Source organism: Alnus glutinosa, chromosome 3 (assembly GCF_958979055.1).
Source record: "Alnus glutinosa chromosome 3, dhAlnGlut1.1, whole genome shotgun sequence".
NCBI lineage: Eukaryota > Viridiplantae > Streptophyta > Magnoliopsida > Fagales > Betulaceae > Alnus > Alnus glutinosa.
Genome location: NC_084888.1, coordinates 16,037,686 through 16,181,864, shown reverse-complemented (window position 1 = coordinate 16,181,864; position 144,179 = coordinate 16,037,686). Strand labels below are relative to the sequence as shown.

Here is a 144,179-nt window from a genome sequence, read left to right as displayed (position 1 = left end):
TCTCAATGCCCAGGGGCCTCTATTTATAGGCTGGGGGCTCAAATGAGTGTCAGGCAAAAATATACCTGGGCGCCGTCCGGACGGTGGACATGGGCCATCCGGACGGACAACTGTGTGACAAGATTTTTCTGAAATATTCGCGGGGAAATCTTTCCTGTTTAAGAGCCTCGTCCGGACGGTCGCACGTCCACTGCAAGTAATTTCCTTAAAAGGCTTCGCGCGTCCGGACCATGTGGGATGAGCGTTCAGACGGCTGAACTTCAACACGCAATTTCCATATCTGATGAGCGTGCGTCCGGACCATGATAGGCAGTCGTCCGGACGGTTGAAGTCGAATCGGCAATTTCCTTCTTTGATGAACGCGCGTCCGGACCACATCTGTCAGACGTCCGGACGGTGATATTTGAATTGCGATTCTTGCCTTAAGGAGACGCTCGTCCGAACGGGATACCACATCGTCTAGACGGTTGATCGATCTTCCCTTTATTGGAACTTGGAAAGAATCTGAGACTGTTCGAGTACTGAGAGGCGTCAGGACGGGCTGCTGCGATGTCCAGACGGATGCAAGCTGGAACAGAAGCTTCTCGATACAATGTAGGGTCCGGATGGAAAAGATACATCGTCCGGACGGATGATGCTGGTCTGTCTGGCGTCCGGTCGGGATGAACACGTCGTCCGGACGGATGGAATAGTGGACAGATGGGCGTCCGGAAGAGATGGCTTGATCGTCCGGACGACTGACAGGGAACTGAAAATCTTTTGACTCTGAAGCACTTTTGAATAGCAAAATCCCTGTGAAGCATCTTTACACACAAGTCAAAACACAGAATTAGGCCAAAATACTAACAGGAAGCCAAGGCAGAGATTGAAGCTTCTGTAAAGAGCACCCAAAATCATCATATTTGGTTAGTTTTGAAAATTATTGGACTTCTAATTAACAGTGTGTGTGAACAGTGTGCAACAAAATATTAAATACGGAATTAAAGGAGACAAATATTTTGTTGACGAAGTGGAAACTCAAGATGAGAAAAACCACTCCGGGGCAGCCAAACCCAGGATATCCACTATTCAAAGACAAGACTAGATACAAGATAGTAACACTCACATACCCCTGATGCAGTGGTCGTACCTTACTCTCTAACGTGTAACCCAACTCGAACGCCTCCCAACCAGGTCTCCTACCTGAAGGGGTTTTCAATGGAATCCTTTAGCTTAGGGCCAACCCCTAAGATAGACTTCACAGCTGATCAAATCACACATTGGCAAAAGCTAGAGAGCTAGCAGATCTTCAATATCTCCCGAAACACCCTCTCTAAGCTATAGAGAATTCACCACCGAATTCTGTGTTGAAAGCATGCCTAGAACCCCTTATTTATAGGCTTTATAATGCTTTAAATCGGGTCAAAAATGGAGTCTGAGGCACGCGCGTTCGAACGGGAGCCTTGGCCGTTCGGACGGGCAACGTTTTCCTTGTCCCAAAAGTAATTCTGGAATTTTTCGTAGGGCCGTCCAGATGCAAGATGTTTCCATCCGGACAAGGGTCTTCCGGATGCTTCTAGTGGCCGTCCAGCTATTCAATTTACAGTATTTTTTGTTAGCTTTCCAACGACGCCAATTTCGTCCCAATCTGATATTTGAGTAAAACGTTATGATCAAAATACCGGAGGACGTCTGGACGGTGTTGCCCTAGCGTCCGAACGGTTGCACTTCAGCTGCACGCAATTTCCATAATAAGGTTTTGGAGCGTCCGGACCATGAAGACTATCGTCTGGACGGTTGAATTGATGCACACAATTTCCATATATAAAACTCGAGCGTCCGGACCATGAAGGCTGATGTCTGGACGGTTGAACAATGGATGCACGACTTGCCTTATGGAGGACATCGTCCAGACAGGATCACACATCGTCCGAACGGTTTCAACCGTCTTCCCATAACTGTGTCTTGAGTCAGAAACCCTAATGCCTGTCAAACACTTAATGGCGTCCGAACGGTATAGCCACGTCGTCCGGACGGATGCACTAGAACACTAAGATCTTCTCGAACTCTTAAGAGCGTCCGGACGATTTGTCATTACGTCCTGATGAATGCAACCTTGAATTGTTCGAAGCTTCTAGACACTGATGGGAGTCTGGACGGAAAGATCTCGTCGTCTGGACGGATGTTGTTGACTGATGAGTGTCCGGAAGGAAAACCACGTCATCCGGACGGCTGACAGGGAACCGAAATAAACTTCCTTGAAAACTTCATAGAATCTTCTTGAAGAACATAGCTAAAGAGCAGACTCTGGATAAAGCAGCATCCCTGTGAAAACAGCAACATTACATAGAAGTGATTTTGTCTAACAGAATGCAGCCAACACAAAAACTAACAAGTTTTGGTTAGATTCAAAACTAATACGAAACACAAGTGTTATGAACTGAAATCTAGAGACATTCCTGACTTTTTCATTCTCTGCCAACTCTACTGTTCAATATGGCCCCCAAGTCCAACCAATTGGTTGTTCATTCTTTGTCGATTCTTGGGAGTTTTCTCCAATTAACCAGTTAAGTGGGAAGAGACTAAGTCCTTAAAGTGACATTGCAATAATGCAATTCACTAAAGAATAATTTGAAAATATAACCTGTTATACAATATGATTGGAATGCATGCTAGAGTTTATCTTATTTTATCTTATTAGTGTTAGTAGTTGGGTAGCAGCAAAGTTTATCTTATTCTCTGGAGTTTATCTTAATTTTAGGTGTTGGTGGATGTGTCCATCACTATTAGGTTAGTAGTTGTTGTGATAGATAGTTCTATCTTTTATTTCAAATTGCGAGTGTTATCTTGGTTGGTAAAAGGGGATTGTTATCTCTTAGTGTTATCTTCTAGTTAGGACTCACGATGTAATCTTTATTTAAAGAGTTATCAATGTATTAATAAAGCATGCAAATTTTAACCTCAAACTTTATGTTTGATATGAGACCCAATAATCTTTAATTTCCTTCCGCTAGTTTTTCTAAATTAGCAACCATAGGCAAGAATAAAAAGCAGTATTCTGCTTCCTTTCCTGTTGAGAGGTGTGTTACTAGATTCGTTATGCATTCACGTAACATTTTGGTATCAAAGCCAAGTTTCCCAATGGCTGACTTGATGAAAGATCGGCTGGAGAATCTCCAAAAAACGCTTGACGACTTCATCAAGCTTTCTTCAGATAGGCTAAAAAAAGTGGAGGACAAAATTAGTCAACAAGGGGCTAGTGGATCCAAAGAAAATTTCTTAACCAAGAACCGTGACAGGTGTTCTGGGGGCTCCAACAACAATCAGGGAACGAAGGTGACTAAACTAGATTTTCCAAAGTACAATGGACTGGAGGACCCAACAAGCTGGATATGCCGAGTTGAACAATATTTCGATTTTAACCAAATCGAAGAAAGGGAGAAATTGCCATTGGCAGCGTATCACCTGGAGGGGGAATCCTAAATGTGGTACCAACTATTCAAAGACAGTGAATAAGTCATAATCTGGGACGCTTTGAAGACGGCGGTCCACGCTTGCTACGGCCCAACATCTTTTGATGACCATTTCGGTGAGCTCACAAAACTTCAACAAACAGGGATAGTTCAGGATTATCAATTGCAGTTTTAGCTATTACTCAACAAGGTTGAACAACTCTCTGTTCACCAACAATTGGGATGCTTCATAAGCGGACTCAAGGGAGACGTTAGAATTGAACTACAAGCAGAGAGACCAAAAACAGTAACTGAGGCCATCGAATTGGCCCGATTATATGAAGGCCAAAACTGGAGATTGAAGAAACCTCCAAATAATGAAGAAAGGCGGTTAGGTTCAAGGGATTTCGTCCCTCCCCTTCCATCACCCAATCTGACGCGCACCAAGACTCCTCCAACTAGGCGATTATCCACAACAAAAATGCAAGAACGCAGGTCCCATGGTTTATGTTTCAATTGCGATGAAAAATTCGTCCCCAGCCATCGATGCAAGAAATTGTTCATGATCGAAGGGATCTATTCAGCCAAAGAGAACAGAGGGGAGGAAGAATCAATGGGGACCAAAGAATTGGGAGAGGAAGAACCGGTGATATCATTGCATGCACTCACAGGGACGCCTAATCCTCAAACTATGCGGGTAAGGAGGTTTTGGAAAAATTGGGGGTGGTTGTTTTGATGGATTCTGGGAGCACCCACAATTTTCTCAACCCGCAAATAGCTCAACGTTTGGGTCTAAGACCCACCCATTTTGGAAGAATGACGGTCACAGTGGCTAATGGGGAAAAGATCAATTGTACGGGTGTTTGCGCAGGAGTATTGTTATGGCTACAAGGTGAGCCATTTTTGGTGGACTTTTTTATTTTACCCATGGATGTATGTGAAGCAGTATTGGGCACTTAATGGTTGCGCACGTTGGGACCAATATGGTGGGATTTTGCAAGGTTGGTGATGATATTCAAGTGGAAAAGCAAAGAGGTGGAGCTAAGGGGTATCAAGCTACCTACGCACAGGATGATTGAAGAAAGAGAGATGGAAAGAGAGGTGAAAAGAAGGAGATGTGGCTGGGTTTGCCACGTATAGCTTAGGATTGGGGAACACGTTGGAGGCAACTTAAATGCAATTGAGCTAGGAGCTAATTCATCTGGGCAGAATAACATGCAGCAACAAATTAAAGTGCTCTTGGATCATTCTCGAACATCTTCAGTGAGCCTCAAGGCCTTCCTCCAGTTAGAGGCCACGAGCATCAGATCAGATTACGTCTGGAATCTGGTCCCGTGAATGTAAGGCTCTACAGGTATCCTCATTATTAGAAAAATGAGATTGAAAAAATTGTGTTGGATTTATTAAAATCTGGAGTAGTGAAGTCTAGTACTAGCCCATATTAATCCCCAATATTGTTAGTAAAAAAAAAACATGATGGGTCTTGGAGATTATGTGTAGACTACAGGGCATTAAATCAGGTTACAATCAAAGAGAAATCCCCCATCCCAATCATTGATGAGTTGCTAGACGAGTTACATGGGGCCAAAGTTTTTTCCAAACTTAACCTCAGATCCGGATATCACCAGATCAGAATGATGGAAGCAGACATAGAGAAAACCGCATTTCGAACCCACCACGGACACTATGAATTTCTAGTGATGCCGTTCGGGTTAACAAATGCACCCTCTACTTTCCAAGCCCTTATGAACGACATTTTTTTGAAGCTAATACGTAAGTATGTATTGGTTTTCTTTAATGATATTCTCATATATAGCAAGACTTGGGCCGAACATATCATGCAGCTACAAGAGGTTTTCACTATAATACGAGATCAAAAACTATTTATCCGGCAAAAGAAGTGTGAATTTGGCCGAGATTCCATAAGTTATTTGGGCCATGTGATCTCATGCCAAGGAGTGGCAATGGACCCAGAGAAGATCACTGCCATGATACAATGGCCCTAACCAACCACAGTCAAGACTTTGAGGGGTTCTTTGGGCTTAACCGGCTATTACCGGAAGTTTATCAAAGGATATGGAGACATTGCAAGACCCTTAACCCAGTTACTCAAAAAAGACTCCTGTGTGTGGTCGGAATCTGCAGACTTGGCGTTCAACAAACTCAAGCGGGCAATGACTACAGGACCTATATTAGCACTATCGGACTTCAACAAATCATTTGTGGTGGAGTGTGGCGCCTCAGGCATAGGAATCGAAGCAATTCTCATGCAAGACTCAAGACCCATAGCGTATTTCAGCCAGGCAATCAAAGGAAAAAATTTAGCCAAATCCACATATGAAAAGGAGATGATGGCCCTCATTGCAACAGTGCGAAAATGGCGTCCATATTTATTAGGCCAAAAATTTGTGGTCCGCACTGACGAGAAAAGTCTCAGGTATCTATTTGAGCAAACCATCACTACAGAAGCGCAATAAAAGTGGCTTGTAAAATTAATGGGCTACGACTTCTCCATTGAATACAAAAAGGGGCATGAAAATTTAGCGGCAGACAGCCTATCAAGAAAAGAAGATCACGGCCAACTATCCACCATTTCTACTCCAATTCCACATTGAATAGAACCCATTCAGAATGAGATATTGCAGGAAAAAGAATTGCAATATTTGGTGCAAAATATTCAGCAAGGAGAAGCATCGGGATACTGGAGTTACAAATCAGGTTTGATTTTTTTTAAGGGCAGAATCTACCTAAGATTCCAATCTCCCTTAACCAAGGAGATAATTCATGAGTTTCACAGTGGATTCCATGAGGGATTTCATAAGATGTGGCATCGCTTGAAATCTGTATTTTATTGGCATGGAGCTTGTGCCCAGATAAAAGAATATTTACAAGGGTGAGACATTTGCCAACGAAATAAAAGTGAGCTCACACTACCAGCCGGATTATTGCAACCTTTGCCAATACCCACTATGATATGGAGAGACATCTCCATTGATTTTGTAGAAGGACTGCCGAATTCTCAAGGTAAATCTATCATTTATGTGTTGTGGTGGATCGCTTTTCAAAATATGCACATTTTATCACACTCAAGCATCCGTATTCAGCGATCATGGTGGCTTAAGAATTTATTAAGAATGTTTTTAAACTACATGGACTCCCAACTTCCATTGTTTGTGATAGAGATCCAACTTTTACAAGTAATTTCTGGCGTGAACTTTTTCTGATAAAAGGAATGAGGTTCAATTTCAATTATGAATCCGCAAACGGATGGTTAAACGGAAGTGGTTAATCGAACACTGGAAATGTATTTGAGATGTTTCACAGGTGATAAACTTAAAGATTGGATCAAATGGCTGTCATGGGTGGAGTATACTTATAATACCAACTATCACTCTAGTACTGGTAAGTCTCCTTTTGAGTTGTTATATGGACGTCTAGCCCCATCATTGTTATCCTATATTCCGAGCACTACAAGGGTAGAATCTGTGGGTCAACTACTGGAGGCTCGAGATACTTTGTTAAAACAAGCTCGCCTCAAATTGTCTCAAGCACAAAACAGAATGAAGCAACTCTACGATAAAGGCCATAAGGAACGTGTGTTTCAAATAGGAGATCTGGTTTATGTTCGATTGCATCCTTATAGGTAGCAAACAGTTGCAAGGCGTTTGAATATGAAATTAGCTGCAAAATTCTATGGTCCATACAAGGCACTGGAAAGGATAGGAGAAGTAATGTGCAAACTGGAATTGCCTCAAGGGTCTATAGTACATCCAGTTTATCATGTTTCATTACTTAAGAAACAATGGGGTTCCAATTCAGCAAGTAGTACAATTCTACCCGAAGTTCCTCAAGATATTCCATAATTAGTACCACAAGTTGTTCTAGATGTCAAGGGGAAAGACAAGAAGAGAGAAGTACTAGTCCATTGGCGTGGCCATAATCCCGCAGATGCCACATGGGAAAATGTCAACAATATGCAGCATCAGTTCCAGAATTCGACCTTGAGGACAAGGCCGATTTTTAAGGGGGAAGGAGTGATACGTAATGCATGCTAGAGTTTATCTTATTTTATCTTATTAGTGTTAGTAGTTGGGTAGCAGCAAAGTCTATCTTATTTTCTGGAGTCTATCTTAATTTCAGGTGTTGGTGGATGTGTCCATCACTATTAGGTTAGTAGTTGTTGTGATAGACAGTTCTATCTTTTATTTCAAATTGCGAGTGTTATCTTGGTTGGTAGAAGGTGATTGTTATCTCTTAGTGTTATCTTCCAGTTAGGACTCACGATGTAATCTTTATTTAAAGAGTTATCAGTGGATTAATAAAGCATGCAAATTTTAACCTCAAACTTTATGTTTGATATGAGACCTAGGAATCTCTAATTTCCTACCGCTAGTTTTTCCAAATTAGCAACCATAGGCAAGAATAAGAAGCAAGATTCTGCTTCTTTTCCTGTTGAGAGGCGTATTACTAGATCCGTTACTAATTCACGTAACACAATACAAAACAGTGCATCAAATTTTCTACATGCATAATTATTGATGCAACAGAAGCCATATGAACAAGTATTTAATTCCTCCGCATCTGTTTGAATGGTAAAGATCACTAAAGAGAGCGTACATGATAGTCAATTATAGACAATTATATAGATTCATTCCTTTGTAATATTTAGTCATAAATACAACAGAGCCTCCCATAATTCGACAGATTGGTTGAAGCATTTCATCATACACCTTGTGTGCCTATTATACAAAAACTTATGAAAGAATTGTTTTACACTTGAATTAGGACCGAAGAATGAACTAATAGGAAAAAAGAAAAAAAAATCCAACAATCACCAATAAAACCCAAGAACATCAAGCGGCACCCTCGGATCATGACCATCAGCATTTTGTGGTGGAACAAGACAGACAGAGAGAGAGGACCCTGACGTTTGCTCTAAGAATCATATGTGAGCTAATGGTGAATGTGAGGAAACTAATCAGAGAGCGGTGGTGTGGCGTTCGAGCCTGGGCACCATTCGTCTTGGGTGGCGGTAGTGTTCGTCTTCCCCAGCGATTCACCTATCAAGAATATGAAGAGAGTGATAGAATAAGGAGAGTGACCAAGTTTTTCTTTTAGCAAATGTTGAAGAAATCAGATAATCGGGTGTTTTATCAAAAAAAAAAAAAAAAAAAATTGATAATCGGGTGTTTTGAATCTATTTCATTTTCTTGTTCGATGCATACGTGTCAAATTCTCATTGGAACGCAAAAATGCTAGTTTTTACCATGACCGGATAGAGTTATACTCAATAGTTTTTAGTTCATATCAATACTTCACTTTCTTTTGCATTTTATTTTGATATTTGTTGTTATATGTGACATTTCCAGTTAATTAAATTGGGGGTGCTACAAGTAATATTCCGAATTAATTACCACAGTTAATTAATTTTGTGGGAGTAACAATAATTGTTCGGGCGTTATAAATGTGCATGTGATGCATATAACTCGATAGATAAATATTAATAGTAACAAAATAAGTTGTGGAGATGAAAGATTAGAATCACCAAAAAATATTCGGTAGATATTTAAATGAAAAAATATAGTATCAGAACCTAGCTTCTTACATTTTATTTTTTTATTTTTTTATTTTTGCATGATTCACATGTTTAATTGGTTGGTTAGAAAATTGGATAGAAGATGTTCCAATGATATGTTTAAAGTCGACAGCGATCTCGCTTAACCTTCGCTCGAGCGAGATTGTGATAAGTTTCACCCGACTCTCGCTTGACAGTTGCGCGATCTTCGCTTGACATGCAGAATTTTGTTTTTGCAATTGTTCATATTCTTAACATGTTTGCAATGTTTGGTGCTTAGAAACATGTTATGGTGATGTATTAGCAATTGTATGGAACATTGTTTTTATGCGCGTTTAATGAAGTTCTTGTGTGCTGGATTTTGTTTTTTTTCCAGCAACGTATATTCATTGTATTTCCATTTATAATTGAGAGTATTCATTGGCGCAATGAGCGGTTACGCGCATTGAATAGAGCCGTCCAAATGTGAAGGATCCAACTAATCCTTTTTCATTTTTAAATCAAAATTTGAAAAAGGCTTTCCCATTCTTGAGAAAGTGAAAGTTATATATATATATATAGCATTATCAACAAATGTGTAGTCTGACTCTGGAGCAAGTTAACAAGGGAAAGAAAACAGCTGGGACAATAAAATAATTAGAATTCTTCTTCAAAAAATAAAATAAAATAATTAGCATTCACAACATCATGGATTATATTGCTGGTAGAAACACAATTAGCAAATCTCTTAGATGATTTGCTCTGAACGACATTGCAAGAGGTTGTATTTTTTTTTTTTTTTTAATATCTAATTAAAAAAAAAAATTTGTCATTTTTTGTTTTCTTATATTTAAAAATTTACATATATTATAGAATCATGTGGATAGAAGAGTCGACATACGTTGTTTCCTGTTCGTAGCCGCGTCTGAGGTCCTCGCTTCCCACTTTCTCCCCAAAAATCCGGCAACATTAAACGGCAACCATTATGAAAGTATTTAGTCCACGAAACCGCGGTCTCACTAATACCGCGGTAAACTATTTAGATAATGGAATAAATTATGACACACTGGGTGAGGTTGTATTAAGTTTGATACAGGTTAAGTTTTGAGAAAATTTAGGCTCTCAGGCCGCACCCTCCCCCAGATGGCAGCCACTTCCTAGTATTTTTATTTTTATTTTTTATTTTTTAATATTATCCCGTCATGGGTAAATTGAGTAAAATTGAGTCAAATTGATTATGGGCCACACACTTGATTAGTCTTTCATTCAAGAAGATGAAATTTTTGAACGGAGTATCTAAATCATATCAATTGATAGTTTAGAGGACTATATCATATATGTGTGTGTATATATATATATATATATATACATATATATGTGTGTTTGTGTTTTCTCCTCCTTAAGTTTTCATAGTTAATGTACAAATCCATCTTTATCACCTTGAACCCAAATTACCCGATTCATCTTAGGCCAACCTTTTCACCGTATCAAATTAAACATAAGTTACGTAAATAATCCTTACACGTTTTTTTCTTAATTAGATATATATGGTGTGTTTTGGTAGTTAATTATAAATATATATAGTATAAATAAAATCTAGACTAGGAAAAGTATTCCACCGTAAACAGTATACCAAATTTTTTATTTTTTTTTAACTAATCACTTTCTTTTTTTAATTAATGATAAATTTGTAAATTTATAAATTTTACAAGAATACAGAAAAACGTTTCACTTGTTTACCGTTTGATTTAACTTTAAATTCTAACGGTAAAATTTATTTTAATAAAAATTAAAACATAAAGTATGACTTTGTAAATTTTAATAATTTAAAATTATAATTGCAAAATTCGTGAAAATTTGGAGGCAAAATTGACCAATTTTAAATTGAATTTATCTTTTTTGTTTTTAAAAAAAAAAAAAAAATTATAAAACAGTCGCATCTTAATCCTATTCCATAGCTAGGAGGGCCTCGATACATTCACAATTTTCACCCAACTATTGCATAACTTCAAGACACATTGAAGTGAAACTCATACAAAATAAGAGTAATGATTCACTACCACTTAAATATACAATTTTTCACCACCTTACTTATGTGGCAAGATGGTCTCCCACTACTTTTTGAGTTTTTTTATTTTTTAAAAATAAATTAAAATGGAGGACCACCTTGCCACATAGGCAAGGTGGTAAAAAGTTGTATATTTAGGTGGCATTGAATCATTATTCTACAAAATAAATCCCACTTATTAAGGTTGTACAATAGTTGGATAGCGTTGTGATTCTAGCATTTTCCTAGTTAGAATAAGTGTTTACACCGCCACTTGGAGTACAACGCGTGTCACAACTTGGAATAGGAATAAAAACTAATTCGGAGGAACACCATTGGTCTTAAAGAAGAAGCCTCGTAGAAAGAGATTCTCTGCTCTTATAAAAGGACTTGGCATACTTTTTGCTTTTTCCATCAACCACACACTTAAACCCCCAAAAAAACATATCCCCGGCCACTAATCAGAATTAGATTATAATGGATTCGATCAAGTCCTTCAAGGGCTATGGCAAGGTAGACGAGGTTGAAGAGCAAGCATTCCGGAAAAGGGCACGAAGGCGTCTCATCATCCTCATCGTCTCCTCCATCGTCCTGTTAACGGTGATCGTCGCTGCAGTTGCCGGAATCTTGATACACAAGCGCAACAGCTCATCACCCTCATCCCACTCGGTTCCCGCACCCGAGCTGACCCCTGCCGCCTCACTCAAAACGCTCTGCAGCGTAACTCAGTATCCTAATTCGTGCTACTCTAGCATCTCCTCCTTGGACACCACCAACACCACCGACCCGGTGGTCCTCTTCAAGCTCTCTCTACGCGTGGCCATCAAAGAGCTCTCCAACCTCACCAACGACTTACCGGCGAAGCTCATCGCCGGCACCAACGACACCAAACTCAAATCCGCTCTAACTCTCTGTCAAGGCCTTTTGGAAGACGCAGTGGATCGGCTCAATGACTCGATATCAGCCATGGAAGTCGGTCAAGGTGGGAAGCTATTGTCCTCGGCGAAAATCAACGACTTGGAAACCTGGCTGAGCGCCACCCTCACAGACCAAGAAACCTGCTTGGACGCTCTTCAAGAACTCAACTCCACGCTTGTCGACGATGTGAGGACCGCCATGGAGAACTCCACCGAATTTGCCAGCAATAGTTTGGCCATTGTGGCTAAGATTCTCGGATTACTGTCTAATTTTAACATTCCCATTCATCGGAGGAGGCTGCTCGGGTTCGGAGGGGAATTTCCGGACTGGGTTAGCCCGGGTGACCGGAGGTTGCTGGAGGACATCAACGTGACGGCCATGCGTGCGACGGTGGCTAAGGACGGGAGCGGCAACTATAAGACGATCAGCGAGGCGGTGGCGGCAGTGCCGAAGAAGAGCGAAACGAGATTTGTGATATATGTAAAGGAAGGAAACTATTCTGAAAATGTGATTTTGGACAAGCACAAGTGGAATGTGATGATGTACGGGGATGGCAAGACGAAGACAATCGTCACCGGCAACTTGAACTTTGTGGACGGCACTCCCACCTTCAACACCGCCACTTTCGGTATGTACGCCTTATCTTCATCACTTTTTTTTTTTCCACTAAATCATAATTATTAATTAATTAGTAATTTCTTTTTTAAGATAAAAACATAAACACCTATTACTTACTTAAAATAAAAAGAAAAAGAAAAAGTAATAGACTATCATAATAATTAATAATCATAACAGCGGGCCTTATAAATGAAATGGAAGGCAACCGGTTCATTTGAGGCTATCAACTATAAATCTGCGTAAATATTTAATTAAAGCTATTGAAGAATAGTGTTGTTTCTACTTTCTAGGAGCGTGTGAGGTAAATGTAATTAATTAGCTATCTGTCAAATATTGCAAGGTGATTGCTATAGAACCCATGTGCCATCCCATGTGAAGCTTTCAGCTTAATTATCTGGGGATAGGGTCCACGAAACCACATGGTTTATGTGTAACCATGTGAATTGGATGGATGCTACTCTTATCTATAAATTGATTAAATTCCGCTTTTGGCAATCACCCACTCTAAATTTAAAAACGCTCAATGTTGAATATCAAATTTTAAAATTTATAAAATCTCACCCTTCCGAATAGAATTTTGAAGTCAAATAAATTTTTTTATTTTTATTTTTATTTTTTATTTTTTAAGGGGCTAGACATCATAGAGACTATGTTGCTTTATACACACGATTACAGTAGATTGGATGTTGATATTGTGGGTAGCATAGAATTAGACCCACCATTTGCGTGTCTGGTTTTTATAATTTGCAGTTTATATTTTCATGTGGTCCCACTTGTTACATAATTGACGATGCATACGAGTGGAGGCCTGCAAATTCTATTAAAAACATCATTTGATTGGGATTTGGGTGTGTAAATCCAAAAGCTTACACGTCGTCAAAAATGAACTTCTAGCACTATCTATCCGACGCCGGACAAGAAATGGTAACCGAATCGAAATCGGATTGGCTTGACTTTTTTTTTCGGTTTACTATCTGATATTTTTATTTATTTGTTACTTTTTCCTTCTTTGCTGGTTAACATATCTCTATCACCAATTGGTGTCCGTGTCACTCCACCCTTTTTTTCTCCAAAATCTACTGAGTATCTGTAGAAATTGCTTTTTTCGAAAGCAATTGAAAAAAAAAATAAATAAAATAAATAAAGATGAATCAAATCATATTATTTATTTCCTTTATAGTTTTTACTCATATTCTATTCATGGTGCGAAAAGATCTTCTAAGATTGCGGCACGTTAATGGGAAAGGATGTTCTTTGGTCTCTTGGATTCTTTGTTGGCCCGCAACACTCGCATCAGAACGTGAATTCTCCCCACTTTTTGCGCTTGTCCCAGGGCCCAGAAAAGTAGTCGTGTAAATCCACCAAATGACAACGATTCCCTTCACTTTGCCTGCCTTACGTTATTCTCGTGTCAAATTCATCGTTGAATTATTCAATTCTGGATACTTTATTTGGTTGATAGCCATAAACATATGATTTACTGTTCCCAAGCAAACAATATGATATTGTGTAATCTAAAATTTGCAAATGTGATGAGCAGCTGTGGCGGGGAAGGGTTTCATTGCAAAAGACATGGGATTCTTTAACACTGCCGGTGCTGCAAAGCACCAGGCAGTTGCCTTCCGGTCAGGTTCCGACCTCTCCGTGCTGTACAGATGCTCGTTTGACGCCTTCCAGGACACCCTCTACGCTCACTCGAACCGTCAGTTCTACCGTGAATGTGACATTACGGGCACCATCGACTTCATTTTTGGCAACGCAGCGGTGGTCCTCCAAAGCTGCAGCATCCAGCCCAGGCAGCCCCTACCCAACCAGTTCAACACCATCACAGCTCAGGGCAAGAAGGATCCCAACCAGAACACGGGCATTTCCATCCAAAAATCATATTTCTCCCCTCTCGACAACGTTACAGCTCTGACGTACCTTGGTAGGCCTTGGAAAGAATACTCTACCACAGTAATTATGCAGTCTGATATCGGGTCGTTCTTGAATCCGTTGGGCTGGATAGAATGGGTCACCAATGTCAAGCCGCCTAAGACAATATTCTATGCCGAGTACCAAAATACAGGGGCCGGAGCAACTGTAGAAAAACGGGTTCAATGGGCAGGTTATAAGCCCACTCTAACAGCAGATGAGGCTGCCAAGTTTACTGTGGACTCCTTTATACAGGGCAGTGATTGGCTACCGGAAACTGACGTCAAGTTTGATGCATCCTTATAATCTGACAAAAAGGAAACACAGGTTGGTTGCATTAGAAGATAAGAGATATATGTCAAGGAAAGAACGGAATAGATTGTTCTTTTCGACATAAAAAATGTTTGTGTGCGCGAATCAAAACGTTATACATGGTGAGTGTAATTTTTTTTTTTTGTTTTGGTCCTGTTTTACCTTCTTTGTAACATTCTTTCAGTTGTAGTTGAAACTCCTACCAAATTTTATGATCAAGATTGAATGAAATCATAAAGACTAGTTTTATACTTTGTTTGACATGTTAATAATAATAGAAAAAAAAAGAGTTAAGGTAATAACGAAATAATAATCTGCTATTTCTATTTAAGCACAGTAAATGTAATTAAAAGTTCTTTTTTAAGACCTTGAATGAGACTTATCTACCCAAATAAATTTTGGACCATCAAGCTTAGGGTGCATTTTTTTGTCTTTCTTCATGTTCACACAAGATGGGGGAAGGGGAGATTCGAACTAGTGACCTCTACTTCATGAGACGTGGTCCCCAGCCGATTGAGCTACTCCTTTGGGACGCTTAGGGTGCATTTGATATTACGATTTCATAGATAAAAAGTACGATTTTAAACCAAATCACACGCAAAGTGGGTATTTTTTTAAAAAACACAATTTTAAATGCTAAACTGTAATTTTGTCAAACGTTTGACAGAATTTTTAAAAATCATATTTTTAAATTTACTTTTAAAAATCGTATAAGTCAAACGGATCCTTAGCCACCTACACGAATGGGTAAATCCCATATAAAATTCTTTACATTATATGACTAAATTACTAACTATTTTGAATAAATAATTACATAGGAATTGACGAATGTAATAAATTTACAGTTTGATATGACCAAAATAGTTGTTGGCGAAAATATTGTACTCCTCGGTAGCCAGGCCCAGCCCGAACACAAGGCCCATTGGGTCCGCCTGGCCGGGCCAGAGCAGTTCAAGAATTTCATCCATCCAGGCCCGCCAAGATCATCAGGGCCTAACCTGTTCAGCCGACCCGACTATCCAACCCGGATGTAGCCGACCCGGATACCAATCGATACCAACATCCGTGTTTATCTCGGGAGTACCCGGGATTTAAGGGACACGACGCACGACGCACGACACCAGACTAGATCGTGCTCCCGGAACTTCACCAATGTCATGCCGCTCGTATAAGATCGAATGCCCGAGATTAGCGGTTGTGGAACCCGAAATATCCGTGCGCCCGAGGCCACGTCTTCGTCAACTACCGATTCCCACATATATAGGAATAATCTCAACTGCTCATTAATCTCTATAAATACCAAGGTCCCTCAAACACTAAGGTACGCTGATTAATCTCAATAACCTTACTCTGCGCATTTACTCTCAAACAATACACTTACTTAAGCATCGGAGCGGGGTCGTCAGCATCCCCCCGACGCAGTGTTTGTTCTTGTTTGCAGATAGAAGGAGTACTCTGACGAATCATTGATCTACACATCACCTACCGGAAATCTGTCTCAACAATTTGGCGCCGTCTGTGGGAACAACTCATGACGTTTCTCTACAAAAATCCGCTATGGTGAACATTAGATCAGAAGCGAACAGAGTGTCTCGGGATGCTCGAAATGCCCGAGAGGAAGGAAACTCAAACGATCCTCAAATCACTCGGCTAAATGAGAGGATAGAGCAGATGGCCAAAAGTATCAAGGATTTGGCTACTATGAATTCCATTCTCCAAGCTCGGGTTCCGGAACTCCACCGGACAGTCACAGATCCAGAAAACCAAGAGGTCCGCCATAGCCACATCGGAGAGCGACGGGAGGAGGAAAGACACGGAGGTAGCCGAGTTGAGGGGTCCGGAGAAAGAAACAACAAAGAGGAAGAAATCCCCGCGCACGTTCCCCCTCCTCAAATCGAGGCCGAAAGGGTGGTGCAAGGCATGATCGCCCGATTAGAACAGAGATGCAACGTTCTAACTGCAGCCATCCAACGAAACGACAAGGGAAAAGCTTCCCTAGTTGAAAATCTGTTACAAAAAACTACTTCTCCATTTACCGAGGATGTGGCCAACATTTGTCTTCCCCGAGAAGTTCAAAATTCCAGAAATTTCGTTCTATACAGGCCTTGAAGATCCCGTGGAACAACTGGATAATTTCCGCGCTCACATGGACCTCCACCGAACACCCGAGATGGTAGCATGCCGAGCCTTTCCACTTACCCTCTCGGGTAACGCCCGCGACTGGTTTAAGAAACTTCCACCGAACTCCATCCGTCACTTCGACGACCTCGGAAGGATGTTCCTCACGCAGTTCATGGCCGGGAGGGTCAGGAGAAAGCCATCTGGATCCATGATGTCACTACATCAGGGACCCGAGGAGTCTCTCAAAGACTTTTTCATGAGGTTCAACCAGGCGCGGTTCGAAGCAGAGGCAGCAACCAATGACTTTATATACGGTGCCCTTTTTCAGGGAATCCGAAAGGATGGAGCTCTCATGGCTGATATAGCCCGAAAGCCTCCTCAAAATATGGATGGCTTCATGAGTAAAGCCGAGAAGTACATCAACCAGGATGAAACGCTCCAAGCCCTATTGGGATCCGAGCAGACTCACCCGTCCACTTCTGAGCGCCAGAAGAAGAAAAAAGATCCTCGAAAAGAAGAACGTAGGCGTGTTTCGGAAGGAGAGGAGGGAATACCAAAGCGAGACCGGGAGTCGCTCCGAGATCACAACCGGACACCCCTCAACGCTCCCATCATGGATGTTCTCCTGGAGATAAAGCGAGACCTGATGTACCGAAAGCCCCGTCCAGTACTTATAAACCCGAATTCACTGTATGCAGATCAGTATTGCGCTTTCCACAATACTACCGGGCACCGTACCTAAGCTTGCAATTCCTTGAGAATCTTGATAGAACGCTTCATAGAGAATGAGAAGCTTGTCCGATTCCTTGCAAATCAAAGGATTCTACCAAACCCAGGGCACGGAAATCGCCCTCGGGAAGGTAACAATCGGTTCCACCAAAATCAAAACTATCGTCGGAATGACCGAGAAAGAGATTGGGAAAGAGCCAGAGAACCAGAGCGCAAACCAGATCCTCGGGTTGACCGAGAAAGAAGCAGGAGCCGAGCCTGGCCAGCACCAGAGGAAAACCTTCCGAAAATACAGACGATTTCGGGGGGTTACGGAGGAAGAGGAGAGTCCAGCTCGGCTCGGAAGGCATATGCAAGGCAGATAAGGGATTTTGAGCTATACTCGGTGTAGAAACCTCCAAAGTCCTGAAAACGAGATGCCCAGGTGATCGGCTTCTCAGACGATGATTATGCAGGGGTATCTCTCCCGTATACTGACGCTTTGGTATTAAGCTTAGTTATTGCGAACCACAAGATTCACCGCATTTTAATCGACACGGGGAGCTCAGCTGACATCCTCTATAGGTCAGCCTTTGAGCTCATGAAAATCGATAGAAGGAAGGTAATCCCAGCTAGGCATTCGCTAGTCGGATTCACAGGAGAACATGTACTCCCGCTCGGGTCGATCGAGCTCCCGGTCATGGCTGGAGCATACCCAAGGCAAAGGACTATAATGGTTCGGTTCCTAATAATAGATCGACCTTCGACTTATAATGCCATCCTCAGAAGAACAGCACTCAATGAGCTCCAAGCTGTCACCTCGACCTCCCCTAAGCATGAAATTCCCCACCGAGGAAGGGGTCGGCTTTGAAAAGGGAAATCAACGGATGGCCCAAGAATGCTACAATACTAGCCTGAAAAAGCTCCTTAAAGCTATGGGACTTGGAGAGAAGACCAAACACGATGGGAAGTAGCAATCACAGTTGGGGGAGCCGGTCGAGGAATTGACGGATTTTGAGCTCGGTGACTCCAAGAAGAAGATCCAGGTAGGGTCGCAGCTTTGCCCAGAAATAAAGGAGGCCTTGGTGGAGTTCCTCAGACGAAACGAAGACGTTTTTGCATGGGGCCACGAGGATATGCCCGGGATACCTCCATCCGTGATAGTCCATAGGCTACTGGTCAATCCGAGTCATCGACCAGTCAAACAGCGGAGAAGAAGTTTTGCTCCTGAGCGGAATCATGCGGTAGCCGAGGAGGTGTAGAAGCTCCTACAGGCCGGGTTTATCCGAGAAGTAGATTATCCAGAGTGGCTGGCCAACGTGGTTTTAGTAAAAAAAAACCACAGGGAAGTGGAGAATGTGTGTCGATTTCACCGATCTCAACAGGGCATGTCCCAAAGATAGCTTCCCCTTGCCTCGGATCAACCTGCTGGTAGACTCTACATCCTGGCACGAACTCCTCACGTTCATGGATGCCTTCTCGGGGTACAACCAGATTCACATGGATGAAGTCGACCAAGAAAAGACATCTTTCATCATAGACTGAGGCCTTTATTGCTACAAGATGATGTAGTTCGGTCTAAAAAATGCTGGGGCCACGTACCAGAGGCTGGTCAACAAGATGTTTCGAGATCAGATCGAACGAAATGTAGAAGTTTATGTTGACGATATGTTAGTTAAGAGCATCCAAGCCGCCGGCCACATAGCAGATCTGAGGGAGACCTTCAAGACGCTGAGGAGTCATAAGATGAAGCTCAATCCGGCGAAGTGCACTTTCGGCGTCTCCTCTAGGAAGTTCTTGGGGTTTATGGTCTCGCAGAGAGGAATCGAGGCAAATCCCGAGAAGGTGAGTGCAGTCTTAGAGATGCAATCTCCACAGACCACCAAGCAACTGCAGCAGCTGACCGGGAGAATAACGACTTTAAACCGGTTCATCTCCCGATCCACAGATAAATGTCTCCCGTTTTTCAAGATTTTGAAAAAAGCATTCGAATGGAATGACGAGTGCGAGGAAGCCTTTAGGAAATTAAAAGAATATTTGACCAATCCGCCACTCCTGAGCCGCCAGGACGAAGGGGAAATACTTTATCTCTACCTAGCAGTATCTCCCTCGGCAGTCAGCTCAGCTTTGGTCCGAGAAGAGTCAGGTATCCAAAAACCAGTTTATTTTACCAGCAAAGCACTCCATGGAGCCGAAGAGAGATACCCTCGGATTGAAAAGTTGGCCTTCGCCTTAATCATCTCGGCACGGAGACTAAGGCCATATTTTCAAGCACATGTTATACGGGTATTGACCGAGTATCCGCTGAAGAAGATATTGCAAAAACCAGACCAATAGGGCAGGTTGGTAACCGGTAGAGCTAGGGCAATTCGACATAGAATTCCATCCTCGAACTTCTATCAAGGGTCAGATCCTGGCTGACTTACTCCTGGAATTCAGTAGTATACCCGAGAGCGAAGAACTGCCCAAGAAGGATACCTGGGTAGCGTATGTAGATGGTTCCTCAGCAAACCAGAAGAGTGGAGTCGGTGTCACTCTTGCAAGCCCGAATGGAGAAAGTTTTCAGTACGCAATCAAGCTGGATTTCGTGACCACCAACAATGAAGCAGAGTATGAGGCCGTGTTGGCCGGGCTTTCCATAGCCCGGGAGATGGGAGCAAAGAACGTAGAAATCAGAAGCGATTCTCAGGTGGTAGTAAGCCATGTGCAGAGACTTGTCGAGGCCCAAGGAGAAAAGATGATCGAATATCTCAACAAGGTACGTCAATATCAATCTAACTTTAGCAGGATGGCTATGACAAAAATTCCTCGGGAGGAAAATGTCGAAGCTGATGCCCTCTCCAAAATGGGCTCTGGTACCAGCCCCGATGTCAAAACATCTACCAACGAAGTAGTGGTGCAAACCGAGCCTGCAATCAACCCGAAGTTAAAAATGATGGAAGTTGAAGAAAGATCAACCAATCCCAAGTGGGCCACGGATGTTGTTTAGTACCTCCGTCACGAATCCTTACCTGAGGACAAGTTGCTGTCTTGTAAGGTAAAAATGCACTCGGCTCGGTACGTGCTAATTGGAGAAATACTCTATCGGAGAGGTTATACCGAGCAGCTTCTCAAGTGTCTCACCAACTCGGAATCGGAATGTGTGCTCAAAGAAATACACGAAGGGATCTGCTGGAACCATTCAGGTTCTTGAATGCTGGTACACAAGGCAACGAGAGCCGGGTATTACTGGCCAACAATGAACAAGGACTCGGTCAGGCTGGTTCAACATTGTGACCAGTGTCAAAGGTTTGCTCGGGTGATGAGGAACCCCCCTGAAAAACTCTGTCCGATCACCTAGCCCTAGCCATTCGCAAAATGGGGGGTTGACATAGTCGGACCCATGCCACCGGGAAAAGGAAAGCGGAGGTTCCTTCTTGTCGCAGTAGACTATTTCACCAAATGGGTTGAAGCTGAGGCATTCGCTACTATTACCGCCGATAACGTGATAAAATTTCTTTGGAGCTCGGTCATATGCCGATTCCGCATCCCACATGCCTTTGTTACTGACAACGGAAAGCAGTTTGACTGCAGACCGTTTCGTAAATGGTGCGCCAAACTTCGAATTCGAAATTATTACTCCACTCCGATTCACACACCGGCAAACGGGCAAGTAGAAGCCACGAACAAAACACTTCTCAAAACACTAAAGAAGAAGCTCGGCAAGAAGAAAGGAGCTTGGGCCGAGTATGTCCCCGAGGTACTTTGGGCCTACCGTACCACAACACGCACTCCCACGGGTGCTACTCCATTCTCTTTAGCATACGGTTTTAAGGCGGTCATCCCTGCGGAGGTCGGATCGCCAAGCTTCCGGGTAGCACACTACAATCCGAGACTCAATGATGAAGGGATCAAGTTCAATCTGGACTTACTACAAGAAAGAAGAGATGAAACACAGGTCACATGGGCAGCATACCAGAACCAAGCCGCCCGTTATTTCAATAAGACAGTAAACCCACAGAAGTTTCAACTCAGAGATTGGGTCTTGAGGAAGGTAAGCCCGATTACCAAAGAACCAACTAAAGGAAAACTCGGAGCACAATGGGAAGGCCCCTACAAAGTTATACAATGTCATGAAAAAGGGGCATATCACCTGATCGATACAACCGGTAGAAGACTACCGAGGGCGTGGAATGCCGAGCATCTGAAGAAGTACTTTATGTGAATCACTTGTAACCGTTTATCCTTTCAGTAAATTCATTTGATTTGGAGTTTGTATTATACAAATCAAGTATTGTCCAGTATATCATCTCGGTTTAAATCAATCCAGATCAAATCAAACCAGCTCAAATCAACGTGTTGTCTCCCTTGGTTTGAAACATAACCGACTCGAAACACACACCAGTCATGTTCCTCGGTAATGACTCAGACAAATTCCCAAATTTGTCTAAGTCATTGGGGGGTGACTCGGTTCAAATCAAACCAGATCAAATCAAAGTGTTGCGTTCCTCGGTTCGAAACATAACCGACCCGGAGCATGCACACCGGTCATTTTCCTCGGTAATGACTCTGAGAAATTCCAAAATTTTGTCTAAGTCATTGGGGGGTGACTCGGTTCAAATCAAACCATATCAAATCAAAGTGTTGCGTTCCTCGGTTTGAAACTTAACCGATTAGGAGCATGCACACCGGTCATTTTCCTCGGTAATGACTCAGAAAAATTCCAAAAATTTGTCTAAGTCATTGGGGGGTGACTCGGTTCAAATCAAATCAAACCAGATCAAATCAAACTAGATCAAATCAAAGTGTTGCGTTCCTCGGTTCGAAACATAACCGACGCGGAGCACGCACACCGGTCATTTTCCTCGGTAATGACTCAGAGAAATTCCAAAAATTTGTCTAAGTCATTGGGGGGTGACTCGGTAACACAAGCAAAACACATTCAAATTAAAATAGCTCTTTTAATTACAAAATAGTAATTCTAGTTACATGCCAACTCGGTTGCAAAATTTAAAATTTCAGTTCAAAATACAACCGGGTCAAAAAAAAAATTTATTATTACAAGTTTGGGCTGCCTGGTGAGTCAACTTCGTCACCAGCTTCAACTTCCTCGGCATCTTCATTCCCGGGAGTACAGTCAGAGATAGAAGGCCCGGATGTCAAATCGTCCCAATAAGGATTAGCATCTTCGATCCAATCCTCCACATCCGGAAAGAACTCCACTCCCAGAGTCTGAAGCTCGTCGGTGGCAGCCTCGGGCATCTTGATAAGATCAGGAGTCAAGGTCTCTAGATCGACCTCGAAAACTTCCGGGTGGAGAAGCATAGTCCTTAAACTCTCAAATCCCCAATTTGATCCCTGGCCCCAGCTGAGACCTCGGAGCCAGGGGACCAAGGCAAGTTGCTTCTTCAGGCGCTTGGACTTGGACTTGTAATGATGGCTCTTCTTCTGAAGCTTCTTGTACCGGGCATGAGCCTCCTTTTGCTTCTCGGTTAGAGCCTGCCTATCTGCTGCCAGCGAGTCCTTCTCCAGCTGCACCTCGGCCACCCGAGCAGTCAGAGCTGTCTTGGCCTCATTAGCCTCAGTCAGGTTGATCAACACCCGATCGAGGGTCTTCTCACTTTCAAGCGCCTGGGCATGAGCCTCTTCCCCTTGCTTCCGAGCCAAAGCTAGATCCTTACCCCGAGCCTCGATGTCCTATCTCGAATATGAATATCCTTTTTTAGGGTCTCGATCTCAGACTCCAAATCCTCGGTCTGGGACACCTCAAACTCTAGCTCTTGAATCCAGAATTGCATTTCTGCAATTTTGGCCTTCAGAGAGGTTTGGCTTTCGATAGTTCCCCGGTGGTTTCGCCACAAGGCAACCGATATTATTATGCCCTACAAAAAAAAAAGGAAATAAGAAAAAGAATGGGTACAAGAGATTATTTTCAACTCAAGAAACTTACTTGAAGTTGGGCGTGAAGTATAGATTCTGCAAGTTCTCCTGAGGACCCAGTCCCGGCCGCAGATGAAGACTCCTCTGGGAGTATCTCCAACAGAACCTCCAGGGGAGAGGCCAATAAACCCTCCCTTAGAGAATCTATTTATGCTCCTGGTCGGGAGGTACTGGCCTCCCCGGGAACTGGCGAGGGGTTTCGAGTCTCGGGCTGGTGTCCCTCAGGCCTCTCGGCTTCCGGGGAGTCTAGTACCTCAGTTTGATCTAAGCCTCCTCCGCCCGATTCCAACAAGTCTGCAGCTCCGGTTTCTGGATGACCCTACGGCTCCTCCACCACGCGGTCCCCGGTCCCCGAGCCGTTCTCGGGTTCCAGGGAGGTTTCAAAATCTACTGGTGGTTTGTCTCTGGATACCAAGCTAGCATCGGACACTAGGCAAACCTTAGTCTTCCCAGTAGTTGACTCGACCAAAGTGGCAGAATTCGGAAGGGAGGGTTTTGCCGAAACGTCCCGTGTAACAATCACTGTGGGCAATATAAAACGTGGATGACCAAAGAGAAGCTCGGCTTCGGTGGCCCGAGTAAGCGCGTATTCTAAAGGATCTGAGGCGAAGCGAGCCCTCTTTGGTGACCCTTGCACTTTCTCCTTCCCTTTACGCTTGGCCGCATCTGGTACCGGGGAAGCCTCCATGCCCGATTCCTCAGGATCGTCTCCAATTTCGATCACAACAGAGCCAAGTCTAGGAGTGAGTCCGACCGGACGATTCTCGGGCGAAGTAGTTGGAGCCTCTTTCTCGGCTGCTTCTACTGATACATTCGAAAGTTTAACTGGCTCAAGTGGTGCGGTTGAGACAAAATTTGTCGGCGTCTTCTGTCCGGGAGCTCCAATTGACCTGTTCTCAGGTTCGAGAACTTTTGGCAAGGACGGTTGAGGAACGGTCACCTCGAGGCATTACAATTGCTTTTGGAATGGTGGTTGACTTGCTAACCTTTCTCGGTTGAGGAGCTGCTGTTTTCGGCTTAACGCTCTTCCTCGGCCCGGGAGCCACCCCTAAGGCCTTGACCTGGGGGGTAGTGGCTACTTCGCTCCCGGTTTTCCTCACCAATGTCTTCCTTTTCCGGCCGTACCAAACCTTTCCGGACGGAATATGGTATTTGAGAACCTTCCGCATGTTCTCGTCAGTGACAATATTGTCATAGTCGATCTTAAAGGCATTCGCTGGAGTTTGAGAGAAGGTTAACATGGTAGCAACTCTCCTCCTCCCGGTTGCATTCGGGGTTGGGGCCTCCCTCAAATCGATTTGAAGGGGGCTCCACTCCCGGGACATCCTCTGGTCCTCTGCCAGGGGTGTACCCGACTCCCATTCACTCGAGATCCTAAAGAATTCAGATCTCCACCCCCGGTTGTTTGAGTAACTCTGGGAGAGGAAAATGAAAATCGGGTTCTCCCGGTCGGTGAACTTTACAACACCTTCCCTTTTATAGTTGACCCTGTATACATTGAAGAACTTCGGAATCGTCATCCGGGCCTCCAGCACCGTACGCCATAAGATGAAAGACGCGAAGAGGTATCTCCACGCATTCTGCGCAATCTGACTCGGGAAAACCCCGAGGTACAACACCAGCTCCCGAGCTATGTCCGGAAAGGGGAGCCGAAGCTCGGCCAAAAGCATCCGCTCGTAAATAACAATGTCACGCCTTTGCATCTCCAGGGTGACTGGATTCTAAAAGTGGAGAAGAACTGGCGGAAGAATGTCATAGTTGTTCCGAAGACGGAACTCGTCCCCGATACAAATCCTCGAAGCCCCTCGACGATCGAGGGGCACAAGAGGCCGGTTGACCCTCTCTCCCTGAACCGGATCGTCACCCAGTTCGGGCATCACATCATCGTCGGACAGAGCTTCTTCTTCTTCTTCAAGCTCCGGGACGTCGACTGCTTCGAGTTCTTCCGCGTCAGACATTTGGTAAGAGAGAAATGAGAAAATGATGTGCGGTAGAGTTTCGGAGGAAGTCGAGAGAGGTTTGGAAGTTCAAAGAAAATTCGAGATAAGAATGGCCGAAGTATGGGAAGAGTATTTATACTAGCAGGTGACCCGGGTTAGCCGGTCTCTAGTCACCGGTAGTCGAAGGGTCTCGTCCAAATTCCATCCTTCCAAACCGGCAGCCGAAGAGTCCCCGGTCGCACGCCTGACAGCTGCAACATGCCTCAAAAGACGAACCGACGTCCAATCGCATTTAATGCGCGGCCTGCGCACGTCTACGAATCCCGAGGCCCGCAGATTTCGATAAGAGAAGAAAATTTGAAATTTGAAATTCAAATTTCAAATAAAAGGAAAATAGCGGGATTATAAAAAATGACAATAGAGGCTCTCTGTTGAAGCAGCAGATAAAGTGAAACCTTCCAGGTATGCCACCGACTCGATTTTGGGATACAAAGCAAATGCCAATTGATTACTCCCGGCTGTATGCATCCGGTTCCGTGGTAAAACATAAAGCAAGTTAACAACGGTTGATTGTTCTTAAATTCTCTTAAGCACAAAATTTGCATAAGAGAATTGTGGGGTAGCTGTTGGGGAAAATATTGTACTCCTCGGTAGCCAGGCCCAGCCCGAACACAAGGCCCATTGGGTCCGCCCGACCGGGCCAGAGCGGTTCAAGAATTTCATCCATCCAGGCCCGCCAAGATCATCAGGGCCTAACTTGTTCAGCCGACCTGAATACCAATCGATACCAACATCCGCGTTTATCTCGGGAGTACTCGAGATTTAAGGGACACAACGCACGACTCCGGACTAGATCGTGCGCCTGGAGCTTCACCAATGTCATGCCGCCCGTATAAGATCGAACGCCCGATATTAGCGGTCATGGAACCTAGAATATCCGTGCGCCTGAGGCCATGTCTTCGTTAACTACCGATTCCCGCATATATAGGAATAATCTCAACTGCTCCTTAATCTCTATAAATACCAAGGTCCCCTCAAACACTAAGGTACGCTAATTAATCTCAATAACCTTACTCTGCGCATTTACTCTCAAACAATATACTTACTTAAGCATCAGAGCGGGGTTGTCGGCATCCCCCCAACACAATGTTTGTTCTTGTTTGCAGATATGAGTACTCTGACGAATCATTGATCTACACGTCACCTACCGAAAATCTGTCTCAACAATAATACTAGTACTCCAACAAGATTCTGACAATCTTGTGGCAAACCATATAGATGGAATAGAGTAAAATGGTAAATAATATACATAAAAAATTATGGACAAACTCACTAACAAGAAAAAAAAAAAAATGAAAGGAGAAGAGAGAGAAATAAAAAATAAAAATAAACGTTACATTGCAAAAATACCCCTTCTTTAGACATGCAATAAAAGTAAAATGAAGGGTGCAAAATGAAAGGCGTAAAGTAATGTCACATGGTATTAATGAGCGGAGATCGGGGTGGGGGAAAGACAAGAGCGGTTAATAAGAATTTAAGACACACAGAGAAGGGAGCAGGTGAAGTAGCGCGCAAGCAAAAGTAAACTTGTGGGCGCCGTCTGGGTTGGGAATTGAATTTAGTGAAAGAAAGAAATAAGGGCCCAGGGACAAAAGAGTCGGGTCAGGTGGCTGTAAAATCGCCAAATCCCAGTCTTTGAACCGCACGTCTGTCTTTGAATTGATTCGTAAAGCAGCCCTAAGTTGAATCACATCATCCACCGCTTCAACGACTATAAATAGCACCGCGATAAACGATGCGGAAATTCGTGAGCAACACAGCGAGTGGGGACCTCAGCCTCCTCCGACGTTCCTTTCAGTATCTGAAACTGCTGCGTCCTCTCGCTGCTTCCCAATCACGTTTCCTGTCTTCTACTCCTGTTTCCCATCTCCCTTCTTCCATGCCTTCCTCCAATCCCTCCACTCTTCCTGTCTCCCTCGATACCATTAACCCCAAGGTATTCTTTTTGCACCTTCCTATAACTCTGTGTGTGTGTGTGTGTGTGTGATTGCTTTTTCTCTACGTGGACATGGTTTAAAAGGTTTCTGATTTCTGTGTTTCCTGCCACTGCCTTGAAGTTTTTCTTTTCTTTTTTGTTTTTTTTGGGGGGTGGGGAGAGAAGGGGTGCCTTTGCCAAATTTTACCGTGACGGATGCATGTTATGTTCTCTTTCACTGTCGGATTAATCAATGTATTTGCTTGTTAGTTGAAGCTTTACTCTTTGTGAAGCTTATTTGTTTATTTTATTTGCTTTAATGTTCTTCATCCGTATCTGGACATCTCTTTTCGTTTATCAGTCTTCTTTTTTGGTGATTGCTGACATGCTGTACTATTTTGCACTGGTACCCTTGTAAGGATTATTTTATTTTTTGAGCAGGAAATCGGTATCGCTTTCTGTTTATTGATCTTTCTCTTTCGGTCTTGTAAGGCTTATTCTTAAATATAATATTTTCGACCATCGTGTGTTTTATCCTTCACAAGCGAATTGCGAATTTAGTTTGTTTAATTATCAACTAAATTTTAACTGATGATTTGAGACGAGTTCACTTTCTGCTGCTAATTTGGTGGCTTTTTACTGGGTAGAACGCTTCTGTTGAACTTAAGCACTATGACACTGGACAAATTTTTAATATATATTGAATGACTCTTGGACCGGTCCAGGAGCCGTTTGCAACTATAGTTGAGGATATTTAAGTGTTATTTTAGAATAAGATGAATGTAAAAGCACCATCTCTATGTTACTTTTATAAATTTTTTTGGAAAAGGATGTATGTGTCCAAAAGTGGTAGGGTTACCCTTATCAAGAGCATCCTTGCCAATTTGCCTACGAATTTCATGTCACTCTTTCCTCTCGTTGAGTGTTGCTAACCGTATTGAGAAGCTCCAGCGTGATTTCTTATGAGGTGGGCTAAATGAAGAGTTCAAATATTACTTGGTTAACTGGTACAAGGGAGGGTTGCATGCTCTGTTAGGTAAATGGCTGTTGCGCTATAGGCTTGAGAGAGAGGTTTGGTGGAGAGTGGCGGTGGACTCTAAATTTGACAGTTCATGGGGCGGGTGGTGTTCTATTGAGCCTTCTGGAATGTTTGGGTGGGTTATGGATGAATATTATAAAGGGTTGAGGGAATGTTCATGTCATACCAGATTTGAGGTGGGAGATGGCTTCAAGATTAGATTTTGGCATAATCAATGGTGCAGGGATGTGGCCAATGAGGCATTTTCAAATTGATTTGGTATTGTCTGTGCAAAGGATGTCTTTGTTGTGGCTCACTTAGAGTTTTGTGGTAGTTCCAATTGGTGGAATGTGAGCTTTGCTAGAGCGGCTCATGATTGAGAGGTGGATGTCTTTGCCTCATTTTTTCAGGTGTTGTATTCATCTAGAGTGAGATGAGAAAGTAAAGACAAGCTGTGATGGGTCCCCTCCAAAAGAGGGTTGTTTAAGGTTAAATCGTTCTAATGTTCCCTGGTTTGTAATGATGGATACCGCTTTCCTTAGAAGAGTGTGGTGGATTAAGGCCCCTTTTAAGGCGTCTTTTTTTTTTTTCGCGTGGTCGGCGGCTCTAAATAAGATCCTTACTACGAATAATCACAGGAAGCGGCACGTTATTGTGGTGGATAGATGCTGCATGTGTAAGAAGAATGGGGAGTCTGTGGACAATCTTCACCATCACTGTGATGTGGCTTATGCCATTTGGATTGCCTTTTTCGGTCGTTTTGGATTGTTTTGGGTTATGCCTAGACGTGTTATCAAATCTGTTTGCTTGTTGATGGACTTTCGACAGTTCACAAAGTGTTGCTGTGTGGAAGATGATGCCTACATGCCTTTTATGGTGTTTATGGAGAGAAATGAATGACAAAAGTTTTGAGGGTTGGAGGAAACTTCGGAGGAAATTAGGTCCTTATTTTACAAAACTTTGTATCTGTAGACAGTTGCCTATGTGTCTCATTTGGCAATTAGTTGTAGTGATTTCCTTGTTCTTTTTGCTTACTCTAGTTAGGTGTTTCCTTTTGTATATTTCCTGTGTACTTAGGGCTGCCTTATACTTTTAGTGATATGTGTCTATTACTTATATACTTCAACTAATCCATGGGTTTAGGAAATATCAAATACTGATTGATGAGTGTATAAGAGGGCCTCAGTCTTTTTATTCTCACTATAAATTCTTTAATTATTATTATTTTTAATAATTTGGACTTTCTATTAGAAAGTACTAAAAGGAGAATCATTCGTACACAAGGAGTGTATAAGATACTATAACTGTAAGTGGAATAATTTTCTGAGTTAAAGTCTCAAAATGATCATGGAGAGAACTGTGAAAAATGCAGTAAGAGTACCAAAGATAATGCATTTTCTTGTTTAGTGCATTCTAGTTGCGGAAACATGTTCTCTCCTGGATATGATCACTCACTGCTAAGCCTTTCTTTCCCAGGTCCTCAAATGTGAGTATGCCGTCCGTGGTGAAATTGTCACCATTGCCCAGGTAATATGACTACCCATATTGCACAACTATTTTAGCACAGTTTTTTCTACTTCTTTTTTGTAGCATTTACTTTTTTAAAGATTTTGTAGGAGCTTGATATTACTCAATCTGACTATCTGAGTCATGTAACTTCTATAATGTAATGTTTTCTCTTTTGTTTGTGCTCCTGTCACAGAGGTTACAACAAGAGTTGCTGGCTAAACCAGGCTCTCATCCCTTTGATGAGGTATGTTTCTTGTCTCTGACATTATTTATGACGGCCATTTCTTTGCTTAGGTATGACATGTTTCCCTGCCTGAGGTCAGCTTATTTTTCCTAGCCGTAACTCTAATTCTTATGTTTGTTACCGATAGGTAGTAACTAATGGCAGATAAAGTTCTTGCTGCTATAATAGAAACAATAGTGAAAAGCAAGTAATGAATAGAGGTTGACAATGGGTTGTGTTTCCTTCCTGTAGCATATAGTAATGCTTTTTGAAAATTAATGAAGCAATATTTTTTTTTTAATAAGTAAAAATTAATGAAGCAATATCAAAAGAGGTATACTTGGGATTTCCATAGGGGAGAAAAAGGCACTTCCTTCCAGATTCACTCTCTAGCCACAATCTCCAAATAAATTTACACTTCGAAAATTTGATGCGTCAAGGTCTAGTTCCTAAGGAAATTGTTGTGTACCAGGTACTGACTTTAATTCATCTTATACAGATACTTTACTGCAACATTGGTAATCCTCAGTCTCTTTCTCAGCAGCCAATAACTTTTTTCAGAGAGGTTGGTTCACTGTAACTATATGCTACAAAGCACGAGATCTAATGCTACTAAGTTGATAGTTAATTATATGAAAATCATACCTGTTTTAGGTTCTTGCCTTGTGCGACCATCCAACCATTTTGGACAAAAGCGAAACACAGGGTTTGTTCAGGTATTGGAAGTTCATAGCTATTTATTTGTTATTGAGCTAATTCTAGGATGCTATATACTTGCTATCCCTTTTTATAAAGGTCTGAGTTCTATAGTTACGTTTATCACCATGACCATGTCTTGATTCTTTCAGTATGTCATGTATCCTATGAACTTCTGCTGAGTGTGTCTAAAGCAAATGAAGAAGAAAGCTGATGATACCTTTTGTGACTTACTATTACGGATTTTAAATGCTCCAATCTTGTTGCCTTCTTAGAATTGGTGAAGTAAACAGAAAAAAGACAAAGAAATGAAAAAGAAGATTTGGTAACATTATAAGTTTTTCTCCTAGAAGCATGATGGTGTTTCAATGTCGGAGTTGACTGGAGCATATCCCTTTGTGTCAAGATGTGTTTCCTAGTTGTCCAAATTTCTTTTTGAATTTTAGAGTAGCCTCTCTAATACCAGTTATACATCCATTAGCAGGAAACTTCATACGGTGGATTGCTAGTCTTTCTTTGATAATTAATCTCTTCTGTTCACAGTTTTCCTTGTGACTTGTTACAGTGCAGATGCCATAGAGCGAGCGTGGCAGATTCTGGATCAAATACCGGGAAGAGCAACTGGTGCTTATAGTCACAGTCAGGTACTGATCATCCTGTCTACCTCAGAGAAATTTAAGAGAAGTTGATGTTATATTCTTGGTCCATAATGAGATTTCTTATGACCCTTTTTTCCTTTGCACCTTAGGGTATCAAGGGATTACGTGATACAATTGCTACTGGTATTGAAGCTCGTGATGGCTTTCCCGCTGATCCAAATGATATTTTCTTGACAGATGGTGCAAGCCCAGCGGTAAATTTCAAGTTCACATTCTTTTTCGCTTTTATAAATTTCAATATCTTCTATTTCCAATTGATACATTATAACAGATTGTGTTCTCTCTTACCAGGTCCATATGATGATGCAATTACTGATAAGATCAGAAAAGGATGGAATTCTTTGTCCCATTCCTCAGTACCCCTTGTACTCTGCTTCAATTGCTCTCCATGGAGGCACATTGGTAAGCTTCAAACTTAAGGAGCTTTATTCAGAAGCTCAAGAGTCAACCGGGTTGATCAGTTGTATTAAACTGCTAACTTTTAGCTGGCGGGGTGGCGAATGGCCTATATTCTTTTTGTAGCATAGATTTAACATTGACCTGACTTGGCAACTTGGGAGTTGGAAAATAGAGATTTATTCTTTCGGTGTTAACGAATGGTTTTTTGCAGGTTCCTTACTATCTCGATGAAGCAGCAGGATGGGGATTGGAAATTTCTGAGCTTAGGAAGCAATTGGAGGCTGCCAAGTCCAAGGGCATAACAGTTAGAGCCTTGGTTGTGATAAACCCAGGCAATCCGACGGGGCAGGTGAGTTATGAATAGAGTTTAGGAATAGTTTTTTACTTTAAATTTCGTGTAAAAGAGAATGCTTAGATCTGAAGATACGTGTCTACTTTTGGCCATGTTACATGAAATGATTTTTTTTTTTTTTTTTTGATGCCTGCAGGTTCTTGCCGAGGAGAACCAGCGGGACATTGTGGAGTTCTGCAAGAGAGAAGGTCTTGTTCTTCTGGCAGATGAGGTTGGTGAATTGTTCTTAGTAACTTAAGATGCAGATGCATCATGCGACTCTAGTGTTATATAGCGATTTGAGTGTCTGAGTTTGATTTTGTTTTGCTTGGTTTGGAATTGGCACTTTATTGACCCTCTTTCTTGCTTGTAGCCCTGCCAAAAAAATCTAGATATGATTTGCTGTGTCAAAGTAAAGACTAATGTTCAATGAACTTCATACAGGTATATCAGGAAAATGTTTATGTTCCTGAGAAGACATTCCACTCGTTCAAGAAGATTTCTCGGTCTATGGGGTATGGTGAGAAGGATATCTCCTTAGTATCTTTTCAGTCAGTCTCTAAAGGTAAGTTGGATTCATCAATTAATTGATCAAGATAATAAGTGAGAAGAGCTCCGGCAGATCATCAAATTCAGATTTAAGAAGCATGTGTTTCTTTGCTGCCTTCAGGCTACTATGGGGAGTGTGGAAAAAGAGGAGGTTACATGGAGGTCACCGGATTCAGCCCTGACGTAAGGGAACAAATGTACAAAGTGGCATCTGTAAATCTTTGTTCTAATATCTCTGGTCAAATTCTTGCAAGCCTTGTCATGAGCCCACCCAAGGTTAATATTTGTGCCTTATTAAATTAGTGTTGTTTTTGTCTGCTTTGTTTTTTTTTGTATTTTTTGTTCTCTTTATCTGTTCTTTCTGCTTATACGTTTAGGTTTAGACAGGCTTAAGTTTGGCAAGTTTAAAATAGCTTCTTCTTGGGATAGTAGGATCAAAAACAAATCAGAAAGTTATAACTCGAGGCCATTGGCTCTTGACATAATAACAGTTGTGAGAGCTCAAGCCCCTGAGCAAGAATTGCTTTGACTATGATATAGTATTTGTACATATTGTGGGTGTATGGTTTGGTCTTTGAAGTAAGTCAATTTTGGGATAGAAGACTCCATAATCATGTTGCTATAGGGCGTGGGCTTTTGGAAATGAGTAGCTATTGAAGTTTATGATATCAACTGCATTCCAAGTTTATTTGCTAGAAATGAAACAAAATGGATGTATGCAGGTCGGGGATGAGTCATATGAATCGTACTGTGGAGAGAAAGAAGGAATTCTATCATCACTGGCAAGGCGTGCAAAGGTTGGTTCATTTTTGACATGTTACCTCTCTCTCTCTCTCTCATCTTATATTCTTTATTATATGAACAGGCTCTGGAAGATGCATTTAAAAAATTAGAGGGTGTATCATGCAATGAAGCAGAAGGGGCAATGTATCTGTTTCCCCGTATTCACCTGCCTCAAAAGGCAATTAAAGCAGCAGAGGCTGCAAAGACTGCCCCAGATGCATTCTATTGTCACCGCCTGCTTAACGCCACGGGAATTGTTGTTGTTCCTGGTTCTGGCTTTGGACAGGTTAGTGTTATCAAACTCTGCAAATTATTGGTCTCACGTTTTCTGTTCCGTTAAAAGGTGTTTGGCATGTGAAGACAGTATGTGACCTGTTTTGCATTCGTCATCTTCGTGACTTTTTAACTGACAGTTATTTGTATTGTTGTTGTGATGCTTGGGTGAAGGTACCTGGCACCTGGCATTTCAGGTGCACAATACTCCCCCAAGAGGATAAGATTCCTGCTATTGTATCCCGGCTGACAGAGTTCCACCAAGGATTCATGGATGAGTTTCGTGACTGAGGGATCTTGTCATCGTGGTCTTTTAGATACTTCATAAAAAGGTGTAGGCATTTTGATCTACAAGGAAATTGTTCTAACACATTTACTCTTTTTTTTTTCTTTTTTTTTTTCTTTTTTTTTTTCTTTTTTTTTTTCTTTTTTTTTTTCTTTTTTTCTTGAGACAATTATTTAATCATTTTTCTCTTATGAGGATAATGTTTTACCAAGTAGCAAGATGTTGAGGATCATCTATTGTTAATCCTTTTTTTTTTTTTTTTTTTTTTTTCATTTTCTTTTGACATTTCCCCCGACGGCTGCAAGTTATAGGATGAGCTTGCAAGTCATCTGTTCTCTTCTTGCTTCCAAGCAGTATTTTTCCTCCCCCATTCCTTGTCCTTTTGAATTGCCTACCCCTATGCATCAACTTTGTGGTACATGGTTATGGGCAGTAGGCACCCTCCCCAGTAGCCCACGTGCATGTAGTTTCAGGGAAAATGCTAAAGATCCTCCACTCATCTTCCCTTATCACCTTCTTTTCCTTAAAAAAATTGATTTTTATTAAAAAGTTGTCTCTGATGTCACATTAGACACAACTTTTTAATAAAAATCAATTTTTTTTATTATAAAAGGGTATAAAGGGGGATGAGGGGAGGATGTATAGAAGAGCTCGTAGTTTCAATGGCCAGTGCGGTCAGCACGGTCACGGTGTCCAAGGCTCTCGTGCTCGCATAAGCAGCCTCCAGTGGACTTGTTCCAATCGCACGTTTCTATCGCAATCATCTCTTGGCTTCTATGCCAACAAGTTTATTGGACCAGGCCCCTACTACCTCTTTCCAATCCTCCTTTTTCTGTAAGCACGGCTTAAAGTTGCAGCAGTTGGGGTGTCCACTTTCTTCTGATTTTGTGTCCTGGATTGAGATCTAGTTCAATATACGGGCTGATATTGCGATACCTTTTATTTTAACTATTCATTTAAACATTAGCGATTGGTGAAATCTCTCTAAAATAAAAAAATAAAAAATAAATAATAAAAAGGGAAAGAAAAGAAGTAGGTTTCCATCTGCCATGCCGTGAGGGAGTGATTTGATCAGTTGTCTAGGGGAGGCCCCGATTCCTTTTGATGATGAATGAATTCTTATGAGGCATAAGGCGGGGTTAGACCCGATTGTCCCGTCCAATAGTAAATATTTTATTGTAGCCTCATTAGACTGTTCTCTTTTTTTTTTTGGTATATCCAAATAATAGGTAGAGCATAAACTGAAACATTTTTGAAAACATTCGTCTTAGAGTAGCTGTTAATGCGAATAACATAAATGGCTATAACAGAATTTATGTACATTCAATGTACTCTACAGAGAGACGAATACATAAAGTTAAATATTGTTGAACTTGTTCCTTTGAAATTTTCCCCAAATATTAATCATAAGTTTTTCTCTCCATCGGAACAATAGGGTCGCTTAGGTGGCTGTTTTGGTGACTGGACCACTTCCTTTAGCTACAAGGGTAGTTCGGTTGCCCCCCAAATCAGCTATTGGGGGCTGGCCAAACCACCCATTGGTCCAAATAAAAAGATATTGCACCAAATCTTAATCCGTGTGTTTTCTCTTCGGTCTAGTGTATTTTTATTCTATTTTAGTTTTGGTGTTTCTTGTATCTCAAGGTATTGGCACTGAAGGCCCCCATAGGCACCCAATTTCAATGGATATACCCCTAGCCATAGAATCTAAGAAATAGTAGGGGGCAGTTTGTGATGCTATTAGTTATCTTTCTTTTCCACTTTCTCCTCTGATTATAAAAGAGAAAGAGAAATGCTATTTAATATACTCATATACGATTGTCATACAATTAGGATGATGTGACAATCAAAATAAGCCGTTGGATCAGCACTTTTTTTTTTTTTTTTTTTTTCTTCTTACAAGTGCTGATCCAAAGGTTGATTTTTTACTACCACGCCATCCAGTTATATAACAACGGTATATGAATATACTAAATAGCATTACTAATTATAGAAATCAGGTTTACAAGCTGAACACATTATTTAATTTTAAAAATAATGTTATTTAATAGATTGTCATATAACCTAGATTGACATGAAAATGAAAATTAATCTTTCTTCTTCTTTTTTCTTTTTTTTCTTTTACACATTAATTCAAAAATTAATTTTAATTATCGCATCGTCAAATTAGACTCATTTCTCAAGGTGATGCTTGACAAAGAAAAACAAACAGTAAATGCCAAACGAGTACGTAAGGCCTTTACGGTCTAGTTTCACATGGGGAACGGCTATGAGAATTGTACCCTCGTCTTGTCTCTCACCCCATGTGTCGCCTGAAAAGCCTAGATTAGTCATTAGATGCACCTGCTGCTTGGGTTGCTCTTCCACTTCATATGAACGAGTGGTGGAGAGAGCTCTACACATCTGCTTCCCTTTATGGAAAAAGACGAGAAAGAAGAGCCAAAGTCATAGATTTAACCGGCTGCAAGTCGTGGATGAAAGAAACATTTGTCTAGCTTTATAGTCTTCTGCGTACGTACGTATGCTGCTTCTTTACCAAGATTTATCAGATCATGTCTCCTGTAACAGTAACTTGTAGTGTTTGTATCTTTTGGGCCCCGATTGTGTCCAAGTGTAGATGAATGAGAAGAAAATAAAAAGAAAGTATACTTGGTGAACTGTGGAGAATATACTTTGTGTATATACATGGTGAAATCCGCTCAACGTTCAAGCGGTGTGTTTGGTAAAGATTTTTGAGTTGATGATTTTTTTTTTTTGAGTAATTATAAGAAGTGATTAATGTGATATAAAGTAGAAAGAATTTTTATGAAAAAGTTTTATATTTTAGTGAATTTTTTTATTTGAATAATAATAAAAAAATTATTGATGTCATATAAAAAGTTAAAAAAATTAAAATGTTTTAAAATTGATTGTTTTTAGAAAAAGTAAAAATAATAATAAAAAAAAAAAGTAAATGGGGGTGTTCGGTTACCAAACACCCCCTTTGTCTCTAGTAAATTTTGGCTTTTTGAGAATTCCACTCTTTTTTTTTTTTTGTTTAGGGGGCTGTGGAGTTAGGTGCCGAAAAAAAAAAAAAACTAGTAATTATGCTGAGATTTAATACCAAGTTGTAAAAACTCCACCCAAGTTCTACAAGCTGAAGTTTGAAGTCGCCACCCCCGACCAGAAGTTTTTTTGGTACGTAGTTGCTGCAGCAATATATATGTGAGGATCGTCGAGGATTTACTATGCATGCTTGGACACCCAAATGCCCATCGATCAACCCCGCAATTGGCGAAGCAAAAGCCATGCTCATGGTTATCATTGTGAAGCAGATTTGGCTTAAGTACTGTAAAAAAAACTACAGAAGGTTACTTGTGGATAGGCAAAGACGCCATCCAGAACTATCCTCAATTGTTGGAACAGGAAATTTGCCACCTAATAGCAGGCATTCACAACAGTCCCTCGTTTCCAGCTTTGGAATGGCCTGGAAATCCACAGGATTGCAAACTCAGAAACAATTATTAACCTTCTAAATGGGCAACAAATCAAACCTCTCATGGTTCTACAGGCCTCTTCCACCAGAATTCCTTCATCTGCTCATAACAAATAAGAAGGAAAATTTGACTCTGGGTTAAACAGTCCAATGGTCTCTGAATTTTGGAAACTTTATTTTTTAATCTCTGAGTTTCAATTTGCATCACAGATGATATATCAATTTTGGGAAATGACCAAATTAGTACATCGGTTAACTTTTCCGTCCAAAAACTAATGGTCCGCCACGTGTCAACTTCAGAGGTTGACACATGTCACTATATAAAAAAAAAACTAAAAATTAAAAATCTTTAAAAATAAATTAAAAAATTTTAAAATTTTAAAATATATATATTAAAAATTTAAAAAAAAATTGAAAAAATAAAAAAACAAGGGGGTGACTAAGCCACCCACCTTGGCTGGTCTGGGATGGCCGAACCACCTTCGGCCACCCCTTGACAAAAAAAATAAAAATAAGTAAAGATCGGTTTTGGCCCTTGGGGGTGGCCGCACCACCCCCAAGGGCCACAGGGGTGGTTCGGCCACCACCAGGCCGGCCCGTCTGGGGGTGGTCGAACCACCCCTGTGGCCCTTGGGGGTGGTTCGGCCACCTCCGATGGCCAAACCCTCCAAATTTTATTTTTCTTGTTTTGCCCTTGGGGTGGCTGAACCACCCCCGTGGCCCTTGGAGGTGGTTCGGCCACCCCCAAGGGCCAAACCCTCCAAAATTTATTTTTTTCATTTTGCCCTTGGGGTGGCCGAACCACCCCCATAGGCCAAGGGGGTGATTCGGCTACCCCCAGACCGGCCGATTTGGGGGTGGCCGAACCACCCCCAAGGGCAAAACCGATCTTGCCTTTTTTCTTTTTATTTTTTTCTGTCTAGGGGGTGGCCGAACCACCCCCCACTCCACCCCAAACTGGCCAACCACCCCATCTTTTTAAAAATAAAATTTAAAATTTTTGAAATTTTTTAAAGATTTTAATTTTTTTTATATAGTGCCACGTGTCAATCTCTGAGACGTGGCGGGCCGTTAGTTTTTGGACGGAGAAGTTAACCGAGGTATTAATTTAGTCATTTTCCAAAATTGATATATCATCTGTGATGCAAATTGAAACTCAGGGATTAAAAAGTAAAGTTTCCAAAACTCAGGAACTAAAAAGGTGCTTAACCCTTTGACTTTCCGACTTTAGGTTGTATAAATATTGAACTACCTTCACACAATACCTTTATGGTCAAATATAAGAAATGCTACGTACTCTTTGTACACTCTCTAACATAACAGTAGAAAACACTTTTATTATATTTTGAATAGATTATTATTAGATTTTAAATCTAACGGTAACTTTTATTGCCACGTCAAAAAGTGTGTGATACGGATATCTTGTTATTTTAGTTGCTTATTGCTTGTTTATTTATTTGGGCTTTATTTATTTGGGTTGTAATAATGGGCTTCAATTATAGCCTTTATTTGTTTAATTTTTTAGCCTAATCATAACCCTTCTAGGGTTTAATTAGGGTTGCTATTTTTCTATTTAAACATTTTTAACTGGAGATTAAAGTAGTTTTTGGAATAAATATTTTGTTTAATCGAAGAGTGCCGCCCATTTTCTTCCTCTCTATTTTCTCTCCCGAGCTTCTTCCCCTCTTTCTTTGGTTTCATTCTCTTCTCTTTTCCAAATTCTCCCTCTTTCTCAAAGCTTTCTTCTCAAAATCATTTGTCCTACATCAATGTACTTGAGAATGTAGGCGTAAGAGTATGTAGTATTGAGACAAGAATTACAAGCACTCAAGAAACAAGAGTTACAAAAACTCGTGAGTTACAAGATGATTTGTATAAATTAAATTTATTGTTGTTCATGTAAAAGTAGAAGAGAAGAGTAATGTTCACTCTTCTCAATAGATACTCTTGTATACAATCAAATAATCAAGTAAAAAACTTTGATGTGTGGACGCAGATCATAAGCTAAACCATCTTATTTTTGTTCCTCTTTCTTATTCTCAACTCTTCTTTAAATTATGAGTTTCTATATGTAGAGAATCTTTAGTTAAATTATGAGTTTCTATATGTAGAGAATCTTTAGTCATTGATATTGATATTTTGTATGAGCTGCACCCGCACTACTCCCCCTGGACCAACCGTTTCCTCTCCCGGAAAGGAAGCCTCCTTTTCATGGAAGCCTCATTTCCTGTCAGAAAAAGGATCACTTTCTACGATAAATGGTTAGTTCTGCTGAGAACAATCATTCAAGAGCGTGGCTTTTGACATATTTGTTGAATAATCTGATTCAGTGTCTTCTTTAGCCAGAACTTGGATGCGACCACAAGAAGAAAACAAAGGAAAAATTCATTTTATTCAACAAGTAGCCTTCTTTTCATTAGTAGACAAGTGAGAATTTGTCTTTTTGTTTCATGCTCAATGATGGTTATTGCAAGGAAAGCAACCACATGAGTTGTGGAGAGGAAAATGTGAGTTATGCCGGTTTATCATCTTCCGTGCTTGTTCACTAGCCTTCTCAACTTGCTCTGAGTGCTGCTGCCGGGCCGCTGCTCTCAGGTCTTCAGCTTTTCTATGAACAACTGCCATTCTCTTCATCAACTTCTCCTCCAAGTTTGATCTCATCCTTTGAATTTTCACCTGAGCGATCATTTCAAAATATAGTTAGACAAAGACCACAATGAAAAAGTTGCAGTGATTCCAGAAGTAAATCCAGGCAATCAAGGAGAGAGGAAATAGATTCGATATGTTAAGTCAAAGCCAATCCTAAATGTCACGTGTCGGGTTCGGTCGTGTTGAAATATAAATATCAAATTATATAGGTCAACAATAACCCGACCCATTTAATTAAACAGGCTAGACTCCTCAAACCTAAATTCCTAACGTGCTAATTTTATGTTGAGTTGGCGTTGGATTCACAAATTATATCAAAAGCTGTCAGTCCCGGTCAAAGCACACAGTCCAAAACTAAAATATTATAGACTAGCTCACCATATACGTACGAAGCATAATCACTGGTTTTCTATTTGACTCATATAATTATCAGTTAGGTACATCAGACTCTGTGCTCTTCCATCCGTCATTTCTTGCACTTCCTACTTCGTAATTCTGAAGGAAGAATACAAGAAGCAAACCGTGCCACATTTTCTTAATTGTTTGGATAATTGTTCTATTAATTAAACTAGACCAAACAACAAGGCTCCCTGAATGGGAGACCCAGCTCAAGTAAATATTCCAATTCCCCACGATTTCCAAAATGCTAGGACTTCACATGGGCTTACAAGTATAAAAATATGCCATGGTGACTTTCAGCTTTCTTAGTCTTTCTTTAAGGGTGAACTATAGTCTGTAGATAAAAGTATATGAAACCTAGAAGATACTTCAAACAGATGTGGTCCAGGTCCAGTCAAGAAATGAGAATGGGAGTTGTGAACAATAGCAGCGGGTGGCTCGAGGTGGACCAAACCAGCTAGCAATACGCCTGACAAACCCTTCCCAGTACAGTCAAAATAATATAGTCACACTTTGACTGAAATGCAATCAACTAACTTGGGCTTAGGAGCAATAGACCAATTATGAGTCAGTAGGCCAATTTTTCCCCTGCCCAAGAAGCAGAATGGAAAACTACTGCAAAGAAAATTTTGGAGCCTAAGGCGTCCATTGAAGTCTATGTTTCATGTTTTTATGATGCTTGCATATTCAATGCAAAAATAACATTAATAATCAACTGAAAAACAAAAAAGAAGAGGAAAAGAACAAATATCCAAAAGCATAAGAAAATACCTCAAGCTTTCTTGATTGAGCCTCTGCTTTAGCATTTTGGAGGTTGACCCAAGCTTGAATTTTTGCTTCTTCTCTTTGATACCTGTAACCCAAATCACAATTGGAATCTATCCAGCATGCTGCATTACATAAGAAAAAGTTGCAACTTTTACAAGCCAATTACCTGAGGCAGAATTTTGTATTTTCTTCTTCTTCCCACGCAGCAGCTCTGGAGTCTGAAACACTTTTCCGGCACCCGGGATCCGTTTCAAAATGTCTGAGGCTCTTTGATACTTCCTCCTCCTCCTCTTCCCTTGAGCTCCAATTCGACGTGACTGAATCATATTGCGTCCCAAGCTGTAGCTTAGCTAAATGGCACTCTTGCAGCTGGGAAATGTCGATGCTGCTACTGTTGCTGCTGGAGTTCCCCAAGGCCAGCGGTCCTGACCTATTCGCTGGCGTGTTATGGCGCGCAGGTGATGAGCTCTTGAAGGGTGTATGGCATCTAGAAGTCGTAGAACTGCCAAGCGGGGTCATCTCTGTCCCAACATCTCTGTGGTGGACCTCATTAACCACGTCTGTACAGCCATCTTTCATGGTTCCACCTGCCGGGTGTTTGAACAAGAACCCTTCTTTTGTAGGCTCTGAGTATCTGAAATTGGGGAAAACGGGTTCTATCTTGTCCGTGAACTTATCTGCATTAACAAATTTCAAAATGGTTGTTGTAGTTGTTCATAATGCTATTAATATGGGAATAATCTGGAAACTCGGAGCAAAAGTTTAGAACTTTATTACGCTTTTTGAGGGCAAAAGAAGAAAGGATACTATGATGATGTTAGCAGCGCAAAAGGGGAGAAATTGAGAAGTAAATTAACCCAAAAGGGTCAAAGTTTCATTAAAGCTGAAATGGAAATCCTTTACCTTTTAGAAATACATCTGTTGAGGCAGAGACCCCATCGAGAGCCATGACTGAGTTATGATTGTCCAAAGATGCAGATCTTTGAAAGCTTGAAACTACTTTTGAGAACTTTTCCTCTGTGACCCTTGATTTTTCTGCAAAGACCTCCACCTGTTGCTTAAAGTTATCACACTGTTTGGTGATCTTTGAGGACTCTGATGGCTTTATGGGATGAGCAGGAGAGTCATGGCAAGAGCTGCTCATCAGCCATTTCTCTGCATCATCCCACTTGGAAGGAAAGCTTTTTCTTGAATGATTCCCAGCACTGAAACTGAAAACAGGTCTGCCAGGTGTTGAAGGAGCCTCCATTCTCCTCTGATTGACTGAGTTCATCCCCTCTCTTCTCCTCTGAGCTGAAACCTCAAGAAACCCTCCGCCTTCTTTGATGTTGTTGGCCATTGGAAATGACTTGACAAAATCAGAGGTTTCTTTGAGATTAAGCTTGCAAAGTGGGTCAGGGAAGGTCTCTACAAATGGGTTGTCATTGCTTTTCCCATAGAAGCTTGTGTTTTCCACCAGCGGAGATTCCTGAATCAAAAAACACCCAAAAAAGAAGAGAAAACAACATGAGTATTGAAACCCATTGGGACATGTAAACAAGAGAAACAAATATAAGAAGAATGCAAATGTGGGGTATGTTTACCCCATTGGACCCAAATATGGACTGAGCTTGAAAGTATTTGGGGCTTGTGAGATTCATGGCCATGGGTCTGAAGTTACTGGGATCACTGATTTGGGGCTTAATGTTGGGCGAGTGGTATGCTAATCTGCATCATTTTGATATAAAACAGTGTCATGAGAAAAGTGACTGAAGAGTGAGGAGGCAGTAGAACAGTACAGCTGAACAAGGAAAAAGCCTTGTCTACTTGGAACCATGGTCTAAAATACACTATTACAGAATAAGTCACATGCGATCAGCCAGCCAGCCAGCCAGCCAGCCAGTTCTCCCTTCAAAATGAAACTACAAAAGTGACTGTGTCCTGGATAGTCCTACTCTTAATGAAGTAGACGAGGTAGGGGACGAAAGAGTGCTACATCAAAAGAAGAGAAAATTTGATAAAAGAAGTAATTCTTTTTTTTTTTTTTTTTTTTTGTATTCTTTTTGGGAAGCTTCTGATTGGTTTTGATCTACTATTTTACTGTGTATAACACAGTTTAAGGCTCTCATTGTTTTATATTCCATGTAAAAGCACGACTTTTGTCTGTCTTCTTGCTTCCATGCGTAACGCCCCACGAAGTGTTCTCCTGCTTTTCTATATATGCGCTTTGGATGTATTACACGAAAGTACAAGGATAAACTAATAAACTAATAGACGAAGAACTTGAGCGGGATGTGTTCCTCTACCTTTGCCGGATTTATCTGTGTCGTGAGATATTGTTGGAAGTCTGTTTGTTTGGGCTTAAAACTCAATAAAAATAAACATTGATCAGGAGGGTTGGAACTTGCAAGTTCGATACATGTTCATATATACCATGGGATTCCGCTTGTCTATTTGACCTATATATGGGAGGGACTAGGGAGTCTAATGGCGTAGGCCCAGCCCAAGGAGCTAAGCTATGGATCACATAATGCAGAAATTACTTCGCTCCAAGATTGGAATCAGTGACAGCTGGGCTCCTAGTCAAACACGAGAGACATTACGATATTATTAAGTCTTGCCTTGGAATTTGGATGTACGTTATAATTTATGAGTAATAATAAAATATGAAGAGGAAAACTGGAAGTAAGGAGTGAGAGATTTTTGAAATGATTCGATATTAGATATGAGTAATGTTATAAAGAGGACGAGAGCATTACTCAATAGATATTTACGGTCCCTCTCTCCTCAAGTATAAGGGTGATTTTTTTTTTTTCTTTTAATGTTTGTAAAAAGTAATTGATGTGATATAAAATAATAAGAATTTATATGAAAAAGTGAAAAAAAAAAAAAAAAAAAACAAATTGTATTGTAGTGAATTTTTTTATTTAAAAAAAAAAAAAATTGTTGATGTAATATAAAAAATAAAAAAAGTTCAAAATTTTTTGAAGTTGAATGTTTTTTTTTTTTTTTTTTTTGAAGAGAAGCGGAAAGAAAAGGAAGGAAGAGAGAGGAGACGGGGTTGTGAAACAGCCTACATCTAATTATCGTAAAAACTGGGCCTCGCTCTTATTGACTTATGTTTGTTTACAACTTCGCAATACCAAAAACATATACTCTAGTAAGATGGAAGGTTTTTAAGAATAAGAGAAAGCTAGCACATAGGTTTCTTCGTTTAAGAAAATAAATAGAGGAGGACATGATCGTTGGATTCTGCTTGTCTATCTGACCTAGCTAGGAGGGAGGAGTCTAATGGCGTAGGGCACAGGAAGATGGGGTTAAATAGCCCAAGAAGCTAGCGAGGGATCACATGATGCACAACTTTAGCTCCAACATTTGACCAATGACAGCTGGGCTCTTAGTCAAATACAGGACACATGATGATATAATGCTTTTAAGACTTGCCTTACAATTTAGATGAAAGTCTTCCCTTTTTTTTCTTTTTCTTTTTAATGGTCTAGAAGAAAGGTTTGAAGAAGAGAAAGCTAGCACAGAGGGTCAAGCGTTGCCCATGCCATGCCCAAAACAATAATAATGATCTATCTAGAAATTAAAATTAAATAAATACAAAATGGCTTATCATTAATTTATCTGCTGATGTTGTTTACTTGTGATAGACTTGTTATCACAATCTTGTTAAGCTGCTTAGTGCTTAATTATCTTGAATATTTTGATTCGATCTATTGTTGCTCAAGTGAAGCGTCATCCAAACTTGGCCTAATAATGCCAAAGGACGTGATTATATGTTTAATTATACGCAGGCCATCCAATTTAATTTAGATAGTCCTGCCTCCCCCAGAATCTCATCTCTTCAAGCTAAAATCTTAAACCATTAAACAAATAGAGTACCCTTGTTGTCCTTTCAATCCTAATCAAAGCGTACGTGTTTGTGTTTGTGTATGTGTATGTGTATGTGTGTGTGTGTGTGTGTGTGAGAGAGAGAGAGAGAGAGAGAGACCTTTGATAATGAAAGGAACGCTAACTTATTCAGGTGATGAATTGAAAATATAATAAGGCTTCTAAATCTGGTTGACGAACGCTACCGTTGAAAATTCCTGTTTATTCTACTTGTTATTTGGCTATCACTAAGCAAGAAAACGAATCTAATATATATATATATATATATATATTTATTTATTTATTGTTACAACTTTGTTTAAAACATTTAGAATTGTGAGAAGAAAAAAAAAAATCTAATGCTTATCCATGGCAGCTTTCTCTCTTCGGCCATGGAAGCAGAAACAACGGAGGAGAGAAATGAGGATTTGGACTGGGATTAAACGAGGTGATAAGAAACAAACGGCCAAAATTGGCGACAGAAATCTTAACGGTCTAGACGGTGTCAAAGGCAAGTGGGCGCATGGCAAAAGTTGGTGGTAATTGGGGGCAATTAATGAGTGGAGAATTAGTACAACCAGGGAAAAATATAAAAACTTACTGTTTGGAGATGTTAATGAATATCTATATGATTAGACTTTGATTTGTGGTCGGATCAATGATGGATAAGAGGAGAAGTGATTCACAAACCGTCCCCTGTCGGTTATTTTTTATTAAAAAAAGTGTGTAAGGTTTTACGTGTTGAAATTATATGTTTATACTTAAAGACTGTGTTACGCAGCATAGTAGAGCTTTAGATCTTATTAGAATAGGTTAAGAGTTGACTGTTTTAGAAATGAGACTTTCTGGCCGATAAATGAACATTCGATGGTCTAAGTCGAAAGATTGGTGTCAATTGGTCGACCCGATAAACGAATGTTCAATGGTTAGGCAGAATGACTATTTTGTCCCCAAACTAAGTTTAAGAGTATTTAGTTTAACTTAAGCACTGATGTTAGATAAGGAGACTCTGAGAGGTTAGTCGGAGGAGCCTTATGACACTAGTGAATAGACTCACTCAAATACTTGTTATTTCAAATTACTTTATATGATAAACATGCATATTTACAACTCACTTAAATATATTTTATTGAAATGTGAACTTTATTTTTGTAAAAATATGATATGAATAATGAATGATGTAATATGAGAGTTTGTAAATGCATGCATGTAAAAGAAAATGTTAAATTGCATTGTGTTACATGGTGCTTCATGTACGGATGAAGGATATGAGCTACTATTGTACGGGTTAATCCATATGGTTAAGAGATTTATATTTATTGTTCAGCATTGAATCTAATGGTTTTATAGGTGGCCAACAGAACCATGTTTAATTGGTCGTCACAATAATGTCATTGTTAGTAGTGGGGATCACTCGAAGTTTAAATCCGGTCAGGCCACTAACGATGATGATATGCAGCAACATCAGGGCACCGATGTTGTACGACAGGTCCATTGGGACTGTGTCAACCCTACCAAGAAAGAGTTAAGAGCTTGGACAAGCCATATGTGGTATACCATGATATGTTCACTTGATTATCCTGTATCTTATATCTATACCGCATTTGCATGGTTTATTAACTGGTGGAACAATATTGCATGTTATTACTTCTGGATTTAACTATTTTTTTTATACAAACTGAGTTCATAAACATGATAACATGTAATCCTTGTGTATCCTACTCACTAACTCGTGGACTTATACTTGTATTTTTTCTACTTGTAAAACATGTGTTGTTTTATAATTAGCCTACCTATAGATGTCGGATTCGAGAATGACCTTGAGACAGATGCGGCCATTTGGCGTAATTATAACGACCTGGGTAATGCTTGAGGACTTATTGCAAGATTATGTCGGTTGATCATGGTAATTAGTATTTCATAGGTTATGTTGTAGACTTAGAGTTTTGAGGCTTGTTCATGTGTTAAGGTTTAGTTTAGATATTCTATAATGATGACGTGTAGTGTATAGTGTAAGGATTTCAGTTAATGTAATGATTTTTAGTAGATGCACTGGTTGTAATCATTAATATCGATGGAATGATAGAAAAATCATGTGTTTCCAGTGCTTAGTATTTCTTTTATGAGGATCAAAGGTTAATTGGTTTTATTCCTTGTGTAATTTGACTATGAGACGAATTGTGAAGTTATTTACCTATTAATTAATTTCTCAAAGCATTACATGGAACTGTTATCTTCCCAAGAGGCATTTGGAACAGTGGGGATGGCCTCTTTATTGGAAGTGGTAAAACTCTCACCCATGGGGTGAGAAAGGGGGGGGGGGGGGGGGGGGGGGAGAGAGAGAGAGAGAGAGAGAGAGAGAGAGAGAGAGAGAGAGAGAGAGCTTCTCTCTCTAAATGTTAAAAAAAAAAAGGTGAATATGGTCTCAAACACTCAATACATTCGAATAATTTTTTTTAATGGATATTTACAGTTCGTCCAATACATTGTGATTTTGCCTTTGAACTTCGTGGTGGGAATGAGCCCAGGTCTTACTTCTCCACTACGTACAAGGTAAAATAATTTTAACTGAAACTACTTAAGATATAACTATTGCCTTGCTTAAATGGTTTTTGTTTCATAATTAAGTCATTCTTTTACATCACTAAATAAACTAAATATCAAAGAAAAATAACTAAAAACTCTGATTCTCATTGCTTTTGCAAGGTGCCATAGAGTTCTCCTTTGTCCTCATCAACCAGATGAAGACAACTTATTATTCTTCATATTTTTGCTTTAATTTTTCATGTAGATATCACATTCATCTGCATCTGCATCTGCCACATTAACAGGCAATGATAACAATTTTTTTATGTCTATTAATTGTTAACTTGGACCATGACATATATATTGCATGCATAAGTAAGATTAGTGAGTTAATAGAAAAAAGAACACAAATTCAATCGCATTGCTTATGATTAGTTAATGTATGTTGATCTCAACATATTTATTTAGAATTTAAGGACATTGTAAAACATAAAATAGATTATACTATTTGTGCATACTTAAATTCAAAGGATTTCACCAAAATCACCCTACAAGTAAAACAAAAAGCTTTCATCATCATATTAGAGGACACATACACTTCTTCTTTCTTTTTTTTCCTAGTACAAAAATTTATTTGTTCTAAAATAGGAAAGAATATTTGATATTTTTCTTCCATGACACAATTTCTTTTTTCTATTTCAATGCTTCTATCTTTTACAAGGCATCGTTGAAGGGGAGTTTCACTTGAATATTATTAACTCTCCTTGAAGTAACATTTTATGTATTTATTTATTTTTAGCTTTGTATTTTTATTTTTATTTTTTATCAAAACTGCGAACTTAAAACATTTGCTATTATAGAAATTATTCCCATTCATGTAAAATTATTAAAATTTGTAAATAAAAAATAAATAAATAATAATAATCATCCAAAATTTTATAAATAACCTTGCACCTTTATTTGAGATTACACATGGTGTGAAATACTAGTTTTTAATTTTTTTTTTTATTATTATTTTTTAATCCAAAACACAAGCTAAGATTACACCATAATACATCGGTATTTGTAATAAAAACTTGTCACCTTTAAACAATGCAAGAAAGATCTTGTAATATCTGAGATATTAATTAAGTATTTAAAGTGTAAATTAGAATAATTAAATTATTAGAATTAGTAAAATACAGGGACAACACTTAGAAAATCTAAGAAATGGAGTTTCGGGGTGGCGTCCGGACGCTCACTTGACCATCCGGACGGCCTTGGCAAAAAGTCCGTGTGCGCAGCGCTGTCCGAACACTTCTACAAACACCAAAGTCCGAGAGGACCTATTCGCAACCCTATTTGGACACCCATGTAGACGGCACATAAATGCGAGAATTAGTCTTTTTGGCTCATTTTTTTCGAATCTCTCACCCCCACACGATTTTTCCTTGGGTTTTTACCTAAAACCCTTGATCTACGATTATCCAAGCCCCCAACCTCAAATCTAACCCCGGAAACGTGATCTACGAATACCGATCTACGTTTCTACCAATTGGTTTGAGGTAAAACACTAAACTCTTGTCATTTGAGATTTTGGCTTAAATCTTGAAATGTTGGAATTTAATCTTTGATATTCTCTAGGATTTGTATGTTTTGGAGCTTCCAAAATATTCCCCAAGCTTTGGGTAGCATTTGGGTGAATTTTGGTAAGTTTTTCAAGACCCTAGTTTTGGGTATTTGTCTAGATTGTAGTCTTAATTGTCTAACCCTAAGTAAATCTTATGGGTTAGTGTTGTTTATTGTGGGGTTAGTATTTTATGTTAATAGGTAGTTGATTGGAATCTTAGAAATTCTATGAGTTTTTCACGGGCCTAGCTCTTGAGCGATTTAAGAGCTAATAGTAAGTCTAGTATTAGAAAATGTTAAGTATTGTACAATATGTAATTTTACAGTAGCACATTGCGAGGAGTTGTCTAGGAAGCCTAGTGAAGCCCAATATCCGCACAATCAATGTGAGTATTTTACTCACTGAGAAACCGAAGTATTTTTATGATTAATGTATTATGTAGTAATTTGTCGAGCCAATGATGTTTTTGGATGATTATATATGTTTGAACGTACTTTCAATATCTTAAAGAATGATGAGACAATATTATGGATATAGATCATGTGATAAGGAAGATAAATAGGAATTGATCGTAAGATATGAAAATGAGAGTATAATTGAGATAGATTTGAAGTGTTGTATTGCCTGCTGTAGTTGTGATATAAAATATGCAGTTGTAATTGAATAAATGATAGGTTGAGTTAAGATAATGAGTTGTTAACCTATGTATAAGAACATGTGGTTTGGAATGTGTAAGCATAATGCATGATTGAATTTGAATTGTGAAAAGAACATGGGTTATGATGATTTGCATGTGACATAGCATGGACACGGAGCACATATAGTATTGGAGCACTTGCATAATGAAATCATATACACGGAACGAGCCCATGGGGTTGGAGCTTCATTGGGTGGAACAGGTGTAAGTCCAGTGAGTTGTAGGTCCTGACATCAGAAACTAGTCTTAAGGTTGTAACCTCTTGGATAAAGAACGATCCCTTGGGGTTGGAGCCTCATGGGTGGAGACTAGGAGGTTAGAGCCTCATAAACAAGTCTTGGGTTGTAGCCTTATAGATAAGGAACGATCCCTTGGAGTTGGAGCCTCATGGGTGGAGACTAGGAGGTTGGAGCCTAAAAAACAAGTCAGGGAGTTGTAGCTCCTAACACCAACGAGCTGTAGCTCTTGGGTACTGAATGAGCCCTTGGGGTTGGAGCCTCATTGGGTGGATCAAGTGTAAGACCAGTGGGTCGTAGCTCCTGACATTAGAAACAAGTCCTGGGGTTGTAGCTTGCAGGCAAAGAAATAGTGACAAAACAACGAGCATGCATAGCATCGTGATGTATGATTGATTGTGCTAGACGTATTGGTATGCCTATGTTTCCTAGAATGGGATGAGGAACATATGTATAGTGATATTTGACTGGTTTTTATGGCATAATACGAGATGACATGTATGCGGGAGTGTATATAGTACATGGATTCCCCAAAGGTTCAGAATGTCATGTATGCATGTGCGACCGAGTACTGACGTTGAGTAGATTTCATGATATGGCATGTGTTAGGTGTGCGTGCAATACGTGCGTTCCCCAAAAGTACGGAGCGTTATGTATTCACGTATGACCGAAGTATGACATTGAATGGATTGGTTGTGTTGTTTGAATCATATTGATGTAAGGTTTCGGAATGTATTTATGCACGTATTCCCCTAAGGTACGGAAGAAATGCATGTGTACATAGCCAAAATGTTATGTCAAACATCTCTATGTGATACCATGTTTGAGAGTGTGTATATCAGGATTCCCCAAAAGTATGGATGACTCGTATGCGCAATCGGTCGAAACGCAGTGTCACCCATTGCTTAGATACTCGTGTATGCTTGGAATTCCCCAAAACTAAGGAAAGCTTACATATGAGAATGTCTGAGTAACATTTTATTTATGTATATTGTTTGTAAACCAAATTACATGGTTTACTTTATCGGCTAAGAAACCTTTTATAAATCTACCATTTCACAATTAGCCATTATTGTAAACATATGGTAAAATGTAAAGGTTGGCTCGCTGTGAAAACCAATGAGTATTATACTGCTGAGACCTCAATAATTTATTACTGAGGTGGTGAACTCATACTTTTACCTGTACGAATGTGGTTAACCCACAACCGTGTAGATACTAATGCTTTGGCTGCAGGTTTAGCTAATGTAGAAGATGACCCTGTAGCACAATATTTGAGATATTGCAACTGAAGCTCGACGCGATAATTGTAATGTGATGGACTACGGGTTGTCCATATCTTTTGCACATTTTGTATATGCGTCACGTAATCTTTTGTAAAACCATTCTTTTGCGGTGTAATTAATGTTAAGTTTAAGCCTTAAACAAATAAATGTTAAATGGCTCTTTTGTGATTAACAGTTATGTTATAGAAGTGTTTTTTTCGCTATTCTGATTACGTATAATTGAATGTTCTGTTGCATAGATGTAACTCTGAATATCATGTACATATTATGGGATGTGTACCATATGTTGGCTGAGCAACAAGTAGTCGTGCTACTATGATGGCTCATTTATGTTTATGTTTTTTTTTTTTTTCTTAAAAAAAAAATGGGTTGTCACAGATCCTTAGATTACCCTAGAATATCCACTCTATCCAACAATAGAGATTTCAACCTTCATTTTGTCCATAGCACATTCAAGCTCAAACACCCTTGTGCACAAGGTGTCTCTCTCAATTCTCAAGGAACTCTCATTCTTGTCAGCAGCATTCAAAAGATCATGGAGCTTTTTCTTTGCATCCACATACTCCTTTTAGAGTTGATTGTAAGCCACTTGAAGACCTTGACCATAGTCAAACTCCCCTTGTGAACTATCATCACAACTTTCTCCATCATTCAAAGTACTTGAAATTGAAGCAGCATTGACATTTTTCACAGTAGCCGAGAAAGCCATATAAACCATTTTCTTACTCTTAGAGTTTCGAGAGTCAGTAGACTCAGACTCATCATTGACAGAAGCATTCATGGCATTGCCCTTGGAGTTCTTAAGATTCCCACAATCAACCCTCACATGACCATAACCCAAGCACTCATAGCATTGAATGCCACGATTATTCTTGTCTTTTTTTATCTTTAGTGTACTTGCCACGGGAGTTACCATGGGAGTCCCTCTTGGTGGGAACAATAGAAGAAGTCCTACTATACTTTTTAGAGGACTTGAGAAACTTGTGGAAGTTCCTAGTCAGTAGAGACATGACATCAGAATTAGAGGATTCATCATTAAAGGACTCAACAACAACCTTTTTTCCTTCTTTGAGGATCTCAAAGCCAAAATTCTTCTTTCTAGGCTGAATCCTTCTACTCTCTTAGGTTATCAAGGAACCTCAGTGGTGGAGCAAGATAATTGACATTGAAGGGTCGATAAACATAATTTAAAATAGAAATTAAATATTTTGTCACCACAATGTGTATCACAAAAGCACATTATAAAAATTCATAAAATATGTGCCAAAATTAATATATTAGCAACAAAAGCATATTGGCACACAACCGCACTAGTACAAAAAGATAGAAATATAAAGTGTTTAAGAATCTAATTTACGTCCTTTTAGAGAAACAAAATCATCAAGTATCGAATCTAAATTGAAGCTCTTAGCAGTTTTCCTTTCAATATATACAACTAAACTATTTGCAAGAAATTCATCCTTCATTTTATTGCGAAGCCTTGTTTTAACAACTTTCATAGTGGAAAAGGCTCGTTCGGTAGTCGCTGTAGACATTGGAAAAGTCAAAACAAGATGAATCAATCTATCAATAAGATGGCATGTCTTTGATTTTCCTATCTCTGCCAATTCTTGACATAATTCTGCAATAGAATACAAATTTTGCAATTTCAAATCATTATACACATCAAGTTCAAAATACTTCAATTGAAATTCTAAATTAACTTTCTCCTACTCAAAAAAATCAAGAGGATAATACACCTTTGCAAGACTACATATATCATCAATTTTAAAGGATTTATAACTGTCCTTTGGATCCAAAGCTGAGCTAAGTGTCAAAAGTTTGACCGCCCTTTCACCAAACCTACAATTGAGCTCTTGCAATTGAAAGTCTATAGTAGCATTGAATATGTCAAAATGATAATGATGCGCCACTGTAATGTGATTTCGTTGATTACGACATCGACCTTCAATATAACAGGCACTTAAGTCTATGATGTCAATTTCAAATTTCTTGGAGAAAGAGACAACATCGTCAAGCAATTTATCCCAATTATCATCTCTTAGCTTTTGGATAAGTTTTTTTGCAACAGGAACTAAATGAATAACATTCAAAATGTCATGAGATTTTTGCTGTAAAGCTTGACAAAGAACATCAGTAATACCCATAATTTCCTTCATTAAATGTAAAATAAATATGAATTCGAAGGATGTAACAATTTTATAAGTAGCATTAACATCTCCACGTTGAGAGTAAGTGGCTCATTCTCTTCTAAATTTGTCAAGCACTGAACATATAGCATCAAACATACTAATTAGGCTATAAATAGAATTATAATGAGAATCCCAACAAGTATCACCAGCTCATTTCAAAGTGCCATTTTGGTTAGCTCCTTTTCTAGTTTCAAGTTCACCCATAGCTCGCATATGTGCAATTTTTTCTGCTTGAGCAGCTTGTAGTTGATCATGATGTTTACATGAAGCACCAACCATATTGATAATAAAATTCAAATTTGTGAAGAACTCATGAACATAAATTACTTCTCTAGATGCAGCAACTAATGCTAATTGCAATCGATGAGCAAAACAATGAATATAGTATGCATAAGGACAATCATTAAGAAATAATGCATGCAATCCTTTCCATTCACTACGCATATTGCTAGCACCATCATATCCTTGTCCACGAATATTTTGAATATCAAGTCCATGATGAGAAAGAACATTAGATATTTTATTCTTTAAAATCAATGTCGATGTATCTTCAACATGAACAAGATCAAAGAAGCGTTCTTGTATAAAACCATCTTTGTCAATAAATCTCAAAACAATAACCATTTGTTCTCTTTTAGACTCATCTTGTGCTTCATCAACAATAATACAAAATTTAGAGTCTCCATTATCTTCACGAATTTTATCTCGCACTTTTTTTGCCATGATTTGCAAAATCTCCTTTTGAATTGTATGTGAAGTATACTTTGCAGATTTTGGAGACCTTTGCAACTTTTTCATTATATGATGCCAAAATTTTAATCATCTCAAGAAAATTACCTCAATTTTTTGAATCAAGAGTCTCATTATGACCTCTAAAAGCACATCCTTGAAATGCAAGCCACCAAACAACATCAATAGAAGTTTTCACACGTAGTCGATTATTTTGAATTTATTCGATACTTTGTGCATTCAATAATTTATCGATATGCCGTGATTGCTATTTTAAATCCTCACAAGATTTCACAGCATTATTATGTGGTGAACAAGGATCCTCTCCAATATGAGTAAAAAAAGGCACATTTCTTTCCATCACCTTTACCATTTTCTAAATCTCTTGGTAATAAATACATCTCATCCAGGACGTCCAACTGGTTTCATTGTAAAAAGATAACATGTCAGACAATATGCGGCATCTGTAGTAGGAGAATACTCAAGCCAAGATGAAAATTGTGTGAACCATGAAGCTTGAAAATGACGGGGATGATTTTCTGGTCCAGAAATTTTTTGAAATTGTAGAATGTCATTAATAATCAGACAAGATAGAGTCAAAGTTTACAATGCCAGAAAGGCACAAAGGAAACGAATCAAGCCAAACATGACTCAACTGACTAGACACAGCTAACTTAGCCAAATGGTGAGCAGCCCGATTTCCGTCTCTCCCAATATGTTGGTTATTGGGACAGCCCAGAAATCAATCCCCGTGAGAATAGCCTTGGTGTCCAAGATTAAATTACCATACGATCCAGCCCCTCATCATCTCGTTGAATAGCAAGAACCACCTCTAACGCATCACCTTCAAGAATCAATGATTGAAGACCTAGAAACTGCCCACGCTCCGCTCCTCGACGGGCACCTAAAGCCTTTGCTGTGGCAGGATCACTTATATACCGTTGCACTGAACACATAGCACCTAAAACCTTGCCCCGGTGGTCACGAGCAAGGATACCTATTCCCATTAGCTTCTCAGTCTTATCCACAGAGGCGTCCCAATTGATTTTCACAACACCCGGAGGAGGTGGAGACCACTTAATAGGAACACGAAGCAGAGATTGAGGCCCTGGAGAAATTGGAGGACAACTTATCTTTCTATAATCTTCCAAGTCCTCAGTTGCACATTTTAACAAACAGGTAGGGAGTGTAAAAAGACCCTAAAAAACAAACCTGTTTCTCCTATGCCAAATTCTCTGTGCCACAAAAACCCAGTGCTCCAATTCTTCCCTCTCCAATATGGAACTCAAATGCTCAAACAGAGACAAACAATCAACTACAGAAAAGTTACACTTACCTATCCGAGGTGAACATTCGGACCAAACAGCCCATGAAGCTGCACAATCCCATAGCGCATGACAAGCGGACTCCACCATATTACCACAGAGAGGACAAAAAGGTTCCTCCACAACACGTCGCCTACATAGCTTCTCTTTGGTTGGAAGTATTTCATTACAAGCGCATACTATATTTACTTAGCTAGTATATTATATACTTATTTAGTGTATATATATATATACACACACATTAAAATATCGAGTAACATATAGTTAAGTATATTTACTTAGTATATGTTAATTAACTAGATAATATGTTAGTTTATAAACTAACTAGTTAGAATGTTAACTAATACACACACATATAAATATTAAGTAACATATATAACATATATTACTTAATTACTGATATACATGCTTAAATTTATATAACTAATTTTTAGTAATATATTAATATATATACAAGAGATATGGATGAAGTAACGAGTTGGATTAACAAGCCGGACAAGCGATTCAGTCGAGCTTTAAACGAGCTAGCTCACGAGCCCCTATCAAGCGAGTTGGTTATGTATCACTTACTAATCGAGCAGGTTTCTACAGTATCGAGCTCGAGTTCGGATTGAGCTAAATCAAGCGGGTTGTCAAACAGACTGATTTATTTACATCCCGATGAAAAAACGATAAATCATCTCTCAAAAGTTTCAAATATTTCAGCTATCAAAAGAATTTGAAATTCAGATGGAAAATTTTTAAAAATAGGCTCATATTGCCACTATTGGGAGACTCTAGTTGACAATTATCCGATCATATATATATACATTAAATTAATATATTAAAATTATCATCACTGGAGCTCAAAAGACATGAAATGAAGCTATGTAAGAAGTCAAAGACACTGCATTCTGGGGAATTAATGTGATTCTTATCAAAGATATACCAAAACCTTCCTTATCGCTTAGCAAAAAAGTCGTTGTTGCTCAAAATTTGTAAGGCTGATAAATATATATCAACGTATATTGTTTCTTATGAGCCATGACATAGGAGATTGAGAAAACATATAGGTGAAGCCTTAAAACACAAGCATATAATATTACTTTTTGTGAAATCCTGAATAGATCCACCAACAATTGATTCGTGCAAAAAATAAAAGGGGCAATATCAGCCAACAGTATGACCTAGGATTCACCGGCAACAACAGGTAGAAGATAAGCAAAATGGGCCCCAGTTACCATACTTAAACCAAATAATACACCATGATAAGACGTAACCCATCAATAATTGATTTTTTATATATGCTTCAACTAATAGAATTTAAGATTACCAAAAATATTAAAACCAAAAAACTTGCAAGACTTCACTTCGACATGATCAATTATCAAACCCTTATTCCTCCACCAACAACGGACCGACTTCTTCTTCCTCTTCTTGTACCACAACCATCAATGGCTGTAACATGTTCTTCTTCCACTCACATCTCATTTCTGAAATCGGGTCTAATCACAAAGCCTGTCAGCAAATCTCCGATGCTTAAAGTCAGTCAAGTTCCAGTCAAGAGAACAACTAGAGTACTGCAGATCAAATGTTCCATCAAAAACAAGGTCAATTTCCTTTTCCATTTTTGTTTCTTGCTTATTCCTGCGCATACATCCCCTCTCTTTTTCCATCTTCTAATTGAGAAAACAATCATAATTTTACCCAGATGGATCAACTGCAGTCGTATATATGTATATATATTTCTTTTTTCTTTTTTTCAATTGGGAGGAAATAAAAAAGGTGAAAATATAACTCAACATTGTTTGCTGATGTCTGAAAGAAAGAATGAATGGGTTGTTGCAGGTTTTTGAGGATCGGTCTAATGGTATTATCTGCTACAGCGATGAAAGTGGGGAAATAATTTGCGAAGGATACGACGAAGGTCCCCGCCTTCAACAGCAGATTCCAATGACAGCTTGCCATCCAAGGTAGATAATCCCAACACACAAAGTAGCATAATATAAAACAAATTCAAATAGTTGAAACCTTTCTGATTGTTGATTTTGCTGGGGCCAGAGATGTGGAGATCTTCGATCTTCTTCTTCAACAGAGTAGGCTTCAGATTGTAAAAGGCAGTGGATTGAACCATGCTGACGAAGAAAGTGTTGCTGTTCACAAGGACTTCAATTGCAATGGCTTTAACTCTTTCTGCTGATCAGCTCACAACTTTTGTCAATTCTATAGATATCTCCACATCTATGTGTTGTACTATGTGTAAGGCAGGCAAATACATTAATCATAGAATGTGAATATATATATAAATGCACCTGTTTTTATTTGTTGAAGCGCATTCTTTTACCACCATTTGCAGAAACTGGCTTATCCCTTTGGTTTTCTTTTCTTTCTTCTCCTTCACTAAAATTTCTTTCTTTGAGAGAAATAACAGAGAAACAATGGCATGTCCCCAAACTCAAGAAATACATACTACCCAGTGACTAAAAGGGTAAAATATAGTACTCGCTCACATCATGTATGTACCAAAAGTTATGAAGAAACTTTGCTCAGTTAAAGTTCATAGACCACAAACCAGGGCTGTAGCCTGTAGCCTCCATGAATCATGAATCTAAGCATGTCATAGCCGCTTTAATACTAGCAGACGGATTCATGGAAATCTCTGAAATGATAATAACGTTAATAAAATCTGGGCTAATGTTTGATCTTGGAGTATGTGCTCATATCATGTCGTATAAAGACGAAAGAAAAAGTCGTTTTTTTCAGTGCCAAACGCTCTATTTGAAATATACCATAGGCTACCCTTACCAGCTGAGTGTGAATAAATACAGTAATGTTTTACAAAAAGATCCACTTTGAATATCCTCTGTTGATGTTGTTGCACAAACATAGGGAGAAAGCAAAACCACATACACACCAAGAGAGAGAGACAGAGACAGAGAGATTCAAAATTAACATCAAAATTTTAAGAATAAAACATGTATACACATTTCAAAGCTAACATGAATAAGTTTTTGTACAAAGATTTCGTGGAGAGGTGATCTAATATTATACCCCTGACAGAAATCTCCACGGCTTCAACAGCCTTCTTCTGCATCTTCTAACAAATAATTATGAATTTCTTCTGTTGAAAAAATACAAATGAAACTGCTATCCAAAAGAATTGACTATGGAATGGGAAAACATATCAAAGAGGAAAAAGGACCATGTGGGAGGAGTAATTCCAAATTACATGTCTAATGTACAAGCACAAAGACTCACAGTATCATCCAACCGATGTCCCACCTTGTGTGTTCTCTTCAAATAAGTCAGACAGGGATTTGCTTGGAACAATAGATTGTGGCGACCATTGATCTGGGACCATTAGAAAATACGTAGTCATTGCTTTCCTGAACCTTTTCTTGTATTGCTTGGGGGAAATTACAGTTGGAGAAGAGTTCTTTGGCCCACCAAGGATGCCTGAAGCCTTCACCCATGTTTCGAGATGCTTGTCCCATGTATATTGCCTCATGAAATCAATGATCCCAAGAACTAATTCATGCTTCTCTTCATCCACCCCAACCAGTAGTGAGTAATCCATTACATCAATTGACTGCATCAGCACAGGTGTAATGACAAATTAAAATGGATAAGAACATAATCTAATAATGGAAGGCTGTGCAACCTGTACAATCTCTTTCATTTTTATTTTTACACCAATGAGGAATATATACTGCTCAACTCTTGGAAATGAAGTTACACACAAAGATTAAGAACTTACTGCCAGAAACGAGGTATCATTCCAAACAGCTCTTTCCAACAATCGCTTTGCTTTGTTTCCAACAAAAATAGGAGAAGTTGGCATTGCTTCAATCAAGTTCTGATCCAGCAGAACTTTGTTGCTCCCACTCGAATCAGGATTATACCGCGATCGAGAAGATCCTTTAAGATCATAAAGCCGTGTTACATTCCTTCCAAACAGAAGATTCTCCATCACTAGAACATCCATCTTTGATTCTTTCCCTCCTTTAAGATGCTTAGATGTTACCTTCCAGCATAAAGCCAACAAAGAGTAAGCCCCGGAGGATTTACTGTATCTAATGTTAGCAACATATGGAATGCCTCTTGTATTTAGTAAATAATATAATTATATAGCTTCGAACATGGCAAATTCAAAGATCCTTTAGGGAAAGAAAGCTATTTTCATAAAATCATTAGCAACTAGTATGAAAGCCTAATGAAATTTATTGACCAATTATGAAACTCATATGATAAGGAAAAAAAGAAGTGAAAAAACACACTTTAAAGGCAGCTCCAAATATCAGCCACTTATTTCAAGCTTGTTGAAGTGTTGATAGCTGGATTAGCATACAAAATATCGAGACCATTAACCAATAAAGAGTGATGGTAAAAGTTGTCATATGAAGTATTAAAAAAAAACTGTAGAGCCAACTGATAGGCCTCCACTCAACCTATTTGCGCCCTTTCTAAAGCATTTATTCTCAACAATACAATTGATTCACAATATTATTTTTTATTTTTTTTCCAAAAAAGAGGCTAGTCAATGCATGCATATTTATTTTATTCCTCAACATATATATAAAAAGAGTAAGAAAAGTGAATGACATTTCAAAAATTAGCTCAATCCAGTTTGGTTGTCCAACAGAATTGGAATGAACCATAAGTAGTATCCATAGCATCTAGTGTCAAACCCATCTCTGTGAATGGGGAAATTGAAGAATGGCAGCCTTCATTTTAAATGATGGGATTTCATGAACTCCTAAATGCTTCTTTTGACATTCTTTGGTGGCCCCTTTTGTTTTTCTGGCCTTCTTTAATGGCCCCTTTCCAAGCAATAAATTATTGCCTAGATGGCCCCTTCTAGGTAATAATTATACATTACATGCCCAACATAAAGGAAAGAGGCCATTCAAATTTATAAGCATAACAAAGTAGGTTCCCAACAATTCTTTTGTTTCGGTTGCCCTAGCATTACCCATGCTAATCAAGTAAACTTGTGTATCTATATACTAAAGAAGCCAATTCTTAGTTAAAATAATAATCAGAGTTAAGGTTACCAGCTTTTTGATTCATGACTAGACTTGGCAAGTTACCAGGTTAACAAACGAGTATGATGACTTAGCCTGGCCGGCATTTGCAATACTCAAATAAGTACCTGATAGATCCCCAGAATCTTTGCCAGGGACGTTGGACTTCCTGAGTCAATTGATTCAGATAGGTACTTGAAATATCCAGGAGCAAATTTTATAAATGATTCCAACTCTGTCTTGGTGACTTGTTTAATGATAAATCTTTCATCCAAGGTTTTTGCAAAGAATACATTGCTCTTGCCACCCTGGGCACCCCACTTTTTACAGCGACTAAGAGACCTTATGAAATCAAGCTCAGAAGGACAACAAATCTTCCTTAAGGTTTCAAAACGCTTTGCGCAGTAACAAGTCACAGAATATTTCACCTTACCAAGTGGGCCATCATCTCCAAAAGAAACTCTGGCATGCAATGCCTTTGTATATGAGAGTGGGTCTAAAACCAGGGAGCTACGAGATCCAGACATACCTAAAATGCTATCATCTGAAGACCCAAGACTTCTATGATACTCAGAGGCTGTGTCATCGGCAGAATGGAGCAATTGGGAATTCATTGAATCAGAAAGTGGTAAGAAAGCCACAAAATCCGCCCCATCTTTTGTCCTTTCAACCTCATCAGTCAGTTGCATATGATATTCTGGTGACACTAAAGCATAAGATATAATACTTGTTGGTTCATCATCATATACTGGAATGACGGTATCATTAACACCCACAGGAAGAAGCAGCCTAGCCCCACCTTGGAGTTCCAACTGCCGAAAGGATGAAATGTAGACTGGATTATACTCTCTCAGTGTATCAAGCTTCTGAGCGCTAGCTAAAAAATTCTTGTTGAAAGAACGGTAGAAGTTCAAGAAAGGCATTCCTAACCAGCTTACAGAGTCTTCCATGCTATCAGGGTTCTTGGTGGACAGTACAGGTGAAAGAGCAATGGCAACCTTAGTGCCATTTTGCTCTTCTGGTTGGTTCTCTAAATTCAATCCCTCCACCAATGCAGGGGTGGATGAAGCTTCTGCCATGGCCAAATCAGGAAGTGTACTGGTACTATCCTTTGGTATTCCAACTCCGGTGTGATTTTCACCTATCCATGCAGCATCAAGGGTATCTGACAAATTTCCCATGATAGGGAACTGCCCATCAGAGAGGGTCCTATGAACATGTTCTGGTTTTAAAGGGTCAGATTGATCTTGACCCATGTCTTTTTCTGGATGAACTGAATCAGACAGGTTAGTGTCGCTACCATACCCTCTCTGCTCAGGGCCTTTGTTAAGCTTTGCTTCCACAGGAAAAGAGTCATAGCTACAAAAGCCTTTCTCCGGCAGGTTGGCCACATTCACATCCGTGAGCTTATCACTACTAACAAGGGGTTTCTCCACATGTTCTGAACTTGAGATGCTTAAACCATCCTGAAGGCTACTCTTATCTAAATTGGCCAAATAAATCAGGCGATAGTCCCACATATAAGACTGAAAAAGTAACTGCCTCCGCAGTCGATTGATCTCAAGAATGTCAATAACAGGTTGTCCCTTTTTGGTTTCCTTGGTCAAGGTCTTTTGGAGTGATTCCTAAGACAACATCAACCGTAAAAGTTAGAATCCAGATATTAAAAAGCAGCAAATAAACAGTTTACTTCAAATATAGGCATTATCAAGACTTGATTTTTTTTTTCTTATAAAAATTTCATTTATATTTACTAAATTTTGCAAGTTTCCATTCAAGACCAGGATTATATTGATGTGAAAACATTAAGGAACCAACTAAAAAAAGGCACTTCGTGTGAATCAAAAGATATTTGCATAGTTACTGTTACAGAAAATAGGTAAATAAAAAGGTTTGCAGAAAGATGGTGCACACACTCACACATCATGTATGTATGTATGTATGTATGTATATAATTCAAAACACAGAATCACAGTTCAATTTTTCTTCATCATAATTATTGACTAGTTCACAAAATCAGGAAAAAATAGTTTGATTAACCATTTCCATCGAGTCCCTGATTTATCCGCATACGTGTCCATTGATTTCATATTGTCTATATATATATGCACTGGAATACAGCTTCCAGGACATAAAATTCATGTAATAAGTCTGGACAATTTGCATAAATAAAAAGGGCCTCACCTCGAACTCTGCCTTCTCCTTTTGTAACATTCCTTCCAGTTCTGCAATTCGGCGCTTGGTTCCAGGGGTTTTCATGCCACTATGAAGCGACCCTGAACCAGATCTTTTCTTTTCTATTTGGCAAAGAGCATTAAGTACTTCAGAAAACAGAAGCTCCGCACGGTCAACCACCTGTCATAACACAGAACTCAATCATTATATGGAGTGATATAATTCAAATGTAATCTTCAAAGACCGGAACTTGTGATCACAGCACCTCATCTGTTTCTTTTCGTAGCCAATCCTGATTTTCATAGTTGAAGTCCAGTTTGGGCAGTGGAAGGTAGACAGAATGAACATCAATCGATGCATATCGAAAGCAAGCAACCATTTTCCCAAATCTGCACATGTAAAAAGGTGAGAGAGAGAGAGAGAGAGAGAGAGAGAGAGAGAATCTATAGATTGTCGAGAAAACATGGACTTCTAATCATATATGTTCCACCCTTATATTAGCTCAATCGGCAGTATACCTCCTTAAGTGGGCACAATACTGCGATCAAACTTTTCTCATTTTTCTGAAGATTCAACAAATACATGTGACCATCCAGAAAGAGGGATAAAAGAGGGTGGCTGAAATCATTCAACTTGTTCAAATAAAGCCAAGAGGATCAATTTCAATCCAACCAACAGGATCTTAGTTCTAGAAATATGGCATATGATAATTGTCTTGATGAAGACCCTGCATAAATGCCATGTATACTGTACTCTTTGATAAGAGACACAACTACTCATAATATCCTGACCATATAATGTGTGTGTGTGTGTGTATATATATATATATATATGGATGAGATATGAAGAAAATACCCATAGAAACGAAGACAATCTCTATGTAAAGAATGGCCACAACTTGCCACCCTGCTTGCAGCCGCATGGTTTGAAAAGCTGAGCTCCAAAAATTTCCCAAAAGATAAACCCCAGGCAGCATCAGACATCACTACTCTTCGAGTTGCTGGAGGAAAACCATTGGTCCTTGGACACCGCAGGCATCTGTGCCACATCCAGATCTTTCCTTCCCTTTCACCAGGTAAGAGAATTTCTCCTACCTTCTTAACAGATATGGTGAGGGTACCCTGTCTATGAGTATAGCAGTGAACATGGGCTTCTGATGGCATGCCACAAGAACGACAATGGTAACTCTGACAAACAATTTAGCTACCTCAGTTTAAAATATATTGCAAGGTTTTGTATAAAGACAGATATATGCAGAGGTCGGAATGAAAATATTCACCTGATCGAACAAATGGTCCCGTAAAAACCTTCCAAGAGGTTTGTCAAAGCTGCCATAATATTTGATTCGAAAGAGATGGGACCTCTCACAAACAGTCCCCTTCCATATGCACCGGGATGATAATGATACCAAAATGCTCTGGTGATCAGAAGGTGCTGGAGGAAACTCTTCTTTTAAAGGCACATGATCTTCTTTCAAAGGTCCTCGCTCTTCTGGATGGTTTTTATTATATTCTTGCACGGATGATATCTCTGAACTGCCTAGCTGATTTGCAGCCATTGCAATGTGACCATTGTGGAAATCTTTTGCTATAACATCCTGTCCCAATAAAAACGCAAAACCATTAACAGTGAGATGATTATGTATGACAGCTGGGCTGTCATTTGCTGCAGAAGTTTCCACCACTAGGGGTTCTTTAAAACCCATTTTAATTTTGTCATCAAAGGTATGATAAGGAGAAAGTCTGCTGAGGTAAGAATCTGGAGAAACATTTCCTGAAGGAGCACAGGAGGAAAAAGCTGAATAGTTTATCAGATTTGAAGTGGTTTCAGTGGATCGAGTACTAGATCCATTGGGTAAACAAGTTTGTGCATTGTTAATTGATGGGGCCAGATCTGAGGTAGGGACACTGTTTGATCTCCTTGGTTCACCAATCTGTTGAGGTCCCTGTGACTTTCCATCAAAAACATAGAAACCAGGTACTGTTGAGATGGATCTCTCAATGCTCGATGATTTATCTGGAAGTGCAACGGCTATTGGAGAATTCAACGGGATTTCTGGCAGAGAGGCTCCTTCATCAGCAAGAAAAGAAGTCTCCAAAGCCAAGTGATATGCTGCAAAAATTCCATACTGAACCACATGCTTCACTTTCTTCAACTCATCCCCATTAGCACCTCTAAGTAAAATCTGACATAGAGGCAAAAGAACTATATGAATACTTTGTAGTAGGTATATCAAACGCTTACACTAAATAAGATCTACGAAATTGCCTAACAGCAACATGACACACAACTTGCAAAAATATATGCAGTTGGGACCATCATCCATGTGGATGCATATAACTATGCCATTAATAATCCATGTTAGACTGTGCCTTTCCAAATTAAGTTTGAGGACTTACAGTACAACCCAGCGGTTTCGGGCACCCTTCAAAATACATCAGTGTCTTCACCAATTTCTTGCCACCCTGTCCCGCAGTACCATGATGTTCTAGAAACTTCTCCACATGAAATGCATCACAGTAGCCCAAGTTCTGAGATGAAAGATGATCAATTGAAGGCACTATTTGAGCACCTGTGCAACGGGCTATACGTTCCAAAAGTGGCTTCTTGATGTTGAGAACAAGTGATATGTCTTTTGCAAGAAGGTACTCCTGTGCATATCGAGAAACTGATTTCTCTACCAAAAGAACATCAGGGTGGTGGGCATCTATCTTTGCAACTGCCATCTTTATATGGTCCATTTCCTAGATATGGATGCAAAACACATAAGAAGAAGAAACCAAAAATGAAAAATAAAAAATCAAGCACTAGAAAGTAGTGAGAGGCAAATTGATACAGAAAAGGGTAAACGATAAAAACCTGCTGCAACAGCGTATCAAAACTCGACAAGAGGTTAGAAACCCGCTGGTACTCAAGAGCCCCCCCTAGGATCAATATGCGAGGTTTCTCTATTTTTGATGTCATTCGCCGGTGAGCCACATTTTTCTTACAAACAACTCCTTTGACCACCACACTAAGACAAAAGCAACTTAATTAGAAAGAAGGAACTTAAGAGCCGGGGATCAGAATGATATATGAAAGTCTCTAGTTCACTACTAAAGCTAAAACATAAATTAATTTAGGTAACGTATATATGACCTGGTAGACATTACAATCCAGGATATGAATTTTATTTGATTGGGTGATACACTGAATTTTATTTGCATCAAGTTTCCTCAATGATTAGTGAGATGCCTCTTGTTTTGCTATTCATAAATCCAGGTTTAATGGAAACACCATCCAACTGCTTCTCTCGTGATTTATACTTTTGTGTACTTTATATTGTTGCTAGTATGCTTTGTTACTCTTGCTTCTCTTACGAGTTATTAGTTCGTTTACCATATATGATTAGATCAGAAACTTAGTCTCCAGCAGCCCCAGTTTAACCACCCACATTCATTCCAAATCCATACACCTATACCCTAAAGTGAATGTTAGGCAGATAGGTCCACCACTCTCGTGATTTATACTTTTGTGTACTTTATATTGTTGCTAGTATGCTTTGTTACTCTTGCTTCTCTCATGAGTTATTAGTTGGTTTACCATACATGATTAGATCAGAAATTTAGTCTCCAGCAGCCCCAGCTTAACCACCCACATTCATTCCAAATCCATACACCTATACCCTAAAGTGAATGTTAGGCAGATAGGTCCACCACTCAAACAAGATCGTTCAGCACCACACCTCATGAAGCGGAGGACGCTAGTTTGAATCTCCCCTTGGGGACAAAAAAATTACTTAAAAAAAAAGAAAAGAAAAAAGAAAAGAAAAGAAAGATTGTTCAGCACAACAAGAACAGACCATCTAATCAATGATTTACTAATGGAGAAATCTAAATTCGTGAATTTATGTGCAAGAATGTGAAAAGAAAAACACAATCCGTAATGCATTTATAGTCATAGAAATTACTGAATATTTTACCTTTCACTACGTTGTCCAGACGCTATGCATTTTACTTTTACATATCCACCTGGGTCCATCCCTCCACCTGTGCTCATATCTGGCTTTAAAAGCGTAGCAGCTTCCCAGGATAGAGATGTTATAATCTCCAACCAACTCTCTTTGTCATCTTCGTCACCTATGGAAAGGTTCTCAACCTGCAGTAGCTGAGCTACCAGAGCCCTAAAATGCCCATCAACCACATTCTTCATAGCCTTCTTATGCTCCTCACTTGACCTATCCCTATTGCGAGACTCCCCACTCCCAAAACTGCTTGAGGTTCGTAAATAGCTCCACTCTCCAGCAGCACCACCACCATCATCATCATCATCAAACAGACCTGCTTCCTTCTCATCTTCTTCATCTTCTGGCTCAGGTGGCAGCCAGAGAAGTCCATTGTTCTCAAAATCTACAGGTTCTGTGTCAACATCCTGTGCAGCATATATAGAGGAATGTGCTTCACACTCATCACCAATATCATGTTCATCTTTTTTCCCTAGCAGTGGGATTCCTTCCAAACCCTGTGAATCAAAACTGTGATGTAATGGAGAGCTGCTTAAACTCTTTGCTTCATTGCTTTCTCTCTCAGGATGGACCTTATGTGATCCGTCGTCATTGCTCAGCTCATCAAAATCAACTTGACCGTAATAATCATTGACTTGAGAAAAGTGCCTTGTTTCAGAATCTGACCGATATACACCATACTCATCATCGTCATCATCACTCCTACTGCCACAGAAATAGCACAAAACCTGTAACTGGTTATAACACGGAAAAACCTACTTTTCTTTTTCCATGTAGCACTGACTGAATATATTTCAAGTTTAATAGCAAATCAACTTTACAAGATGATATTGAAAATTATAATAAACTGATCAACTGTTCTCCCTAAGATATACAAGTGCTGTTATATGTTAAGACTCGCATCCCACTCGGTGGAACAGAATGCAGGCTATCCGTTTCCATAGCTAAAACACATTAACAACATTGTATTAATTATTCTCTTATTATACATATCTTATGCATATATTGATCAAAAATAAAAGGAAGACGATCTGGAATGCGAGTGTGTTAAAAAAGGTTTCACACGTGTACAATGTTCCAGTGTGAATACAAGAGAAAGTAATAACAGGAGAGACGATCAAACCTGTTCATTGAGAATCCATATTGGTTTGGATTCCCTACATCTGAAACAATTTCTTTGCTCCTTCCTGAGGCTAATTCGCCCTGCCTATCTGTGCTTGCTTCCATCAAAGATGATTGACGTGGGCTGAGGCCTGAACTGCATTGACCTCGCTGATAAGGATCAACTGAGTATGGCATTGAGCCAAGTGTAATGCTACTACTGTTTGCAGTGCCACTAGATTTAGTGCTGGCCAAACTTGTTGCTGATGGCGAAGTACTGAGATCCTGGTTGGCAGCCTGGATCCCATTATCAGGAGTAGCTATGCCCTGCACCCATTGCTTGAAACAATAGTTACATACCCGAATCTTCTCCCACTCTTCCCCGGCAGTCCTTGAGTCACCAGATGGGGCAGGAACTGAATTTTCCGTACACCTAGCACAGAAAACTCGGCCACAAAGTCGACAATGGTGTCTACGGTTAAATATCGTGAACTGAGAATCACATTCGTAGCATACCCTACAGCTCTGATCAGGCATCCAAAAATCCCTCGACACATTTGCTGGCTCGGATCGCCGAGGGATCCACGATTTCACGATACCGACTAGTTCAGAAAACGTCTTGTCCGGGGCATCCATCGACAAACAATCCAGTAGTCTTGTTCATTATAACATGCTCATTTGCCACTGTTAACAAAACATATCCTAAAATGACAGCAATTCTAACAAGTTCATACAAACTGAAGAGCCAAAAACCTAAATCAATCTACTCTGCGCAAAAATTTGTATACTTCTCTCTGCCCCAGTAAGAAAAGCACCTTTGAAGACCAAAATTCAATCGATGAACATCTATCAGCAATCTCTTAAGGCATTAATTAAGGCAGCTCTTGGTTCTCCATCTCATATTCTCGATACAAAAAAAATAAAAATAAAAATATATCCCTCCTCCCTTAATCTAACCACAGCCACCTTGTATTTATCTAACCAGAATTCAGAAGCCTAACCCTACTTCTCACACAATTCAGCTTCTGATCAGAACAAAAAAAATCTCATAAATCCTGATACTGCTTCCACCTAAATTCATAAACCAACGACTAACCAGCTCAGTTTGTCCAGAAAAACAAAAACAACTAACCCAGGTCCTTAATTCAAATCAAAACAAAGAGACAGAAACTCCATTAAAGAAAACCGCACAAAGCCTTCTCGAACACAACGCATAAGAGATTCAAACACGCTTCTCCGGATTTACCCAACACAAACCCATCTGTCTTCCATCACTCCCACGCGCTACCCATTAGTTCTCAAATCCAAAGCAAGCCAAATATCCAAAACAAACCCAATAACAGAAACAAACAGTTTTCTTGTCCTCTTAATGAAATCAGAGCCTCCCACTAAAAGAACAAGAAACAGGGATATGTATAATTCTGATCAAAATTAGTAACTTACCTCTGAAACCAATCAAATTACATGGCAATCAGATCATCTCTGAGTGAAAGACGAAACGGGGCACCACCAGAATTTGCGCCACGTGTACAGGAAAACGTGACCCGCCGAAAGCTCTCAGAGAAAGAAGGGTAGTTGGAGAAACTGAGAAAAAACCCACCACCCAGAAAGCGATTTCCGTTGCCAATTCATAACTCAATGCTTCAATTTTCGATCTTTCTGATCATTCACTCTGACCCCCACCCCTTCAATATCTACAAGGAAAAACGAATTTCCCAGCAAATTGGGATTCATAGCAAATGAGTGACCTTTCTTTTCTTGTCTGACTCTCCGCAATTACCAGTTTATGCATTGAATAACACAAATAATCACTTGATCAGATAATGTTTATATAACATTTTTCGCTTTTTCTTACATGTAAATGAGCTTTCCTTTTTTTCTTTTTTTTTTCTTTTTCCCTCTCGATTATGAATGAATTTGTTTGGGACATTGGATTTTAATCGTTTTTCGTTTTTAATTTTTATTTATTTATTCCTGTGGCAGATATAGAGACACACTCATAACGTGGTTGCAGGATACGTATCTGACGATTATAAATCAACAAAGGGAAAAACTAATTCCAAAAAAAAAGTACCAATTTTTTTATTCTTTCTTTATTTTCCTTGAGACGACGTCGTTAACACCATCCACATTTTGAATAAATTTAATAACGTAAAAAAAAAAAAAAAAAAAGGGCTTGAATTAGATTTCGTAGGGGTAGATTTGACCTTGAGGGCCGGTTTGACCTCACAGCTGTGCACTTGGGTGATTGAAGTTGAAGACGTTCCTTCCAAAAACCAAAAGCGCGTAGCGGCGGAGGTGGTGAAATGACAATGATACTGAAGCCAACAGATATTCTGGTTTCAAGGGTACGCAAACTTGAGTTTCCATCATAATTTAAAATTATACCACTTAATGATTTTTTTTTAAAAGTACATTATAAACAATTAAATCAACTTTAAATATATTATTGATTATGTCATTTTAATCTTTAGTGTTTTAAAAATGTTCTAGCATCACACCTTTATAACTCATAGTCGATGTATAAAATAAGGTAATTCCTCTTTTTTTTTTTTTTAGGTCAATAAGGTAATTACCTAACCGGAAATTTAATAGTTATTAATAAGAGGATGTTTTTATATTAGTATATTACATCAAATATGACTAAATATATAAATTACAAGAGATTTGTTATACTTCATTCTCTAGTTCTTCTATCTTTTTCTGCTGACGTGGCATTTTCAATCCACCTTTAGATCAATTTTAATTAGAAATAAAATAAAATCAATGGTGAATTGACAGTGTTACATTAGCAAAGAATGATAGAAGAATGACAAGAAAATACAAAGTAGCATTTCTCAAACTATAATATAAGAGAAATGATTCATTTACTTCTTTTGTCTTTCTCTCGTCCTCTCACTTTTCAAAATCACTATTAGATTTGTAAGCCCATATTATCTCACAGAGAAATGATTTATTTTCTCCTCGTTTCTTTTTTTCATCCTCTCACTTTTTAAAATCACCATTGAATCGGTGGGGTTCAAGTGGGCTCCTCGTATAAGTCCCAAATATCTAATGGTGAATTGTAAAAGTGGAAGATGGGAGGATGACAAGAGGATGATGCATAGTACATCTCTATCTCACACATGGACCTCACATATCTAATGGTGATTTTAAAAAGTGAGAGGATGAGAGAAGAAACAAGGTATAGCATGTCTCATAATATAAAGTGGTGTCTCCAAAATTAGCGCATCTAAAGGCTAACGATTTTGAGAATATTCTTACTAAAAAGAAGTTACGACCATTGAAAATTAAATATTGACTTCTAAATTAACGAAGTGTGTGTGTTTGTGTGCAACAAAATATCTTAAATGTGAAATTTAAATAAGACAATATATTTGTTACTGTTGGTACAGTTTCCGGTATGGTGTGAATCTGCACGTTCCTTTGATGTTCTTCACGCTTCTCAATAACTCTGCAAAACAACAAAACCTAGGGACCCTTCCGGGGGTCCCGCTCCGATGCCTAAGTTAGCTTCTGTGAGAAAATAATGCTGTGTGCATAAAATTCAGTCTTAGTTTATACCTGGGGTATGGGCCTATTTATAGGCATAGAGGTGGAGTCAAACCTGGATTAGGACTCCTGCTCCTTGTTGATCTAGAACTGCTGTCCGAGTTCTAATTGGACTTCAATCCTTTACTAGACTTCTAATTGGATATCTTCTTAGACTTCCAATCTGATATCTTCTTAGACTTCTGATCTGATATCTTCTTAGACTTCTGATCTGATATCTGTTTGGACTTTATTAGACTTTTGAATCTCCTCTTTGGATCGGGTTGAGTGGGATTTATCCCCAACAGTTACCCCCCAATTCCCTTATCCAAAGCTTGCTTGAATAATGGGAATTCCATGTCTAAGGAAACCCGATCTTTGTCTCCTTCTGAAAACCTGCTAACCTGCAAAACCTGAGGGTTAAATCTTACCCCCCATTACCTTCTTGTTTTTCCTTAGGGTTTTCTCCCTGTCTCTTGAAAAATCTGCAAAACCCGAGGGTTAAATCCGACCCCCCGAGAAGTTTCTTCTTGTTCTCGGCTAGGACTGATCCGAGATGCTCCTTTCTCTCGGCTAGGACTGATCCGAGACTCTCGGCTAGGACTGATCCGAGAGTTTTCTTCTTGGTCTCGGCTAGGACTGATCCGAGACTCTCCTTCTCGGCTAGGACTGATCCGAGAAGTTTTTCTTGCTCTCGGCTAGGACTGATCCGAGAGGCTCCTTCTCGGCTAGGACTGGTCCGAGAAGTTTCTTCTTGCTCTCGGCTAGGACTGATCCGAGAGGTTCCTTCTCGGCTAGGACTGATTCGAGAAGTTTTTCTTGCTCTCGGCTAGGACTGATCCGAGAGGCTCCTTCTCGGCTAGGACTGATCCGAGAAGTTGTTCTTGCTCTCGGCTAGGACTGATCCGAGAGGCTCCTTCTCGGCTAGGACTGATCCGAGAAGTTTTTCTTGCTCTCGGCTAGGACTGATCCGAGAGGCTCCTTCTCGGCTAGGACTGATCCGAGAAGTTTTTTCTTGCTCTCGGCTAGGACTGATCCGAGAGGCTCCTTCTCGGCTAGGACTGATCCGAGAAGTTTCTTCATGCTCTCGGCTAGGACTGATCCGAGAGGCTCCTTCTCGGCTAGGACTGATCCGAGAAGTTTCTTCATGCTCTCGGCTAGGACTGATCCGAGAGGCTCCTTCTCGGCTAGGACTGATCCGAGAAGTTATTCTTGCTCTCGGCTAGGACTGATCCGAGAGGCTCCTTCTCGGCTAGGACTGATCCGAGAAGTTTTTTCATGCTCTCGGCTAGGACTGATCCGAGAGGCTCCTTCTCGGCTAGGACTGATCCGAGAAGTTTCTTCATGCTCTCGGCTAGGACTGATCCGAGACTCTCGGCTAGAACTAATCCGAGAGTTTTTGCCTGCAAAAGAAACAACATCAACGGGTTCCTGGTCCCTAGACCGGGAACACTTCGATGCTTAAGTCAGCTTTATTCATTTATTCTGAAAATACTTATTCCCAAAATCTGGGAAATTTTCTGTCTAGTCTGAATTAAAAATAAAAATCTAGTTCTTTGCAAATATAAATGCTAAAAAATAAAAGCAAGCCTGAAATTCCCGAGAATCCTTTTTATGGGATCACGGGCAGATACCGCTGTTGCCTCGGTTCTCTATGCTGTGGGCTTCTGCTTCTTCGGTCCTCTCTTCTTTCTATGTCATCTCGGGGAGCATTCTCTTGATGCCTTTCGTCTAGCTGAGGACGGTCTCGGGGATAGTAATCCCGTGGCTGTTCATCTCGGGGCTGATAGTCCTGATGATTCCGAGGCCTGTTATTTCCTTGATGGTTCCGTCGCTCTCCCAAGAACCGAACCAGCTTGCCATTCTTTATGAATTCTTCTATTAACAACCTTAGGGTTACGCACCCCTCGGTGTGATGACCTGCTTGTTTATGGAAATCACAATACTTCCCTGCATTCCTATAAGGAGGATTACCTGGTATCTTTTGCGGTTCCCGAAACGCCGGATCTCTCTTGATCTCCATGAGGACTTCTGATATCTCGGCATTGAGAGGTGTAAAGTTGTAATCTTTGAACTTCTTTACCTGCCTCTGCTCTTCCCAATCAGCTTTCTTGAATTCTTTCCTTTTCTTTTCTGGGGCTGTCTCTCGGGGTAGTCTAGAACTGGCCATAGACTTCAGCGTCTCTTCCTGATTGATGAATTCTTCTACCTTATCCATGAGGCCCTGCAAGGTACTCGGTTGCTTCCGGATCAACTTCTTCATCAAAGGCTCCTCGGGTGAAATTCCCTGATAAATGGCAGCAAAGATCATATCCTCGGTCGGATCTTCGACCGTAGCCTTCTCTCGGTTGAACCGAGCCATAAACTCCTTAAGACTCTCATTGCCCTGCTGGTGCAATGATAGCAAATATCCCGAAGGCTTCTTCCTTGTCCGGAAAGCCAAGAACTCCGTTAGGAATATCTTGGACAATTCCTTGAACTGATCAACGGAATTCGGGGGCAGCTTCCTGAACCAATCTCGGGCATTCCCCGAAAGAGTAAGAGGGAAGGCCCGACATGCTACTTCATCGGGTGTCCCGTGAAGGTCTAGATGAGCTTTGAAATTCTCTAGGTGATCCAAGGGATCTCTGTCTCCTGCATAACTTAGAATTTGGGGTACCTTAAACTTATCGGGAAGCTGATAGTCTGCCACCCGTCTGGTGAAGGGTGAGTCTGTACCCATTAGGAGCTTGTCCACCATTACGGATCTGCCTTTGTCCTTTCTTTCCATCTCCATGTACGTGCACCTTCTCTCCAGCTCGGCAATAATTCTTTTCAGATCTCCTTGGCGGTCATCCTCCCTCCGAGGATTAATGTTGCTATTGTGATCTTCTTCCTCACGCTCATCCCTGTTCATCTCGGGATTGGGCTGTCTCGTCCTCATGCGTAACAATTCTGCATTTAAGTCTTCAATCTGGGCTTCCAACGCTGCTATGCGATCTTGATCTCCACCCCCCGGGGGAGGGTTCGGTGGAGGCTGCAAATTATTCTGAATAGCCGGTTCCTGTGGGGCCACGGGCTGTCGATTGGTCTGGCTTCCGGAACGTGTGTTCATCACCATGCTGGATCTTTTTTTCTTTTATGAGGAACGAATAATCGTTTCCCACAGACGGCGCCAAACTGTTGGTACAGTTTCCGGTATGGTGTGAATCTGCACGTTCCTTTGATGTTCTTCACGCTTCTCAATAACTCTGCAAAACAACAAAACCTAGGGACCCTTCCGGGGGTCCCGCTCCGATGCCTAAGTTAGCTTCTGTGAGAAAATAATGCTGTGTGCATAAAATTCAGTCTTAGTTTATACCTGGGGTATGGGCCTATTTATAGGCATAGAGGTGGAGTCAAACCTGGATTAGGACTCCTGCTCCTTGTTGATCTAGAACTGCTGTCCGAGTTCTAATTGGACTTCAATCCTTTACTAGACTTCTAATTGGATATCTTCTTAGACTTCCAATCTGATATCTTCTTAGACTTCTGATCTGATATCTTCTTAGACTTCTGATCTGATATCTGTTTGGACTTTATTAGACTTTTGAATCTCCTATTTGGATCGGGTTGAGTGGGATTTATCCCCAATAGTTACGAAGTGGAAACTCAGTGAAGAGAAAAACCACTCCGGGGCAGCCAAACCCAAGATATCCACTATACCGAAAACAAAGCTAGTTACAAGACACTCGTACTCACATACCCTTATGCAGTAGTCATACCTTCAAACTCTGACACAAAGCCCATCGTGAATGCTTCCCAACCAAGTCTCCTACTTGAAGGGATCTTCAATGGATTCCTTTACCTTAAGGCCAATCCCTAAGATAGACTTCACACAAACTATTTGAACACACTGACAATGGCTCGAGAGTTAGCGGATCTTCAATTCTCCCTAAACACCTTCTCAAAGCTAAGAGAATCCAATACTGAATTCTGTACAATTGACAAGCCTAGGGCCATCTATTTATAGGCTTACAGAAAACCTAAAACTGCTGAGATTCGGACTTTGGCTGTCAAGCGTCTGGACGGTCTTCTGCGATATCCTTTCAAAAACAGCGCAATTCTATCCTTATCAGATCCTCGTCCAGACGGCTTGGCCGAGCGTCCGGACGATCTTCACTATAACTCCTTTCTGCGATCAAATGGAACACTGGAATGTTCTGAAATGCTGGACAGTGTCCGGACGTGTTGCCACGTCGTCCGGACGACTTGCAGAGACTTCCCAAACAGTGTCGACTTCTGAAATCCAACTCCGTGTTGAATACTGATTGACCTATCCGTCCGGACGATGTTGCTCTATCGTCTGGACATCTTCAAAGCAAACTGCTGGACACTACGGGGCGTTCGGACGCCTTCAAAGGCTCGTCCAGACGGTTGCACAGGAATCGGTTGATTTGGCTTGGAATTTGCAAGGACTCTTCATGGACATCTTCTAGAAGCTTGTAAGCATGCTTGTGATCAGTCACATGCTTATCAGATCCTCGTCCAGACGGCTTGGCCGAGCGTCCGGACGATCTTCACTATAACTCCTTTCTGCGATCAAATGGAACACTGGAATGTTCTGAAATGCTGGACAGTGTTCGGACGTGTTGCCACGTCGTCCGGACGACTTGCAGAGACTTCCCAAACAGTGTCGACTTCTGAAATCCAACTCCGTGTTGAATACTGATTGACCTATCCGTCCGGACGATGTTGCTCTATCGTCTGGACATCTTCAAAGCAAACTGCTGGACACTACGGGGCGTTCGGACGCCTTCAAAGGCTCGTCCAGACGGTTGCACAGGAACCGGTTGATTTGGCTTGGAATTTGCAAGGACTCTTCATGGACATCTTCTAGAAGCTTGTGATCAGTCACATGCTTTGATTTGAACACCATTTGAATACATGAAGATTTTGAATTGAGAACCGACCATCCTGTTAATTTGCAACCATTACATAACGTGTTTTTTGTTATCCAGAATGTAGCCAATATAAAATACTAACAAACATGAATTATGAAACGTGGCTTGATATTTTCTATGTGCTACTTTAGTTAAAACTAGTACAAGATCTTTTTTAGACATTTAGCACATATAGTTTTTTTTTTTAATAATACAATAACACTTTTATAACTCAATCAGAGAAATAAAGCATATTGCTCTAACAAAACAATATCATAGATACATTTTGGAATTTCTTCCATCCAAACTTGATCTATGAACTATCTAACGGCAGCCTGAGCTAAGCCATGGGCCGCCTTATTAGCAATTCTACTAATATGATGAATCTACTAACTAGAAAGATAATTTAACATGATACGAGTGTCATCTACTAGTTGACCATATCTACTCCAGTTGCGTACATTGAAACTCATAGCTTTAACCACTTGGAGAGCATCACCTTCCAAAATAATATCATGTAGACCTAATTCTTTGCAAAAGATATTGGCATGGAAAGCTACTAAAGCTTCTGCGGCTACTAGTTCTAAATGGCCTTATCTTATCATGCTCTTGGCCACGTGCACATAACCCTCGTGATCCCGACCCACAATACCAATTCCCAGCCGCCCACTGAGCTTATCTATAGTTGCATCCTAATTTACCTTATAAAATAATTCGGCAGGTGCCTCCCACTTGGGATGAATTCCACTTCTATTCTCTGTTGGTGCTATAGTAACTTGCAAATTTGCTATTTAGTACTCCTCAGCAGAAATAATCGCCTTCCTTGCTATAGAATTCGGGTGAAGGAATTCTCCACCATGGACCACTGTATTTCTCCTGAACCAAATCTTCATTGCTATTCCTACAAACAACACAAATCCATCCCTATCACATCTCTCCAGCATACTCCCCACCACTTGTAAGAAGTCAGATCCACAACAAGTACTATTCTAAAACTTTATCCCGCTCACCCCCAGACATCCATAGGTGATGTGCAAATCCATAAAATATGATGTGTACTTTCAACCTCTAATCCACAGATAGAACAAAAGGAATCGGTTACAATACCTCGCTTTCGCAGATTATTCTTGGTTGGTAGTAGATTGTGACATGCTCTCTACAAGAACATTTTTTCAGCATTATGAATGTGCAACTACCATATCAAATGCCAAATATCACTTCCACTGGTTTGCTTTGAGCTTTCAGCCTTGGATACGTCTTTTCTTTCTTTTTCCAGATGATATGCACTACATACAGAAAATTCTCCTATGTTTGTACCCCTCCAAATTTGTATATCTTTTGTTGACAGCAACTAATTGGGATCTTGCTAATCACCAAGGCCTCTTCGTAAAAATGGTTGTGATTAGATCCTTATTGCACCATTTCGTATCTTGGTCAATGAATTCCCTAACTGTTGCATCTCCCTCTAAAATTTTTTGTCGAGGCTGAATAGAATAGGAAGTTGGTATAGGCAGCCATCTATCTCCCCATATTTTAACTCCAAATCGATTGCCAATCCTCCAAATCAATCCCTATTTCACTAAATTACAGGACCCATGAATACTCTGTCATGCATAAGAAGGTCTCTTTCCAAGCTGTGCTTCCCAAATTGTGCCTCCAGGACAATACTTCGCCATAGTAATTTTTGAAGCAATACTGTCCTTATTCTACATTAAACGCCAACATTGCTTAGCCAACAGTGCTTTATTGAAACAAATGAGATCCCTGAAACCCATACCTGCGCTTGCTTTTGAAACTCCCAGTTTTTTCCAGCTGATCCAATGGATTTTAAATTAATTCTCTTTATGTCCCCACTAGAATCTCTGCATCATAGAATTGATGTCCTTACACAGAACTTTTGGTAACAAGAATATACTCCTATTGTATGTTGGGATTGCTTGGATCACCGCCTTCAATAGAATTTCCTTTCTCGCCAGGGATAAAAATTTCAGCTTCTAGTCTTGCAGACGTTTCCACACTCTATCCTTTATGCTTTTGAAATCTCGATTTCTTGACTTTTCGATGAGCGCTGATAGACCCAGATACTTATCGAATCTTTGTGTAGCCGGAATACCTAAAAGCGTCAATATTCTTTGCTTATCATATGAACTTGTGTTTCTGCTGAAAAAAATAGATGTTCACTCCTTATTTAACTTTTGCCCTGAAGCTCTACCATAGACCTCCAAAAGCCTAATTAATCTGCGCCAATATAAGGGATTTGCCTTGCAAAAAATCAAACTATCATCAGCAAAAAAAAAAAAGATGGTTTAGACGAGATCCCTTCTTTGAAGTGGGGACACCAGTCAAACTTCCGGTATCGTCAGCATTAGAGAGGAGAGAGCTGAGCGTCTCTGCACATATAGTTAATGAATATGATGATGATGATGATAATGTGATACAATATCATGAGACATGAAAGAAGATTATATTGCTATTCATAGATAATAATGCAATATAGTTAGTGATTGCATATGTTTATATGTTTATTATATCAAGAGACATGCTATACATTCTCCCATTGTCCTTCTCTCATCATTACACTTTTTCAAATCACCATTAGATCTGCAGGGTCTATGTGTAAGATAAAATGAGACTTACAAATCTAATGGTAATTTTAAAATGTATGGGGATAGGACAAGGATAAGAGAAGTAAATGAATTATTTCTCTTATATCATATAAGTCGTTCATAGACAATTTAAAAAATATATATTAAAAAAAATTCAACTTGTAGTTACACAGATTTACAATAAACTCCATGTGGTATAAACATATTCTAAGAGTTCCATGTGGTATAAAAATGTTCTAAGAGTTCCAAGTGGTATACAAAAATAACAAATAGGTCCCCGCTCCTAGCTTCCATCTAATTCTTTTTTTTTTTTTTTTTTACAAAAACTATCAAATATCACACCAGCAGCAATCAAATTATAACAAATGTTACTCATAATAAAAAAAATTATAAATATATAATCATATAAATATACAAAAACTATAAATATATAAAATATATAATCAAACAAAATGGATAGTGGGTGGTCTTGCCACCACCTCATTTGGCCAAATGGGGGTGGCCCAACCACCCCCTCATTTTTATTTTTATTTTTAATTTTTTAATTTTTTTCATTTAATGGTGGTCGAACCATTCACAATGGCCATTGGAGGTAGTTCAGCCACCCCTCAAAAAATGATTTTTTTTTTGGCATTTTGGAGTAGTTTGGCCACCCCCAGATATGCTCGGAGTTGGATCAATTAATTGCAATAGTAAAAAATAAAGTTTTTGGATCATAAAAAATAAAGGTCAATCTTCAACCAACCCCCCCCCCCCCCCCAAAAAAAAAAAAAAAAGTGCAAAAACAAATTAAAAGAATTAAAAAGGTAGTTGTTAGAGCATTCATATTCGACTCAGCAAATTTATTCTTCATTTTAGCTAAAAAATCACTTTTTAATTTTTATTTTAACTACTCACTTTTCAAAATCACATATATCTCACTCTATATTTTACCCATCCACTTTCACTATTCTATTTATGACTGTACAAGCGGGCAGTTATTAACCACTAACCATGTAACTGTTTTGGTATGTAGTTGTCAAAAACAGCTAATTACACCGCCCTAGGCGCTTAGTGGTTTTAAGGTATGCAGATGTGGTTAATAAACGCTAACAATCTATAATACCCCAAAATAATAAAATAAATGGTTACATACTGATGAGTGCCAAAAAGTATATATTTGGACCCCTTAATTTACATTAGTTAAACCTTTAGCTTTGTTACTTTCTGATGTTTTGGTTAGTTTTAGTGTTTTTGCGTTTTGCATGGCAATAAGAGAAAAATGACAATTTTCAAGGCAAAAATACATAGAAAAGCTAGGTTTTCGGAAGTGCTGAAAAAGTAGATCGATCGAATATTAAGTAGATCGATCGATTTTAAAATCGATCGATCGAATTTATGCGGAGCTGGAATTTCAGAAACCCTAGCTAACTCTATAAATACCATTCTTTTCTCTTTTGTTCGAGGAGGAGGCCGCTTAGGAGCGCCCTAGGGGCCGATTTCACTGTATCTTAGGGTTTTTGGGTCGATTTTGACCTAGAACTTCAATCTTTTGTAAGTTTATTCGTTTTTAATGCATTCTTGTAGTTTATTTATGCTTTCTTTGTTCATGTCTAGCTAATACTTTCATCTAGGGTTAAGGATGAAACCTCACCAGTGAATAGAAATTGAGTTTCATGCTTGTTTATGCTATTTGAGTTTATGGGCTTGATTTCTCATTGTTCTATTTCGGTTTTTGAGATTATTTTTAGATATCTCTTGTGATTTCCGGATACAAGTGATGATTTGATATAGTTTCATTAAATTGATGGCTTGGGTTTTCATGTATGTTGGATATTCATTGTGTTTCATTCTATGGATACATTTGAGGATTTAGTTGAAACTAGATATCTTTTGTGATTTGTGGAAGAATGGATTCATTGAATGATTTAAACAATTTTTGAAGCAAAAGTAGAACAAACATAAGATTTGTATGATGAGAACTTCAAATAGTGTAGATGAGCATGAGATTAGGTTGCTATGATTTGGTGGGTGTGGATTCCAAAACCTTAGAACCTTTAATTTTCATTATTTTTGTTTATGTTTTCTTTTGTTAAAAATCACTAAATTTGGAACTAGGTTAAAATATGATTAGTTTGAATAGAGATTAATTTTTACAACACAATTTCTCGTGGGATCGACCTCGCACTTGCATAACGCTATATTGCAAACGATTCGTGCACTTGCGAGTACTTTAAAATTTTCACAACAAGTTTTTGGCGCCGTTGTCGGGGAATTGTTTTGTTTGTGAAAATTTATTTTTGTTTGAATTGATTCTTTTTTTCTACTAGTTTAGATAGATTTTTCTTTCATATATTTGTTGTTTTGTTTATGTTTTTGTTCAAAAAAAATATTTTGTGTTCTCGGTTCTGTTTCTGCTGTTTCTGCACTTTCTGAGTGCCCTGCAAAGTCGATCGATCGAGTATCAATTCGATCGATCGATCGAGAAAGCATTCGCCCTATATAAAGTCGATCGATCTAGAAGTAATTCGATCGATCGAAACTCGATCGATCGAACTTTACTTCTATCGTGCGAATTTTCTAAGCAGCAGAAAAAAAAATAAAAAAATAAATAAAAAAATAAAAAAATGGCACGCCTGGTGGCCAGTGGTGGGACACGAGAGTTGTAGCTTTTTTTTCAAGATTGTTTCTCAATGTTTATGTTCAATAAAAAATTAAAAAAATTAAAAAAGTTTACTTTTTCATTTTACTTTTTGTTTCTAGCAGCAACTAATATTTTGGTGTTTGTTTCTATGAGAAAATATTGCTGTTAGTTTTTTGTTGATAGGTGTTTTGGTGTTTAAGTTTGGGGGACGCCTTGACCTTTCACACCTCGATGTTTCCGTATTTCTGGTAATATATTTCTACACTACACATTGCGGACAATGTGTAATTCAAGTTTAGGGGTATGGAAAAACATTTTGTCCATTTGTTTGTTTGTTTAATTTTTCTATTTGTTTAGTTATTTTTAGTAGTCTTTTTGTTCTTAAAATGTTTTAATTAAAAAAAAAAAAATGTTGTTGTCAAGTTTGAGTTAAACCGTAACTGTGGTTTGCATTTGATTGGTTTGCTTAAAGTTTTGAATACATCATGTCTTTAGGAATCTCAATCTTTTGACTTATTTTTGGGCTAGTGAGACTTCACTTGTTTGAGTTGAATTATCACGAGCACATTAGCATGTAATCTGTGGGGTATGAATTTGTGCTTAATTGTGTATTTTGAAAATTGTTGGATGACTTATTGATAAATAACATTAGCTTGCAAGATATATATATATAAAATAAAAAATAAAAAATAAAAAAAGGATCATTTTGAGTTTTTCACTGAGTAACCGGGCCTCTTGCCTCACTAAGCATTGAGTGTTCGCGTCAAAAGGTGAGAACTTCAATTTGGTTAATTGTATGGCTAGTTTGGCTTCGTAGCCTTTTTGACTTGAGTAATTAAGCCCTTAGGGATGTTTCTACATCTAGTGCCCTAAGACCATCTGGTTTGGGAGCCACTGGCCCAACACTCGTTACATGGGTCAATTAGAAAGCTTAAGAGAGCCGACCATTGCGCAGCCAACATATAAAAAAAAAGAAAAAAGAAAAAAATATATAAATAAAATAAAATAAAATATAATAATTTGCATATCTTGCCTTGGTTGTTTCATTTGATAGGGATTCCAATGATTTTTGAAGTACTTATCTTGAGATTAAAATGAAAACTCATAATTACATGTTGATTTCACTCTACACTTTTGAGAAAATGTGATGTCTTTATTGTCCATTAATGAGTGATTTGATGTTGGATCCCCTGTTGATGTTTATGATGGGGTTTGTCTTTTTAAGCATGTCAATGACCTATGAACCATGTTTTGTGTAAAAAAATTCTTTCTTATTGACAACATAGTGTTTCAATGTTTGTGGGTATCATTTCTGGCAAACCCTCACGAGACTTCACTCGTCCACTAGGGAGTCCTAGGGGTTTAAAAGGCTTGTTGCATATGCTAAATGCAATCGTTTCTCCCACGAAAGAGGACATCTGTTTCATGCTTTGATTTTGTTTTGCTAAGGGACTAGCAAAATGTAAGTTTGGGGGCTATAGTTTATTTTTTGCCCCCTATAGTTTATTTAGTGATTTTTTGCCCCCTATAGTTTATTTTGTATAACAAATGGTATATCGTTTATGGCTAAAAGCGAAGAAACACGTATCCCTATGCCAGTCTAAGGGTGGTTCGGCCATCCCCACAAGGCCAACAAGAAAAAAGAAAGAAAAAAAAAAAAAAAAAAACATAGAGTTTAGCTCTTGAGGTGGCCGAACCACCCCCATATCGACCGCAGGAGGTGGTCCAAACCACCTGGGGATGGTTTCAGCCACCCCATTTTTCTCTTTGGGGGTGGTTTTTGAACCACCCCCAGGGTGGTTCAGCCACCCCTAGACCAGCCATGGGGAGGCTGAGCCACCCCGCTATATTTTTTTTCAAAAATTATTTATTTAATGTTTTTAACGTTTTTAGTTTTTTTAATTGTTTTATTGTTTACTTTTATTTTTAATGTGGCATAGGAAACCTGTTAGTTTTTTAAGGGTATTGGCATGGACTTCCATCAATTGTTTTTACTGAAGTTGGATAGAAGTACCATCTTTGTCTTCAACCATAAACGAGGTACCATCTGTAATATGAAATGAAGCACAAGGGGCAAAAAATAAAGTTTTTAAACCATTAAGGGCAAAAAGGTACTTAACCCTAAAATAAAAATAACAAGTAATTAACCGTTATAATACCGTTTTATAAAAATACACTCGTATTGTTAAATTTATTCAACAAATTGCCTTAAAATATTTTTTTTTTCTCAAAATTAAAACAAATAAATATGTTAACTTCTACCATCTACATGCCCTCAAGAATATCTACATTTTTGGGCATTGCAGAAAATTTCTGCCCATTAGGACCAAATCCCAACTCTCAATATTGAGCGTGGCCCCAATTAATCTAGGAGGTATTAATGCCTACAACATGGTGTATATTCCAACCGCTTAAATCCATTAGAGGTTTTGGGTATATCCAATCATCACCAGTGCTTTTTATTTTCTCCACGTATACAGCTACCCTCCACCTGTAGTGCAAGAAAGTTAAGAGAACTAGTTGAAATTACTACATCTAGAGGTAGAAACACTGTGCTTTTGAAAGACATCAACACGATGAGGGACCCACTCATCCTTATGCTCCTTGTGTAAGAGCCTTCCAGAACCGCCAAAGCCCTACGTGTAAACAAAACCATTTGAATCTCCACCACAATATGGTTCGTTCCCCATGAAACTTTTATAAGAGTTTCCCCAACAAGAGAACTATTGCTCTAGGGCATGATTGGGCTTCATAAGCAAGCTTCATGGAGTTGTCTTTAGTACAATATTCATTATCTGTTCCATGACTAGGTTAGCCCCACAAGCAGTATTTTTCTACTTCAGACACAAGACTGTGAACAAGAGATGACTCGATTTCCTTTCGTACTGAGCCTGAACCCCGTTGTGCATGTTTGTTCCACCAAAGGAGAGGAAAGTTTCTTCTACAATAACTAGTATTGTATGACTCCTTGTAATACCCCAAAATAATAAAATAAAAATAACGAGTAGTTATTCGTTATAAATCATATTTTATAAAATAATACTCGCATTGCTAAATTTATCCAACAAGTGCCCTAAAATAATTTTCCTAAAAAAAATAATAATAATAAATAAAAGATAATAATAATAATAAACCCTAGTCGAATGTTCGAAGTTCCCATGGAACGTTCAAAGTGGACTCCCTTTTATTCGAATATTCATGCATCCTTGGAACGTTTGAGGAAAACCTTAAGACCGTTAGTCCAACAATACACTGGATGTTCGACCTTTTCTGAAAAGCAATTTCAACTTAGTATCCACATAATTCAGCCTTACCACTCCAACCCACAATTATAAAAGCTACCCCCACGCCTTTCAGACTTCACTCCTCCCCCATGCATCTTAGCCACCCATTTCTTGAGATAGAGAGAGAGAGATTCTAGAGAGAGAATGATGAGGTTTTGGTGTTGTTCCATCTTCATTAAGGTAAAACTTGAATCTTAAACACATTTTTCATGTTGTTAGTGTTCTGTTAATGTGATTTACCTGCTTTTTATAAGTCTTCAACATACCATGATTAGTTCATCATTTATCTCTTCAAAAGGAAGTAGTTTCTAGAAAGTTAGAAACTTGCTCTCATTTTTCATGAACTCTCATGTTGATATGGTTTAACATGTTTTTATAAAGTTATTATGAGTTTTGGTTAGGCAAGAAGGTTGTCTGGATAGGAGTTTTGAGTTTTCCATGTATTCGGGTACCCATCAAACGTTCACTATGTTTGATTGAACGTTCGACCCTTGTTGGTCGAATGCTCAACTTCGATACTAAAAGTTTAATTGTGACCAGAAATGAATAATTAGGGTTTTAATGACATATTAGAGTGCCTAGGTTGTTATTAGGGTTTTTACATGCTTAAATTAGAACTCTCATTGTATTATGTATAATTTTAGGGTATGTGTTAGTATTTTGGCCTCATTCTGTGTTTTGGACAAAATCACTTGTATGTGAAAAGATGCTGTAAACAGGAATTTCACTATTCAGAGCTCTCTCAGAATACTTTGCACTGCGAAGATTTCGGTTCCCTGATAGCCGTCCGGACGATCGAGCCATCCCGTCCGGACGCCCATCTGACCATTGTTCCATCCGTCCGGACGACGTGCCATACCGCCCGAATGCCAGTCAGACCAAGCATCATCCGTCCGGACGACGTGCATTTCCGTCCGGACCCTCCACTATGTCGAGAAGGTTCTATCCAGCTTGCATCCATCCGGACGTCTCAGCAGCACGTCTGGACGTGTAAAGACCAAGAAAATTTATAAGAATTTAGCATTTAATAAATTGTATTTATTAAATTGATGGGACAATAATTATATTCTAGGTAATAATATTTATGTTATGAAAATAAAATACAATGGTTAAGATGGATAATTATTATAATAGGTCCTAATTGAATAAATAATTAATCACATTTGTTAAAGTGTAGTTTAAATAAATGTGGGATTAAATATTAATTAATAAATGATAGAAATAAAATATGATGGGGTCCTATCTTAATTTATTATAGTTGGGGGGTTTTAATAAAAGGAATCTTAGCTTGCCACATGTTTTCACCGGGTTGGTTAGAAGAAGATTACATTATCATCTCTCACTCAACCACAAAATGACACATGGCCCCCTTATCTTATCTTCCTTCCCCTTTTCTCTTTCTTTTCCCCTCTCTTTTTGGACCACCCGAATACTTCTCCCTCTCTCTTCCTCTTTCTTTTCTTTTTATTCTTTTTCCCCTTTTCTCCATTTTCTCTCCCTCACCGCACACTTCTCTTCTCCTTTCTTTTCTTTCTTTCTTTCCTCTTCTCCATCTCACGCACTCCCCTCCTCCTCCCCTAGTTTTTCACGCAGCCCAGCCCCCTCCCTTTCTTTCCCCCACGTTCTCATCTCCTTCTCCCTTTCTTTTGCCCAGCCAAGCGACAACCCGAGAGAGGGAGATGCTGAATTTCAGAGAAGAAGAAGCAACCGGTTGATGGGAAAATTTATGGGTTTCGGCCATGGGCTTTTGTGGGGGTAATTTCTAGCATTTTTCATTGCGTTTTATGTTACCCTTCGATTATTTAGCACAAAAATCATGCGTAAGGTTTGCGATTTGTTTAGATTCGGATTCTAGGTTTATATTGGTATGGATTTCGGTTTTTGTGAGATTATAGTTAATTTTTGGGTTAATTGCTAAGGAGTTTCGCCCATTGAAGCTAGAATGGTATAGTTTGAAGCTTGAAATCATATTGATTTGTGAGGGCTTTATTTGGGTCCGAAAATAGGGTTTATGATTGGAGATTTTTAGAGTTCCTCATGTGGTGCTACTCGAAGGGGTGTTTGTATATGAGGATGGGTATTTAATTCGCCATAATGGAGTAGTGTTAGAAAGATGTATCTTGGTTATGTTGGCTTGTACAATCGTTGGGTGGTTTATTTCTTAAAGCTTTGAATTGATGGTATTGTTGTGGAAAATTCTGGTTGGGTTTCTCGGTGTTTGTCGAATGATGTATATTTTATGGGTTTTGATTATTGATTTTGATAACCTATGATTAATGCTTTGTTGCAAGTGGTTAATGCTTGAATAAAAGAGATTATGAAGGGTTCTTGTTATGGAAATCCAAATCTGGAATTGGGGGTTTTAATTGAGTAATAATGTTAGTGAATTGGTAATGAACATTGGTGAAGATTGGGGTTTTTATTTTGTAGATGCTAGCCCATGTATTGTACTCTAAAATAGATCGTTAGATTGTTAATGGGATTGGAAAAGTAATATTTTTGGATAAAGTTCCAGATCTGGTTTGTGCTCCTAGATTAGGGTTAATTGTGTTAATTGATGGCTAATTCTCCATTAAGTGGATGGTCTAATGTTTGGTTGAATTGAGTTGAGTTTTGGAGAAGGTATGGACTAGTTTTGATGAGTATTTTGATGGGATGCAAATCTGGTTTTTGGAGTTGTAAATTGTGGTTTATTGATGAAGGTTGTCATTGACTTTAAGTTGTTTATTTAAGAAAGTAACCCTGAGTGTTGAATTTATTGATATATTTTGAAATGAGACTTTATCGTGATATTAGAAAACGTAATCGTTGGTTATTGGTGATAAATGTAGGGAAATTTTGGTGGCTTTTAGTAGTTTGGCTTAACGGAAGAAATTGTTTGAATGTTATAAGCATGTTTTGAGGCCCTAATTTAGTAAAGGACTTGTTTATAGGTTTGTGTTGATTTGTGAATGTGACTATGTGGTTTAAAGTGTTGACCGTTAGGCTTTATAAGTTAATTATTAGAATATCTACCTAACTAGACATAAATTAAGGAAATAAGTAAATAGAGTAGATGTAAGAGTACAATAAATAAATGGAATTATACTTGGCCGGTTTAATTAATAATCAATGGATTCATTATGGTAAAGTACTTAAGTATATCACCGAACTAAGCTTAAGCCGGATTAACATTGTATATGTATATGTATACATAAATATATACATATACATGTATATTGGTTAGATATATATGTTAACTTAGTAAATGAATAACAAACTATAAAAATGATTAGCAATGATGATATAATTTAATAATAGTAGGTAGACAGATGAAATATTTAACATAACTTAAGGCTACTAAGAAGAATAAAAATATGAACAGACTTAAGTGCTAACCTAATAATAATTTAGGATACTTAACTAGACTTAGGAGCGAGTAACACGACGTGTGGGCACGCGGGTAGTTTTAGTGTCATAGAACGAGTCCCATAGCATAGTCTGACGTTATAATGTTTGCAGGATAGTATCCAGATTGGAGACTTGAATTGATTCTCCAATGTAGAGTCCAAGTGACTAGAATCTGAGGGGATGTTCAAGTCAAGAGTCTAATGCAGCCAGGTGATATTTTACTCACTGAGAAACTGTTATTTTTATATATTATAGATTGCAAAATATATATATGTTTTATGAATCTGAACCAACTGTATGTTGATTATCTGTTTTGGTTGATTTGAGTAGTTTCAACTATGTTCAAATAATATTAATGATGTTATGAAATGATGTATGGATGAAATGTGTAGAATTATTTTTAAAGTATTTGAATGTGAGCTGCGGTTGAGATTTAAATTATGCAAAGTAGAATGATAAAGTTTCATGTTAATTGGTTTATTGTATTTGAAGGAAGCATGATTTGTAAAGAATAGGATAATAGGGTTTGAATTGTAAAGCATAAAGCATGAGCATAAAAGGAATGAAAGGACAAAGTACAAAGAATGAAAGGAATGAAAGGACAAAGTACAAAGAATGAAAGGAATGAAAGGACAAAGTACAAGGAATGAAAGGATTGACATAAAGAATGGAAAGGCAATCATGAGCATGCATATCATTGTTAAATTGTATAATGTTTTCATGATATAGAATATTGTAGTTTTGATGCTAGAGGTATTAGTATGCCTAAGAGTTTTGATGGAAAAAGAGCTTATGTATACTGTTATCGTCTAGTTGCATAATTTTAGAACATTGAGCTTGGACGAACAAGAATATTGTCATGGTTCGGTATGAGTAATACAACGTCCTAGGAGTAGGTAGATGAATTGTCGTGGCACGTCAGTAAGAAGTGCTTGGATACTCGAGTTTTACTCTAGTAACCGCATGGACAACTACGTGCTCGACATGAAGTTGTAATGCCCTAGGATTCCGTGTTAACCATGTTCGGAAAATGATAGTAAGCTTGTACTAACGAGCGAGATAGCATGTTTTAAGCTTAGTGTGCTTAGTTTTGACGCTATTGGTTGCGATATCGGTGTGGCTTGGGAGTAGGTAGATGGATTGTCGTGGCACATCAGTAGGAAGTGCTTGGATATCAGAGTCTTACTCTAGTAACCGCATGGACAACTATGTGCTCGGCATGAAGTTGTAATGCCCTGAGGCACAGTGTTATCACAGTTAATAATGTTAGGCCTATGTGCATTTGAGCTACCAACATAAAAGTAGTATTGTAGGTGGGTTTATACGTGGCTGCTTCCAAGCCAATGGAACTCCACGTATGGGACCAACTATATAGTATGTTTTAAATGTTTTCTGATAGTCGGTGTTTGCTATATCAGCTATGGGGGTTTTCAAACAAAATTTTATAAATTGGTAGCTGTTATAGTGTACGCGAGACTAAAAAGAAAAGTTGGTTCATTTGGAAAACTCAGTTAGTTTAATATCACTGAGGTCTCGGTATTATGTACTGAGGCGGTGAACTCATCATTTCACCTATACAGATGTGGCAAACCCCCACAACCGTATAGATGATGTCTCTTGGCTGCAGGTACTCGGGTCGTAGTTGATGAGGTCGTAGACGTGCATTTGGGATATTATGACCGGAGCTCGCCGCGATGGTCGTAATTGCGGGACCATGGGCGTCCTCAGTTTTATAAGTTTTGTTGTGGCTTGTGACGCATGTGTCACTCGTTATTGCATAAAGCCATTCTGTTATGTATTTATATTGTGGAAAGACTTAAACACATAGATATTAAATGGCTCTTGTTGTTATTAATTTATGATAGATGTTTAGGATTTGATTTCCGCTATCGAGTTTATGTATTCCGCTGCATAGTAGTCAGATGTTGTACTCTGATTTACCAGGTACATATTATGGGGTATGTACCATATGTTGGCTTTGCGACACATCATCGTGCCACTGTGAAGATCCATTAGTATTTTAAGAGATTAATATTTATGAAATGTTTTATATAATAATTAAAAAAAAAAAAAATGGGTCGTCACAGGACGCCTCTCGGTACTCGACCAGTCTCAGATTCTTTCCAAGTTCCAATAAAGGAAAGATCGTCCAACCGTCCGAATGATGTGATATCCCGTTCGGACGCGCCTCTCCGTAAGGCAAGAATCGCAATTCAAATATCACCGTCCGGACGTCTGTCAGTCTTGGTCCGGACGCGAGTGCAACTAATTTGGAAATTGCCGATTCGACTTCAACCGTTCGAACGACTACCTCTCATGGTCCGGACGCGCGCATAGCAGATATGGAAATTGCGTGTTGAACCTCAGCCGTCCGGACGCTCATCCCCCATGGTCCGGACGCGAGAAGCCTTATAAGGAAATTACTTGCAGCAAACGTGCGACCATCTGGACGATGTACTAGCCCGTTCGGACGCGGCTCTTAAACAAGAAAGATTTCTCAGCCAAATTTTCAAAAAATCCTGTCGCACAGTTGTCTGTCCAGACGGTCCATGCCCACTGTCCGGACGGCGCCCAGCTATATTTTGCCTGACGCTCATTTGAGCCCCCAGCCTATAAATAGAGGCCCCTGGGCATTGAGAACTACAAGAATTCGGTATTGAATTCCACAACTGCTTAGAGACTTGATATTTTCTCTGAAGCTATTGCAAGTGTGCTGTTGCTACGCTACATCTGAAGTCTATCTTAGAGGTTGGCTCTAAGGTAAAGGATTCTATTGAAGACCTCTTCAGGTAGGAGACCTAGCTGGGAAGCATTCGTGTTGGGTTACACGTTAAAGAGCAAGGTACGACCAATGCATCGGGTACATGTGAGTGTTACTATCTTGTATCTAGCTTTGTCTTCTGAATAGTGAAATTCCTGGGTTTGGCTGCCCCGAAGTGGTTTTTCTCTTGATTGAGTTTCCACTTTGTCAACAAAAATCTCTGTGTCTTTTACTTTCCGCTGTGCTTATTTTTTTTGACACTTCGCGCACACACTTGTTATTTTAGAAGTCAAATTCAATTTTCAGTATGTTTTGCAGTAGTGGGAGTTCAACACGTCCAAGTAGTGGTGTAAACGAAATGAGCTACTTGTGAGCTTACTCGAGATCGGGTCAAATACGAAATCAAACTCGATTATTAAACGATGCAAACTCGTATAAACTAGGCTCGACTCGATTAAAGCTCGTGAACCCATATATATATATATATATATATATATATATATATATATATATATATATTAAAAATAAGTTATATATTAATTTGTTAATATATAAATTATTTTTATAATATAGTATATTAATAAACAATATACTATATGTAAGCATAAATTAAGTAACAAATAAAATGCTCAGTAAATATTGATTGGTTCTAATTGTTTGGTTATTTCAATATGTATATAAAATAGTAAAAGTGAATAATATCAATACTAAATTAATCACTTAATCATATGATACAATGACAATTCAGATACTTAATCATATGATTCATATTATATTATTCATGTAATATAATAAGACTATATGATCATATAATAATATAATATTGTGGCATATGACATGTAGTCATTGATTCACTATATCTAATGTTATTTATTATTGGTATATTTTGGTAAACAAAAGACCACATCAAATATCTTCAGGAGATTGTTTGACTTGAAGACCCAAAAAATAATTTAATTCCTCAATCATACTCATATCAAATTCTTGCTTTATTTCATTTGAAAATTGATGATCTCGAGAACCAACTGTGGTACCAAAAATGATATCATCTACATAAATTTGTGCAATAAGCTTGTTCTCACGTTGGCTCCGAATGAACAGAGCTCGGTCAACATAGCCTCTTGTAAAGCCTCGTGCCAAAAGATAAGTTGTAAGACATTCATTCCATGCTCGTGGGGCTTGCTTGAGACCATACAGTGCTTTCTTCAGTTTGTAAACATGCTGAGGATGATGAGGATCTTGAAATCCTTTGGGTTGTTCTACATAAACTTCTACTGGAAGTATACCGTTCAAGAAAGCATTTTTAACATCCATCTGATAAAGCTTGAACCTGAGATGACATGCAATGGATAGCAGAATTTTGACGGACTATAGACAAGCCACAGGAGCAAAGGTTTCATCAAAATCCACGCCCTCTATTTGTGTGTACCCTTGAGCAACAAGGCGAGCCTTGTTCCGAACAACTGTGACATATTCATCAGACTTGCTCATGAATATCGATTTTGTGACAATAATATTGTGATCCAGAGGCTAGGGAATAAGAGACCATACATCATTCCGAGTAAACTGATGTAATTCATCATGCATAGCAGCAATCCAACTTTCATCTTGTAAAGCTTCTTCTACTTTATTGGGCTCAAACTGAGAGAGATAACAGTTATAAGAGACTTGATTTACCACTCTATTTCTCAGTCGAAGACCTTCATTGACATCTCCAAGAAGCTGCTTGTAAGGATGATTCCGTTTGACACGTGAAGATGGTTCTTTGGGAAGATTTGCAGCATCAAGTTCATCTTGAGAGAGATAAAGTCCCTAGTTGGATTTGGATTAGATGGCTTCTTGAGGAGGAGTGATCTGCTCATCTTGAGGTGGAGGAGGAGGCTTGACTATAACATCATTGGATGAATCCAAGGGTCTGTCGATAGGCTGGAAGTGCTCCCCTTTACTAGAAGAACCAGTTACTTCATCATCAATCACAACATTGATTGATTCCATGACAGTGGCAATCCTCTTGTCGAACACTCTACAGGCACGGCTGGTAAAGGAGTAGCCTAGGAAGATTCCTTTATCACTCTTAGCATCAAACTTGCCTAAATTTTCTCGGTCTTGAAGAATGTAGCATGTGCTTCCGAATACCCAAAAATACTTAACTGTCGGCTTCTTTCCCCTCCACAATTCATATGGAGTATTGTCAGCCTAGGCCTTAGATAGACTCGATTGATGATGTGGCAGACAATGTTGACAGATTCTCTTCAAAAGTATTGAGCTAAGTCCTTGGCATTGATCATGACCCGAGCCATGAATCACCTTATTTTTTCGTTCCACTACACCATTCTGTTGGGGATTGATAGGAGAAGAAAATTCATGTTTAATACCATGTTGATTGCAAAATTTCTCAAAGCTGGAATTCTCAAATTCTCTTACATAATTACTACGGATTCTCATGATAGAGCAGTTTTACTTAATCTAAATTTTCTTGAACAATTTTTGAGCTTAATTAAATGCATCTGATTTCCCCCGAAGAAGAAGAATCCAAGTGTAATGGGAATAGTCATCCACAATAACTAAGATCTATTTCCTTCCACCCAAATTGGCTGTTCTTGTAAGACCCATGAGATCCATATGAAGAAGTTCTAGATTTCTAGAAGTGAGAATACCTAAAGTCTTCTTGTGTGATGCCCGAGTTTGCTTCCTCAATTGACATGGTCCACAAATTCCCTTCTCAATTCTATCTATCTTGGGTAAGCCCTTGATAGCTTCTTTCTTGGCAATCTTGATCAAATCACTGTAGTTCAAGTGCCCCAACCGCTAATGCCAAAGCTCACCATTATCAATTGTTGCCTTTTTGCATGTGATTTGAGGATCTGATGTAAGGACAGATAGATCATAGTAGTTATCCATTGTTTTTTCTCCTCCCATCAGCCACTTATAGTTACAATAAAAGATATTGCATTCTTTCTTTGAGAATTGCACCACAAGATCATTGTCACAGAATTGACTGATGCTGAGTAAGTTTGCTTTGATTCCTTCCACATACAGTGCTTCTTGAGAAGCAGGAAATCTAGGAATTTCAATGATGTCTTTCCCTATGACCTTGGATTGACTGCCATCTCCATTGGTGATCTTTCCACCTCTGCCTTCCTTAAGCTCCTTAAAGAGAGTCTTATCTCCTGTCATATGTTTAGAGCATCTACTATCCAAATACCACAAACAAGTATCGAGCATATTTAAAACAGTATGAAGAACTAAGCAAATGTGATCTTCTTTTTTAACCTAAACTTGTTTATCCTTGGTATTTTTCTTATCACATTTATTAATCAACATGACATAGTTTTTTCCATCAGCAAAAAGAGCCACCAATTTTTCACTTATGATTTTGACTTGTTCACTTAGTTCTTTTAATTGATTTTCAATCCCTAGTTCAACTTTCCTAGGAATATGTTGTTTACCCCAAGGTTTTTGAGAATTGATTTGAAAACAATATGGTTGAGTATGTGTAATACCCGGGAAAGACACCCTACTTAAGTTATTAAGATATGTGCATGAGTACAAGGCTTAAGAATTGTTATATAGTCTAATAAAAATTATGTATTTATGCATGTAAAGAAATAAATCAGTAAAGTTGAAATCGATCGAGCGACTTTCTGGTCGATCGAGCGATTATAGGTCGATGTCGATCGATCGACTAAGTTTTGTTCGAGCGATTTTATCCAGTGCGACGCAGCTTACGGGTAAACAGCAGAGAAGTGATTTTCTACCTTTGATTTTGAACCCATTGCTTATGGACGGCTCTAAATGATTGAAACTTATTTAGTTAGCCTAAGTTAGCTTAGTTTGGTTGAAATTGAACTAGATATGGTGGTACAACTTAATCATGACACTAGATATGGAAGAAAATCTAATCTTGGATATTAGATGATCTTGCATGGATATTTCTCTCTCTTGCTGTCAAAGATCCGACCATTGGAAGAATTTGTGCTGAATTGATCTTAGCCATTCGAAGTTATTATATATAGCATGCATGGGACATAAAAAACCAGCCTAAGCTCTCCCCATACCACTCACGTAAGCTCCTCTTTCCTTCACTGTTTTGGTGCTGAATCTCCCATGGAAAATCTCTCTCATTCTTCTGTGAAAGCTAGCACTTATAGCCAGAAATGAAGCCTTAAATCTCCTCTTGTTTCTCAACAAAACATCAGAAATCATCATCTGAAATCTCCCTCTGATTCTAGCTCAAAAACCAGCAACTACCAACTCATTTCAAGCATTTTGTTTTGGAGTTAGATCCCTTCCTTCTATCCAACCTGTTGGGTGTGAATTTTGGTAAGTAAATCTTCCTTTCTACTCTCTAAAATTTAGTAGGTGTTCCCTAGGATCATGGGTAGTTTCTCCTCTTAAAAGAATTACACTCATGAAGCTTTAAACAAGCAAGATAGTAGCTTTGCTTTAATACTTTTGTGTGGGAATGAGTTGTTGAAATATAGGAGTTTTGATTAATGAAAAGGAATGTATGAAGTGAAGGTGTGTGTGTGTTGTATGCTGGAATTCCCTGCATGAATGAGAATATTAAAGTATAAACTTAGTAAGTAAGTGTATATGGGTATATGGCTAATGTGTGTGTGTGTAGAAAGTATTATTTTGGCTACATATGGGTATGAATGGGAGTTATATGTATATACTAGTTGGAGTTAATGGCTAGTAAAAGAGGATGTCTTAGTTTCATTATTCAATAACCTAAGATGGCATTCAATATCTTGATTAAGAGAACCAAAAACGGAAGTATTAGGACAACGGTTAAAATGATACTTTAAGGATAAATATAGTAAACATATTGTAGCATCTTTTCACTAATTTAGTATTACTATATGATTGGAATTATGCAGTTATAGAGAAAGACTTTTGGAGCAGAAACTAGTAAGTATCTCTATACTTACTGAGGACGAAGCTGGTTGACTTTTCCTATAATATTATGTTTTCTGCTTTATTTACTTGTTTGCGCATGTGATTTTGCATATTTTATTATTTTTAATAACCTGTCTAATAACAAGCTATTGGATCAAGATCCACGGTGGGTATGCGAAGCTTCACATGAGTTCCAAGGTTCTCAGTGAATGAGGAGGTACCTAAAAAGAATAATAAATACAAAAACTGGTGTACCAAGGTCACCAGGGAAACCAAGGTTTCCAGGAACCAAGGCTCCCAAAGATTATAATTAAAAGTTAAGTGAGGAAACCAAGGTTTCAAATAACACGCTAACCGTGCCAAGGCCAACAGAGTAGTGGAAAAAGGGAAATACCTAAAACTCTACACTTAAAACTGTCATTGCCTTATGATTACGTTTATGTTCACTTTATGTCTATGATTCACGATCATAGATTATATTTTGTATATACATGTGATTATATGGCCATTGCATCGTGTTGCATTAATTAAATAAATCAGCACTCATATTATTATTGGAAACAGCGGACTCACTTTAGTGTTTATGTTGTTTTCTTCTCTTTATATGGTATTTGTAATGGTTCAGGCTATGAAGAAGAAGAGGATTATCAGGACTATCCCGACACATAGATGGTTCCTAGTTCAGTTTTTGTAAGGCTGGATAGCCTACCTTTTGGGACTACCCTGTTGTAGTTCATTAGCCTAACTTAAGACAGTACTTATAATTCTCTAGTTATATGTAGATATTTGACTTGTATAATTATCTAGCCCGGTGAGGCATGACTGGTATTACTGTTTGTATAATTATGCTGACTGGCTTATTATATATTTTGAGGTATTTCAGTAGTAGCTCTGAGGTGTCAACCTATTCCCAATTTATATTACATTTATTCCGTTGCCAATAATTACCTCTGATAAGTTAGTAATGTCTTGTGAAAATTCGAAAAATTTTCACTTACGCTTTTTGTAAAAGCGGGGTGTTACAGTATGACCAATGATACCAATGAATCTAGACTTAGATTGCTTCTCGACAAGGATTTTAGATTCAACTTTTACATGATCATGCAAACTGACATTTTTTTCTTCATCCACATAATCCATATGAGTCTTATTATCAGATATTCTAGGCTTAATAAACATGGTTCTAGAAGTAGAAGCAATATGTGAAGAAAAGGTAGTAAATTTATTAAAACCCAATCCAGATTTGTCAAAACAGCATTTTTGATCACTTAGCATTTGAACGAGTTTATTATTAGAGATTTTTTTTTTCAGATGACTCTTTGATTCATTCAATTCATCGTCCAGAGACTAAACCTTTTCAATCAATATGATTCTTTCAGTTTTGAATTCTTTAAGCCTTTTCATATTTTGTTTGTTTAGATCTCTTAATTCAGAATAATTACAAACAAATTATTGTAAGTACTCTGGAGCTCATCTCTTTCTTTTGATCCACTATTTATAGAATAATAGTAATTAGACATATTAAAAGGGTGTCTAAGATAACACTCAGGAAGTTAATCCAACTAGAGTGAATCCGCTCTAATACCAATTGAAAATAATTATAGACTCCAAACCAACCACAACCAAACAGATAACCAAATATGTAAAGCAGTAAAACAGTTTACATAGATATTTGGTTACGAAGTGGAAACTCCTTGAACCCAAAGAGAAAAATCACTACGGGGCAGCCAAACCCTAAAAAATCAACTATAACGAAGAAACAACGAATTACAAGAAGTTCGAACTCACAACCCTTTACAGTAGTCACTCTCTTGAATTATAACAAGCGACCCACTTGTCTGCTTCTCTCCCAGACCCTTCTGGAGAGTTCTTCTTCTTGATCTACCTTAACTGGAACTTCGCTCCAATTGGCTTCAATGGTTGACGGTTGAACAAACAAGCAACACTCTAAGAGAGATAAATAATTCTTTTTAAGCCTAAAAACCTTCTCTTAGCACAAGGAATTCTCTATATGAATTCTTAAACAAAGACTGACTAGAAGCCCCTTTAAATAGGCTTTAGAAACCCTAAAACAAGTCAAGAATGGATATCTAGGCGGCGGTGTCCAAACAGGCTAACGCGTGTTTGAAAACTAAACGGAAAGAAAAACTTTCCGTGAAGCGTGTCTGGGCAGGTAGCCCTAGTGTCTGGACCATTGCATGAAAAGTACTTCTCGGGAAGTTGTGTTCGCTGGAGTGTCCGTACACCTTAGAGAACAGGCACTCTCGGGAACTTACATCCGCTGACCTGTCCGGAAACTATGCAAAACATAAGCTATCTGGAAGTTGAGTCTACTGGCTGTTCAAACATCTTGCAGAACATGAGCTATTTGTGGGTGGCGTCCAGACACTGAAGAAAGAACATGATTTCTGAATGCTCTGAATGCCACTTTCTTCAACAAGTAACTAACCTTTTGTCACATGAATGTAGCTAATATAAAAAACTAACAATAAAGATAAATAAATAACACAATAGATACCTACTAATTAACTATTATTACGCCCATAATATCATCGGAGGAAATCCTCGAAGAAAGAGGATGATAAAAAAGAAAGCAAGCTTTTGGACAAGAAGGGCAGCCCAATTCGTAGTTCAGCCTCTAGAGGTGAAAATCTTCCAAATATTTTTAATAATAAATGTTTTATGTTGATGAAACCGATAATATTTAGTGGAAAGGATCCTCCTTTTGATTAGATTGTCAATAAGTAGTATGTTGTATTTCCTGTATTTCCTTTCTTTTAAGTCATTGGCTTGCCATGGCATTAGTTTTGTAATTCCTTTTCAAGTATCTATTGAAAAATAAATATGACTTCTAAACAACTAAGAGTGTGTTCATGTACAACAAAATATCTTAAATGTGAAAAATAAAAGAGACAAGATAATTGTTGACGAAGTGGAAACTCTGTGAAGAGAAAAACCACTCCGGGGCAGCCAAACCCAAAAAATCCACTATCCAAAGACAAAGCAAGTTACAAAAGCACTTGTACTCACAAAATCCATTGTAGTAGTCATACCTTTAACTATAACACGAAGCCCATCGTGAGCGCTTCCCAACCAAGTCTCTTACTTGATTAGGTCTTTGATGGATTCATTTACCTTAGGGTCGACCCCCCCTAAGATAGACTTCACACGAACAGTGGTAGCACACACCGGCAACGGCTTGAGAGCTAGCGGATCTTCAATTCTCCCTAAACACCCTCTCTAAGCACTATGGAATTCAAAACTGAATTCTTACAAATAACAAACCTAGAGCCCTCTTTATATAGGCTTTAGAAAACCTAATTCTAGACAAATTCAAACTCTGGATATAGAGCGTCCGGACGGAAGATAGCCTCGTCCGGACGGTCTTCTGCGACCGCCTTTCCAGAATAGTGCAATTCTTTCCATAACAGGTCCATGTCCGGACGCCTTGGCCTAGCGTTCGGACGATCTTCGCTATAACTCTTGTCCGTGCTTGTAAAGGAAACCCAGAATAATTCTGGAATGCTGGAAAGCGTCCGGACAAGTTGCCATGTCGTCCAGACGTCTTGCAGAAACTTTCCAAATAAGTGTCGACTGAAATCCAACTCCGAGTAGAAATTGAAGAAGCTTAACCTAGCGTTCGGACGGTGTTGCCCTTATGTTCGGAAGTCTTCGTCGCTGAAGCTTCTAGACACTGTAGAGCATCCGAACGTCTTCAAAGGCTCGTCCAGACGGTTGCATAGGAACCGGCTAGCTGACTTTGAATTTTGCATGGAATCTTCATGAACATCTTCTAGAAACTTGTGACAAGACACGAAGGCTTGAAAATAAACACTGTCCATAAAATTTGAAGATTCTAAAAAAGACCGATAATCCTGTTTAAATAGCAACTATTACATAAAGTGTTTTTGTCATCCAGAATGTAGCCAACAGAAAATACTAATATCTAAAAAAAAAAAAAAAATCGATAATATTTTTGTTGGCCTCACCACATATGGGATGGAAGAGGGGATCTGTTGACATCAATGTTTTCTTTCATTTGTGTTATCTTGTGATTGGCTGCATTTTGTTTGACAAAATCACTTTTATGTAATATTGCTACATTATCAAGGATTCCATTTATTTCAGAGTCTTCATTTCATAAAAAATGTTTCAAGATGCTCAAAGAAGATTCTGTGCAGATTCCAAGTCAGAGAAGTTGGATCCAAGCTTCCATCCAGACGGCCTAGTCATGCATCCTAGTGCCCTTCAGTATCCAGAAGTTTCGAACAGCTCAAGGTTGCATCCGTCCGGACGCCCATCATAGTTCGACAAGAAATCGGATTTCCTTCTCAGACACAGATATGGGAAGACAGCTGCATCTGTCCAAACGACAGGGCAACACCGTCTGGACACTATCCTTGATAAGGCATGACATGGAGAAGAATTGCAACCATCCAGACGCGCTCCTTATTATGGTATTTACGTGTAGCAGAGGCGCAACCGTCCGAACACTAGGGCAACACCGTCCAGACGCAACCTTAATATGGTATTGCCTGAAGCACGTTATGGAAAGCTGATTGCACAGTTGTTCGTCCAGATGGCCTCAGTTTGCGTCCAGACACCGCCTAGAGAAAACCGAATCAATGTCGATTTAGGTCTTCTATAGCCTATAAATAGAGGCCTCTAGGCATGTATTTTTTTTATATAGAATTTGGTATTAAATTCTTTATAGAATTTGGTATTGAATTCTTCATAGCTTAAAGAGTATATTTTAGGAAGAAGTTGTGAAGATCCGCTAGCTCTCAAGCCATTGCCATTGTGTGCTGTTGCTGTGCTCGTTGTTGAAGTCTATCTTAGAGAGGAACCTTAAGGTAAAGGAATCCATATAAGATCCCTTCAAGTAGGAGACTTGGCTGGGAGGCGTTCACGTTGGGTTACGTGTCAGAGTGCTAGATACGATTGGTGCATCGGGTATGTGAGTGTTACTGTCTATGTACTAACTTTGTCTTTTGATATTGTATTTCCTAGGTTTGGTTGCTCCAGAGTGGTTTTTCTCTTAATTGAGTTTCCACTTCGTTAACAAAATAATTGTGTTATTTAAATTTCGGATTTACATTATTTTGTTACGCATTGCACACGCACATGGTTAAATTAGAAGTTGAAAAATAAATATGACTTCTAAATAACCAAGTGTGTGTTCGTGTGCAACAAAATATCTAAAGTGCGGAAAATAAAAGGCAAGATATTTGTTGACGAAGTGGAAACTCTGTGAAGAGAAAAACCATTCTAGGGCAGCCAAACCCAGGAAATCTACTATCCAAAGACAAAGCAAGTTACAAAGCACTCGTACTCACAAAACCCATTGTAGTAGTCATACCTTTAACTATAACACGAAGCCCATCATGAACGCTTCCCAACCAAGTCTTCTACTTGGAGGGATCTTTGATGGAATCCTTTACCTTTGGGCCGACCCCTAAGATAGACTTCACACGAACAAGGAGCACATACCGGCAACGACTTGAGAGCTAGCGGATCTTCAATTCTCCCTAAACACCCTCTCAAAGCTAAGAGAATTCAATATCGAATTCTATACATAATACATACCTAGAGCCATCTGTATATAGGCTTTACAAACCCTTTTTCAACTCAAATTTGGAGTCTCTGGCACGCGCGTCCGGACGGCAGTCTTCGGCGTCCAGACGGTCAACTGTTTCCACGTCTGAAAAGGAATTATGAAATTTCTTGAATTTCTAGCGGCCGTACGGAATCTACTCTATTTCCGTCAAGATCGTGGGCTGTCTGGACATTTCTATTTACTATCCAGATGTTCAAGTTGTAGGATTTTTTTCTTAGCTTTCCAACTATACCAATTTCATCTCAATCCGACATTGGAGCAGAGAGTTATGATAAAAACACTGAGATGTGTGCAGAAATCTTCCTGGAAACCTGAAAAGCGTCCGGACGGTTGCTGTTTCCCAATCCGTGTCTGAACATGAAATCCAATTTCTACTCGAATTCTGAATAGCTAGACCTAGCATCCAGACGGTGTTGCCCTGACGTCCAGACGTTCTTCAATGCAGAAACTTCTAGACACTGCGGGGCGTCCAGACACCTTCAAAGGCCCGTCCAGACTGTTGAACAGGAACCGACTGTTCTGACTTGGAAATTGCATGGAATCTTCATGGACATCTTCTTAGAAACTTGTGACCATACACACGGCATGAAATGAGACACTGTCCATATTACTTGAAGACTCTGAATAGAACCGATAATCCTGTTAAAAAGCAACCGTTAGATAAAGTGTTTTTGTCAACCAGAATGTTGCCAATATAAAATACTAACAAACTCCCCCTTTGGTCATTTTGGAATAAAAAACACTTGACCGGTTTGGAAATATATTCTTGGTCCAAAACAAAAAATACTCCCCCTTTTTGTCTTAAAACGACAAAGGGTAAACAGATTATAAGAGAAAACCACAATTACTAAAATTCAAAACAACAAGAATAATAGTAAAGTGTCTCATCAAAAGCTCAAATCAACATAAAAGAAAACGAAAACTTCAAGATATCACATTTCCTGAATTTGAGCCACTTTGGCTTCTTGCTCCTGAAGCCGGGAAACCATAGACTGAAAATTTTCTGTCACTTGAGTCTTCTAGCCCGAAACTGATCATCCGCAGAAAGAAATCCTCTATACAAGTGGTCTGCAAGATGATAAAGAAGATTCACCACTGAATCTCTAGCTGGTGTAGATCTAGAGGAAAAGGTTACGGAAGACTCTATATGAGCAGAGGGAATGAGCTCATCTAAAATTTGAGATCTCTGGAACATATGATTTCAACACTGGTCTGTTTTCCAAAGAGTACTCTATCTGACACTATGCTGGAAGCCACTGGACAACATATTCCTGAAAATATTAAAACAGAAATATATCCAAAAATAACACCACAATGAAACCAAATGAAAATAAATATTAGATCCTGTTAGTTTCAAACAGAATGTGGTATTATGATGGCTATCAATTGGACGCATAAAGAAATAAAAAAGTAGATATATCAATCCAAATGGCACATATTAGTAATATCCATCCAGCATAAAGAATGAAAAAGATATACATGCACAATCTCTCAAATCATAATCAATTAAAGATTCCAATATTCTAAAAAGAACCAAAGCTTAAGAGAATAAGGAAAGTCAAAGGAAATACCTAGGAATGAGAAAAGATGTGCATAGAATGCCAAAATCTCGAGATCATTTCGAGAGAAAACACTTACAACACAACATGATAGAACAGACAAAAAGTAATGTGTATGTTTGGCAAAGAAAGCAAAAAGCTCACGTCCAGACGTGGTACATACTCGTCCGGACAGCATGCTGTTAAATAAGAGATCGACAGAGCCAAGCGCGCCTAGACGCAAGAACATGTTCGTCCGGACGATTCACACTAGAAGCTGAAAAACAGAGGGAAATATGCAGAAAAAAAAAATTTCCTAATGTTAGCTTCAGAACACGCATGTATAAATAACTGATAAAACAGTCAAATAGTGTTTCAAAAATATACCAAGATATAATTGAGAGTTAAGAGTCAATAAGAACAAAAATTTCCCTACAGATAGAAATTTTTCAATAGTAAACTTAACTCATGCAATGCGTGTGTGTGTGAAAGTTTTCTCAATAAGGTATGAAGTTCACTGATATGACTTAAAACAACTGGATTTTCTAAATAAGAGAGAAAATCAATGGTAGATCAGTCAAAAGTCAAACCTTATTTTACTAGGGCTTAGCCACCCTCATCTGATACACTCCTCCTAAGCTGCATCACTTTTCTTTTACTTCGTCCTTTAGTGACCGTCTATTTTTGCAATGATTTGGTCACTGACTGTTTCTATAGGGACAAGTTCAAGAACAAATTTATAGCACAAAAGTAGTGGATCTTTTTATTTATCCATATTTATTTAGTTTTGAATGCTTTTTATCACTTGGTGCTGCAACCTAGAAAGAATGCCATAATTTATGGGTTCTAGGTTCAACTTGCGAGTTGATTAATTTGACCATCTTAGCAAAAACAAATCTCTCTCATTAGAATTTTCAGAAGCTAAAAGTCAGAGAAAAGAAATGTACCTTAGGGGAGCTTTGGATAGTGCATAATTTTTCATCGCATGAGAAAAGCAACTATCTAGCATTAAAATGCACAAGAAAACTTAGCAGATATCAGACATAAACTCTCAATCATATATAAGCATATTCAATTAATGCACAATGAACTAAGATATCAGGCAAAAACACATACAATATCTGAAAAGCTATCAAAAAAAATAAAAATTCTGCATCTTCTCCCCCAATATATATATATTTTTTTTGAAAACAATAAAATAGAAAAACAACAAGGACATGATTACACAGAGAGGAAGACAGTTTAGTCCAAGCATGTAAGATAAGAGCAAACCTGACCTCAGGGAGAGAGGTTTGACTATACCAAGACAGAAAAGTAGTGACATGCTTTCTCTGATCCCTAGAACGTACCTACAAAAAATTCTCAAAGCAACCAAGAGAAAATCTAGGGATTTAAAAGGTGGTTCCTCAAACAGAATGCAAGGCAAAAAAATGATATATAAGATATGACAATCAATGCAATGCAAACATACCTGGTATGCACTAGGATTTAGGAACCAAAATTCTAAGCACGGTGAGACTACACCTAAACTAGGTGAGTTTACTCTCCCTCAAGGGATGAATGGTCTCATCCTTTCTAACCCAACCCTGGTGTACCTGTGGTAGATGTGATTGGGTATTGCTTATACTATCCATTCACCATAGCATCCCTTGTAACAAGCTTAGCAACCTTTCATAGGCATGGTTGCTATCGGGCTTTCGCGGCTTTTTCTTGTAATGCCTTCATGTGTTCTTCGGAACAGACCGCTGTTGTTGCCGCTGATACCATGGAACTTGATGTCCCGCCGAAGGTAGAGTACCTAATGTGGTCTTAGTAGGAAACTTCCTCTGAGCCTTCTTCTTCTGAGCTTGGAGTTGTGGACATTTGGGTCGGATGTGACCGGTGATGTCGCAATGATGACCGGTGGGTAGGCTTCTTTTGTTGGAATGCTGCTTGACTTTCTCTGCAGGAGTATGGTTAGCATTGTTACAAACAATATTTCCCTTACCTTTTATATGTCTCCTATGTGGAGGGACATATTTTGATTAGGAAGAATCTTCAACTTCAGTTTTCCTCAGAGCATCCTGCTTAATCCAAGGCCTATATGATATCAACAAATAACAATTTGGCCTAATATGACCAATCTTCCCACAATTATGACATTTAAGAATAAACTTACCTTGTATTCTTGATTCCTTGGAGTTAGGCATCACATGATTAGTTAAGCAAGAATTATTTAAACAAGATGTATCTTCTATCACAAGCTTAATATCAATAAAATCTAATTCAGAATCAAAAGCATGTGAAGTAGAAGTACTTAAATCATTAACAATTAAATCAGGCTTGTTAGAAATATATGTATGAATACAAAGCATGCTTTTCAAATTATTACTAGAGAATTTTTCCAAGAGATCCTCTGATTCTTTTAATTTATTCTCTAGTGCATCAACAATATCAAAAAGCATAGTATTCTCAGATTTCAAAGAGTCAATCAAAACATGTGATTCAAATAATTGTAAAATCAAAGACTCATTTTCTTGCTTAATCTTCTTGAGTTCTTTATTGGATTTTTTAAAGAGTTTACATATCAAAAGGGTATCTTTAGATAGATCATAAAAATCATCTTCAGAGAACTCAAGAAGATTTATGTTAGAAGAAGTCATGGATCACACTTAGGAAATAAATCCAAACACAAGTGTACCAACTCTGATACCAATTGAAAAATAAATATGACTTCTAAATAATCAAGTGTGTGTTTGTGTGCAATAAAATATCTAAAGTGCGGAAAATAAAAGAGACAAGATATTTGTTGACGAAGTGGAAACTCTGTGAAGAGAAAAACCATTCCAGGGTAGCCAAACCCAGGAAATCCACTATCCAAAGACAAAGCAAGTTACAAAGCACTCATACTCACAAACTCATTGTAGTAGTCATACCTTTAACTATAACACGAAGCCCATCGTGAACGCTTCCCAACCAAGTCTTCTACTTGAAGGGGTCTTTGATGAAATCCTTTACCTTAAGGCCAACTCCTAAGATAGACTTCACACGAACGATGAGCACACACCGGAAATGGCTTGAGAGCTAGCGGATCTTCAATTCTCCCTAAACACTCTCTCAAAGCTAAGAGAATTCAATACCGAATTCTGTACATAATACATGCCTAGAGCCCTCTTTATATAGGCTTTACAAACCCTTTTTCAACTCAAATTCGGAGTCTCTGGCACGCGCGTTCGGGCGGTAGTCTTGGGCATCCAGACGGTCAACTGTTTCCTCGTTTGAAAAGGAATTCCGAAATTTCTCAAATTTCTGGCGGCTGTCCGGACGCTACTCTCTTTCCGTCCGGAAGTTGAGCCGTCCGGAAGTTTCTATATACCATCTAGATATTTAAGTTGTAGGATTTTTTCTTAGCTTTCCAACGACACCAATTTCATCTCAATCCGATATTCTAGCAGAGAGTTATGATAAAAACACTGAGATGTGTGCAAAAATCTTCCTGGAAACCTAAAAAGCGTCCGGACGGTGTTGCCCTTCTGTCCGGACGGTTGCTGTTTCCGGATCCGTGTCTGAACATAAAATCCAATTTCTACTCGGATTCTGAATAGCTTGACCTAGCTTCCGGACGGTATTGCCCTAACGTCTGGACGTTCTTCAACGCTGAAGCTTCTAGACACTGCGGGGCGTCTGGACGCCTTCAAAGGCCCGTCCGGACGGTTGCACAGGAACCGACTGTTCTGAGTTGGAAATTGCATGGAATCTTTGTGGACATATTATTAGAAACTTGTGACCATACACATGGCATGAAATGAGACACTGTCCATATTACTTGAAGACTCTGAATAGAACCAATAATCCTGCTAAAAAGCAACCGTTACATAAAGTGTTTTGTCAACCAGAATGTTGCCAATATAAAATACTAACAGAAGTCATTTAATTTTCAATTTGAAATGTAGTTAACTAGCAGTCTGTTATTTTTTTTGACATTGTGGCAATTTCTCATCCTTAGATCTTTATAAAAACATCTGGCCCATTAACCGGCTCAACGGTGAGGATCCTTATCAATGGAGAAATTGGATATGCTCTCCATTGTGATTATTTTTTTCTTTGTTTGAAAAAATAAGTGTAGTTTTTAAATTTAGATTGTACGTAAAGAAGTTGAATTATCTCTATTTGAATTATTTGTATCATAAAATAAAAATAGAATAGGTTTTTTTAAAAAAAATAAAAAAAATAAAATTATGTTAAGTTGTCTTTTGTAATTTTAATTCAAATTTGATAAAATGAATGGTATTAACAAACTTTTTTGGCTTTCTTTCCAAATCGTACCATGCCACCTAGGGGTGTACTTGGGGCGGATACTAACTGCCCACATTCGCTATCCGTATATGCAGGTGTGGATAGAAAAAATCACTATCCGCATGTGTGGATAGCGGTGTTAGGGTATGCATATGCGGATAATAACCGCACCTGCATGCCCTTTATATCTAATATTTATTTTTGGGTTAAATATGTTTGACCCCCCTGTGGTTTAACGCCTTTATCTTTGGCTCCTTGTGGTTCATTTCGTATTGTAGATGGTACCTCATTTATAGCTAAAGACGGAGATGGTACTTCAGTTCAAAAATTGACAAAAGTTCACGTCAACACCTCTCAGGTATTGACACGTGTCCTATGCATTAAAAAAATAAAAAATAAACTGAAAATAATAAAACTTAAAAAAAAAAGCTTTAAATATTGAAAAAAAGAAAAAGAAAAGAAAATAGTGAAGGAGTGGCTCTGGCTGGCCACCCCTATTTTGGCCAAGGGAGTGGCTGAGCCACTCCATAACCGGTTTGGGTTTGCCCTTCCTTTCGGACGGTTGCTGTTTCCCGATCCGTGTCTGAATATGAAAACTAATTTCTACTCGGATTCTGAATAGCTTGACCTAGCGTCCGGACGGTGTTGCCTTGACGTCCGGACGTTCTTCAACGCTGAAGCTTCTAGACATTGCGGGGTGTCCGGACGCCTTCAAAGGCCCGTTCGGATGGTTGCACAGGAACCGACTGTTCTGACTTGGAAATTGCATGGAATCTTCATAGACATCTTCTTAGAAACTTGTGACATACACATGGCATGAAATGAGACACTGTCCATATTACTTGAAGACTCTGAATAGAACCAATAATCTTGCTAAAAAGCAACTGTTACATAAAGTGTTTTTGTCAACAAGAATGTTGCCAATATAAAATACTAACAAAAGTCATTTAATTTTCAATTTGAAATGTAGTTAACTAGCAGTCTATTATTTTTTTTTACATTGTGGCAATTTCTCATCCTTAGATCTTTATAAAAACATCTGGCCCATTAACCGGCTCAATGGTGAGGATCCTTATCAATGGAGAAATTGGATATGCTCTCCATTGTGCTTATTTTTTTCTTTGTTTGAAAAAATAAGTGTAGTTTTTAAATTTAGATTGTACGTAAAGAAGTTGAATTATCTCTATTTGAATTATGTGTATCATAAAATAAAAATAGAATAGTTTTTTTAAAAAAATAAAAAATAAAAAAATTATTTTAAGTTGTCTTTTGTAATTTTAATTCAAATTTGATAAAATGAGTGGTATTAACAAACTTTTTCGTCTTTCTTTCGAAATCGTACCATGCCACCTAGGCGTGTACATGGGGCGGATACTAATTGCCCACATTCGCTATCCGCATATGTAGATGTAGATAGAAAAATCACTATCCGCATGTGTGGATAGCGGTGTTAGGGTATGCATATGTGGATAATAACCGCACCTGCATGCCCTTTATATCTAATATTTATTTTTGGGCTAAATACATTTGACCCCCCTATGGTTTAATGACTTTATCTTTGGCTCCTTGTCGTTCATTTTGTATCGTAGATGGTACCTCATTTATAGCTAAAAACGGAGATGGTACTTCAGTCCAAAAATTGACGGAAGTTCACGTCAACACCTCTCAAGTGTTGACACGTGTCCTATGCATTAAAAAAATAAAAAAATAAAAAAAAGCTTTAAAAAATTGAAAAAAAAAAAAGAAAAAGAAAAGAAAACAGTGGAGGAGTGGCTCTGGCTGGCCACCCCTATTTTGGCCAAGGGAGTAGCTGAGCCACTCCATAGCTGGTTTGGGGTAGCCGAACCACCCCCATGGCCCTTGGAGGTGGTTCGGCCACCCTCAAAGAGAAAATGGGGGTGGCCGAAACCACCTCCAAAAGCCTTGGGGGTGGCCATGGGTAGGACCTTCTCAAGTGGCTGGTGGAAAAACCCAAGTGGAAGAAAATGTCGGGCATAGACCATATCTTGGTTGCTGGGAGGATTTCTTGGGATTTCAGAAGACAAACAGACAAGGCATCCAACTGGGGTAGCAAGTTTAGGTTACCGGGTGAATCTAAGAACATTACAATGTTGTTTGTTGAATCAAGCTCTTGGAAGTTGTTTTCGTGAAGCTAAACCGTGCACAAACTAGTACAATTTCCAACCCATCTCAGCAGTTCTTTGCCAAGATTGTTATAAAATGCAACTAGTCCTTGCAAAGCACCTCCATCGCATAAATGTAGAGGCAATTGACCGCTTAGTTGATTTCTCGAGACTTCAAATGCTTCGAGCTTCGAATTCAGGCCTATCTCTGGCGGCAAAGTTCTAGTCAATTTGTTGCATGAAATGCGACATGTAGGTAACTGATGTATAGTTTATTCATTGGAGATGATAAAAATAATTAATAAAAAGAAATGTTAGGAGTACCAATAAATAAGCTCCACATCATTTTAGTAAGGCTCCCTTTGTAAAAGTTTAAGTACATGTAGCATTTCTCATTTTTTGCTAAAAACCCGAAAATCAATTAATGGAAGTAGGCCTAAACTTTTTGGACAATTTTGCTGTTCAGTTGATTAGTAAACAATCGATTTTTTTAACTTGCCGAAATCTTCCGGAATTGAACCAGTCAAGTTGTCCATAGAAAGATCAACACCGATCAAATTTGTCGATTCAACCAAGCTAGGTATCTCCCCGAACAATCTATTATGAAAGAGATACACATAGCTTAATGGGGGTGGCCGGCCTCCCCCTGAGCCACCCCTCCTCTTTTTTTTTCTTCAAATTTTTAATGCTTTTATTTATTTATTTTTTAAAAAAGTTTTATTATTTTCAGTTTTTTAATTTTAAAGCTTTTAATTTTATTTTAAGTTTTTTATTTAATTTTTTTAATGCATAGGACACGTGTCAACACCTTAGAGGTGTTGACATGAACTTCTGTCAATTTTTGGACAGAAGTTTGGACAGAGGTATCATCTTCGTCTTTAACCATAAACGAGGTACCATCTACGATACAAAATTAACTACAGAGGACAAAAAATAAAGGCGTATTTAACCCTTTTTTTTAATTTATTTTTATAAATATATATTTAGACAATTTATGTTTTTTATGTTATGAATTTGTAATATATATATATGATAAAAAAAACATAAGGGTGTTTCTGTGAGAATTGATTATCATGAATATTTTGAGATTGTATCCATCATTTTTTTTTCTTGGTTCTACATATTTTTGGTGTTGCATTATATTTTTGAAAGCGTTTAAAAATAGGCTCATTACCTATTTGTGGATATCAGATAATAACCATGCGGATATCCACATGTACCCCCTTAATGCCACCCCACCCCAAGTCTCTCAAACGAGCCCTGATATGCAGGGGACGGGAAACCGTCCCCTCGCCCCCTCTTTTTATTAAACAAGTAAGTTTTAATGTAAAAATGTCATTTCACAAATCCATGGGTTGTAACCAACTATACCTTGGGTTCCACCCAAAATTGTATGCTTCATAAGTGAGTATGTAGCTTAAAAAAAGAACATAAAATTTTAATATTTCTTAATTTTTTTCGAAGCAAGTATTTTAGTAAGCAGTAGTGTCACGTGGACAAACATATATTTTCCACTTAATTCGGGGTCTTACATTTGTCAATCCCCATATGGCCAAATAGGACCAAAGGGAATGGCTTGACCATCCCCTTAAGTCACTACAAAAAAATCGGCGATCAATAACGTTCAAATATTATCACGTTACTATAATTAGTAACATGATAATAATTTACACGTTGCTAAATATCTTAGTAACATGTAAAAAATGACACGTTAGTAAATAGTAACGTGTAAGTTTTGCACGTTACTTTTTAGTAACATGTTAATTTTACACGTAACTATGTAGTAACCTGATATATTTTGCACGTTACTAACATATATTTCGAATCGGGATATATATAAATTCCAATTAATACTAATGCAGAATAAGTAAAACGTCACTACAATATAGTAACGTGCAAATGATACATGTTACAAAATAGTAACCTGAAAACATTGCACGTTACTATAATTACTATATTTCTAACGCGTATCATTTGCACGTTACTATATTTGTAACGTGTATCATTTGCACGTTACAAATATAGTAACGTACAATACCTGGACGTTAGTGATAATTTTTTTAGTAACGTGAGTGTTTTGCACGTTACTGTTATTTACACAGGTCAAATTTTAAAAATTGAATTAATATTTCTTTTTTTGATTGATCTCCTACTTGTTTTAATCTTAATCTATAGGGATGGGTTTAGGGATGGGGGGCTTTAGATTGTTGTTCAATTATTTAATCGTAATTCTAATTTCATCCTAAGAATAACAGGAATAAAATCATGTTCTGTAAATCATAGTAACATGTTTAGTGAACCATATATCTTAATCAAATATACCCCCTATGTATCAATAGCATAATATATAGGTTTTAAGTAAGTTGTTAAATTTAAAGTTTATATTTAAACATTTAATATGAATTTTAATTATTTGCTCTCACATATTTATATTCCGCAGTTGATATATTTCAATTGTTTATCAACAAGCACAATACTTGAAAATTAAAACACAAGTTACAAAATTAAAAAAGGCAATAACAAATTTATACATATAATCGATGTCCTCAAGTTACTACAAGTAACCATCACATAGAAATTAAACAAAAAGTTAAAATAAAAACCCAGTCAGTAAAAACTACAATCAGTATGGCATGGAACTACGATGTGGATCTGTGAGAACTGTCTGCATCATTCGGATGGGAAGCACGATGGTCTTCAATCGTCTGATCCTCTTCCCGATCAACTGGAGCTGCATTGCCTACAATAAAATGCAACAAACACAGTTAGCAAACAATGTGATATAAACTTCCTAATAATCATATAAATATATTACCCGATGCGCTATCAACAGATGATCGATCAAACCGATGAGATGGATCACCTGTGACTGGTGCGAGAGCATCATGAGTGGTCATGGGGGCGAAAGCAGACGGTGGCATCATCGACAAAAAGCGGCTCCACCGGGACTCCCACGCCTCCTCGCTCTTTTGTAGCTCCCGGGCCAAATGCTCTTCTGCCGCCTTGCGTTGAGTTTCGATAATAGACTGGAGCTCAAAAATGCGCGACTCAAATGCTTCGCTGATGTTGCTTACTGCTTGGTTGATTTCTTCTTGGGACGGCGCGGTGGAGGGCCCCGCACGCTGTGACTGTGCCTGTGTGGGGTTGTAGTAAGTCCGCGTGGTCCCCGGGATAGGCCTAACATTCTTGCCCACCCCTCGAACCCTTCCTGAGTACTCTGGCTTATTCCCAAATGCCTGGGAATAAGCATCGTCCGGATGCCATCGTGTCGTCCCATCAGTCATGCTGGACGCTGCGGCCGGGTCGGTGGGTGCTAGCCTGTCCATTGTTTCCTGTACGTTGCACGTTAATAGTGATGGACGTCAGACCCATGTTTAATTGTAGGAATAAAAGTAATAAATAAAAGTATTGGAAAAAATAACTAATCATGTGAGCTGAGTGACATACACATATCACCCGCGTTTCCTCGTTCAGGTAGCTGACATCCTTCTTTCGGTGGGTTTTAAGGTATAAGCTCGCACGTGTCGGTAGAGAGCCAGACGCCAGTGCCTGCCAAAATATATATATATATATATATATGAGTTTTAGTAAACATTCAATTATATATATATAGGTTAAGTTGGTATATATACATCCTCATGTGCCACCCTAGCAAAGCTTTTGGTGCCGCTAGTGTGTGGTTTGTTGTTCATTGTCCAGGTACTCCTAAACAATTAACGTTATCAATATGTTAGTTATAGGATATATATATATATATATATATATAAATAAAATAGTAACGTAACTCGACTATGAAGTACCTGGTCCGGCTCGCAACACCATCTCTTCACCAACTCACTTACATCCTCGGCATTGTATTCTGAGAGGTCTACATTCTTAATTCTTTCCCGTACGACATCGGGCATGTCGCCCGGTTGAATTTTGCAAATCCTTTTCAATTTGGCCCGCCAAGTCCTGATCTTCTGGCTTGCGTCCTTGAGCACTTCTTTTTTAACATCCAACTCATTAGTAGTAGGCGGTATGAAGTACTCCACCTGCACAATTTAAAATTTTAGATATTAGAAGACTAAAATCAATAACTATAAATAATTTATAAATTTTAATATGCACATTGTGAGACAGATATAACATACAATCAATGCCTCCTGTAAGCGCTGCCTCTTGTCAGCTGCAACGCTCCCCCATTCGTCGCTCATATTGACAAATGAGCCAGACCTCACCAATTTGCCACAAGTCCGTCTAAACTTGTTGGCGCTTAATCCTACTGGCTGGATTGAGCCATTGAACTCCAGTACTATTTTCTTCCCCTTTGGGACCTCCCAATAAGGGCCTGGTTTGTCAATCACCTCTAGGTCGATATGTCCATCATCACGTGTGCCTGACACAAGCGTGTTAATTGTTAATTATTTAATTACACGGACGTTATTTGAACACACACACAGATATACACATATATTCATTAAAACATTTACTCACATATCAACCGGAGCTGGTCCGGCCGCAGCGGCTGGGCGAATGGGTCCTCGGCATCCTGACCCTTGTCGCTCAGGGGAGCATGTGCCACCGTAACCTGGGGATGTTGTGCCGCACCAGCAGCATCGTTCGAGACACCCCCATCGGCCATGAACATCGATGCCACCGTGTTCGGGGTAGGAGTGTCAAATTGAGCCATGAAATCGTGCATGGCATCCAGGTTTGGTGAACCGGTCTGGGTGTTGTCGTGATGGGGAGGCAGTGTCTGGTACCCCTGGTCACCGAGGAGTGACGGCCGGTAGTCTGCACGTAGCTGCACAATGCTGGCAGCCCCCTCTGCGGGTGCGCTAGATGAAGCACCATCATTCCCCAACGCAGTCTACTGGACTGCGGGCCTCTGTGCAGTGGGTATGAAACCCCTGTAGCCTCTAGAACTCATTGTAACCTGCGATTGTATAATGAATAAATAAGGAAAAAAAAAATAGATTACTTTCGAATTAATATAATTTAAAAAAATAAAAAACAATATTGCTAAAAATAATACTTGTAAAAAAGGATACAGCCAAACCCGGGCCAAAAACTCAAATTAAAATGTGTATCTAGTCAATAATCGCTAACTGGCGGTGATAAAAATTGAGTTCTCCGGAACCACCCCCTATAGTTTTGGGGGTGGCCAATTAGTCCCGGGGGTGGTTCGGCCACCCCCTTGGGGCCAAATTGAGGGTGGTCGAACCACCCCCAATTTGGCCTGGGGGTGGCTTGGCCACCCCTTCCGGCGAAATTGGGAGTGGTTGAACCACCCACAATTTGTCCCGGGCCTATGGGTTTTGGGGGACGCCGAACCATTCCCAATTTGCCCCGGGGTTGAGAGTGGCTGAACCACCCCCTTTGGGTTTTTGGGGGTGGCTGAACCACCCCCAATTTGGCCTGGGAATGGCCGGAAGGGGGTGGTCCGGCCACCCCCAATGGCCTAGGGGTGATTTGGCCACCCCCAGTGGCCAAACTGGGGGTGGCTGGAACCACCCCCAAATGGTCTGGGGGTGGTTCGGCCACCCCCAATGGCAGAACTGGGGGTGATTGGAACCACCCCCTTTCTTGTTGGGGGTGGTCCGGCCACCCCCAATGGCCAAATTGGGGGTGGTTCGGCCACCCACCAATGGCCAAATTGGGGGTGGCTAGAACCACCCCTTTCGGTTTTGGGGTGGTCCGGCCACCCCCATCAGCTCTAAATAAATTAAAACTTGAATATAGCGAGCGGAGAGATCACTTACAGGCGGGGGGTGGCCGGTCGGCGGTGGTCGAGCATAGAGAGAGGATCGCCAAAGAGAGATATGCAAGAAACAGGGAAGAAACTAGAAGTGGATCTTGGAAGGGCAACCAGACGGTCGAAGGAAGAAGATGAAAAATAGTAACGTGCAAATAAGTGCACGTTACTATTTTTGAAACATAGTAACGCGCTACAAATTGCATTACTAACGTGACACACATTGCACGTTACTATATAATTAATCTAGTAACGTGCAACATATAAATGTTAGTGTATAATTATTATAGTAACGTGGTAATATGCGCATGTTACTAGTATTTTGAAATCCAATTTCCAATACCATTAATGAGCGGGAGTGTTTCAATAGGCATAAAATTTTAGTAATGTGATTAAATAAGGGACGTGATTAAATATTACTAACGTGACACTTATTGCAGGTTGCTATATAATTAATATAGTAACATGCTAAATCTATAACGTTACTGTATAATTATTATAGTAGCGTGGTAATAATACCACGTTACTAAGATTTTGAAAACCGATTTCCAAGACCATTATTGAGCGGCGTATTTCAACGGACAAAATTTTTTAGTAACGTGGTAATAAGCGGACGTTATTAAACATTACTAACGAAACACTCATTACACGTTACTATATAATTATTATAGTAATGTGCAAAATATTAGCACGTTACTAATGTTCTAACAACCGATTTCCAAGACCATTAATGAGCGGGCTTTCAAATATATAATACTAACGTTTATCAGTATTGCACGTTACTATATACTTATGATAGTAACTTGCAAAATCTGTCACGTTACTATATAGTTAAATTACTTTTCATTCAATTGATCACATTTGAATAATCACATAGATGGGACCACGATCCATCACATAGATCGTGCCACAATCCATCATATAGATCGGTTCACATAGATCGTGCCACGATCCATCACATAGATCGGTCCACATAGATCGTGCCACGATCGATCACTTAGATCGGTCCACATAAATCGTGCCATGATCGATCACTTAGATCGTGCCACGATCCATCACTTAGATCGTGCCACGATCCATCACATAGATCGGTCCACATAGATCGTGCCACGATCGATCACTTAGATCGGTCCACATAAATCGTGCCACGATCGATCACTTAGATCGTGCCACGATCCATCACATAGATCGTGCCACGATCCATCACATAGATCGGTCCACATAGATCGTGCCATGATCCATCACATAGATCGTGCCATGATCGATCACTTAGATCGGTCCACATAGATCGTGCCACGATCGATCACTTAGATCATGCCACGATTCATCACATAGATCGGTCCACAAAGATCGTGCCACGATCGATCACTTAGATCGTGCCACGATCGATCACTTAGATCGTGCCACGATAGATCACGTATATCGGTCCACATAGATCGTACCACGATCGATCACTTAGATCGTGCCACGATCCATCACATAGATCGGTCCACATAGATCGTGCCATGATCGATCACTTAGATCGGTCCATATAGATCGTGCCACGACCCATCACATAGATCATGCCACGATCCATCATATAGATCGTGCCACGATCGATCACTTAGATCGGTCCATATAAATCGTGCCACGATCGATCACTTAGATCGTACCACGATCCATCACATAGATTGTGTAACGATCCATCACATAGATCGGTCCACATAGATCGTGCCACGATCCATCACATAGATCGTGCCACGATCGATCACTTAGATCGATCCACATAGATCCTGCCACGATCGATCACTTAGATCATGCCACGATCCATCACATAGATCGGTCCACATAGATCGTGCCACGATTGATCACTTAGATCGATCCACATAGATCGTGCCACGATCGATCACTTAGATCGTGCCACGATCCATCACATAGATCGTGCCACAATCGATCACTTAGATCGGTCCACATAGATCGTGCCACAATCGATCACTTAAATCGTGCCACGATCCATCATATTTGATAGTAATGGAGGTGTAATAGTAACGTGTAAAACAATACACGTTACTATAGTTGATTATTTGTAACGTGTAATTTTTTGCACGTTACTATTTTCAAATTATAGTAACGTGCATTGTTTTAGACGTTACTAATAATTTTTGGAAAACTTAGTGCGGGACACTGTACTTTTGCCGCGATTTTTTGTACAAATTATTAGTAACGTCCAAAACAATGCTCGTTATTGTAATTTGAAAATAGTAACGTGCAAAAATTGCACGTTACTAATAATCAACTATAGTAACGTGTATTGTTTTACACATTACTAATAGTTTTGGGAAAAGTTCTGCGCAAGTGATTGGACGGTGGCGCGAATTGTCCAAAAAATTGTAGTAACATGTAATAAGTTGCACGTTACTATGTTTGAATTATAGTAACGTGCTAAGACATGTCTTGTTACTGTTATAAGAATATAGTAACCCTAATGTGTTTTGCACGTCAGTAAATGTTTTTTAAGTTGTGGCAAAAAAAAATAGTAACGTTGATAAATTTGCATGTTACTATATTTACTAAATATAGTAACGTGTATTATATTCCTACGTTACTATTTTTAAAATATAGCAACGTGTTGCGAAGTTTTTCACGTTACTATAATTTTCAGGAAAGATTTAAGTCTTGCGCAGTCTGGTAGGACTGTTTTCCCCCCTCACCCTTTCCCTCTCCCTCTCCCTCTCCCTACGGCTCCACCCAATTTCTTCCTTTTCTCTCCATCTCCATTGCAACATGGATCCTAGAATTGCAGGTAAGTTCATTATTTTCTATTCCATTTATATATTTTTCATGTACTTTGGTTTCTTATCATGTAGACACCTATATTTTCATTTGATTTGGTAAAATGATTTTATTTGCACATTTGATGAAATGCATATTTAACTTGTCTTGATTTTTATTTGTTAATTGTTATCACAATATGATTAATTTTAGATGAGTAAGATGAAAATGTATTTTTAATTTGATTTGTTAATATGATTTGTTATGATTAATTATAGATGAAAATGTTAGTATATGATTTATGTATGTTAGGATATGAAAATGTTAAGATATGATTTGTTGTGATTAATTGTTGATGAATATGTTAGGATATGATTTATGTATGTTAGGATATGAAAATGTTAAGATATGATTTGTTGTGATTAATTGTAGATGAATATGTTAGGATATGATTTAATATGATTTCTTGTGATTAATCATAATATGATGTTTTAATATTTATTTATTAATTGTTATCACAATATGATTAATGTTTGATGAGTAAGGATTTGTTGTGATTAATTGTAGATGAATAATGATTTGTTGTGATTAATATTAGGATTGTTAATATAAAATTAGTATTAGTGTAGTTTAATTTCTGTAGATAATTTATTTGCCCATTTGATGAAATGCATATTTACATAATTAAATTTCTTGATTTTTATTTATTAATTGTTCTCACAATATGATTAATTTTAGATGAGTAAAGATTTGTTGTGATTAATGGTAGATGGAAATGTGCACATATTGAGGTGCCTAGTAATATGAAAGAAATTTTATAGAATTATTTGAAAAAATTTATGGAAGGAATTTTTGAAATAATATGATATTTATTTTGAAATTAGTGTTAATATAGTTTTATCTAATTAGTAAATCATTTAATCTTAGATATTTGAGTAAGATAATGAACATTGAAAATTTTAAAATATTAGGATATTTATTTTGAAATTAGTGTTAAGGTAGTTTAATCTAATTAGTAAATCATTTAATCTTAGATATTTGAGTAAGTTAACAAACATTGGAATTTTTGAAAGTTCAATAGATATATGAATCTGATCATTGTGTTTGTGTTGTTGTTTTGTAATGAACGTAGAGAAAATAATTGACAGGTCTTGGATTACAAAGACTAGAGGTATGAGGGAATACAATGACGGGTGTAGTGCATTTGTGGCATTTGCAGTTAGTAACTGCACCACGACTGATGGTAAAATTCGTTGCCCCTGTAAAGTATGTCGAAATAACCGTCGACACCCGGCCGATATTGTCCTTGAACACTTGAGGGCGGGTAGGGGAATAATGGTCAACTATATAAATTGGTTTATGCACGGTGAGACGACTGTGTACAATCCTAATGCAGCCTCTTCTTCGAACCCTCAACCAACAGATGTTTCTGGTGCAGCTAGTGCAGAACATGGTGACGACATGCACACAATGTTGCGTGATGCATTCGGCATTCACAAGGACATGGAGGCCAATAGTGAACCTGAGGGTGTTGATCAGATGGGTGTGGAAAATGTTACAGAAGAATCAGCTGAAGGTGGGGCTCAGAAGTACTATGACATGCTTAAAAAAACGGAGAAGCCAATACATGGGGGTACTAAGCATAGCAAACTGAGTGCTATAGTACACTTGTACAATCTGAAGTGCATGGGCCGAATTAGCAACAATATTTTCTCGGAATTGCTTGAGTTCATGAATCAGTTGCTGCCTGCTTGTGATGAGACTTTGCCGTCTAACACATATGAGGCAAAAAAGTTTCTCAGTGACATAGGGCTCGGGTATGAGAAGATTCCTGTGTGCCGTAACGATTGTATGTTATTCTGGAAGGCCAACAAGGATTTAGAGTCATGCACCATATGTGGAGAATCTAGGTGGAAGGATGAAATTTGTTTGGGAGAGGATGGTCAACCCACATCGTTGAGAAAGAAACGTCTGGTGAAAGTGTTGCGGTGGTTTCCACTCATCCCACTCCTACAAAGGCTTTTTATGTCGGAGCATACTGCGCCCCATATGAGATGGCATGCGGAAGGCCGCACTCAGAACGGGGTGTTAAGACATCCGCCTGACGGTGAGGCATGGAAGTCATTCGACCGATTACATCTTGATTTTTCAGCCGACAGCAGGAACATCATGCTAGGGCTGACCTCGGATGGCTTCAATCCATTTGGGAACATGAGCACCTCCCACAGTACTTGGCCAGTCATGCTTGTTCCGTACAACTTGTCTCCTTGGATATGAATGAAACAAACGTTGTTTATACTATCGCTGATCATTCCGGGCCCAAGTTCACCTGGCATGTGTATAGATGTGTACCTTCAGCCATTGATTGAGGAGCTATAGTTATTATGGAGCATAGGGGTGTGTACATATGATGCCTCGAAGAAAAATAATTTCCAGATGCGAGCGCAGTTGATGTGGATGATTAATGATTTCCCAGCGTATGCAAATCTGTCCAGGTGGCCCAACAAGGGAGAAAAGGCATGCCCTGTCTGTATGCATTTGACATGGTCAAAACGGATAAAGCACGGCAAGAAATATTGTTATATGGGGCACAAAAGATACTTGCCAATGGATCATCCTTGGAGGCGGAACAAGAGAGCATTTGACGACAACCAAGAATTAGAAAATGCACCCGATGTGCAAAATGGTGATTACATACTGGAACAGTTGGAGGGGATGTCATTTGGGGATGAGAGTGCGGGCAAAAAAAGGGAGAAGAAGCGGAAGAAGGGACAAGCGACAGGAGATGCAAATGGGAATGTCGTTTGGAAAAAGAAAAGTATTTTTTTTAAGTTGCTGTATTGGAAAGATAATTTATTGCGGCACAACCTTGATGTGATGCACATAGAGAAAAATGTGACGGATAATATACTTGGCACAATTCTCGACATTAAAGGAAAAACAAAAGACAACCACGCAGCCCGCAAAGCTTTACAAGAAATGGGTTTGAGGCCTCTGAAAATTGAATTGACTTCTAAAAATAAAGTGTGTGTGCATAAGTGTCAACAAAAATTATAGCACAGCGGAAAGTAAATGACACACAGATTTTTGTTGACGAAGTGGAAACTCAATTAAGAGACAAACCACTCCAGGGCAGCCAAACCCAGGATATCCACTATTCAGAAGACAAAGCTAGATACAAGGCAGTAACACTCACAGACCCCTGATGCAGTGGTCGTACCTTGCTCTCTAACGTGTAACCCAACACGAACGCTTCCCAACCAGGTCTCCTACCTGAACGGGTCTTCAATGGAATCCTTTACCTTAGGGCCAACCCTTAAGATAGACTTCACAGCTGATCAAATCACACACTTGGCAAGGCTTTAGAGGAAATATCGCGTCTCTAAGCTGTAGAGAATTCACCACCGAATTCTGTGTTGAAAGCATGCCTAGAGCCTCTTATTTATAGGCTTAGGAAACCCTATTTTGAGTCAAAAACAGAATCTGTGGCACGCACGTCCGGACGGGAGCCAGGGCCGTCCGGACGGGTCAAGTTTTTCTTGTCCGGAAAGTAATTCTGGAATTTTTTGAAGGGCCTTCCAGACGCGTCTAGGGGCCGTCCGAATGCTCAAATTACAACATTTTTTCTAAGCTTTCTAACGACGCTGATTTCGTCCCAATCCGATATTTGAGTAAGAAGTTATGATCAAAATACCGGAGGGCGTCCGGACGGCTTGACCGAGCGTCAGGACGGTCAACTGCAACCGCCTTTTCAAAATAGCACCGAAAGCTTCCATAACAAGGCTGCATTCGGACGGTGTTGTCCTAGTGTCCAGATGGTTGCACTTCAGCTGCACGAAATTACCATAATAAGGCTTGGAGCGTCCGGACCTTGAAAGCTAACGTCCGGCCGGTTGAACTTGGTATGCACATTCTTGCCTTATAGAGGACATCGTCCGGACGAGATCACACATCGTCCGAACGGTAGCAGCTGTCTTCCCATAACTATGTCTTGAGGCAGAAACCCTAATGCTTGTCAAACACTGAATGGTGTCCGGACGGTATAGCCACGTCGTCCGGACGGATGCACTGGAACACTGGATCTTCTCGAACTCTGAGAAGCGTCTGGACAATTTGCCATTACGTCCAGACGGATGCAATCTTGAACTGTTCGAAGCTTCTAGACACTGATGAGCGTCTGGACGGAAAGATCTCGTCGTCCGGGCGGCTGACAGGGAACTGAAATAAATCCTTGAAAACTTCACAGAATCTTCTCGAAGAACATAGCTAAAGAGTAGACTCGGGATAAAGCAGCATCCCTGTGAAAGCAGCAACATTACATAGAAGTGATTTTGTCCAACAGAATGTAGCCAACACAAAAACTAACAAACTCCCCCTTTGGCCATTCTGGGACAAAAACACTTGACCGGTTAAAAATACAATCCCGGTCCAAATCAACAATTACTCCCCCTTTTTGTCACAAAGGGACAAAGGGTAAAATAGAGTAATGAGAAAAACCACACAACAATTACTCCCCATTAATGTCTCAGAAGGACAAGGGTAAACGGAGTAATAATATCCACAGACAAAAACGTTCTAAAATCCAAAACAATAGGAAAGTAGAGAAATGTCTGCAAATGGCCCAAAAAGAGGAATAAAAATCCTCCAAGTACCAAATCCTACTGATCCACTGAAATCAAGTAACGGAGAGCAAACCGTATAAAAAGCTGGATTTGTACTACTTCGGCTTCTAGCTCAGGAAACCGGGAACCACGAACTGAAAATCCTTCAATCTATTGATTTTGCAAAGCCTGAATTTGGTTATCCGCAGATTGACATCCTCTAAGCAACTGGTCTGCAAGATAACTAAGGAGAGTCACCACTGAACCTCAAACTGATGCAGATCTAAGGGAATGCTACGGAAGGCTCTGCATGAGCTAGGGGGAAAAAGCTCATCTTAATCCTGAGACCTTTGGAATTTGAACATCCAACTTCAACAACAGTCAGTTTTCCAAAGGATCTATCTGTCAAACATTGTGCTGGGAGCCGCTGGATATCATATTCCTAAATCAAAACCAACCAGAAATATCTCCAGAAATACCATTAGATCCTGTTAGTTCCAAAAATAATGTGGTATTTAACACAGCTGTCAAATGGATGCCAAGGAGAAATATAAGCAATGTAGCTACTCATAAGGCATAAATTAGGGTTGGCAATTTTTGACACGACCCGCGAACCCGACACGAACACGACACGGGAAAATAGGGTTAGGGTTTACTGTAATCGGGTTTGGGTCAACCCGTGGGGGTTGACCCGCCAGACACGATTATGACCCGGTTAAGTTAAAAAAAAAAAAAAAAAACTAGTCTAACACTAACAGTCTAAGTTGTCTAACACGCTAACCCGACTAACCCGAAAGCAAAAAGTTCAGAAAAGTGAGAAAAGTAAACTGATAATCTGATATTCTGATTTCTGACTTCTGAGAAGTGAGAAGTGAGAACAGTGAGAAGTGAGAAGTGAGATTCGAGAAGTGAGAAATGGCCGAAAGTTCGAAAACGGTGGAACCCTAGCCTAGTAGCTCGTCTCCCGCCGGTCTGCACTCCACCCGCCCGCCCACCGCACTCTGCACGCCCGACCGGCGCGACTGCCAACCATCCAGCCTTTTCCCCTTCTTTGGCTCTTTCTACGCCAAACTTTTCAGTTCCTCCTCAAGGTATGGGTGTTGGTTTGGTTTCCTTTTGAGATTTAGGTTTGATTGGTTGGTTGAAGAAGCTCTAACCGAATGGTGTTTAAACTTTAAAGGAAAATATTGTGGGTTGTCTATTAATTTGATTTTTCTTCCCTGTTTCGGTTAGAAAAAATATGACCACTAAGTATTAGTGTATCACCGATTCACCATGTTTTTTTTTTTTTTTTTTTCGCTTAATTTATCTTGTGGATCTGATTTCTTCTTGTTCTCTTTAACTTGAATTTCGTGGCATACTACACTGTAAATCAGCTGGCTGCATCTTTTGAACAGAGGTAGACTATAATTTAGTTCACCATTGCTCTGGTTTCATGTCATATCCTGCATTTCAATACTTGAGATCAGTTGAAACAAAAGTTGCAGAAGAATGCACATTGGAGGCCTGCATGAAGTTGAGTTAGGAATATTTAATCAGAGGGGGAAGAGAGAAATTCACCTTTAGAGTTGTAGTTGCTGACATCGAAGCTGCAAAGCTCAGCTTTCAACCTTGCAGAAATGTTCTTGTCATAGGCTGAAACCAGAGCTTTTCTAAGTTAGCTTTATGATTTCTCTTGCTCTCTTCTTGCCGAAGATCTTATGATCTTTGCCCCTGGAATTTTCCTCTTTCATTTTTCTTTTCTCTTATAAAAAGTCCTAGTTTAAAATTAATACCTTGGGCTCAGCCCTTCCATCACAAATCTCAGTTTTTATTTTTCCCTTTTTTTGTTTTGTACCTTTATGCTAACCAAATTTCAATTTAGGAAATTGATGTCGAGTCGTGTCGGGTAAACGGGTGACACGTTTATTAATCGTGTTTGTCGTGTCGTGTTCGGGTTACCCGATTATTAATCGGGTTGTGTTCGGGTCGCGTGTCACAACCCGATTAATAATTGGGTCGGGTTCGTGTCAGACCCGTTTATGTAATCGGGTTGACACGAACCCGACCCGTGAACCCGAATTACCAACCCTAGCATAAATATATCATGATCAGCCCAGCACACAGACAAAAAAGGATTTTCATGCACAATATCTCAAGAAAATATCCCAACAAATATTCCAATATTCTAAAAGCACAAAGACTTAAAAAAATAACGGAAGACACAATGAAGATCATGGGATGAAAAGAGATGTGCACAGAATGCCAAAATCTAGGGAGAAATCCACGAGAAAAACACACAACATGCCATGATAAATCAATAAAAATGCAAAGATGTGTGTATGGCAGAAAAAGAGACGCTAGTCTTAAACCTGTAGAATCCTGTCCGGATGTGTCACCTAACCATCCGGATAACAACTGCTAGATCAACATATGGCAAGACTGCGCTCGTCCGGATGTAAGAGTAGGTCCATCCAGACGCTTCACACTGAAAATCTGAAACTGCAGAAAAATTTGCAGAAAAATATTTTTCTCAAAAGTTAGCTTCAGAACACGCATGTATAATCAACTTATAAAACAGTCAAATAGCATTGCAAAAATATGCAAAGATATAAATGAGAGTTAAGTATTCAATAAGCACAAATTTCCCTGCAGATAGAAATTTTAAATAGATTGCTCAACTCATGCAATGCGTGTGTGTGTGAAGACTTAACCCACAAGGTATGACTATCACAGAAATGACAAAGAGCAACCAGATTTTCTAGACAAGAGAGAAAATCTGTGACAGATTAGCCAAAAGTCAAACCTTATAACTTACTAGGGCCTAGCCACCCTCATCTGATACACTCCCCCTAAGATGCAGCACCTAATTGTTTTACTTGTACCATGAAGGACAAAGTAAAATTTTTACTTGCACGTAGAGGGCAAGGCATATAGCAAATTCAGCACATAAGCAGTGAATATACAATTTAAAAGCGCATAATGCATATGATTTACTGCTTGATTCTTATGGTGCTGCAACCTAGAAAGTGCCAGAATTTTTAGGCTCTAGGTTCAACTAGTATGTGGTCAATTTGACCATCTTAATCAAAGACCTCTTCACTTATCTAGAAATTCTAGAAGCAAAAAGTCAGAGAAGGAAAAGATGTACCTTAGGAGAGTCTTAGATAATGCACATTTTCATCGCATGAGGAAAGTAACTATCTATCATTAAGATGCAACAAGAAAACTTAGGAGATATCATGCATAAACTCTCAATCATATATAAGCATATTTAATCAATGCACAATGAACTGAGATATCAGGCAAAAACACATGCAATATCTGAAAAGCTATCAAAAGAAAGAAATAAAGTTTCGCATCTTCTCCCCAATTTTTATTTTTTATTTTGTTGAAAAATGAGACAGAAAAAAAAAACAACAAAGACATGCTTATGGAAAAGGAAATGACATCTAATCCCACCATGTAAGGTAAAACCAAACCTACCTCATGGAGAGAGGTTTAGAAATACCAAGACAGAAAAGCAGCCGCCCGACGTGCTTTAACTGTCATCCCCAAAAATATCTGCAGATGTTTCTCAAGACAACAAGAGAAAATATGGGGACAAAATAAACGGTTCCTCAAACAAAATGCAAGGCATGAATAAGATATGACAAGATAAACAATGCAATGCAAACATACCTGACATGCACTAGGATTTAGGAACCAAAATCCTAGGCATGGGAAACATCACCTACTAGGTGAGTCAACTCCCCCTCAAGGGGTGAATGGTCTCATCCTTCCTGACCCATACCTGCTTAACCCGTGGCGGTAGCTTGCAAGTTTTGCCCATGTTGTCCATTCTCCTTAGCATACCTTGCATCAGGCTCAGAAACCCTTCATAGTCATGGTAGCTAATGGGCTTCTGCGGCTTTCTCTTGTAGTGCCTTGATTTGTTCGTCTTTGATTTGCGACTCTGATAGGCAAGAACAAACTGCTGCTGATGCCGGGGAGCCTTAAGCGCCATAGAAGGTAGAGTGCCTGATGTAGCTCTAGTTGGCAGCTTCCTCTGAACCTTCAACTTCTAGAGTTGTGAGCATTTGGATCGGATGTGACCGGTGATGCCGCAGTGATGACAGGTAGGCAAGCTTCTTTTTTTTGAATGCTTCTTTGTATTCTCTGCAAAATTATGATTAGCATTCTTACAAATAACATTGTCTTTACCTTTTTATATGTCTTCTATGCGGAGGGACATATTTTGCTGAGGAAGAATCTTCAACTTCACTTTTCCTCAGAGCATCCTGTTTAATCCAAGGCCTGTGGGATTTCAACAAATAACAATTTGGCCTAATATGACCAATCTTCCCACAATTATGACAAGTAGGGACAAACTTACCATGAGCTTGTGTACCTATGTCTTTGGATTTTGGCATCAAATGATTATTCAAACAAGAATTATCCAAACAAGCAGTGTCTACTATCACATGCTTAATAATAGTGGAATCTAATTTAGAATCAAAAGCATGCGAAGTAGAAGCACTCAAATCATTAATAATTAAACCAAACTTGTTAGAAACATCTGAATGAATACAAAGCATGCTTTTCAAATTATCACTTGAGAAATTTTTTAAGAGATCATCAAATTCTTTTAATTTATTCTCTAGTGTATCAATAATGTTAAACAACATGGTATTTTCATATCTCAAAGAGTTAATCAAAGCATGTGATTCAGACAATTGTACAATCAATGACACTTTTTCTTGCTTCACCTTTTTAAGCTCTTTAGAATGTTGAGCATTCTTCAATTAATTAAAAAAAACCTTAAAGAGCTTTATATTAGAATCTTCATTAGAAAACTGAGAAGAATTCATGATAAAAGCTGTAATAAAAAAAAATAGAAGTCACAAGAGATGAGGATCACACTCAGGAAATAAATCCTAAACAGAGTGTACTTGCTTTGATGCCAATTGAAAATTGAATTGACTTCTAAAAATAAAGTGTGTGCATAAGTGTCAACAAAAATTAAAGTACAGCGGAAAGTAAATGACACACATATTTTTGTTGACGAAGTGGAAACTCAATTAAGAGACAAACCACTCCAGGGCAGCCAAACCTAGGATATCCACTATTCAGAAGACAAAGCTAGATACAAAGCAGTAACACTCACATACCCCTGATGCAGTGGTCGAACCTTGCTCTCTAACGTGTAACCCAACACGAACGCTTCCCAACCAGGTCTCCTACCTAAAGGGGTCTTCAATAGAATCCTTTACCTTAAGGCCAACCCCTAAGATAGACTTCACAGCTGATCAAATCACACACTTGGCAAGGCTTTAGAGGAAATATCACGTCTCTAAGCTATAGAGAATTCACCACCGAATTCTATGTTGAAAGCATGCCTAGAGCCTCTTATTTATAGGCTTAGGAAACCCTATTTTGAGTCAAAAATGGATTATGTGGCACGTGCGTCCGGACGGGAGCCAGGGCCGTCCGGACGGGTCAAGTTTTTCTTGTTCGGAAAGTAATTCTAGAATTCTCTGAAAGACCGTCCGGATGGGCAAATCTTTCCGTCCAGACGGAGGCCGTCCGGACGCGTCTAGGGGCCTTCCAGATGCTCAAATTACAGTATTTTTTCTAATCTTTCCAACGACGCTAATTTCGTCCCAATCCGATATTTGAGTAAGAAGTTATGATCAAAATACTGGAGGGCGTCCGGACGGCTTGACCGAGCGTCAGACGATCAACTGCAACCGCCTTTTCAAAATAGCATCGAAAGCTTCCATAACAAGGCTGCGTCAGGACGGTGTTGCCCTAGCGTCAGGGCGGTGTTGCCCTAGCGTCCGGACGGTTGCACTTCGGCTGCACGAAATTACCATAATAAGGCTTGGAGCGTCCGGACCTTGAAGGCTAACGTCCAGACGGTTGAACTGGTGCACGCAATTTCCATATATGAAGCTTGATCGTCCGGACCATGAAGGCTGACGTCTGGACGGTTGAACTTGGTATGCACGTTCTTGCCTTATAGAGGACATCGTCCAGACGGGATCACACATCGTCCGGACGGTAGCAACCGTCTTCCCATAACTGTGTCTTGAGGCAGAAACCCTAATGCTTGTCAAACACTGAATGGCGTCCGAACGGTATAGCCACGTTGTCTGGACGGATGCATTGGAACATTGGATCTTCTTGAACTCTGAAGAGCTTCTGGACGATTTGCCATTATGTCTGGACGGATGCAATCTTGAACTATTCGAAGTTTCTAGACACTGATGGGCGTCCGGACGGAAAGATCTCGTCGTCCGGACGGATGTTGCTGACTGATAAGCGTCCGGATGGAATACTACGTCGTCCGGACGGCTGACAGGGACCGAAATAAATCCTTGAAAACTTCACATAATCTTCTCGAAGAACATAGCTGAAGAGTAGACTCTGGATAAAGCAGCATCCCCGTGAAAGCAGCAACATTACATAGAAGTGATTTTGTCCAACAGAATGTAGCCAACACAAAAACTAACAGCCTCAATTGCATCCGTACACGGGAGATGATGGTAGAACCTATTTGCCCGCAGCTTGTCACACAATGTCCAATGAAGATAAAATAAATGCTTGAAGAGCCATGACAGCCACATAATAATGCAACAGCTTCTCCCTATTGCATTGCGCCGCTCACTGCCGGATAAGGCGGTTAGACCTCTTGTTGAGCTATCCACATTCTTCAGGGGCATTTGCTCAACAAATTTAACCCAAGAGGAAATGGACAAGCTAGAGGGTAACATTGGTGTCACTTTGTGCAATCTAGAAAAAGTATTTCCCCCCAGTTTTTTTACTAGCATGGTTCATTTGGTCGTGCACCTTGTTCGTGAGTGTCGACTCGAGGGTCCCGTATAGTATAGGTGGATGTATTCGGCAGAGAGATAAAATTTATGTATGTATATTTATTACTTTAATTAGTAGGAGTTTTATAACACAATGAATAATTGACGTGATTGACTATTAATGTTCATAAGTAGGAGCCTCGGGGGGTTCAAGTCACTAGTACCTAATAAGGCGGCTCGAGAGGGTTGCATTGCAGAGGGGTACATAGCAAATGAGTTGGTGAGATTCTGCTCGAGATATTTAGGTAACGCACCAAGCTTTCACAATAGACCCCCCCGAAATCCTGATGGTCTAAAGGGAGCAGCAACACGAGTTAGCTTAAACCGTATTTAGTTGAGCCAGATTGACCGATATATTATGCTCAACTCTGACGAGTTTCTTCCACTGAGGACGTAAGTTAAATCAAGTCTAGCATGTGTTAGATTCTATAATTTTGCATCGTGGAAAGGTAAATAATAGATAAAAGGCTTCCAACGATTTCGAATTGTAGGATGCACATGGATACGCTTAGGCGATCATGAGGTAGGGGGCGAACTATAGAAGATCAGTTGGAAGCCCAACAGCATCAGCAGTTCTGCGATTGGTACCGTGACTACGTAAGTCTAATGTAATGTTTGGCTATTACATGTTGACTTTTTGTTTTCCATTTTTGATTTCCATTTTACATAATTATGCTTGCAGGTCGATCAATTGAACGCTCAACGTAGGGATGAGATGGGTGAAAGGCTGGTTATGCATTGTATGGGCCCGAAGGAGACAACAAGTAGGTACAATAGATACGTGGTAAACGGCAAATTGTTTCGCACCGTTGCAACTGATGTGGGGAAGAGGACACAGAACAACAGCGTGTGTGTCCAACCATTGATGGTTTAACGTACTACGGGAAGTTAACGGATATAATTGAGGTCGAGTACTACAACAGGACCAAGTACGTCATGTTCAAGTGTGATTGGGCGGACACCACGAGAGATAGGGAGTACAAGGTGGATGAGTATGGCATGGAACGTGTCAGCTTCAATCGCCTTCTGCACAGGGGAGACCTGGCGACTGATGACCCGTACGTACTAACTTCACAAGTTGATCAAGTATTTTACATCCAGGATGAAAGGAACCCAGGTTAGGCTTGTGTCGTGCGGACTAAACCCAGAAACGTTTACGACGTTGGTCAGGGTGAAGGGTCTCATGATTCATGTGATACCTATCACGAGTGCGAGCCGTTGCTATTAACCAGAAATAACGATCATGATCCAAGTGATGAATTTGACCACGTCCGACCAGATTTAGAGCCAATCTTAGCGTATGTGATTCAATATAACTTGACTGCTTTCCCGTTATTTATTTCTACATTGATTGGTATTTGCTAACGAATTGGGCACATTGTGTATTTCACAGGTTACCCTAGCACTTGGGACCTATTTCACGTCTCGTTTGCAACTTAACTCGTCTGTTTGCAGCGGTTTAGGTAATACTTAATGATTTGTCTTTGTGACGTTATTTCTCTTAATGTTGATAATGTTTCTTTAATTTTCACGCGTTGCTATTGTATAGTTGTCCGCTAAGTGTGTTTGTTTTATCATTTCTAGGTAATATATATGGAGTAAGCTGTTGTGCAACCGTTACTCACTGTTCACGTATTTATGGTGAGGAAACCGACTCTTGCACAACTATATTCTTTCAAGTCATTAATTATGTTTTGCGTGTAATGCTTATGTATACTTTGATTCCATTTTTGGGCGTTAATTTTTGTTTAAAGACCAAAATGCCCTCTACAGTAATTAATAAAAAAAATATTAAAATTAATATATTTTTTTGTTTTAAAAAAAAAAAACAAAAACAAAAATTAATCTAAGGGTGGCGCCCTTTTTCAGTTTTTTTTTTTAAAAAAATATTAATTTTAATAGTTTTTTTATTAATTACTGTAAAGGGCATTTTGGTCTTTATGTGAATTAGACTGACAGATGGGGGCAAAGTGGGTAACGATGGTAATTGGATGCTCTCTTTTGGTCGAGGTGTCAATTCATGGGGGCATGTTGACAATGGCTGGTAGTTGATGGGGGGAAAAGGTAATTACCCCTTATTTTTTTTATTTTTTTTTTAATTTCTGTCACAATTAGTGACGTGCAAAAACCACACGTTACTAATATAGGATTATATTTTTCGGTACTAAAATAACTATTAGTGACGTGCAATATAAAACCACACGTTACTAATATTAGTAACATGCTAAATTATCACCTTACTACTATTGCAATGTGATACAATTACCAGGTTACTAACGTATAGTAACGTGCTTTAAATACCATGTTAGTAAAGTGTTTTGTAACGCATCTTTAACATGTTACCATCATAGTAACGTTACAAAGACCACGTTACTATCATAGTAACATGATAAAGATGCGTTACTAACTTCGTAACCTGACCAAGACCACGTTACTAACATAGTAACGTGCTAAGATAAATATACGTTACTACCTTCACAAATTACGAAGAAGACAAGTAGCTTAGATCAGTGACGTATAAAAAATGCACGTTACTGAAATAGTAACGTCCCGTAACTACACGTTATTATATTAAGTGACGTTTCCATTACCACGTTACAATCACATGGAACTAATTAATTGTTGTTAGGGATAAAATTAACCCTAGAGACACGTGGATTCAGAAACATCTCGGAGTTATGCCTCGGACATTTATTCCGGCCAGCAAAGAAAAGATTGCCTAGGTATAAATATATCTCGGAGGTATAACGACGTCTCGGTGCAAATACATCTTGGAGGCATAACGACGTCTCGGTCTTAACATTCCAGGTTACGGTATATAGAACATCCCGAGATCTCCTAGTCTGAATGGAGTGAACATATCTCAGGTATTTGGGTCTCGGACTAACAGCGCCTCGGAGGTGATATTAAGTCGGTATAATAACGTCTCGGCCTTTCACAACCCTGTTATGGTGCGGCGATATCCCGAGATCTCCAAGGCGGAGCGAACATATCTCGGATATCATCACCTCGGAGTTTGGTTGAAAGTTTGCCGCGGATGTCTCAGAATACGATAAGGATAGAATTCCATAAGATCAGGGAAAAAAACCTCAATTCCATGATTAATGGGATAAGGTAGTTATTTATCTGAAATCAAATTTAAAGAGATACAAGCGCAATCAAACTGCGGATTCTACAATCTCATTCAAATTCTCTGAAGATAAGATTCAACTAAGCTAGGATTCAAACTCCTAATCCAACTAGGCGTCAAGAATTCTAGTAAGGTAGCAAGTCTGGTAAGACCACAAGCCCAGCCTATAAATAAAGACCACTGCACCAGGTATGAGATCACGCATTCTCTGAGTTCTTGAGATTGAGATATTCTTCAGAAAATTGATTTCAACTGACTTAGGCATCGGAGTGGGCGTAGTCGGCACCCCCGACGAGTTGTTTGTTATTTTTGCAGGATTGAAGTAGTTGATCAGGATCCAGTAGTGAATCACCAGGCGACACGTCACCATACCGAAAACTGTATCAACAGTTTGGCGCCGTCTGTGGGAATACGTTAATCGTTCTTACGAAAAACAAATCCGCGATGGTGACTACAAGACGTTCCAAGTCGATCCAAAACGAAGCACCGCCTACCAGCTGAGACGATGCTCGTGGAGAGGCAGAATCTGTTGGACCAGAGGCCCGGATAACCCAACTGAGTCAACAGTTGGCCCAGGCGCAGAAGAATGTGGAGGATTTGTTGGCTCAGAATGCTGTGCTCCTGGCCGCTCAAACTCCGCCGCCATTCAATCATGATGTAGCCGATGGGACAAACCCTGAGGGAAATCCCGAAGGGTCAGGAGAGAAAGAAAGGCCGCGGAACGAAGATCATGGAGAGCATGCGAATCTAGTACCGCCTACAGAATCCGAAAGGAGGTTGCAGAAGATGGTCCAGGACTTAGGTGCAAAATATGATGCACTATCAAAGACCATTGACCAGAAGCGTGATGGGAAGGAGTCCCTTGTTGACAACCTCTTCCAGCACAAGGAGTCCATATTCACCGAAGAAGTGTCCAACTGCGACTTACCTGGAAGATTCAAGGTACCTGACATTCCTGTCTTTTCAGGCAGTGAAGATCCAGTGGAGCACTTGGACAATTTCCGATCCCATGTCTCCCTGCACAAGACACCAGATGCTGTGGCATGCCGAGCCTTTCCTCTCACCTTGTCAGGAAAGGCCCGTGACTGGCTCAGGAATCTCCCACCAAGGTCTATTGATTGTTTTGACACTCTTGGAAGGAAATTCTTGGCCCAATTTGTGTCCGGGAGAGCTAAAAGAAAACCCCAAGGGTACCTACTCTCGGTACGGCAGGGACCGAATGAGTCTATAAAAGACTATCTGTGGAGGTTCAACCAGGAGAAGCTGGACACAGAGAGTGCACCAGACGACTTCATCTACGGTACAATTTTTCAAGGCTTGAAAAAAGATGGACCTCTGATGGCAGAATTGGCGTTGAAACCGCCGAAAGATCTTCATACCTTTATGGTGAAGATGGACAGGTACATCAACCAGGAAGAAACGCTCCGAGCCCTCCTCAATAATTCCCAGCAACAACAACAGCCGTCCACCGAGAAGCCCAAGAAAAAGAAGAATTCTAAGCCCATACAGGATGCTGGTCCCGCAGAGTATAAGAAGGCGAAGAAGAATTTCGGAGATTACAAGTGGACACCATTGAACACCTCCTTCACCGAGGTGCTCATGGAACTCAAGAAAGATCCGAATTACCAGAGACCGAGACCCATTCCAGGAAATCCCCCTCCGCACTTGGCTCACAAGTACTGTGCCTTCCATGATTCACACGGTCATCTGACCGAGCAGTGTGTATCGTTGAGGCAGTTGATCGAGAAATTCATTGAGAATGGGAAGCTAGTCCGATTCCTCGTCAATGAGAGGAATCAACAGGAGCGAGACCACTATCCGAGGCCTAGGAGGTAAGAGGATCGGGATAATAGAAGAAACTATCAACCGAGACAAGATGAGAGAAGAGGAAGAAGCCGAGAGCCAGCACCTCGACCTCAGAGGGATGAAAGAAGGGAGAGAAGTAGAAGCAGGCCTCGGGAGGCGCAGCAAGGCAATCTCCCTATCATTCACACCATCTCGGGGGGATTCGGAGGAGGAGGTGAGTCCAACTCGGCTCGGAAGGCGTATGCCAGGCAGCTAAATGATTTCGAAGTTTACTCGGTCCAGAAGCCCCCAAAGTCTCGGAAATATAACCCTCTGGTTATAGGATTTTCTGATGATGATTATGCTGGAGTCTCGCTTCCGCAAACAGACGCCCTTGTGGTCACCTTGACCATAGCAAATTATCAGACCCGGCGGATCCTCATTGACACTGGGAGCTCGGCTGATATTCTTTTTAAATCAGCTTTCGATCACATAGGTGTTCCGTCAGAAAAGCTGGTTCCAGTCTCATGCCAGCTACAGGGTTTTGCTGGAGAGAAGGTGTTGCCTCTCGGTTCTATCGATTTACCTGTGACAGCCGGGACTTATCCGAGGCAGAAAGTCATATGGTGAAGTTCTTGATAGTTGATAAGGTCTCGGCCTACAATGCCATTATAGGACGTACGGCTCTCAATGACTTCAAAGCTGTGACTTCAACACCACATCTCAGCATGAAGTTTCCAACAGAAGAAGGAGTTGGAGAGGTAAAGGGAGACCAGAGAGAAGCTAGGAGGTGCTACAATTTGTCCTTGAAAGATACCCCGAGGCAGCACAGTCGGGGGGAGAAAACTAAGGAGGATGGAAAATAGCAGTCACCGTTGGGGGAGCCTGTGGAAGCCTTGGAGGAGTTCGAGATAGGCGACTCGGGAAAGAAAGTTCATATAGGCTCACAACTCCCTCAACCCATGAAGGAAGATCTGTTGGCATTCTTGAGGCGCAACAAAGATGTATTTGCCTGGAGCCATGAAGATATGCCGGGGATTGATCCCTCGGTTATTGTCCATAAGCTGAATGTGGATCCAAATTATCGCCCAGTGAAGCAGAGAAGAAGAGCTTTTGCTGCCGAACGAAACATGGCTGTTGCTGAAGAAGTAGAGAAGTTGCTGAAAGTTGGATTCATCCGAGAGGTGGATTATCCCGAGTGGCTGGCCAATGTAGTGTTGGTGAAGAAGTCTAACGGGAAGTGGAGGATGTGCGTAGATTTCACCGACCTGAATAAAGCATGTCCGAAGGATAGCTTTCCCCTGCCTCGGATAGATTTATTGGTGGATTCGACGGCTGGACACGAGCTCTTAAGCTTCATGGATGCCTTCTCGGGGTACAATCAGATCTACATGGAGGAAACAGACCAGGAGAAAACTGCTTTCATCACAGACCGAGGACTTTACTGCTATAAGATGATGCCCTTCGGACTGAAGAATGCTGGAGCCACATATCAACGACTTGTGAACCGGATGTTTCAAAGTCAAATTGGCCGAAACGTTGAGGTATACGTAGATGACCTGCTAGTTAAAAGTGTTCGGGCAAACAGACACATAGAAGACCTCCGAGAAACTTTTCGGACTCTAAGAAAATACAACATGAAGCTCAACCCCGCGAAGTGTGCCTTTGGAGTTTCTTCAGGCAAGTTTCTGGGGTTTATGGTGTCACAGAGGGGCATTGAAGCTAATCCAGAGAAGGTCAGAGCTGTCCTCGAGATGGAGGCCCCGAGAACAACAAAACAACTCCAACGACTGACAGGAAGGATTGCGGCCTTGAACCGTTTCATATCACGGTCGACAGATAAGTGCCTTCCCTTCTTTAAAATTTTACGAAAAGCATTTATATGGAGTGAGGAATGTGAGGAAGCTTTCAGGAAGTTGAAGGAATATCTAGCCAACCCACCACTGTTGAGCCGCCCAACCGAAGGGGAGATTCTTTATCTCTATCTGGCAGTCTCTCCCTCAGCAGTAAGCTCGGTGCTAGTCCGAGAAGATTCAGGAGTTCAGAAACCGGTTTACTTTACAAGTAAAGCACTGCATGGCCCCGAAGGGAGGTATCCTCGGATCGAGAAGTTGGCGTTCGCTTTGATCATTTCAACCAGAAGATTAAGGCCATACTTTCAGGCTCACGCTATCAGAGTTTTAACCGAGTATCCGATGAAGAAGGTGTTGCAAAAACCTGACCTCTCGGGAAGATTAGTCAACTGGGCGGTGGAACTCGGACAATTTGATATCGAGTTTCATCCTCGGACGGCTATCAAAGGACAGGTTCTAGCAGATTTCCTGGTAGAATTTTGCAACATTCCTGAAGCAGAAGAACTTCCTAAGGAGTCAACTTGGGTTGTGTTTGTAGATGGCTCTTCTACACAGAGCAGAAGCGGAGTAGGGGTCCTCCTCAGGAATCCCGAAGGGCAAGAGTTCGGTTTTGCTGTAAAACTGGACTTCGTTATGATGAACAATGAAGCAGAGTACGAAGCTGTGATAGCAGGTTTGGCATTATCCCGAGAGATGGGGGCAACTAATGTCGAAATCCGGAGTGACTCTCAGGTGGTCGTAGGCCAAGTCCAAGGGCAATTCGAAGCACAAGAAGATAGAATGGCTAGGTATTTGGAATAGGTACGGCGATTCCAATCCTATTTCGAAAGGTTCGTCATCACAAAAATACCTCGGGAGGAAAACATCCGAGCCGATGAATTCTCAAAGATCACTTCGGGAACAAAGGAAGAGATTGAAGCATCAAGAAGGCAAATTATTGTTCTGACCGAGCCTTCGATAGCCCCGAGAGCCAAGGTTATGGAAGTAGACTCAGCACCGGAGGAGCCAGAATGGGCAAAGGACATTATCCAGTTCCTCAGACATGGGTTGCTGCCCGAAGATAAGGTTGCGGCTCGGAGGGTGAAGATACAAGCAGCACGGTTCTGCCTTCTCGGGGAGATACTGTACAAAAGAGGATATTCCGAACCCCTGCTCAAATGCCTCTCCAAGGCCGAGTTGAATTATGTTCTCAGGAAAATCCATGAAGGTGTGTGCGGAGACCACTCAGGAGGAAGGATGCTGGCACAAAAAACCATCCGAGCAGGCTACTATTGGCCTACGATCAAGAAAGATTCAGCTCTTCTTGTCAAAACCTGTGACAAGTTCCAGAGATTTGCAAGAATCATGAAAGCAAGTCCCGAGAAGCTCACCCCCCTCACTTCTCCGTGGCCATTTGCGAAATGGGGGGTGGATATAGTTGGTCCAATGCCGGTAGGAAAAGGTGGACGGAAGTTCTTGATTGTAGCTGTTGACTACTTTACTAAATGGGTGGAAGCAGAAGCATTAGCAGCTATAACTACAGCGAATGTCATAAAATTCCTCTAGAAGTCGGTGGTATGCCGGTTTGGGATTCCTCATGCTTTCGTCACAGATAATGGGAAGCAGTTTGACTGTGAACCATTTCGGAAGTGGTGTTCAGAGCTCCGTATCCGAAACCATTATGCTTCGGTACAATGCCCAAAGGCGAATGGTCAGGTAGAGGCGACGAACAAGACCCTGGTAAGATTCTGAAGAAGAAGCTTGATAAGAAGAAAGGAGCATGGGTTGAATATGTTCCAGAGGTGCTGTGGTCGTACCGAACCACCAGAAGAACTCCAACGGGCGAGACACCATTCTCACTTACGTATGGAACCGAGGCGGTGATACCTATGGAAGTAGGATCTCCAAGCTTCCGTGTGGCTCACTACAATCCAGGACTCAACGACGAAAATGCTAAGGTACACCTGGATCTTTTGCAGGAGAAAAGAAACGACGCTCATGTCACATGGGCGGCGTATCAGAATCGAACGGCTCGGTACTTTAACAAACAGGTGGTGCCCAGAAAGTTTCAGCTCGGAGATTGGGTACTCAGGAAGGTGAGCTTAATGACGAAAGATCCAACGGAAGGCAAAATGGGACCCGGATGGGAAGGTCCCTACAAGGTAATAGGATGCCATCAGAAGGGAGCTTATCGCTTAATGACCGAGACAGGGAAGATACTTCCGAGATCATGGAATGCCGAGCACCTGAAAAAATATTTTATGTAATTTATTGTTTTTTTTTTTCAGCTTTTTCCAAACAATTTCATATTCAATAAAGAATGTCTACTTCCAGTATTTATAGAAAATCGCAGAAATCCAAGAATCAATCTGATTTATACTTAGAAAAAGTCTCTCGGTTAGTCCAACACCGAGAGCGGGAAAAGCCTCTCGGTTAGTCCAACACCGAGAGCAGGAAAAGTCTCTCGGTTAGTCCAACACCGAGAGCAGGAAAAGTCTCTCGGTTAGTCCAACACCGAGAGCAGGAAAAGCCTCTCGGTTAGTCCGAAACCGAGAGCAGGAAAAGCCTCTCGGTTAGTCCAACACCGAGAGCAGGAAAAGTCTCTCGATTAGTCCGAAACCGAGAGCAGGAAAAGCCTCTCGGTTAGTCCCACACCGAGAGCAGGAAAAGTCTCTCCGTTAGTCCAACACCGAGAGCAGGAAAAGTCTCTCGGTTAGTCCAACACCGAGAGCAAGAAAAGTCTCTCGGTTAGTCCAACACCGAGAGCAGGAAAGCCTCTCGGTTAGTCCAACACCGAGAGCAGGAAAAGTCTCTTGGTTAGTCCAACACCGAGAGCAGGAAAAGTCTCTCGGTTAGTCTAAACACCGAGAGCAGGAAAAGTCTCGATAGTCTATTCCTCAGATGATACGAAAAGACTACAGAAAAGAAAAATGCCTAAGTAAAAGGCTTCTTCGAATGCCATGATCAGAAAAAAAAAAAAAAAAAAAAAAAAAAAAAAAAAAAAAAAAAAAAAAAAAAAAAGAATTAAAAGGTAAAAGTTTCATTCAAAAGATTTCATATTCGAAGTTTTGTACAGGTTGATAAAAAAAAAATAAAAAATAAAAAAAAAAAAAAGTTCAGGACAAAGCACAGCTTCTAGCTGGCAGGATCGTCAAGAGGATCTTCTCGGGGATCTGGCGCGTCAACACCCCAATTTGGAACATCAGGCATGAAGTCCTTACCGAACTCGTCCATCTCCAAGATGGCTTCTTCAGGAAAACCCACAAGCATCGGTCCAACCGTCTTGGGGTCAAATTTATATTGGGGATTTGTCACCAAGGTTCGAAAATTTTCGAAACCCCAATGGCAACCCCGAGCCCAACTCTGATCCCGAAGGTGTGGTGCATAGCTCAACTGCTTCAAATAACGCTTGAGCTTTGCCCGATCTGTGTCATATCTAGCCCTGAGCCTAATTAAGAGACTCTCTGAGTGATCCTGCGCCTTAACAGCTTTATCTCTCTCGGCTGCAAGTCTTTCAACTTCATCTTTGAGTTTGTCCTTTTCGGCTTCGGCATTCAAAGCATTTTTGCACGCCTCGGAGCATTCGTTCTGCACGGCCGACAAACGAATAGACATTGATCTGCACGATCCAGCTCGGAAGAAAGGCTTGCAATAGAATGTGTGTACCGATCATTGGCCTCCAGTACTTCGTTCTTCAAACGAGCATTGGCAGAACGCATCTCGGATATGATCGAGTCCCAAGAGGCGAGTTCCTCGTCCTTGGACTGAAGAAGAGACTTCAGTGCCGCGACTTCGTTCTCTAAACCCGAGATACGAGCTTGCACTTCGGGGGCAGGAGTAGGCGGGGGCGCAGGACGATTCTCGTACATCTGCCAGAGGGCGGTCATCTTCACAAGAAGCTATGAAGAGAAAAGTAAGCAAAGTCAGGTTCAAGATGCAAACAGAATGAAAAGGCCTAGCTCCAGAAACTTACTTGATAATGGGAGATAAGAATGCCTTGAGCAATCTTCTCGGGAGAAGACACCCCTGCATTTCCCAGATACCCCTCGGGGATTAGGTTCTTTATAGCCTCCATTGGATGACCCAGAAGACCCCTGCCTAAAACTTCGAAACCGGCCGAGACCCTAGAAGAGGAGCTAGGACCCACAGGAGGTACAGTCCCTACACTTGGAGCCGCTTCGGACCCATCAGATCTTAATCCAGAAGGGCTGGCCTCAACACGAGACCCACTCCTAGTAGAAGTCTCGGGAAGCACACCTGCTTCAAGGATAATATTCTCGGAGTCGACCCGAGACTCTTCAGGAACTCTGAGAGGGACAGTTACTTCGGGCTGACCTACATTTTGAACTTCAGATGCGGCGCCCGGCATATCTTGATCAACCGCTTCCCGAGAACTTCTAGGTTCTTCAATGTTTTCAACTTCAGGTGCCCCAGTATGAGTTTCAGGTTGTACAGGCACAAGACATGAAGCTTGGGGGGTGGTATGCCCCGTTTCACGATTTTCCTCAGGAGGTGGTGGATCATCTGGACGCTCCGGAGAAGAAGTTTGGGGAGTATTGTCAGCTTCAAACTCCTCAACAAGAGGCTCAGCTCGGGGGGTGCCAGCCTCCTCGTCCATCTCTTCAAGAGATTCACCACATGAAGCAGAAGGCTCTTGACACACTTCCTCAGCACTGGAAGGTCTTATAACCGCCTTGCCCCACATCCGCTCGGCCTCCAAAAGCTTTTCAGCGATTCGGTCCTGGGCTGTGAACTTCCGCTTCCTGGCTGGATGCTTCACCCTGCGCGTGACGGGAATGTCTCGGGCCTCAGGTACATTCTCATCTCCTTCTCCAGACCTCTCTGGTTCCGAGGCATCCGTTGTCAAAGTCCCGAGAGGAGGTTCAGCAAAAGAAGTTTCTGCACATTGTTCACCCTGGAACGAGGCCTCGGAGCCAGACTCATCCCTTAGAACAAAGGACGGAGCAGGACTAACCTCGGGTGAAAGAGAAACCTCGGGAATGAAACCCCGAAAGCTTGCAGATCCCTCTTCAACGTTCACTCCAGACGACGGAGCCGAAGGGGGAGTTCTCCTTGCACCCAAGGCAGCTAAAGGAATTTTCTGTTTCTTTTGCACAAGGACATCCTCGAGAACTTCTTCAGAATTTTTAAACGACCTCTTCTTAGTAGCAGGCCTCGGGGATGGAGGGGCGTCATTCCTCTTCTTAATAGCTCCTCTCTTGGTAATGAGCTGTTTGTCTCTCGGGATGTCGTATCCGAGAAATTGCCTTAAATTCTCCTCGGTAACAAGACTGTCAAAGTCGACTTCTTCAAACCTTTCAGCCTTGACCCTAGCAGCTGACCACCCACTTATCTCCTTGACATCCTCCAAGTCGGATATACTGAGCGAAGGGGGGTCGCTTCGGTCAGGAAGTAGCAATTGCCAGGTCCGAGGCATCCTACGGTCTTCAGGCAGAAGGGTACCCTCAGGGCATTCCCACTCCCCAGAAACTCTGAAGAATTGCATCTCCCAGAATTTGTTGTTTGTTAACCCATTCTTAAGCTTGATAAAGACAGGCGGGTGACGAACACAGAGTTCAACCATCCCCTCTGCAGTTTACCTCGGTCTATAGATATTGAAAAATTGCTGGATTTTCATCTCCTTCTTCAACACAATCCTCCAAAGGATGTAAGAGGCAAACAGATACCGCCAGGCATTGGGCATAATTTGACTGGGTACGATCATCAGAAAAAGGACGAAGTCCCGAGCAATCTCCGGAAACGGTAATCGGAGCCCAGCAAGAAACATTCTCTCGTACAGGGTAACGTCGCCACCGTCGATAACCCGAGTTCCAGGCGCCTGATAGAAAAACTTCACTGTTGGAGAAATTTCATAGTTTGAACGAAGGACACCCTCATGCTTCGCAAAAATGATGGTGTCAACCCTGCTCTCCAAAGGAGAGAGATCCACAGAGCCGTCGGACCTCTTTGTCCGAGCCCGAGATGAAGCGGGAGCAATTGAGACAGTTTTCTTAGGAGCCATGGAAGAAAGAAGAAGGGTAGAAACAGAAAATACAGAGAAAGAAAAGTTTAACAATGGGGATCGAGAGAGAGAATAGGTAAGTGACGAGGAATGAACAGTAAAATATTCAAAACTTTAAATACCCCCTCCCCTACGTGTCCGAAATACCAAAAGGCGCTGTCATTTCAAAATTTTCGAAGGTGAAAAGGCACGCCTTCCGTATTCCAGGATTAAATGCACTGCCTCGACAATGCCGTTTCATGATGACAAAAGGGCGGCGGTACAGAGCTGACGTCGTCATTGGAAAAAGAAGCGGTAAGATTTAAATGTTTGAACTGTTGAAAAGACGCGCCCTTCACAGTAGCAGGTACAGAGTGGCAGACGGAGAATAATTTTCTTATTTCCATTATCTCTGAAATCAGAGAATTAGGGGGGTAACTGTTAAGGATAAAATTAACCCTAGAGACACGTGGATTCAGAAACATCTCGGAGTTATGCCTCGGACATTTATTCCGGCCAGCAAAGAAAAGATTGCCTAGGTATAAATATATCTCGGAGGTATAACGACGTCTCGGTGCAAATATATCTCGGAGGCATAACGACGTCTCGGTCTTAACATTCCAGGTTACGGTATATAGAACATCCCGAGATCTCCTAGTCTGAATGAAGCGAACATATCTCGGGTATTTGGGTCTCGGAGTAACAGCGCCTCGGAGGTGATATTAAGTCGGTATAATAACGTCTCGGCCTTTCACAACCCTGTTATGGTGCGGCGATATCCCGAGATCTCCAAGGCGGAGCGAACATATCTCGGATATCATCACCTCGGAGTTTGGTTGAAAGTTTGCCGCGGATGTCTCAGAATACGATAAGGATAGAATTCCATAAGATCAGGGAAAAAAACCACAATTCCATGATTAATGGGATAAGGTAGTTATTTATCTGAAATCAAATTTAAAGAGATACAAGCGCAATCAAACTGCGGATTCTACAATCTCATTCAAATTCTCTGAAGATAAGATTCAACTAAGCTAGGATTCAAACTCCTAATCCAACTAGGCGTCAAGAATTCTAGTAAGGTAGCAAGTCTGGTAAGACCACAAGCCCAGCTTATAAATAAAGACCACTGCACCAGGTATGAGATCACGCATTCTCTGAGTTCTTGAGATTGAGATATTCTTCAGAAAATTGATTTGAACTGACTTAGGCATCGGAGTGGGCGTAGTCGGCACCCCCGACAAGTTGTTTGTTATTTTTGCAGGATTGAAGTAGTTGATCAGGATCCAGTAGCGAATCACCAGGCGACACGTCACCATACCGGAAACTGTATCAACAATTGTAAATGAGTACAACCACAAAGACTGATTTTACATTTTTTTCTAATAAAAAAAAGATAGTTCGAGTCTCGTATGATTTATGTATAACAAAAGAGTAATGTTACCATTCACACTCAGTTATCACATAATCACATTTATTATACACATGCAAACGAGACATGTTTTAAGTAACTTTTCATGTATATTATTTTAAAAAAAAATTAAAGAAAAACTACTTAAATCAGGTGCCATCACATATCAGCTATTTGAAAAGGAATAATGCTTGTTATACACAAATGGTGTACACAACTTGTTTGTGTTCCCTTAAAAAAAAAAACTCCTTTGTATTCATTTTTTTTTTTTTTTTCTAAAAAAAAACGAAGTGCATACGCTTTGGATACAACAAGCATTACTCTTTGAAAAGTAGCATT

At 39.7% G+C, this 144,179-nt stretch overlaps 7 protein-coding genes and 2 long non-coding RNA genes across 12 annotated transcripts; 6 read left to right on the top strand and 3 right to left on the bottom strand.

The window, feature by feature from the left end:
- The first annotated feature begins 11,421 nt into the window (after window positions 1–11,421).
- LOC133864009 (pectinesterase 3) lies at window positions 11,422–15,048 on the top strand. Its single transcript, XM_062300190.1, has 2 exons — window positions 11,422–12,578; window positions 14,109–15,048. Exons 1-2 carry the CDS (start codon window positions 11,510–11,512, stop codon window positions 14,786–14,788), a joined length of 1,749 nt encoding a protein of 582 aa, XP_062156174.1. The 5' UTR covers window positions 11,422–11,509; the 3' UTR covers window positions 14,789–15,048.
- Window positions 15,049–16,940: 1,892 nt separating this feature from the next.
- LOC133863226 (uncharacterized) lies at window positions 16,941–17,657 on the top strand. The gene has a single exon (XM_062299188.1). It carries the CDS (start codon window positions 16,941–16,943, stop codon window positions 17,655–17,657), a length of 717 nt encoding a protein of 238 aa, XP_062155172.1.
- A 9,339-nt stretch (window positions 17,658–26,996) lies between these two features.
- Window positions 26,997–34,553, top strand: LOC133863830 (alanine aminotransferase 2-like). Its single transcript, XM_062299941.1, has 15 exons — window positions 26,997–27,478; window positions 29,952–30,002; window positions 30,178–30,228; window positions 30,707–30,772; window positions 30,862–30,923; window positions 31,469–31,547; window positions 31,652–31,756; window positions 31,854–31,964; window positions 32,173–32,310; window positions 32,450–32,524; window positions 32,737–32,857; window positions 32,963–33,117; window positions 33,564–33,638; window positions 33,707–33,910; window positions 34,072–34,553. Exons 1-15 carry the CDS (start codon window positions 27,278–27,280, stop codon window positions 34,186–34,188), a joined length of 1,611 nt encoding a protein of 536 aa, XP_062155925.1. The 5' UTR covers window positions 26,997–27,277; the 3' UTR covers window positions 34,189–34,553.
- Window positions 34,554–40,027: 5,474 nt separating this feature from the next.
- On the bottom strand, window positions 40,028–43,374 carry LOC133864077 (uncharacterized). Of its 2 annotated transcripts, none has more exons than XM_062300278.1 (6): window positions 43,311–43,374; window positions 43,058–43,181; window positions 42,378–42,942; window positions 41,641–42,151; window positions 41,478–41,559; window positions 40,028–40,334 (listed from the first exon to the last, which is right to left on the bottom strand). In XM_062300278.1, the coding sequence occupies exons 2-6, from the start codon at window positions 43,118–43,120 to the stop codon at window positions 40,113–40,115; spliced, it is 1,443 nt and encodes a 480-aa protein (XP_062156262.1). In that variant the 5' UTR covers window positions 43,121–43,181; window positions 43,311–43,374; the 3' UTR covers window positions 40,028–40,112. The 2 variants fall into 2 exon arrangements, with proteins under 2 accessions (XP_062156262.1, XP_062156263.1); XM_062300279.1 differs by having other exon boundaries at window positions 43,305–43,323.
- Window positions 43,375–53,277: 9,903 nt separating this feature from the next.
- LOC133863225 (uncharacterized) lies at window positions 53,278–53,842 on the bottom strand. Its single transcript, XM_062299187.1, has 2 exons — window positions 53,423–53,842; window positions 53,278–53,304 (listed from the first exon to the last, which is right to left on the bottom strand). Exons 1-2 carry the CDS (start codon window positions 53,840–53,842, stop codon window positions 53,278–53,280), a joined length of 447 nt encoding a protein of 148 aa, XP_062155171.1.
- Window positions 53,843–57,250: 3,408 nt separating this feature from the next.
- On the top strand, window positions 57,251–58,238 carry LOC133863596 (uncharacterized). The gene is made up of 3 exons (XM_062299615.1): window positions 57,251–57,518; window positions 57,757–57,881; window positions 57,970–58,238. The coding sequence occupies exons 1-3, from the start codon at window positions 57,285–57,287 to the stop codon at window positions 58,106–58,108; spliced, it is 498 nt and encodes a 165-aa protein (XP_062155599.1). The 5' UTR covers window positions 57,251–57,284; the 3' UTR covers window positions 58,109–58,238.
- A 611-nt stretch (window positions 58,239–58,849) lies between these two features.
- LOC133863595 (1-phosphatidylinositol-3-phosphate 5-kinase FAB1B) lies at window positions 58,850–70,089 on the bottom strand. 3 transcript variants are annotated; one of them, XM_062299613.1, is made up of 12 exons: window positions 69,655–70,089; window positions 68,234–68,895; window positions 67,069–67,815; window positions 65,967–66,120; window positions 65,507–65,851; window positions 64,387–65,292; window positions 63,963–64,294; window positions 63,373–63,496; window positions 63,117–63,287; window positions 61,061–62,557; window positions 59,666–59,932; window positions 58,850–59,497 (listed from the first exon to the last, which is right to left on the bottom strand). In XM_062299613.1, the coding sequence occupies exons 2-12, from the start codon at window positions 68,845–68,847 to the stop codon at window positions 59,171–59,173; spliced, it is 5,484 nt and encodes a 1,827-aa protein (XP_062155597.1). In that variant the 5' UTR covers window positions 68,848–68,895; window positions 69,655–70,089; the 3' UTR covers window positions 58,850–59,170. The 3 variants fall into 3 exon arrangements, with proteins under 3 accessions (XP_062155597.1, XP_062155596.1, XP_062155598.1); XM_062299612.1 differs by having other exon boundaries at window positions 68,234–70,088; XM_062299614.1 differs by having other exon boundaries at window positions 67,069–67,812; window positions 68,234–70,088.
- A 16,494-nt stretch (window positions 70,090–86,583) lies between these two features.
- On the top strand, window positions 86,584–90,430 carry LOC133862498 (uncharacterized). The gene is made up of 3 exons (XR_009899232.1): window positions 86,584–86,911; window positions 88,658–88,756; window positions 90,154–90,430. It is a non-coding gene; the product is annotated as an uncharacterized LOC133862498 (long non-coding RNA).
- Window positions 90,431–96,189: 5,759 nt separating this feature from the next.
- On the top strand, window positions 96,190–97,097 carry LOC133862770 (uncharacterized). Its single transcript, XR_009899282.1, has 2 exons — window positions 96,190–96,221; window positions 96,835–97,097. It is a non-coding gene; the product is annotated as an uncharacterized LOC133862770 (long non-coding RNA).
- Window positions 97,098–144,179: the final 47,082 nt, after the last annotated feature.

Bases quoted from the DNA above. Each gene is read 5' to 3' on its own strand.
- LOC133864009 (XM_062300190.1), top strand. From the start codon at position 11,510: ATGGATTCGATCAAGTCCTTCAAGGGCTATGGCAAGGTAGACGAGGTT. The intron at 12,579-14,108 runs GTATGTACGCCT...TGTGATGAGCAG, and splicing joins CTTCAACACCGCCACTTTCG to CTGTGGCGGGGAAGGGTTTC.
- LOC133863226 (XM_062299188.1), top strand. From the start codon at position 16,941: ATGGACCTCCACCGAACACCCGAGATGGTAGCATGCCGAGCCTTTCCA.
- LOC133863830 (XM_062299941.1), top strand. From the start codon at position 27,278: ATGCGGAAATTCGTGAGCAACACAGCGAGTGGGGACCTCAGCCTCCTC. The intron at 30,773-30,861 runs GTTGGTTCACTG...TACCTGTTTTAG, and splicing joins CAATAACTTTTTTCAGAGAG to GTTCTTGCCTTGTGCGACCA. The intron at 32,858-32,962 runs GTAAGTTGGATT...TGCTGCCTTCAG, and splicing joins TTTTCAGTCAGTCTCTAAAG to GCTACTATGGGGAGTGTGGA.
- LOC133864077 (XM_062300278.1), bottom strand. From the start codon at position 43,120: ATGGCCATGAATCTCACAAGCCCCAAATACTTTCAAGCTCAGTCCATA. The intron at 41,560-41,640 runs GTAATTGGCTTG...TTTGGGTTACAG, and splicing joins AATACAAAATTCTGCCTCAG to GTATCAAAGAGAAGAAGCAA. The intron at 40,335-41,477 runs GTATTTTCTTAT...ATGATCGCTCAG, and splicing joins CTCAATCAAGAAAGCTTGAG to GTGAAAATTCAAAGGATGAG.
- LOC133863225 (XM_062299187.1), bottom strand. From the start codon at position 53,842: ATGAAGGAAATTATGGGTATTACTGATGTTCTTTGTCAAGCTTTACAG. The intron at 53,305-53,422 runs GTGTATTATCCT...ATTCTATTGCAG, and splicing joins ATATATGTAGTCTTGCAAAG to AATTATGTCAAGAATTGGCA.
- LOC133863596 (XM_062299615.1), top strand. From the start codon at position 57,285: ATGATCAATTATCAAACCCTTATTCCTCCACCAACAACGGACCGACTT. The intron at 57,519-57,756 runs GTCAATTTCCTT...GGGTTGTTGCAG, and splicing joins AATGTTCCATCAAAAACAAG to GTTTTTGAGGATCGGTCTAA. The intron at 57,882-57,969 runs GTAGATAATCCC...TGCTGGGGCCAG, and splicing joins ATGACAGCTTGCCATCCAAG to AGATGTGGAGATCTTCGATC.
- LOC133863595 (XM_062299613.1), bottom strand. From the start codon at position 68,847: ATGGATGCCCCGGACAAGACGTTTTCTGAACTAGTCGGTATCGTGAAA. The intron at 64,295-64,386 runs GTGAATATTTTC...ATTGTTTGTCAG, and splicing joins GGGACCATTTGTTCGATCAG to AGTTACCATTGTCGTTCTTG. The intron at 63,288-63,372 runs GTGCTGTGATCA...GTGTTATGACAG, and splicing joins TACGAAAAGAAACAGATGAG to GTGGTTGACCGTGCGGAGCT.